General features: G+C 40.3%; 1 protein-coding gene across 1 annotated transcript; it reads right to left on the bottom strand.

Moving 5' to 3' along the window:
- Positions 1-80,190: 80,190 nt before the first annotated feature.
- Positions 80,191-128,898, bottom strand: LOC145659443 (NACHT, LRR and PYD domains-containing protein 3-like). The gene is made up of 13 exons (XM_081722124.1): positions 128,628-128,898; positions 128,129-128,170; positions 122,828-124,619; positions 117,091-117,261; positions 109,712-109,885; positions 106,884-107,054; positions 102,828-102,998; positions 100,026-100,196; positions 97,135-97,305; positions 92,633-92,803; positions 85,651-85,824; positions 81,689-81,735; positions 80,191-81,611 (listed from the first exon to the last, which is right to left on the bottom strand). The coding sequence occupies exons 1-13, from the start codon at positions 128,896-128,898 to the stop codon at positions 81,076-81,078; spliced, it is 4,062 nt and encodes a 1,353-aa protein (XP_081578250.1). The 3' UTR covers positions 80,191-81,075.
- Between the last annotated feature and the right edge of the window lie 15,281 nt (positions 128,899-144,179).

Here is a 144,179-nt window from a genome sequence, read left to right as displayed (position 1 = left end):
CCTACAGAGCCAACTAGACATTCTCAAGAGGCAGCATGAAAAGCTCTCTGTCAAGTGTAGCACAGTAAAGAGCAAGCTGAAGCAGAGCAGGCCACTGCAGCATTGTGTATAACACAGTTGAACACACACGTGTACACGTATATACACATACATGCTGTATGCTCTTTGTGCAGAACTAAAATAAAAACAGTACACTGTTATATTTGAAAATAGTGCTGTGCCTTTTATATTTGAAAGTTGACAATATATCTGATATATGTGTGTTTGTGTGTGTCTGTCTGTTTGTGTATATGTTACTTTCCAGGGAATACAATTGTCTGTACATGTTTAAAAAATGTCAATATAAGAAGTCAGTATAACTTTGGGAAGGAAGACTATGTTCCAAACACAAGTCACTCGTTGTCTTCCAATGAATCAAATAAACACATCAGTATAATGGATTGTAATTGACATGGTTTGCCAGAATTGTACGTTTAGTATTCATGTTTGAAGAATTACATAACTTTTGCTCTCTTAGCCTTCATCTTTATTCAAGGCTTTATGACTTATCTTGGGATATGCATCAAACCTTACCAATGTACTGCTAGTCAGATTCTCTCCACCTAGTTCCACAATTAAATTGTGCCATATTTTGACATCGTTGTGCGATTCAACTTTCATTATTAGGTTTTACATGTGTGATGTTTACAGCGTGTACTGTTTCTGATACACGTTGGCTTGATTTTCGTGTGGTTGAATGAGCAGATAAATTGATTAAAATCTAAAGGAAAAAACCTTGAACCGTGCAAGGTTTAGCAGGTTAAGCAAGTTGATATTTATGTAGAGATGGTACTTGTGGCATAATTATGATGTAATAAAGGGGCTGTGGAGTCACACAAGTTATCAGATTAATCACGCCTTTCACCATTCCCATAGTACTCATTTGCTTCGTTGCTGCTTATTGTAATTGGCTGAGGTCTGTTCCCCAAAAACTAAAAGGCTTATCGATCTTTAGAATTCACATCAAAAGACAAGAGGCGCCAGTAGATATGGAAAAGAGGAAAAGGGGCTGCACAAAGCTGCCACCAATAAGACCAAACCACAGTGCTCAGAAAGCAAACAACGTTCAGGTACGTGTATACACATTTTATTTAAATGCTGAAATGAAGGCGCATGTGTTTTTGAATCTTTAAATTATATGGGATACCTTAAAAATATTTGTACTGCTGCCTCAAGAAAGAAACAAATAGAAATACATTTTTAGTACATTTTAATAAAAAGTTGTTTGGCTATGATGGAAGGTTGTGTATGGTTATGTGTGCTTGTGTGTCAGTATGTAGATTCTTGTGTGAAAAATACCTTGTATACTTTGTTTAGGCTCTTGATGTGGGTGTGCACAGTCCAGAAACTAGAGACAGCACACATTTTGCTCCACTTGTTCTACCTCCAATCAATGGTAGCCATCCACTACCATTTCAGAGAAAAAAAGGTAAAGAACTATAAAGTCTATACATTCTAGAGAAAATTACATGGCAATTAATTCCTGTTGGTTTTTAACACATGGTTTCATACGAAGAGTCGTAATATATTTTTAAACTGAGCCTTCTCATCTGAACATAGCTCAATTTCAAGATGGCAAAATCAGCTGTTGCCATCTGTTAATTAATAGAACTGGATGATTCTTTAGTATAACTCTGCCCCGTAAATTTAGGTTCATATGAGCAGCTGCAGAAGACTGGTCTGGATGGATGTCATGACAATGAAGCTTCCAAAGAGCAGCTGGAGATGGAGAGATATAATCTTGAAGCTGAGTATAAGGAACACCAAGCGCTTCTGCAGAGCCTCCTGTCAGAAAGGGATGAACTCTGCCAGTTGAACAGCGAGCAGCAGATGATAATAGCTGACTGGTTGGAAAGGGAAAACGTGCCAATGCCTGTGTGTACAAGGCGGAGTCGCCATGGCTACCAGGACCAGCTAAAAATTCTAGAGGACCTAAAGTTGCAGTGGCAGTGCAAATCACAGCTCTACCAGCAGCAAGTTGAAGAACTCCGGCCCCAGTGCCAGGAGAAGAAGAAGCAGTGGGACTGTGAATATCAAGCCTTCATCATGATGATGCAAGAAGTACTCCTTGCGGCTCTCGCCCGGCGGCTGGGAAAGCGGGCAGCTCTTGTTGAGGTGAAACGGCTCCTTGCAGCTGAGCAGAAGACGGAGAATAAGCTCACTGCTGCAAAAATACGGAACCTTGCGCTGCAGATGAGGGTACAAAGCCGGGAAGAAGCTATTGGAGAACTGGAGGAGAGGACAAAGGCTGAAAAACTGAAATTTGAAAATGAGAATTATAAGACTATGATCTTGGAGTATGAAGAGGAGGTTATTCGAATAAAGAAAGGAATTACCAGCACTAGAGAGGTATGACGTCCTATTAAACTCAGTAGATTAAGACTAATGTGGGTGCAACTTCTGTTGATTTTTTAGATAGCCATGGAACTGTCAAGTAGACTTGAAAACATAACAAGACCCATCCCATAAATCCCACCACAAAACTTGGACATTTCGAGCCCACATTTAAAACTGAAAATGCAGTAAATTTATTGCCACGGAGTAGGATGGGAAGATGTATTGTACAGTAGAGTCCTGAAGGCATAGAAAATAATCTCAGTATTGTGTACCTCCACTCTCAGTTCCAGTCACATCTCAAAGAAACGATCAACTTTGTGGAGCTGGAGATCCAGGCCAAACTAGCCAATCTGGCCAAGATAAAGGCAATGATCGGCAACAAGCGGAAAGCTCTGGCAGGGGTAATGATAACTAAAGACAAGCTGCGTGCAGACAATCTGCGCCTGTGCCAGCGCTGCAGCCTGCTGAGAAACAAGAAGCTGCTCCAGGATTTTGAGAAGGTGAAGGATGCATGCGAGGACCTGCAGAGCCAACTAGACATTCTCAAGAGGCAGCATGAAAAGCTCTCTGTCAAGTGTAGCACAGTAAAGAGCAAGCTGAAGCAGAGCAGGCCACTGCAGCATTGTGTATAACACAGTTGAACACGCACGTGTACACGTATATACACATACATGCTGTATGCTCTTTGTGCAGAACTAAAATAAAACAGTACACTGTTATATTTGAAAATAGTGCTGTGCCTTTTATATTTGAAAGTTGACAAAATATCTGATATATGTGTGTTTGTGTGTGTCTGTCTGTTTGTGTATATGTTACTTTCCAGGGAATAAAATTGTCTGTACATGTTTAAAAAATGTCAATATAAGAAGTCAGTATAACTTTGGGAAGGAAGACTATGTTCCAAACACAAGTCACTCGTTGTCTTCCAATGAATCAAATAAACACATCAGTATAATGGATTGTAATTGACATGGTTTGCCAGAATTGTACGTTTAGTATTCATGTTTGAAGAATTACATAACTTTTGCTCTCTTAGCCTTCATCTTTATTCAAGGCTTTATGACTTATCTTGGGATATGCATCAAACCTTACCAATGTACTGCTAGTCAGATTCTCTCCACCTAGTTCCACAGTTAAATTGTGCCATATTCTGACATCGTTGTGCGATTCAACTTTCATTATTAGGTTTTACATGTGTGATGTTTACAGCGTGTACTGTTTCTGATACACGTTGGCTTGATTTTCGTGTGGTTGAATGAGCAGATAAATTGATTAAAATCTAAAGGAAAAAACCTTGAACCGTGCAAGGTTTAGCAGGTTAAGCAAGTTGATATTTATGTAGAGATGGTACTTGTGGCATAATTATGATGTAATAAAGGGGCTGTGAAGTCACACAAGTTATCAGATTAATCACGCCTTTCACCATTCCCATAGTACTCATTTGCTTCGTTGCTGCTTATTGTAATTGGCTGAGGTCTGTTCCCCAAAAACTAAAAGGCTTATCGATCTTTAGAATTCACATCAAAAGACAAGAGGCGCCAGTAGATATGGAAAAGAGGAAAAGGGGCTGCACAAAGCTGCCACCAATAAGACCAAACCACAGTGCTCAGAAAGCAAACAACGTTCAGGTACGTGTATACACATTTTATTTAAATGCTGAAATGAAGGCGCATGTGTTTTTGAATCTTTAAATTATATGGGATACCTTAAAAATATTTGTACTGCTGCCTCAAGAAAGAAACAAATAGAAATACATTTTTAGTACATTTTAATAAAAAGTTGTTTGGCTATGATGGAAGGTTGTGTATGGTTATGTGTGCTTGTGTGTCAGTATGTAGATTCTTGTGTGAAAAATACCTTGTATACTTTGTTTAGGCTCTTGATGTGGGTGTGCACAGTCCAGAAACTAGAGACAGCACACATTTTGCTCCACTTGTTCTACCTCCAATCAATGGCAGCCATCCACTACCATTTCAGAGAAAAAAAGGTAAAGAACTATAAAGTCTATACATTCTAGAGAAAATTACATGGCAATTAATTCCTGTTGGTTTTTAACACATGGTTTCATACGAAGAGTCGTAATATATTTTTAAACTGAGCCTTCTCATCTGAACATAGCTCAATTTCAAGATGGCAAAATCAGCTGTTGCCATCTGTTAATTAATAGAACTGGATGATTCTTTAGTATAACTCTGCCCCGTAAATTTAGGTTCATATGAGCAGCTGCAGAAGACTGGTCTGGATGGATGTCATGACAATGAAGCTTCCAAAGAGCAGCTGGAGATGGAGAGATATAATCTTGAAGCTGAGTATAAGGAACACCAAGCGCTTCTGCAGAGCCTCCTGTCAGAAAGGGATGAACTCTGCCAGTTGAACAGCGAGCAGCAGATGATAATAGCTGACTGGTTGGAAAGGGAAAACGTGCCAATGCCTGTGTGTACAAGGCGGAGTCGCCATGGCTACCAGGACCAGCTAAAAATTCTAGAGGACCTAAAGTTGCAGTGGCAGTGCAAATCACAGCTCTACCAGCAGCAAGTTGAAGAACTCCGGCCCCAGTGCCAGGAGAAGAAGAAGCAGTGGGACTGTGAATATCAAGCCTTCATCATGATGATGCAAGAAGTACTCCTTGCGGCTCTCGCCCGGCGGCTGGGAAAGCGGGCAGCTCTTGTTGAGGTGAAACGGCTCCTTGCAGCTGAGCAGAAGACGGAGAATAAGCTCACTGCTGCAAAAATACGGAACCTTGCGCTGCAGATGAGGGTACAAAGCCGGGAAGAAGCTATTGGAGAACTGGAGGAGAGGACAAAGGCTGAAAAACTGAAATTTGAAAATGAGAATTATAAGACTATGATCTTGGAGTATGAAGAGGAGGTTATTCGAATAAAGAAAGGAATTACCAGCACTAGAGAGGTATGACGTCCTATTAAACTCAGTAGATTAAGACTAATGTGGGTGCAACTTCTGTTGATTTTTTAGATAGCCATGGAACTGTCAAGTAGACTTGAAAACATAACAAGACCCATCCCATAAATCCCACCACAAAACTTGGACATTTCGAGCCCACATTTAAAACTGAAAATGCAGTAAATTTATTGCCACGGAGTAGGATGGGAAGATGTATTGTACAGTAGAGTCCTGAAGGCATAGAAAATAATCTCAGTATTGTGTACCTCCACTCTCAGTTCCAGTCACATCTCAAAGAAACGATCAACTTTGTGGAGCTGGAGATCCAGGCCAAACTAGCCAATCTGGCCAAGATAAAGGCAATGATCGGCAACAAGCGGAAAGCTCTGGCAGGGGTAATGATAACTAAAGACAAGCTGCGTGCAGACAATCTGCGCCTGTGCCAGCGCTGCAGCCTGCTGAGAAACAAGAAGCTGCTCCAGGATTTTGAGAAGGTGAAGGATGCATGCGAGGACCTGCAGAGCCAACTAGACATTCTCAAGAGGCAGCATGAAAAGCTCTCTGTCAAGTGTAGCACAGTAAAGAGCAAGCTGAAGCAGAGCAGGCCACTGCGGCATTGTGTATAACACAGTTGAACACACACGTGTACACGTATATACACATACATGCTGTATGCTCTTTGTGCAGAACTAAAATAAAAACAGTACACTGTTATATTTGAAAATAGTGCTGTGCCTTTTATATTTGAAAGTTGACAAAATATCTGATATATGTGTGTTTGTGTGTGTCTGTCTGTTTGTGTATATGTTACTTTCCAGGGAATACAATTGTCTGTACATGTTTAAAAAATGTCAATATAAGAAGTCAGTATAACTTTGGGAAGGAAGACTATGTTCCAAACACAAGTCACTCGTTGTCTTCCAATGAATCAAATAAACACATCAGTATAATGGATTGTAATTGACATGGTTTGCCAGAATTGTACGTTTAGTATTCATGTTTGAAGAATTACATAACTTTTGCTCTCTTAGCCTTCATCTTTATTCAAGGCTTTATGACTTATCTTGGGATATGCATCAAACCTTACCAATGTACTGCTAGTCAGATTCTCTCCACCTAGTTCCACAGTTAAATTGTGCCATATTCTGACATCGTTGTGCGATTCAACTTTCATTATTAGGTTTTACATGTGTGATGTTTACAGCGTGTACTGTTTCTGATACACGTTGGCTTGATTTTCGTGTGGTTGAATGAGCAGATAAATTGATTAAAATCTAAAGGAAAAAACCTTGAACCGTGCAAGGTTTAGCAGGTTAAGCAAGTTGATATTTATGTAGAGATGGTACTTGTGGCATAATTATGATGTAATAAAGGGGCTGTGAAGTCACACAAGTTATCAGATTAATCACGCCTTTCACCATTCCCATAGTACTCATTTGCTTCGTTGCTGCTTATTGTAATTGGCTGAGGTCTGTTCCCCAAAAACTAAAAGGCTTTTCGATCTTTAGAATTCACATCAAAAGACAAGAGGCGCCAGTAGATATGGAAAAGAGGAAAAGGGGCTGCACAAAGCTGCCACCAATAAGACCAAACCACAGTGCTCAGAAAGCAAACAACGTTCAGGTACGTGTATACACATTTTATTTAAATGCTGAAATGAAGGCGCATGTGTTTTTGAATCTTTAAATTATATGGGATACCTTAAAAATATTTGTACTGCTGCCTCAAGAAAGAAACAAATAGAAATACATTTTTAGTACATTTTAATAAAAAGTTGTTTGGCTATGATGGAAGGTTGTGTATGGTTATGTGTGCTTGTGTGTCAGTATGTAGATTCTTGTGTGAAAAATACCTTGTATACTTTGTTTAGGCTCTTGATGTGGGTGTGCACAGTCCAGAAACTAGAGACAGCACACATTTTGCTCCACTTGTTCTACCTCCAATCAATGGCAGCCATCCACTACCATTTCAGAGAAAAAAAGGTAAAGAACTATAAAGTCTATACATTCTAGAGAAAATTACATGGCAATTAATTCCTGTTGGTTTTTAACACATGGTTTCATACGAAGAGTCGTAATATATTTTTAAACTGAGCCTTCTCATCTGAACATAGCTCAATTTCAAGATGGCAAAATCAGCTGTTGCCATCTGTTAATTAATAGAACTGGATGATTCTTTAGTATAACTCTGCCCCGTAAATTTAGGTTCATATGAGCAGCTGCAGAAGACTGGTCTGGATGGATGTCATGACAATGAAGCTTCCAAAGAGCAGCTGGAGATGGAGAGATCTAATCTTGAAGCTGAGTATAAGGAACACCAAGCGCTTCTGCAGAGCCTCCTGTCAGAAAGGGATGAACTCTGCCAGTTGAACAGCGAGCAGCAGATGATAATAGCTGACTGGTTGGAAAGGGAAAACGTGCCAATGCCTGTGTGTACAAGGCGGAGTCGCCATGGCTACCAGGACCAGCTAAAAATTCTAGAGGACCTAAAGTTGCAGTGGCAGTGCAAATCACAGCTCTACCAGCAGCAAGTTGAAGAACTCCGGCCCCAGTGCCAGGAGAAGAAGAAGCAGTGGGACTGTGAATATCAAGCCTTCATCATGATGATGCAAGAAGTACTCCTTGCGGCTCTCGCCCGGCGGCTGGGAAAGCGGGCAGCTCTTGTTGAGGTGAAACGGCTCCTTGCAGCTGAGCAGAAGACGGAGAATAAGCTCACTGCTGCAAAAATACGGAACCTTGCGCTGCAGATGAGGGTACAAAGCCGGGAAGAAGCTATTGGAGAACTGGAGGAGAGGACAAAGGCTGAAAAACTGAAATTTGAAAATGAGAATTATAAGACTATGATCTTGGAGTATGAAGAGGAGGTTATTCGAATAAAGAAAGGAATTACCAGCACTAGAGAGGTATGACGTCCTATTAAACTCAGTAGATTAAGACTAATGTGGGTGCAACTTCTGTTGATTTTTTAGATAGCCATGGAACTGTCAAGTAGACTTGAAAACATAACAAGACCCATCCCATAAATCCCACCACAAAACTTGGAAATTTCGAGCCCACATTTAAAACTGAAAATGCAGTAAATTTATTGCCACGGAGTAGGATGGGAAGATGTATTGTACAGTAGAGTCCTGAAGGCATAGAAAATAATCTCAGTATTGTGTACCTCCACTCTCAGTTCCAGTCACATCTCAAAGAAACGATCAACTTTGTGGAGCTGGAGATCCAGGCCAAACTAGCCAATCTGGCCAAGATAAAGGCAATGATCGGCAACAAGCGGAAAGCTCTGGCAGGGGTAATGATAACTAAAGACAAGCTGCGTGCAGACAATCTGCGCCTGTGCCAGCGCTGCAGCCTGCTGAGAAACAAGAAGCTGCTCCAGGATTTTGAGAAGGTGAAGGATGCATGCGAGGACCTGCAGAGCCAACTAGACATTCTCAAGAGGCAGCATGAAAAGCTCTCTGTCAAGTGTAGCACAGTAAAGAGCAAGCTGAAGCAGAGCAGGCCACTGCGGCATTGTGTATAACACAGTTGAACACACACGTGTACACGTATATACACATACATGCTGTATGCTCTTTGTGCAGAACTAAAATAAAAACAGTACACTGTTATATTTGAAAATAGTGCTGTGCCTTTTATATTTGAAAGTTGACAAAATATCTGATATATGTGTGTTTGTGTGTGTCTGTCTGTTTGTGTATATGTTACTTTCCAGGGAATACAATTGTCTGTACATGTTTAAAAAATGTCAATATAAGAAGTCAGTATAACTTTGGGAAGGAAGACTATGTTCCAAACACAAGTCACTCGTTGTCTTCCAATGAATCAAATAAACACATCAGTATAATGGATTGTAATTGACATGGTTTGCCAGAATTGTACGTTTAGTATTCATGTTTGAAGAATTACATAACTTTTGCTCTCTTAGCCTTCATCTTTATTCAAGGCTTTATGACTTATCTTGGGATATGCATCAAACCTTACCAATGTACTGCTAGTCAGATTCTCTCCACCTAGTTCCACAGTTAAATTGTGCCATATTTTGACATCGTTGTGCGATTCAACTTTCATTATTAGGTTTTACATGTGTGATGTTTACAGCGTGTACTGTTTCTGATACACGTTGGCTTGATTTTCGTGTGGTTGAATGAGCAGATAAATTGATTAAAATCTAAAGGAAAAAACCTTGAACCGTGCAAGGTTTAGCAGGTTAAGCAAGTTGATATTTATGTAGAGATGGTACTTGTGGCATAATTATGATGTAATAAAGGGGCTGTGAAGTCACACAAGTTATCAGATTAATCACGCCTTTCACCATTCCCATAGTACTCATTTGCTTCGTTGCTGCTTATTGTAATTGGCTGAGGTCTGTTCCCCAAAAACTAAAAGGCTTATCGATCTTTAGAATTCACATCAAAAGACAAGAGGCGCCAGTAGATATGGAAAAGAGGAAAAGGGGCTGCACAAAGCTGCCACCAATAAGACCAAACCACAGTGCTCAGAAAGCAAACAACGTTCAGGTACGTGTATACACATTTTATTTAAATGCTGAAATGAAGGCGCATGTGTTTTTGAATCTTTAAATTATATGGGATACCTTAAAAATATTTGTACTGCTGCCTCAAGAAAGAAACAAATAGAAATACATTTTTAGTACATTTTAATAAAAAGTTGTTTGGCTATGATGGAAGGTTGTGTATGGTTATGTGTGCTTGTGTGTCACTATGTAGATTCTTGTGTGAAAAATACCTTGTATACTTTGTTTAGGCTCTTGATGTGGGTGTGCACAGTCCAGAAACTAGAGACAGCACACATTTTGCTCCACTTGTTCTACCTCCAATCAATGGCAGCCATCCACTACCATTTCAGAGAAAAAAAGGTAAAGAACTATAAAGTCTATACATTCTAGAGAAAATTACATGGCAATTAATTCCTGTTGGTTTTTAACACATGGTTTCATACGAAGAGTCGTAATATATTTTTAAACTGAGCCTTCTCATCTGAACATAGCTCAATTTCAAGATGGCAAAATCAGCTGTTGCCATCTGTTAATTAATAGAACTGGATGATTCTTTAGTATAACTCTGCCCCGTAAATTTAGGTTCATATGAGCAGCTGCAGAAGACTGGTCTGGATGGATGTCATGACAATGAAGCTTCCAAAGAGCAGCTGGAGATGGAGAGATATAATCTTGAAGCTGAGTATAAGGAACACCAAGCGCTTCTGCAGAGCCTCCTGTCAGAAAGGGATGAACTCTGCCAGTTGAACAGCGAGCAGCAGATGATAATAGCTGACTGGTTGGAAAGGGAAAACGTGCCAATGCCTGTGTGTACAAGGCGGAGTCGCCATGGCTACCAGGACCAGCTAAAAATTCTAGAGGACCTAAAGTTGCAGTGGCAGTGCAAATCACAGCTCTACCAGCAGCAAGTTGAAGAACTCCGGCCCCAGTGCCAGGAGAAGAAGAAGCAGTGGGACTGTGAATATCAAGCCTTCATCATGATGATGCAAGAAGTACTCCTTGCGGCTCTCGCCCGGCGGCTGGGAAAGCGGGCAGCTCTTGTTGAGGTGAAACGGCTCCTTGCAGCTGAGCAGAAGACGGAGAATAAGCTCACTGCTGCAAAAATACGGAACCTTGCGCTGCAGATGAGGGTACAAAGCCGGGAAGAAGCTATTGGAGAACTGGAGGAGAGGACAAAGGCTGAAAAACTGAAATTTGAAAATGAGAATTATAAGACTATGATCTTGGAGTATGAAGAGGAGGTTATTCGAATAAAGAAAGGAATTACCAGCACTAGAGAGGTATGACGTCCTATTAAACTCAGTAGATTAAGACTAATGTGGGTGCAACTTCTGTTGATTTTTTAGATAGCCATGGAACTGTCAAGTAGACTTGAAAACATAACAAGACCCATCCCATAAATCCCACCACAAAACTTGGACATTTCGAGCCCACATTTAAAACTGAAAATGCAGTAAATTTATTGCCACGGAGTAGGATGGGAAGATGTATTGTACAGTAGAGTCCTGAAGGCATAGAAAATAATCTCAGTATTGTGTACCTCCACTCTCAGTTCCAGTCACATCTCAAAGAAACGATCAACTTTGTGGAGCTGGAGATCCAGGCCAAACTAGCCAATCTGGCCAAGATAAAGGCAATGATCGGCAACAAGCGGAAAGCTCTGGCAGGGGTAATGATAACTAAAGACAAGCTGCGTGCAGACAATCTGCGCCTGTGCCAGCGCTGCAGCCTGCTGAGAAACAAGAAGCTGCTCCAGGATTTTGAGAAGGTGAAGGATGCATGCGAGGACCTGCAGAGCCAACTAGACATTCTCAAGAGGCAGCATGAAAAGCTCTCTGTCAAGTGTAGCACAGTAAAGAGCAAGCTGAAGCAGAGCAGGCCACTGCAGCATTGTGTATAACACAGTTGAACACGCACGTGTACACGTATATACACATACATGCTGTATGCTCTTTGTGCAGAACTAAAATAAAACAGTACACTGTTATATTTGAAAATAGTGCTGTGCCTTTTATATTTGAAAGTTGACAAAATATCTGATATATGTGTGTTTGTGTGTGTCTGTCTGTTTGTGTATATGTTACTTTCCAGGGAATACAATTGTCTGTACATGTTTAAAAAATGTCAATATAAGAAGTCAGTATAACTTTGGGAAGGAAGACTATGTTCCAAACACAAGTCACTCGTTGTCTTCCAATGAATCAAATAAACACATCAGTATAATGGATTGTAATTGACATGGTTTGCCAGAATTGTACGTTTAGTATTCATGTTTGAAGAATTACATAACTTTTGCTCTCTTAGCCTTCATCTTTATTCAAGGCTTTATGACTTATCTTGGGATATGCATCAAACCTTACCAATGTACTGCTAGTCAGATTCTCTCCACCTAGTTCCACAGTTAAATTGTGCCATATTCTGACATCGTTGTGCGATTCAACTTTCATTATTAGGTTTTACATGTGTGATGTTTACAGCGTGTACTGTTTCTGATACACGTTGGCTTGATTTTCGTGTGGTTGAATGAGCAGATAAATTGATTAAAATCTAAAGGAAAAAACCTTGAACCGTGCAAGGTTTAGCAGGTTTAGCAAGTTGATATTTATGTAGAGATGGTACTTGTGGCATAATTATGATGTAATAAAGGGGCTGTGAAGTCACACAAGTTATCAGATTAATCACGCCTTTCACCATTCCCATAGTACTCATTTGCTTCGTTGCTGCTTATTGTAATTGGCTGAGGTCTGTTCCCCAAAAACTAAAAGGCTTATCGATCTTTAGAATTCACATCAAAAGACAAGAGGCGCCAGTAGATATGGAAAAGAGGAAAAGGGGCTGCACAAAGCTGCCACCAATAAGACCAAACCACAGTGCTCAGAAAGCAAACAACGTTCAGGTACGTGTATACACATTTTATTTAAATGCTGAAATGAAGGCGCATGTGTTTTTGAATCTTTAAATTATATGGGATACCTTAAAAATATTTGTACTGCTGCCTCAAGAAAGAAACAAATAGAAATACATTTTTAGTACATTTTAATAAAAAGTTGTTTGGCTATGATGGAAGGTTGTGTATGGTTATGTGTGCTTGTGTGTCAGTATGTAGATTCTTGTGTGAAAAATACCTTGTATACTTTGTTTAGGCTCTTGATGTGGGTGTGCACAGTCCAGAAACTAGAGACAGCACACATTTTGCTCCACTTGTTCTACCTCCAATCAATGGCAGCCATCCACTACCATTTCAGAGAAAAAAAGGTAAAGAACTATAAAGTCTATACATTCTAGAGAAAATTACATGGCAATTAATTCCTGTTGGTTTTTAACACATGGTTTCATACGAAGAGTCGTAATATATTTTTAAACTGAGCCTTCTCATCTGAACATAGCTCAATTTCAAGATGGCAAAATCAGCTGTTGCCATCTGTTAATTAATAGAACTGGATGATTCTTTAGTATAACTCTGCCCCGTAAATTTAGGTTCATATGAGCAGCTGCAGAAGACTGGTCTGGATGGATGTCATGACAATGAAGCTTCCAAAGAGCAGCTGGAGATGGAGAGATATAATCTTGAAGCTGAGTATAAGGAACACCAAGCGCTTCTGCAGAGCCTCCTGTCAGAAAGGGATGAACTCTGCCAGTTGAACAGCGAGCAGCAGATGATAATAGCTGACTGGTTGGAAAGGGAAAACGTGCCAATGCCTGTGTGTACAAGGCGGAGTCGCCATGGCTACCAGGACCAGCTAAAAATTCTAGAGGACCTAAAGTTGCAGTGGCAGTGCAAATCACAGCTCTACCAGCAGCAAGTTGAAGAACTCCGGCCCCAGTGCCAGGAGAAGAAGAAGCAGTGGGACTGTGAATATCAAGCCTTCATCATGATGATGCAAGAAGTACTCCTTGCGGCTCTCGCCCGGCGGCTGGGAAAGCGGGCAGCTCTTGTTGAGGTGAAACGGCTCCTTGCAGCTGAGCAGAAGACGGAGAATAAGCTCACTGCTGCAAAAATACGGAACCTTGCGCTGCAGATGAGGGTACAAAGCCGGGAAGAAGCTATTGGAGAACTGGAGGAGAGGACAAAGGCTGAAAAACTGAAATTTGAAAATGAGAATTATAAGACTATGATCTTGGAGTATGAAGAGGAGGTTATTCGAATAAAGAAAGGAATTACCAGCACTAGAGAGGTATGACGTCCTATTAAACTCAGTAGATTAAGACTAATGTGGGTGCAACTTCTGTTGATTTTTTAGATAGCCATGGAACTGTCAAGTAGACTTGAAAACATAACAAGACCCATCCCATAAATCCCACCACAAAACTTGGAAATTTCGAGCCCACATTTAAAACTGAAAATGCAGTAAATTTATTGCCACGGAGTAGGATGGGAAGATGTATTGTACAGTAGAGTCCTGAAGGCATAGAAAATAATCTCAGTATTGTGTACCTCCACTCTCAGTTCCAGTCACATCTCAAAGAAACGATCAACTTTGTGGAGCTGGAGATCCAGGCCAAACTAGCCAATCTGGCCAAGATAAAGGCAATGATCGGCAACAAGCGGAAAGCTCTGGCAGGGGTAATGATAACTAAAGACAAGCTGCGTGCAGACAATCTGCGCCTGTGCCAGCGCTGCAGCCTGCTGAGAAACAAGAAGCTGCTCCAGGATTTTGAGAAGGTGAAGGATGCATGCGAGGACCTGCAGAGCCAACTAGACATTCTCAAGAGGCAGCATGAAAAGCTCTCTGTCAAGTGTAGCACAGTAAAGAGCAAGCTGAAGCAGAGCAGGCCACTGCGGCATTGTGTATAACACAGTTGAACACACACGTGTACACGTATATACACATACATGCTGTATGCTCTTTGTGCAGAACTAAAATAAAAACAGTACACTGTTATATTTGAAAATAGTGCTGTGCCTTTTATATTTGAAAGTTGACAAAATATCTGATATATGTGTGTTTGTGTGTGTCTGTCTGTTTGTGTATATGTTACTTTCCAGGGAATACAATTGTCTGTACATGTTTAAAAAATGTCAATATAAGAAGTCAGTATAACTTTGGGAAGGAAGACTATGTTCCAAACACAAGTCACTCGTTGTCTTCCAATGAATCAAATAAACACATCAGTATAATGGATTGTAATTGACATGGTTTGCCAGAATTGTACGTTTAGTATTCATGTTTGAAGAATTACATAACTTTTGCTCTCTTAGCCTTCATCTTTATTCAAGGCTTTATGACTTATCTTGGGATATGCATCAAACCTTACCAATGTACTGCTAGTCAGATTCTCTCCACCTAGTTCCACAGTTAAATTGTGCCATATTTTGACATCGTTGTGCGATTCAACTTTCATTATTAGGTTTTACATGTGTGATGTTTACAGCGTGTACTGTTTCTGATACACGTTGGCTTGATTTTCGTGTGGTTGAATGAGCAGATAAATTGATTAAAATCTAAAGGAAAAAACCTTGAACCGTGCAAGGTTTAGCAGGTTAAGCAAGTTGATATTTATGTAGAGATGGTACTTGTGGCATAATTATGATGTAATAAAGGGGCTGTGAAGTCACACAAGTTATCAGATTAATCACGCCTTTCACCATTCCCATAGTACTCATTTGCTTCGTTGCTGCTTATTGTAATTGGCTGAGGTCTGTTCCCCAAAAACTAAAAGGCTTATCGATCTTTAGAATTCACATCAAAAGACAAGAGGCGCCAGTAGATATGGAAAAGAGGAAAAGGGGCTGCACAAAGCTGCCACCAATAAGACCAAACCACAGTGCTCAGAAAGCAAACAACGTTCAGGTACGTGTATACACATTTTATTTAAATGCTGAAATGAAGGCGCATGTGTTTTTGAATCTTTAAATTATATGGGATACCTTAAAAATATTTGTACTGCTGCCTCAAGAAAGAAACAAATAGAAATACATTTTTAGTACATTTTAATAAAAAGTTGTTTGGCTATGATGGAAGGTTGTGTATGGTTATGTGTGCTTGTGTGTCACTATGTAGATTCTTGTGTGAAAAATACCTTGTATACTTTGTTTAGGCTCTTGATGTGGGTGTGCACAGTCCAGAAACTAGAGACAGCACACATTTTGCTCCACTTGTTCTACCTCCAATCAATGGTAGCCATCCACTACCATTTCAGAGAAAAAAAGGTAAAGAACTATAAAGTCTATACATTCTAGAGAAAATTACATGGCAATTAATTCCTGTTGGTTTTTAACACATGGTTTCATACGAAGAGTCGTAATATATTTTTAAACTGAGCCTTCTCATCTGAACATAGCTCAATTTCAAGATGGCAAAATCAGCTGTTGCCATCTGTTAATTAATAGAACTGGATGATTCTTTAGTGTAACTCTGCCCCGTAAATTTAGGTTCATATGAGCAGCTGCAGAAGACTGGTCTGGATGGATGTCATGACAATGAAGCTTCCAAAGAGCAGCTGGAGATGGAGAGATCTAATCTTGAAGCTGAGTATAAGGAACACCAAGCGCTTCTGCAGAGCCTCCTGTCAGAAAGGGATGAACTCTGCCAGTTGAACAGCGAGCCGCAGATGATAATAGCTGACTGGTTGGAAAGGGAAAACGTGCCAATGCCTGTGTGTACAAGGCGGAGTCGCCATGGCTACCAGGACCAGCTAAAAATTCTAGAGGACCTAAAGTTGCAGTGGCAGTGTAAATCACAGCTCTACCAGCAGCAAATTGAAGAACTCCGGCCCCAGTGCCAGGAGAAGAAGAAGCAGTGGGACTGTGAATATCAAGCCTTCATCATGATGATGCAAGAAGTACTCCTTGCGGCTCTCGCCCGGCGGCTGGGAAAGCGGGCAGCTCTTGTTGAGGTGAAACGGCTCCTTGCAGCTGAGCAGAAGACGGAGAATAAGCTCACTGCTGCAAAAATACGGAACCTTGCGCTGCAGATGAGGGTACAAAGCCGGGAAGAAGCTATTGGAGAACTGGAGGAGAGGACAAAGGCTGAAAAACTGAAATTTGAAAATGAGAATTATAAGACTATGATCTTGGAGTATGAAGAGGAGGTTATTCGAATAAAGAAAGGAATTACCAGCACTAGAGAGGTATGACGTCCTATTAAACTCAGTAGATTAAGACTAATGTGGGTGCAACTTCTGTTGATTTTTTAGATAGCCATGGAACTGTCAAGTAGACTTGAAAACATAACAAGACCCATCCCATAAATCCCACCACAAAACTTGGAAATTTCGAGCCCACATTTAAAACTGAAAATGCAGTAAATTTATTGCCACGGAGTAGGATGGGAAGATGTATTGTACAGTAGAGTCCTGAAGGCATAGAAAATAATCTCAGTATTGTGTACCTCCACTCTCAGTTCCAGTCACATCTCAAAGAAACGATCAACTTTGTGGAGCTGGAGATCCAGGCCAAACTAGCCAATCTGGCCAAGATAAAGGCAATGATCGGCAACAAGCGGAAAGCTCTGGCAGGGGTAATGATAACTAAAGACAAGCTGCGTGCAGACAATCTGCGCCTGTGCCAGCGCTGCAGCCTGCTGAGAAACAAGAAGCTGCTCCAGGATTTTGAGAAGGTGAAGGATGCATGCGAGGACCTGCAGAGCCAACTAGACATTCTCAAGAGGCAGCATGAAAAGCTCTCTGTCAAGTGTAGCACAGTAAAGAGCAAGCTGAAGCAGAGCAGGCCACTGCGGCATTGTGTATAACACAGTTGAACACACACGTGTACACGTATATACACATACATGCTGTATGCTCTTTGTGCAGAACTAAAATAAAAACAGTACACTGTTATATTTGAAAATAGTGCTGTGCCTTTTATATTTGAAAGTTGACAAAATATCTGATATATGTGTGTTTGTGTGTGTCTGTCTGTTTGTGTATATGTTACTTTCCAGGGAATACAATTGTCTGTACATGTTTAAAAAATGTCAATATAAGAAGTCAGTATAACTTTGGGAAGGAAGACTATGTTCCAAACACAAGTCACTCGTTGTCTTCCAATGAATCAAATAAACACATCAGTATAATGGATTGTAATTGACATGGTTTGCCAGAATTGTACGTTTAGTATTCATGTTTGAAGAATTACATAACTTTTGCTCTCTTAGCCTTCATCTTTATTCAAGGCTTTATGACTTATCTTGGGATATGCATCAAACCTTACCAATGTACTGCTAGTCAGATTCTCTCCACCTAGTTCCACAGTTAAATTGTGCCATATTTTGACATCGTTGTGCGATTCAACTTTCATTATTAGGTTTTACATGTGTGATGTTTACAGCGTGTACTGTTTCTGATACACGTTGGCTTGATTTTCGTGTGGTTGAATGAGCAGATAAATTGATTAAAATCTAAAGGAAAAAACCTTGAACCGTGCAAGGTTTAGCAGGTTTAGCAAGTTGATATTTATGTAGAGATGGTACTTGTGGCATAATTATGATGTAATAAAGGGGCTGTGAAGTCACACAAGTTATCAGATTAATCACGCCTTTCACCATTCCCATAGTACTCATTTGCTTCGTTGCTGCTTATTGTAATTGGCTGAGGTCTGTTCCCCAAAAACTAAAAGGCTTATCGATCTTTAGAATTCACATCAAAAGACAAGAGGCGCCAGTAGATATGGAAAAGAGGAAAAGGGGCTGCACAAAGCTGCCACCAATAAGACCAAACCACAGTGCTCAGAAAGCAAACAACGTTCAGGTACGTGTATACACATTTTATTTAAATGCTGAAATGAAGGCGCATGTGTTTTTGAATCTTTAAATTATATGGGATACCTTAAAAATATTTGTACTGCTGCCTCAAGAAAGAAACAAATAGAAATACATTTTTAGTACATTTTAATAAAAAGTTGTTTGGCTATGATGGAAGGTTGTGTATGGTTATGTGTGCTTGTGTGTCAGTATGTAGATTCTTGTGTGAAAAATACCTTGTATACTTTGTTTAGGCTCTTGATGTGGGTGTGCACAGTCCAGAAACTAGAGACAGCACACATTTTGCTCCACTTGTTCTACCTCCAATCAATGGTAGCCATCCACTACCATTTCAGAGAAAAAAAGGTAAAGAACTATAAAGTCTATACATTCTAGAGAAAATTACATGGCAATTAATTCCTGTTGGTTTTTAACACATGGTTTCATACGAAGAGTCGTAATATATTTTTAAACTGAGCCTTCTCATCTGAACATAGCTCAATTTCAAGATGGCAAAATCAGCTGTTGCCATCTGTTAATTAATAGAACTGGATGATTCTTTAGTATAACTCTGCCCCGTAAATTTAGGTTCATATGAGCAGCTGCAGAAGACTGGTCTGGATGGATGTCATGACAATGAAGCTTCCAAAGAGCAGCTGGAGATGGAGAGATCTAATCTTGAAGCTGAGTATAAGGAACACCAAGCGCTTCTGCAGAGCCTCCTGTCAGAAAGGGATGAACTCTGCCAGTTGAACAGCGAGCAGCAGATGATAATAGCTGACTGGTTGGAAAGGGAAAACGTGCCAATGCCTGTGTGTACAAGGCGGAGTCGCCATGGCTACCAGGACCAGCTAAAAATTCTAGAGGACCTAAAGTTGCAGTGGCAGTGTAAATCACAGCTCTACCAGCAGCAAATTGAAGAACTCCGGCCCCAGTGCCAGGAGAAGAAGAAGCAGTGGGACTGTGAATATCAAGCCTTCATCATGATGATGCAAGAAGTACTCCTTGCGGCTCTCGCCCGGCGGCTGGGAAAGCGGGCAGCTCTTGTTGAGGTGAAACGGCTCCTTGCAGCTGAGCAGAAGACGGAGAATAAGCTCACTGCTGCAAAAATACGGAACCTTGCACTGCAGATGAGGGTACAAAGCCGGGAAGAAGCTATTGGAGAACTGGAGGAGAGGACAAAGGCTGAAAAACTGAAATTTGAAAATGAGAATTATAAGACTATGATCTTGGAGTATGAAGAGGAGGTTATTCGAATAAAGAAAGGAATTACCAGCACTAGAGAGGTATGACGTCCTATTAAACTCAGTAGATTAAGACTAATGTGGGTGCAACTTCTGTTGATTTTTTAGATAGCCATGGAACTGTCAAGTAGACTTGAAAACATAACAAGACCCATCCCATAAATCCCACCACAAAACTTGGAAATTTCGAGCCCACATTTAAAACTGAAAATGCAGTAAATTTATTGCCACGGAGTAGGATGGGAAGATGTATTGTACAGTAGAGTCCTGAAGGCATAGAAAATAATCTCAGTATTGTGTACCTCCACTCTCAGTTCCAGTCACATCTCAAAGAAACGATCAACTTTGTGGAGCTGGAGATCCAGGCCAAACTAGCCAATCTGGCCAAGATAAAGGCAATGATCGGCAACAAGCGGAAAGCTCTGGCAGGGGTAATGATAACTAAAGACAAGCTGCGTGCAGACAATCTGCGCCTGTGCCAGCGCTGCAGCCTGCTCAGAAACAAGAAGCTGCTCCAGGATTTTGAGAAGGTGAAGGATGCATGCGAGGACCTACAGAGCCAACTAGACATTCTCAAGAGGCAGCATGAAAAGCTCTCTGTCAAGTGTAGCACAGTAAAGAGCAAGCTGAAGCAGAGCAGGCCACTGCGGCATTGTGTATAACACAGTTGAACACACACGTGTACACGTATATACACATACATGCTGTATGCTCTTTGTGCAGAACTAAAATAAAAACAGTACACTGTTATATTTGAAAATAGTGCTGTGCCTTTTATATTTGAAAGTTGACAATATATCTGATATATGTGTGTTTGTGTGTGTCTGTCTGTTTGTGTATATGTTACTTTCCAGGGAATACAATTGTCTGTACATGTTTAAAAAATGTCAATATAAGAAGTCAGTATAACTTTGGGAAGGAAGACTATGTTCCAAACACAAGTCACTCGTTGTCTTCCAATGAATCAAATAAACACATCAGTATAATCACGCCTTTCACCATTCCCATAGTACTCATTTGCTTCGTTGCTGCTTATTGTAATTGGCTGAGGTCTGTTCCCCAAAAACTAAAAGGCTTATCGATCTTTAGAATTCACATCAAAAGACAAGAGGCGCCAGTAGATATGGAAAAGAGGAAAAGGGGCTGCACAAAGCTGCCACCAATAAGACCAAACCACAGTGCTCAGAAAGCAAACAACGTTCAGGTACGTGTATACACATTTTATTTAAATGCTGAAATGAAGGCGCATGTGTTTTTGAATCTTTAAATTATATGGGATACCTTAAAAATATTTGTACTGCTGCCTCAAGAAAGAAACAAATAGAAATACATTTTTAGTACATTTTAATAAAAAGTTGTTTGGCTATGATGGAAGGTTGTGTATGGTTATGTGTGCTTGTGTGTCACTATGTAGATTCTTGTGTGAAAAATACCTTGTATACTTTGTTTAGGCTCTTGATGTGGGTGTGCACAGTCCAGAAACTAGAGACAGCACACATTTTGCTCCACTTGTTCTACCTCCAATCAATGGTAGCCATCCACTACCATTTCAGAGAAAAAAAGGTAAAGAACTATAAAGTCTATACATTCTAGAGAAAATTACATGGCAATTAATTCCTGTTGGTTTTTAACACATGGTTTCATACGAAGAGTCGTAATATATTTTTAAACTGAGCCTTCTCATCTGAACATAGCTCAATTTCAAGATGGCAAAATCAGCTGTTGCCATCTGTTAATTAATAGAACTGGATGATTCTTTAGTATAACTCTGCCCCGTAAATTTAGGTTCATATGAGCAGCTGCAGAAGACTGGTCTGGATGGATGTCATGACAATGAAGCTTCCAAAGAGCAGCTGGAGATGGAGAGATATAATCTTGAAGCTGAGTATAAGGAACACCAAGCGCTTCTGCAGAGCCTCCTGTCAGAAAGGGATGAACTCTGCCAGTTGAACAGCGAGCAGCAGATGATAATAGCTGACTGGTTGGAAAGGGAAAACGTGCCAATGCCTGTGTGTACAAGGCGGAGTCGCCATGGCTACCAGGACCAGCTAAAAATTCTAGAGGACCTAAAGTTGCAGTGGCAGTGCAAATCACAGCTCTACCAGCAGCAAGTTGAAGAACTCCGGCCCCAGTGCCAGGAGAAGAAGAAGCAGTGGGACTGTGAATATCAAGCCTTCATCATGATGATGCAAGAAGTACTCCTTGCGGCTCTCGCCCGGCGGCTGGGAAAGCGGGCAGCTCTTGTTGAGGTGAAACGGCTCCTTGCAGCTGAGCAGAAGACGGAGAATAAGCTCACTGCTGCAAAAATACGGAACCTTGCGCTGCAGATGAGGGTACAAAGCCGGGAAGAAGCTATTGGAGAACTGGAGGAGAGGACAAAGGCTGAAAAACTGAAATTTGAAAATGAGAATTATAAGACTATGATCTTGGAGTATGAAGAGGAGGTTATTCGAATAAAGAAAGGAATTACCAGCACTAGAGAGGTATGACGTCCTATTAAACTCAGTAGATTAAGACTAATGTGGGTGCAACTTCTGTTGATTTTTTAGATAGCCATGGAACTGTCAAGTAGACTTGAAAACATAACAAGACCCATCCCATAAATCCCACCACAAAACTTGGAAATTTCGAGCCCACATTTAAAACTGAAAATGCAGTAAATTTATTGCCACGGAGTAGGATGGGAAGATGTATTGTACAGTAGAGTCCTGAAGGCATAGAAAATAATCTCAGTATTGTGTACCTCCACTCTCAGTTCCAGTCACATCTCAAAGAAACGATCAACTTTGTGGAGCTGGAGATCCAGGCCAAACTAGCCAATCTGGCCAAGATAAAGGCAATGATCGGCAACAAGCGGAAAGCTCTGGCAGGGGTAATGATAACTAAAGACAAGCTGCGTGCAGACAATCTGCGCCTGTGCCAGCGCTGCAGCCTGCTCAGAAACAAGAAGCTGCTCCAGGATTTTGAGAAGGTGAAGGATGCATGCGAGGACCTACAGAGCCAACTAGACATTCTCAAGAGGCAGCATGAAAAGCTCTCTGTCAAGTGTAGCACAGTAAAGAGCAAGCTGAAGCAGAGCAGGCCACTGCGGCATTGTGTATAACACAGTTGAACACACACGTGTACACGTATATACACATACATGCTGTATGCTCTTTGTGCAGAACTAAAATAAAAACAGTACACTGTTATATTTGAAAATAGTGCTGTGCCTTTTATATTTGAAAGTTGACAATATATCTGATATATGTGTGTTTGTGTGTGTCTGTCTGTTTGTGTATATGTTACTTTCCAGGGAATACAATTGTCTGTACATGTTTAAAAAATGTCAATATAAGAAGTCAGTATAACTTTGGGAAGGAAGACTATGTTCCAAACACAAGTCACTCGTTGTCTTCCAATGAATCAAATAAACACATCAGTATAATGGATTGTAATTGACATGGTTTGCCAGAATTGTACGTTTAGTATTCATGTTTGAAGAATTACATAACTTTTGCTCTCTTAGCCTTCATCTTTATTCAAGGCTTTATGACTTATCTTGGGATATGCATCAAACCTTACCAATGTACTGCTAGTCAGATTCTCTCCACCTAGTTCCACAGTTAAATTGTGCCATATTTTGACATCGTTGTGCGATTCAACTTTCATTATTAGGTTTTACATGTGTGATGTTTACAGCGTGTACTGTTTCTGATACACGTTGGCTTGATTTTCGTGTGGTTGAATGAGCAGATAAATTGATTAAAATCTAAAGGAAAAAACCTTGAACCGTGCAAGGTTTAGCAGGTTAAGCAAGTTGATATTTATGTAGAGATGGTACTTGTGGCATAATTATGATGTAATAAAGGGGCTGTGAAGTCACACAAGTTATCAGATTAATCACGCCTTTCACCATTCCCATAGTACTCATTTGCTTCGTTGCTGCTTATTGTAATTGGCTGAGGTCTGTTCCCCAAAAACTAAAAGGCTTATCGATCTTTAGAATTCACATCAAAAGACAAGAGGCGCCAGTAGATATGAAAAAGAGGAAAAGGGGCTGCACAAAGCTGCCACCAATAAGACCAAACCACAGTGCTCAGAAAGCAAACAACGTTCAGGTACGTGTATACACATTTTATTTAAATGCTGAAATGAAGGCGCATGTGTTTTTGAATCTTTAAATTATATGGGATACCTTAAAAATATTTGTACTGCTGCCTCAAGAAAGAAACAAATAGAAATACATTTTTAGTACATTTTAATAAAAAGTTGTTTGGCTATGATGGAAGGTTGTGTATGGTTATGTGTGCTTGTGTGTCACTATGTAGATTCTTGTGTGAAAAATACCTTGTATACTTTGTTTAGGCTCTTGATGTGGGTGTGCACAGTCCAGAAACTAGAGACAGCACACATTTTGCTCCACTTGTTCTACCTCCAATCAATGGTAGCCATCCACTACCATTTCAGAGAAAAAAAGGTAAAGAACTATAAAGTCTATACATTCTAGAGAAAATTACATGGCAATTAATTCCTGTTGGTTTTTAACACATGGTTTCATACGAAGAGTCGTAATATATTTTTAAACTGAGCCTTCTCATCTGAACATAGCTCAATTTCAAGATGGCAAAATCAGCTGTTGCCATCTGTTAATTAATAGAACTGGATGATTCTTTAGTGTAACTCTGCCCCGTAAATTTAGGTTCATATGAGCAGCTGCAGAAGACTGGTCTGGATGGATGTCATGACAATGAAGCTTCCAAAGAGCAGCTGGAGATGGAGAGATCTAATCTTGAAGCTGAGTATAAGGAACACCAAGCGCTTCTGCAGAGCCTCCTGTCAGAAAGGGATGAACTCTGCCAGTTGAACAGCGAGCCGCAGATGATAATAGCTGACTGGTTGGAAAGGGAAAACGTGCCAATGCCTGTGTGTACAAGGCGGAGTCGCCATGGCTACCAGGACCAGCTAAAAATTCTAGAGGACCTAAAGTTGCAGTGGCAGTGTAAATCACAGCTCTACCAGCAGCAAATTGAAGAACTCCGGCCCCAGTGCCAGGAGAAGAAGAAGCAGTGGGACTGTGAATATCAAGCCTTCATCATGATGATGCAAGAAGTACTCCTTGCGGCTCTCGCCCGGCGGCTGGGAAAGCGGGCAGCTCTTGTTGAGGTGAAACGGCTCCTTGCAGCTGAGCAGAAGACGGAGAATAAGCTCACTGCTGCAAAAATACGGAACCTTGCGCTGCAGATGAGGGTACAAAGCCGGGAAGAAGCTATTGGAGAACTGGAGGAGAGGACAAAGGCTGAAAAACTGAAATTTGAAAATGAGAATTATAAGACTATGATCTTGGAGTATGAAGAGGAGGTTATTCGAATAAAGAAAGGAATTACCAGCACTAGAGAGGTATGACGTCCTATTAAACTCAGTAGATTAAGACTAATGTGGGTGCAACTTCTGTTGATTTTTTAGATAGCCATGGAACTGTCAAGTAGACTTGAAAACATAACAAGACCCATCCCATAAATCCCACGACAAAACTTGGAAATTTCGAGCCCACATTTAAAACTGAAAATGCAGTAAATTTATTGCCACGGAGTAGGATGGGAAGATGTATTGTACAGTAGAGTCCTGAAGGCATAGAAAATAATCTCAGTATTGTGTACCTCCACTCTCAGTTCCAGTCACATCTCAAAGAAACGATCAGCTTTGTGGAGCTGGAGATCCAGGCCAAACTAGCCAATCTGGCCAAGATAAAGGCAATGATCGGCAACAAGTGGAAAGCTCTGGCAGGGGTAATGATAACTAAAGACAAGCTGCGTGCAGACAATCTGCGCCTGTGCCAGCGCTGCAGCCTGCTGAGAAACAAGAAGCTGCTCCAGGATTTTGAGAAGGTGAAGGATGCATGCGAGGACCTGCAGAGCCAACTAGACATTCTCAAGAGGCAGCATGAAAAGCTCTCTGTCAAGTGTAGCACAGTAAAGAGCAAGCTGAAGCAGAGCAGGCCACTGCGGCATTGTGTATAACACAGTTGAACACACACGTGTACACGTATATACACATACATGCTGTATGCTCTTTGTGCAGAACTAAAATAAAAACAGTACACTGTTATATTTGAAAATAGTGCTGTGCCTTTTATATTTGAAAGTTGACAAAATATCTGATATATGTGTGTTTGTGTGTGTCTGTCTGTTTGTGTATATGTTACTTTCCAGGGAATACAATTGTCTGTACATGTTTAAAAAATGTCAATATAAGAAGTCAGTATAACTTTGGGAAGGAAGACTATGTTCCAAACACAAGTCACTCGTTGTCTTCCAATGAATCAAATAAACACATCAGTATAATGGATTGTAATTGACATGGTTTGCCAGAATTGTACGTTTAGTATTCATGTTTGAAGAATTACATAACTTTTGCTCTCTTAGCCTTCATCTTTATTCAAGGCTTTATGACTTATCTTGGGATATGCATCAAACCTTACCAATGTACTGCTAGTCAGATTCTCTCCACCTAGTTCCACAGTTAAATTGTGCCATATTTTGACATCGTTGTGCGATTCAACTTTCATTATTAGGTTTTACATGTGTGATGTTTACAGCGTGTACTGTTTCTGATACACGTTGGCTTGATTTTCGTGTGGTTGAATGAGCAGATAAATTGATTAAAATCTAAAGGAAAAAACCTTGAACCGTGCAAGGTTTAGCAGGTTAAGCAAGTTGATATTTATGTAGAGATGGTACTTGTGGCATAATTATGATGTAATAAAGGGGCTGTGAAGTCACACAAGTTATCAGATTAATCACGCCTTTCACCATTCCCATAGTACTCATTTGCTTCGTTGCTGCTTATTGTAATTGGCTGAGGTCTGTTCCCCAAAAACTAAAAGGCTTATCGATCTTTAGAATTCACATCAAAAGACAAGAGGCGCCAGTAGATATGGAAAAGAGGAAAAGGGGCTGCACAAAGCTGCCACCAATAAGACCAAACCACAGTGCTCAGAAAGCAAACAACGTTCAGGTACGTGTATACACATTTTATTTAAATGCTGAAATGAAGGCGCATGTGTTTTTGAATCTTTAAATTATATGGGATACCTTAAAAATATTTGTACTGCTGCCTCAAGAAAGAAACAAATAGAAATACATTTTTAGTACATTTTAATAAAAAGTTGTTTGGCTATGATGGAAGGTTGTGTATGGTTATGTGTGCTTGTGTGTCAGTATGTAGATTCTTGTGTGAAAAATACCTTGTATACTTTGTTTAGGCTCTTGATGTGGGTGTGCACAGTCCAGAAACTAGAGACAGCACACATTTTGCTCCACTTGTTCTACCTCCAATCAATGGTAGCCATCCACTACCATTTCAGAGAAAAAAAGGTAAAGAACTATAAAGTCTATACATTCTAGAGAAAATTACATGGCAATTAATTCCTGTTGGTTTTTAACACATGGTTTCATACGAAGAGTCGTAATATATTTTTAAACTGAGCCTTCTCATCTGAACATAGCTCAATTTCAAGATGGCAAAATCAGCTGTTGCCATCTGTTAATTAATAGAACTGGATGATTCTTTAGTATAACTCTGCCCCGTAAATTTAGGTTCATATGAGCAGCTGCAGAAGACTGGTCTGGATGGATGTCATGACAATGAAGCTTCCAAAGAGCAGCTGGAGATGGAGAGATCTAATCTTGAAGCTGAGTATAAGGAACACCAAGCGCTTCTGCAGAGCCTCCTGTCAGAAAGGGATGAACTCTGCCAGTTGAACAGCGAGCCGCAGATGATAATAGCTGACTGGTTGGAAAGGGAAAACGTGCCAATGCCTGTGTGTACAAGGCGGAGTCGCCATGGCTACCAGGACCAGCTAAAAATTCTAGAGGACCTAAAGTTGCAGTGGCAGTGTAAATCACAGCTCTACCAGCAGCAAATTGAAGAACTCCGGCCCCAGTGCCAGGAGAAGAAGAAGCAGTGGGACTGTGAATATCAAGCCTTCATCATGATGATGCAAGAAGTACTCCTTGCGGCTCTCGCCCGGCGGCTGGGAAAGCGGGCAGCTCTTGTTGAGGTGAAACGGCTCCTTGCAGCTGAGCAGAAGACGGAGAATAAGCTCACTGCTGCAAAAATACGGAACCTTGCGCTGCAGATGAGGGTACAAAGCCGGGAAGAAGCTATTGGAGAACTGGAGGAGAGGACAAAGGCTGAAAAACTGAAATTTGAAAATGAGAATTATAAGACTATGATCTTGGAGTATGAAGAGGAGGTTATTCGAATAAAGAAAGGAATTACCAGCACTAGAGAGGTATGACGTCCTATTAAACTCAGTAGATTAAGACTAATGTGGGTGCAACTTCTGTTGATTTTTTAGATAGCCATGGAACTGTCAAGTAGACTTGAAAACATAACAAGACCCATCCCATAAATCCCACGACAAAACTTGGAAATTTCGAGCCCACATTTAAAACTGAAAATGCAGTAAATTTATTGCCACGGAGTAGGATGGGAAGATGTATTGTACAGTAGAGTCCTGAAGGCATAGAAAATAATCTCAGTATTGTGTACCTCCACTCTCAGTTCCAGTCACATCTCAAAGAAACGATCAACTTTGTGGAGCTGGAGATCCAGGCCAAACTAGCCAATCTGGCCAAGATAAAGGCAATGATCGGCAACAAGCGGAAAGCTCTGGCAGGGGTAATGATAACTAAAGACAAGCTGCGTGCAGACAATCTGCGCCTGTGCCAGCGCTGCAGCCTGCTCAGAAACAAGAAGCTGCTCCAGGATTTTGAGAAGGTGAAGGATGCATGCGAGGACCTACAGAGCCAACTAGACATTCTCAAGAGGCAGCATGAAAAGCTCTCTGTCAAGTGTAGCACAGTAAAGAGCAAGCTGAAGCAGAGCAGGCCACTGCGGCATTGTGTATAACACAGTTGAACACACACGTGTACACGTATATACACATACATGCTGTATGCTCTTTGTGCAGAACTAAAATAAAAACAGTACACTGTTATATTTGAAAATAGTGCTGTGCCTTTTATATTTGAAAGTTGACAATATATCTGATATATGTGTGTTTGTGTGTGTCTGTCTGTTTGTGTATATGTTACTTTCCAGGGAATACAATTGTCTGTACATGTTTAAAAAATGTCAATATAAGAAGTCAGTATAACTTTGGGAAGGAAGACTATGTTCCAAACACAAGTCACTCGTTGTCTTCCAATGAATCAAATAAACACATCAGTATAATGGATTGTAATTGACATGGTTTGCCAGAATTGTACGTTTAGTATTCATGTTTGAAGAATTACATAACTTTTGCTCTCTTAGCCTTCATCTTTATTCAAGGCTTTATGACTTATCTTGGGATATGCATCAAACCTTACCAATGTACTGCTAGTCAGATTCTCTCCACCTAGTTCCACAGTTAAATTGTGCCATATTTTGACATCGTTGTGCGATTCAACTTTCATTATTAGGTTTTACATGTGTGATGTTTACAGCGTGTACTGTTTCTGATACACGTTGGCTTGATTTTCATGTGGTTGAATGAGCAGATAAATTGATTAAAATCTAAAGGAAAAAACCTTGAACCGTGCAAGGTTTAGCAGGTTAAGCAAGTTGATATTTATGTAGAGATGGTACTTGTGGCATAATTATGATGTAATAAAGGGGCTGTGAAGTCACACAAGTTATCAGATTAATCACGCCTTTCACCATTCCCATAGTACTCATTTGCTTCGTTGCTGCTTATTGTAATTGGCTGAGGTCTGTTCCCCAAATACTAAAAGGCTTATCGATCTTTAGAATTCACATCAAAAGACAAGAGGCGCCAGTAGATATGGAAAAGAGGAAAAGGGGCTGCACAAAGCTGCCACCAATAAGACCAAACCACAGTGCTCAGAAAGCAAACAACGTTCAGGTACGTGTATACACATTTTATTTAAATGCTGAAATGAAGGCGCATGTGTTTTTGAATCTTTAAATTATATGGGATACCTTAAAAATATTTGTACTGCTGCCTCAAGAAAGAAACAAATAGAAATACATTTTTAGTACATTTTAATAAAAAGTTGTTTGGCTATGATGGAAGGTTGTGTATGGTTATGTGTGCTTGTGTGTCAGTATGTAGATTCTTGTGTGAAAAATACCTTGTATACTTTGTTTAGGCTCTTGATGTGGGTGTGCACAGTCCAGAAACTAGAGACAGCACACATTTTGCTCCACTTGTTCTACCTCCAATCAATGGTAGCCATCCACTACCATTTCAGAGAAAAAAAGGTAAAGAACTATAAAGTCTATACATTCTAGAGAAAATTACATGGCAATTAATTCCTGTTGGTTTTTAACACATGGTTTCATACGAAGAGTCGTAATATATTTTTAAACTGAGCCTTCTCATCTGAACATAGCTCAATTTCAAGATGGCAAAATCAGCTGTTGCCATCTGTTAATTAATAGAACTGGATGATTCTTTAGTATAACTCTGCCCCGTAAATTTAGGTTCATATGAGCAGCTGCAGAAGACTGGTCTGGATGGATGTCATGACAATGAAGCTTCCAAAGAGCAGCTGGAGATGGAGAGATATAATCTTGAAGCTGAGTATAAGGAACACCAAGCGCTTCTGCAGAGCCTCCTGTCAGAAAGGGATGAACTCTGCCAGTTGAACAGCGAGCAGCAGATGATAATAGCTGACTGGTTGGAAAGGGAAAACGTGCCAATGCCTGTGTGTACAAGGCGGAGTCGCCATGGCTACCAGGACCAGCTAAAAATTCTAGAGGACCTAAAGTTGCAGTGGCAGTGCAAATCACAGCTCTACCAGCAGCAAGTTGAAGAACTCCGGCCCCAGTGCCAGGAGAAGAAGAAGCAGTGGGACTGTGAATATCAAGCCTTCATCATGATGATGCAAGAAGTACTCCTTGCGGCTCTCGCCCGGCGGCTGGGAAAGCGGGCAGCTCTTGTTGAGGTGAAACGGCTCCTTGCAGCTGAGCAGAAGACGGAGAATAAGCTCACTGCTGCAAAAATACGGAACCTTGCGCTGCAGATGAGGGTACAAAGCCGGGAAGAAGCTATTGGAGAACTGGAGGAGAGGACAAAGGCTGAAAAACTGAAATTTGAAAATGAGAATTATAAGACTATGATCTTGGAGTATGAAGAGGAGGTTATTCGAATAAAGAAAGGAATTACCAGCACTAGAGAGGTATGACGTCCTATTAAACTCAGTAGATTAAGACTAATGTGGGTGCAACTTCTGTTGATTTTTTAGATAGCCATGGAACTGTCAAGTAGACTTGAAAACATAACAAGACCCATCCCATAAATCCCACCACAAAACTTGGAAATTTCGAGCCCACATTTAAAACTGAAAATGCAGTAAATTTATTGCCACGGAGTAGGATGGGAAGATGTATTGTACAGTAGAGTCCTGAAGGCATAGAAAATAATCTCAGTATTGTGTACCTCCACTCTCAGTTCCAGTCACATCTCAAAGAAACGATCAACTTTGTGGAGCTGGAGATCCAGGCCAAACTAGCCAATCTGGCCAAGATAAAGGCAATGATCGGCAACAAGCGGAAAGCTCTGGCAGGGGTAATGATAACTAAAGACAAGCTGCGTGCAGACAATCTGCGCCTGTGCCAGCGCTGCAGCCTGCTCAGAAACAAGAAGCTGCTCCAGGATTTTGAGAAGGTGAAGGATGCATGCGAGGACCTACAGAGCCAACTAGACATTCTCAAGAGGCAGCATGAAAAGCTCTCTGTCAAGTGTAGCACAGTAAAGAGCAAGCTGAAGCAGAGCAGGCCACTGCGGCATTGTGTATAACACAGTTGAACACACACGTGTACACGTATATACACATACATGCTGTATGCTCTTTGTGCAGAACTAAAATAAAAACAGTACACTGTTATATTTGAAAATAGTGCTGTGCCTTTTATATTTGAAAGTTGACAATATATCTGATATATGTGTGTTTGTGTGTGTCTGTCTGTTTGTGTATATGTTACTTTCCAGGGAATACAATTGTCTGTACATGTTTAAAAAATGTCAATATAAGAAGTCAGTATAACTTTGGGAAGGAAGACTATGTTCCAAACACAAGTCACTCGTTGTCTTCCAATGAATCAAATAAACACATCAGTATAATGGATTGTAATTGACATGGTTTGCCAGAATTGTACGTTTAGTATTCATGTTTGAAGAATTACATAACTTTTGCTCTCTTAGCCTTCATCTTTATTCAAGGCTTTATGACTTATCTTGGGATATGCATCAAACCTTACCAATGTACTGCTAGTCAGATTCTCTCCACCTAGTTCCACAGTTAAATTGTGCCATATTTTGACATCGTTGTGCGATTCAACTTTCATTATTAGGTTTTACATGTGTGATGTTTACAGCGTGTACTGTTTCTGATACACGTTGGCTTGATTTTCATGTGGTTGAATGAGCAGATAAATTGATTAAAATCTAAAGGAAAAAACCTTGAACCGTGCAAGGTTTAGCAGGTTAAGCAAGTTGATATTTATGTAGAGATGGTACTTGTGGCATAATTATGATGTAATAAAGGGGCTGTGAAGTCACACAAGTTATCAGATTAATCACGCCTTTCACCATTCCCATAGTACTCATTTGCTTCGTTGCTGCTTATTGTAATTGGCTGAGGTCTGTTCCCCAAAAACTAAAAGGCTTATCGATCTTTAGAATTCACATCAAAAGACAAGAGGCGCCAGTAGATATGGAAAAGAGGAAAAGGGGCTGCACAAAGCTGCCACCAATAAGACCAAACCACAGTGCTCAGAAAGCAAACAACGTTCAGGTACGTGTATACACATTTTATTTAAATGCTGAAATGAAGGCGCATGTGTTTTTGAATCTTTAAATTATATGGGATACCTTAAAAATATTTGTACTGCTGCCTCAAGAAAGAAACAAATAGAAATACATTTTTAGTACATTTTAATAAAAAGTTGTTTGGCTATGATGGAAGGTTGTGTATGGTTATGTGTGCTTGTGTGTCAGTATGTAGATTCTTGTGTGAAAAATACCTTGTATACTTTGTTTAGGCTCTTGATGTGGGTGTGCACAGTCCAGAAACTAGAGACAGCACACATTTTGCTCCACTTGTTCTACCTCCAATCAATGGTAGCCATCCACTACCATTTCAGAGAAAAAAAGGTAAAGAACTATAAAGTCTATACATTCTAGAGAAAATTACATGGCAATTAATTCCTGTTGGTTTTTAACACATGGTTTCATACGAAGAGCCGTAATATATTTTTAAACTGAGCCTTCTCATCTGAACATAGCTCAATTTCAAGATGGCAAAATCAGCTGTTGCCATCTGTTAATTAATAGAACTGGATGATTCTTTAGTATAACTCTGCCCCGTAAATTTAGGTTCATATGAGCAGCTGCAGAAGACTGGTCTGGATGGATGTCATGACAATGAAGCTTCCAAAGAGCAGCTGGAGATGGAGAGATATAATCTTGAAGCTGAGTATAAGGAACACCAAGCGCTTCTGCAGAGCCTCCTGTCAGAAAGGGATGAACTCTGCCAGTTGAACAGCGAGCAGCAGATGATAATAGCTGACTGGTTGGAAAGGGAAAACGTGCCAATGCCTGTGTGTACAAGGCGGAGTCGCCATGGCTACCAGGACCAGCTAAAAATTCTAGAGGACCTAAAGTTGCAGTGGCAGTGCAAATCACAGCTCTACCAGCAGCAAGTTGAAGAACTCCGGCCCCAGTGCCAGGAGAAGAAGAAGCAGTGGGACTGTGAATATCAAGCCTTCATCATGATGATGCAAGAAGTACTCCTTGCGGCTCTCGCCCGGCGGCTGGGAAAGCGGGCAGCTCTTGTTGAGGTGAAACGGCTCCTTGCAGCTGAGCAGAAGACGGAGAATAAGCTCACTGCTGCAAAAATACGGAACCTTGCGCTGCAGATGAGGGTACAAAGCCGGGAAGAAGCTATTGGAGAACTGGAGGAGAGGACAAAGGCTGAAAAACTGAAATTTGAAAATGAGAATTATAAGACTATGATCTTGGAGTATGAAGAGGAGGTTATTCGAATAAAGAAAGGAATTACCAGCACTAGAGAGGTATGACGTCCTATTAAACTCAGTAGATTAAGACTAATGTGGGTGCAACTTCTGTTGATTTTTTAGATAGCCATGGAACTGTCAAGTAGACTTGAAAACATAACAAGACCCATCCCATAAATCCCACCACAAAACTTGGAAATTTCGAGCCCACATTTAAAACTGAAAATGCAGTAAATTTATTGCCACGGAGTAGGATGGGAAGATGTATTGTACAGTAGAGTCCTGAAGGCATAGAAAATAATCTCAGTATTGTGTACCTCCACTCTCAGTTCCAGTCACATCTCAAAGAAACGATCAACTTTGTGGAGCTGGAGATCCAGGCCAAACTAGCCAATCTGGCCAAGATAAAGGCAATGATCGGCAACAAGCGGAAAGCTCTGGCAGGGGTAATGATAACTAAAGACAAGCTGCGTGCAGACAATCTGCGCCTGTGCCAGCGCTGCAGCCTGCTCAGAAACAAGAAGCTGCTCCAGGATTTTGAGAAGGTGAAGGATGCATGCGAGGACCTACAGAGCCAACTAGACATTCTCAAGAGGCAGCATGAAAAGCTCTCTGTCAAGTGTAGCACAGTAAAGAGCAAGCTGAAGCAGAGCAGGCCACTGCGGCATTGTGTATAACACAGTTGAACACACACGTGTACACGTATATACACATACATGCTGTATGCTCTTTGTGCAGAACTAAAATAAAAACAGTACACTGTTATATTTGAAAATAGTGCTGTGCCTTTTATATTTGAAAGTTGACAATATATCTGATATATGTGTGTTTGTGTGTGTCTGTCTGTTTGTGTATATGTTACTTTCCAGGGAATACAATTGTCTGTACATGTTTAAAAAATGTCAATATAAGAAGTCAGTATAACTTTGGGAAGGAAGACTATGTTCCAAACACAAGTCACTCGTTGTCTTCCAATGAATCAAATAAACACATCAGTATAATGGATTGTAATTGACATGGTTTGCCAGAATTGTACGTTTAGTATTCATGTTTGAAGAATTACATAACTTTTGCTCTCTTAGCCTTCATCTTTATTCAAGGCTTTATGACTTATCTTGGGATATGCATCAAACCTTACCAATGTACTGCTAGTCAGATTCTCTCCACCTAGTTCCACAGTTAAATTGTGCCATATTTTGACATCGTTGTGCGATTCAACTTTCATTATTAGGTTTTACATGTGTGATGTTTACAGCGTGTACTGTTTCTGATACACGTTGGCTTGATTTTCATGTGGTTGAATGAGCAGATAAATTGATTAAAATCTAAAGGAAAAAACCTTGAACCGTGCAAGGTTTAGCAGGTTAAGCAAGTTGATATTTATGTAGAGATGGTACTTGTGGCATAATTATGATGTAATAAAGGGGCTGTGAAGTCACACAAGTTATCAGATTAATCACGCCTTTCACCATTCCCATAGTACTCATTTGCTTCGTTGCTGCTTATTGTAATTGGCTGAGGTCTGTTCCCCAAAAACTAAAAGGCTTATCGATCTTTAGAATTCACATCAAAAGACAAGAGGCGCCAGTAGATATGGAAAAGAGGAAAAGGGGCTGCACAAAGCTGCCACCAATAAGACCAAACCACAGTGCTCAGAAAGCAAACAACGTTCAGGTACGTGTATACACATTTTATTTAAATGCTGAAATGAAGGCGCATGTGTTTTTGAATCTTTAAATTATATGGGATACCTTAAAAATATTTGTACTGCTGCCTCAAGAAAGAAACAAATAGAAATACATTTTTAGTACATTTTAATAAAAAGTTGTTTGGCTATGATGGAAGGTTGTGTATGGTTATGTGTGCTTGTGTGTCAGTATGTAGATTCTTGTGTGAAAAATACCTTGTATACTTTGTTTAGGCTCTTGATGTGGGTGTGCACAGTCCAGAAACTAGAGACAGCACACATTTTGCTCCACTTGTTCTACCTCCAATCAATGGTAGCCATCCACTACCATTTCAGAGAAAAAAAGGTAAAGAACTATAAAGTCTATACATTCTAGAGAAAATTACATGGCAATTAATTCCTGTTGGTTTTTAACACATGGTTTCATACGAAGAGCCGTAATATATTTTTAAACTGAGCCTTCTCATCTGAACATAGCTCAATTTCAAGATGGCAAAATCAGCTGTTGCCATCTGTTAATTAATAGAACTGGATGATTCTTTAGTATAACTCTGCCCCGTAAATTTAGGTTCATATGAGCAGCTGCAGAAGACTGGTCTGGATGGATGTCATGACAATGAAGCTTCCAAAGAGCAGCTGGAGATGGAGAGATATAATCTTGAAGCTGAGTATAAGGAACACCAAGCGCTTCTGCAGAGCCTCCTGTCAGAAAGGGATGAACTCTGCCAGTTGAACAGCGAGCAGCAGATGATAATAGCTGACTGGTTGGAAAGGGAAAACGTGCCAATGCCTGTGTGTACAAGGCGGAGTCGCCATGGCTACCAGGACCAGCTAAAAATTCTAGAGGACCTAAAGTTGCAGTGGCAGTGCAAATCACAGCTCTACCAGCAGCAAGTTGAAGAACTCCGGCCCCAGTGCCAGGAGAAGAAGAAGCAGTGGGACTGTGAATATCAAGCCTTCATCATGATGATGCAAGAAGTACTCCTTGCGGCTCTCGCCCGGCGGCTGGGAAAGCGGGCAGCTCTTGTTGAGGTGAAACGGCTCCTTGCAGCTGAGCAGAAGACGGAGAATAAGCTCACTGCTGCAAAAATACGGAACCTTGCGCTGCAGATGAGGGTACAAAGCCGGGAAGAAGCTATTGGAGAACTGGAGGAGAGGACAAAGGCTGAAAAACTGAAATTTGAAAATGAGAATTATAAGACTATGATCTTGGAGTATGAAGAGGAGGTTATTCGAATAAAGAAAGGAATTACCAGCACTAGAGAGGTATGACGTCCTATTAAACTCAGTAGATTAAGACTAATGTGGGTGCAACTTCTGTTGATTTTTTAGATAGCCATGGAACTGTCAAGTAGACTTGAAAACATAACAAGACCCATCCCATAAATCCCACCACAAAACTTGGAAATTTCGAGCCCACATTTAAAACTGAAAATGCAGTAAATTTATTGCCACGGAGTAGGATGGGAAGATGTATTGTACAGTAGAGTCCTGAAGGCATAGAAAATAATCTCAGTATTGTGTACCTCCACTCTCAGTTCCAGTCACATCTCAAAGAAACGATCAACTTTGTGGAGCTGGAGATCCAGGCCAAACTAGCCAATCTGGCCAAGATAAAGGCAATGATCGGCAACAAGCGGAAAGCTCTGGCAGGGGTAATGATAACTAAAGACAAGCTGCGTGCAGACAATCTGCGCCTGTGCCAGCGCTGCAGCCTGCTCAGAAACAAGAAGCTGCTCCAGGATTTTGAGAAGGTGAAGGATGCATGCGAGGACCTACAGAGCCAACTAGACATTCTCAAGAGGCAGCATGAAAAGCTCTCTGTCAAGTGTAGCACAGTAAAGAGCAAGCTGAAGCAGAGCAGGCCACTGCGGCATTGTGTATAACACAGTTGAACACACACGTGTACACGTATATACACATACATGCTGTATGCTCTTTGTGCAGAACTAAAATAAAAACAGTACACTGTTATATTTGAAAATAGTGCTGTGCCTTTTATATTTGAAAGTTGACAATATATCTGATATATGTGTGTTTGTGTGTGTCTGTCTGTTTGTGTATATGTTACTTTCCAGGGAATACAATTGTCTGTACATGTTTAAAAAATGTCAATATAAGAAGTCAGTATAACTTTGGGAAGGAAGACTATGTTCCAAACACAAGTCACTCGTTGTCTTCCAATGAATCAAATAAACACATCAGTATAATGGATTGTAATTGACATGGTTTGCCAGAATTGTACGTTTAGTATTCATGTTTGAAGAATTACATAACTTTTGCTCTCTTAGCCTTCATCTTTATTCAAGGCTTTATGACTTATCTTGGGATATGCATCAAACCTTACCAATGTACTGCTAGTCAGATTCTCTCCACCTAGTTCCACAGTTAAATTGTGCCATATTTTGACATCGTTGTGCGATTCAACTTTCATTATTAGGTTTTACATGTGTGATGTTTACAGCGTGTACTGTTTCTGATACACGTTGGCTTGATTTTCATGTGGTTGAATGAGCAGATAAATTGATTAAAATCTAAAGGAAAAAACCTTGAACCGTGCAAGGTTTAGCAGGTTAAGCAAGTTGATATTTATGTAGAGATGGTACTTGTGGCATAATTATGATGTAATAAAGGGGCTGTGAAGTCACACAAGTTATCAGATTAATCACGCCTTTCACCATTCCCATAGTACTCATTTGCTTCGTTGCTGCTTATTGTAATTGGCTGAGGTCTGTTCCCCAAAAACTAAAAGGCTTATCGATCTTTAGAATTCACATCAAAAGACAAGAGGCGCCAGTAGATATGGAAAAGAGGAAAAGGGGCTGCACAAAGCTGCCACCAATAAGACCAAACCACAGTGCTCAGAAAGCAAACAACGTTCAGGTACGTGTATACACATTTTATTTAAATGCTGAAATGAAGGCGCATGTGTTTTTGAATCTTTAAATTATATGGGATACCTTAAAAATATTTGTACTGCTGCCTCAAGAAAGAAACAAATAGAAATACATTTTTAGTACATTTTAATAAAAAGTTGTTTGGCTATGATGGAAGGTTGTGTATGGTTATGTGTGCTTGTGTGTCAGTATGTAGATTCTTGTGTGAAAAATACCTTGTATACTTTGTTTAGGCTCTTGATGTGGGTGTGCACAGTCCAGAAACTAGAGACAGCACACATTTTGCTCCACTTGTTCTACCTCCAATCAATGGTAGCCATCCACTACCATTTCAGAGAAAAAAAGGTAAAGAACTATAAAGTCTATACATTCTAGAGAAAATTACATGGCAATTAATTCCTGTTGGTTTTTAACACATGGTTTCATACGAAGAGCCGTAATATATTTTTAAACTGAGCCTTCTCATCTGAACATAGCTCAATTTCAAGATGGCAAAATCAGCTGTTGCCATCTGTTAATTAATAGAACTGGATGATTCTTTAGTATAACTCTGCCCCGTAAATTTAGGTTCATATGAGCAGCTGCAGAAGACTGGTCTGGATGGATGTCATGACAATGAAGCTTCCAAAGAGCAGCTGGAGATGGAGAGATATAATCTTGAAGCTGAGTATAAGGAACACCAAGCGCTTCTGCAGAGCCTCCTGTCAGAAAGGGATGAACTCTGCCAGTTGAACAGCGAGCAGCAGATGATAATAGCTGACTGGTTGGAAAGGGAAAACGTGCCAATGCCTGTGTGTACAAGGCGGAGTCGCCATGGCTACCAGGACCAGCTAAAAATTCTAGAGGACCTAAAGTTGCAGTGGCAGTGCAAATCACAGCTCTACCAGCAGCAAGTTGAAGAACTCCGGCCCCAGTGCCAGGAGAAGAAGAAGCAGTGGGACTGTGAATATCAAGCCTTCATCATGATGATGCAAGAAGTACTCCTTGCGGCTCTCGCCCGGCGGCTGGGAAAGCGGGCAGCTCTTGTTGAGGTGAAACGGCTCCTTGCAGCTGAGCAGAAGACGGAGAATAAGCTCACTGCTGCAAAAATACGGAACCTTGCGCTGCAGATGAGGGTACAAAGCCGGGAAGAAGCTATTGGAGAACTGGAGGAGAGGACAAAGGCTGAAAAACTGAAATTTGAAAATGAGAATTATAAGACTATGATCTTGGAGTATGAAGAGGAGGTTATTCGAATAAAGAAAGGAATTACCAGCACTAGAGAGGTATGACGTCCTATTAAACTCAGTAGATTAAGACTAATGTGGGTGCAACTTCTGTTGATTTTTTAGATAGCCATGGAACTGTCAAGTAGACTTGAAAACATAACAAGACCCATCCCATAAATCCCACCACAAAACTTGGAAATTTCGAGCCCACATTTAAAACTGAAAATGCAGTAAATTTATTGCCACGGAGTAGGATGGGAAGATGTATTGTACAGTAGAGTCCTGAAGGCATAGAAAATAATCTCAGTATTGTGTACCTCCACTCTCAGTTCCAGTCACATCTCAAAGAAACGATCAACTTTGTGGAGCTGGAGATCCAGGCCAAACTAGCCAATCTGGCCAAGATAAAGGCAATGATCGGCAACAAGCGGAAAGCTCTGGCAGGGGTAATGATAACTAAAGACAAGCTGCGTGCAGACAATCTGCGCCTGTGCCAGCGCTGCAGCCTGCTCAGAAACAAGAAGCTGCTCCAGGATTTTGAGAAGGTGAAGGATGCATGCGAGGACCTACAGAGCCAACTAGACATTCTCAAGAGGCAGCATGAAAAGCTCTCTGTCAAGTGTAGCACAGTAAAGAGCAAGCTGAAGCAGAGCAGGCCACTGCGGCATTGTGTATAACACAGTTGAACACACACGTGTACACGTATATACACATACATGCTGTATGCTCTTTGTGCAGAACTAAAATAAAAACAGTACACTGTTATATTTGAAAATAGTGCTGTGCCTTTTATATTTGAAAGTTGACAATATATCTGATATATGTGTGTTTGTGTGTGTCTGTCTGTTTGTGTATATGTTACTTTCCAGGGAATACAATTGTCTGTACATGTTTAAAAAATGTCAATATAAGAAGTCAGTATAACTTTGGGAAGGAAGACTATGTTCCAAACACAAGTCACTCGTTGTCTTCCAATGAATCAAATAAACACATCAGTATAATGGATTGTAATTGACATGGTTTGCCAGAATTGTACGTTTAGTATTCATGTTTGAAGAATTACATAACTTTTGCTCTCTTAGCCTTCATCTTTATTCAAGGCTTTATGACTTATCTTGGGATATGCATCAAACCTTACCAATGTACTGCTAGTCAGATTCTCTCCACCTAGTTCCACAGTTAAATTGTGCCATATTTTGACATCGTTGTGCGATTCAACTTTCATTATTAGGTTTTACATGTGTGATGTTTACAGCGTGTACTGTTTCTGATACACGTTGGCTTGATTTTCGTGTGGTTGAATGAGCAGATAAATTGATTAAAATCTAAAGGAAAAAACCTTGAACCGTGCAAGGTTTAGCAGGTTTAGCAAGTTGATATTTATGTAGAGATGGTACTTGTGGCATAATTATGATGTAATAAAGGGGCTGTGAAGTCACACAAGTTATCAGATTAATCACGCCTTTCACCATTCCCATAGTACTCATTTGCTTCGTTGCTGCTTATTGTAATTGGCTGAGGTCTGTTCCCCAAAAACTAAAAGGCTTATCGATCTTTAGAATTCACATCAAAAGACAAGAGGCGCCAGTAGATATGGAAAAGAGGAAAAGGGGCTGCACAAAGCTGCCACCAATAAGACCAAACCACAGTGCTCAGAAAGCAAACAACGTTCAGGTACGTGTATACACATTTTATTTAAATGCTGAAATGAAGGCGCATGTGTTTTTGAATCTTTAAATTATATGGGATACCTTAAAAATATTTGTACTGCTGCCTCAAGAAAGAAACAAATAGAAATACATTTTTAGTACATTTTAATAAAAAGTTGTTTGGCTATGATGGAAGGTTGTGTATGGTTATGTGTGCTTGTGTGTCAGTATGTAGATTCTTGTGTGAAAAATACCTTGTATACTTTGTTTAGGCTCTTGATGTGGGTGTGCACAGTCCAGAAACTAGAGACAGCACACATTTTGCTCCACTTGTTCTACCTCCAATCAATGGTAGCCATCCACTACCATTTCAGAGAAAAAAAGGTAAAGAACTATAAAGTCTATACATTCTAGAGAAAATTACATGGCAATTAATTCCTGTTGGTTTTTAACACATGGTTTCATACGAAGAGCCGTAATATATTTTTAAACTGAGCCTTCTCATCTGAACATAGCTCAATTTCAAGATGGCAAAATCAGCTGTTGCCATCTGTTAATTAATAGAACTGGATGATTCTTTAGTATAACTCTGCCCCGTAAATTTAGGTTCATATGAGCAGCTGCAGAAGACTGGTCTGGATGGATGTCATGACAATGAAGCTTCCAAAGAGCAGCTGGAGATGGAGAGATATAATCTTGAAGCTGAGTATAAGGAACACCAAGCGCTTCTGCAGAGCCTCCTGTCAGAAAGGGATGAACTCTGCCAGTTGAACAGCGAGCAGCAGATGATAATAGCTGACTGGTTGGAAAGGGAAAACGTGCCAATGCCTGTGTGTACAAGGCGGAGTCGCCATGGCTACCAGGACCAGCTAAAAATTCTAGAGGACCTAAAGTTGCAGTGGCAGTGCAAATCACAGCTCTACCAGCAGCAAGTTGAAGAACTCCGGCCCCAGTGCCAGGAGAAGAAGAAGCAGTGGGACTGTGAATATCAAGCCTTCATCATGATGATGCAAGAAGTACTCCTTGCGGCTCTCGCCCGGCGGCTGGGAAAGCGGGCAGCTCTTGTTGAGGTGAAACGGCTCCTTGCAGCTGAGCAGAAGACGGAGAATAAGCTCACTGCTGCAAAAATACGGAACCTTGCGCTGCAGATGAGGGTACAAAGCCGGGAAGAAGCTATTGGAGAACTGGAGGAGAGGACAAAGGCTGAAAAACTGAAATTTGAAAATGAGAATTATAAGACTATGATCTTGGAGTATGAAGAGGAGGTTATTCGAATAAAGAAAGGAATTACCAGCACTAGAGAGGTATGACGTCCTATTAAACTCAGTAGATTAAGACTAATGTGGGTGCAACTTCTGTTGATTTTTTAGATAGCCATGGAACTGTCAAGTAGACTTGAAAACATAACAAGACCCATCCCATAAATCCCACCACAAAACTTGGAAATTTCGAGCCCACATTTAAAACTGAAAATGCAGTAAATTTATTGCCACGGAGTAGGATGGGAAGATGTATTGTACAGTAGAGTCCTGAAGGCATAGAAAATAATCTCAGTATTGTGTACCTCCACTCTCAGTTCCAGTCACATCTCAAAGAAACGATCAACTTTGTGGAGCTGGAGATCCAGGCCAAACTAGCCAATCTGGCCAAGATAAAGGCAATGATCGGCAACAAGCGGAAAGCTCTGGCAGGGGTAATGATAACTAAAGACAAGCTGCGAGCAGACAATCTGCGCCTGTGCCAGCGCTGCAGCCTGCTCAGAAACAAGAAGCTGCTCCAGGATTTTGAGAAGGTGAAGGATGCATGCGAGGACCTACAGAGCCAACTAGACATTCTCAAGAGGCAGCATGAAAAGCTCTCTGTCAAGTGTAGCACAGTAAAGAGCAAGCTGAAGCAGAGCAGGCCACTGCAGCATTGTGTATAACACAGTTGAACACACACGTGTACACGTATATACACATACATGCCGTATGCTCTTTGTGCAGAACTAAAATAAAAACAGTACACTGTTATATTTGAAAATAGTGCTGTGCCTTTTATATTTGAAAGTTGACAATATATCTGATATATGTGTGTTTGTGTGTGTCTGTCTGTTTGTGTATATGTTACTTTCCAGGGAATACAATTGTCTGTACATGTTTAAAAAATGTCAATATAAGAAGTCAGTATAACTTTGGGAAGGAAGACTATGTTCCAAACACAAGTCACTCGTTGTCTTCCAATGAATCAAATAAACACATCAGTATAATGGATTGTAATTGACATGGTTTGCCAGAATTGTACGTTTAGTATTCATGTTTGAAGAATTACATAACTTTTGCTCTCTTAGCCTTCATCTTTATTCAAGGCTTTATGACTTATCTTGGGATATGCATCAAACCTTACCAATGTACTGCTAGTCAGATTCTCTCCACCTAGTTCCACAATTAAATTGTGCCATATTTTGACATCGTTGTGCGATTCAACTTTCATTATTAGGTTTTACATGTGTGATGTTTACAGCGTGTACTGTTTCTGATACACGTTGGCTTGATTTTCATGTGGTTGAATGAGTAGATAAATTGATTAAAATCTAAAGGAAAAAACCTTGAACCGTGCAAGGTTTAGCAGGTTAAGCAAGTTGATATTTATGTAGAGATGGTACTTGTGGCATAATTATGATGTAATAAAGGGGCTGTGGAGTCACACAAGTTATCAGATTAATCACGCCTTTCACCATTCCCATAGTACTCATTTGCTTCGTTGCTGCTTATTGTAATTGGCTGAGGTCTGTTCCCCAAAAACTAAAAGGCTTATCGATCTTTAGAATTCACATCAAAAGACAAGAGGCGCCAGTAGATATGGAAAAGAGGAAAAGGGGCTGCACAAAGCTGCCACCAATAAGACCAAACCACAGTGCTCAGAAAGCAAACAACGTTCAGGTACGTGTATACACATTTTATTTAAATGCTGAAATGAAGGCGCATGTGTTTTTGAATCTTTAAATTATATGGGATACCTTAAAAATATTTGTACTGCTGCCTCAAGAAAGAAACAAATAGAAATACATTTTTAGTACATTTTAATAAAAAGTTGTTTGGCTATGATGGAAGGTTGTGTATGGTTATGTGTGCTTGTGTGTCAGTATGTAGATTCTTGTGTGAAAAATACCTTGTATACTTTGTTTAGGCTCTTGATGTGGGTGTGCACAGTCCAGAAACTAGAGACAGCACACATTTTGCTCCACTTGTTCTACCTCCAATCAATGGTAGCCATCCACTACCATTTCAGAGAAAAAAAGGTAAAGAACTATAAAGTCTATACATTCTAGAGAAAATTACATGGCAATTAATTCCTGTTGGTTTTTAACACATGGTTTCATACGAAGAGTCGTAATATATTTTTAAACTGAGCCTTCTCATCTGAACATAGCTCAATTTCAAGATGGCAAAATCAGCTGTTGCCATCTGTTAATTAATAGAACTGGATGATTCTTTAGTATAACTCTGCCCCGTAAATTTAGGTTCATATGAGCAGCTGCAGAAGACTGGTCTGGATGGATGTCATGACAATGAAGCTTCCAAAGAGCAGCTGGAGATGGAGAGATATAATCTTGAAGCTGAGTATAAGGAACACCAAGCGCTTCTGCAGAGCCTCCTGTCAGAAAGGGATGAACTCTGCCAGTTGAACAGCGAGCAGCAGATGATAATAGCTGACTGGTTGGAAAGGGAAAACGTGCCAATGCCTGTGTGTACAAGGCGGAGTCGCCATGGCTACCAGGACCAGCTAAAAATTCTAGAGGACCTAAAGTTGCAGTGGCAGTGTAAATCACAGCTCTACCAGCAGCAAATTGAAGAACTCTGGCCCCAGTGCCAGGAGAAGAAGAAGCAGTGGGACTGTGAATATCAAGCCTTCATCATGATGATGCAAGAAGTACTCCTTGCGGCTCTCGCCCGGCGGCTGGGAAAGCGGGCAGCTCTTGTTGAGGTGAAACGGCTCCTTGCAGCTGAGCAGAAGACGGAGAATAAGCTCACTGCTGCAAAAATACGGAACCTTGCGCTGCAGATGAGGGTACAAAGCCGGGAAGAAGCTATTGGAGAACTGGAGGAGAGGACAAAGGCTGAAAAACTGAAATTTGAAAATGAGAATTATAAGACTATGATCTTGGAGTATGAAGAGGAGGTTATTCGAATAAAGAAAGGAATTACCAGCACTAGAGAGGTATGACGTCCTATTAAACTCAGTAGATTAAGACTAATGTGGGTGCAACTTCTGTTGATTTTTTAGATAGCCATGGAACTGTCAAGTAGACTTGAAAACATAACAAGACCCATCCCATAAATCCCACCACAAAACTTGGACATTTCGAGCCCACATTTAAAACTGAAAATGCAGTAAATTTATTGCCACGGAGTAGGATGGGAAGATGTATTGTACAGTAGAGTCCTGAAGGCATAGAAAATAATCTCAGTATTGTGTACCTCCACTCTCAGTTCCAGTCACATCTCAAAGAAACGATCAACTTTGTGGAGCTGGAGATCCAGGCCAAACTAGCCAATCTGGCCAAGATAAAGGCAATGATCGGCAACAAGCGGAAAGCTCTGGCAGGGGTAATGATAACTAAAGACAAGCTGCGTGCAGACAATCTGCGCCTGTGCCAGCGCTGCAGCCTGCTGAGAAACAAGAAGCTGCTCCAGGATTTTGAGAAGGTGAAGGATGCATGCGAGGACCTGCAGAGCCAACTAGACATTCTCAAGAGGCAGCATGAAAAGCTCTCTGTCAAGTGTAGCACAGTAAAGAGCAAGCTGAAGCAGAGCAGGCCACTGCGGCATTGTGTATAACACAGTTGAACACACACGTGTACACGTATATACACATACATGCTGTATGCTCTTTGTGCAGAACTAAAATAAAAACAGTACACTGTTATATTTGAAAATAGTGCTGTGCCTTTTATATTTGAAAGTTGACAAAATATCTGATATATGTGTGTTTGTGTGTGTCTGTCTGTTTGTGTATATGTTACTTTCCAGGGAATACAATTGTCTGTACATGTTTAAAAAATGTCAATATAAGAAGTCAGTATAACTTTGGGAAGGAAGACTATGTTCCAAACACAAGTCACTCGTTGTCTTCCAATGAATCAAATAAACACATCAGTATAATGGATTGTAATTGACATGGTTTGCCAGAATTGTACGTTTAGTATTCATGTTTGAAGAATTACATAACTTTTGCTCTCTTAGCCTTCATCTTTATTCAAGGCTTTATGACTTATCTTGGGATATGCATCAAACCTTACCAATGTACTGCTAGTCAGATTCTCTCCACCTAGTTCCACAGTTAAATTGTGCCATATTCTGACATCGTTGTGCGATTCAACTTTCATTATTAGGTTTTACATGTGTGATGTTTACAGCGTGTACTGTTTCTGATACACGTTGGCTTGATTTTCGTGTGGTTGAATGAGCAGATAAATTGATTAAAATCTAAAGGAAAAAACCTTGAACCGTGCAAGGTTTAGCAGGTTTAGCAAGTTGATATTTATGTAGAGATGGTACTTGTGGCATAATTATGATGTAATAAAGGGGCTGTGAAGTCACACAAGTTATCAGATTAATCACGCCTTTCACCATTCCCATAGTACTCATTTGCTTCGTTGCTGCTTATTGTAATTGGCTGAGGTCTGTTCCCCAAAAACTAAAAGGCTTATCGATCTTTAGAATTCACATCAAAAGACAAGAGGCGCCAGTAGATATGGAAAAGAGGAAAAGGGGCTGCACAAAGCTGCCACCAATAAGACCAAACCACAGTGCTCAGAAAGCAAACAACGTTCAGGTACGTGTATACACATTTTATTTAAATGCTGAAATGAAGGCGCATGTGTTTTTGAATCTTTAAATTATATGGGATACCTTAAAAATATTTGTACTGCTGCCTCAAGAAAGAAACAAATAGAAATACATTTTTAGTACATTTTAATAAAAAGTTGTTTGGCTATGATGGAAGGTTGTGTATGGTTATGTGTGCTTGTGTGTCAGTATGTAGATTCTTGTGTGAAAAATACCTTGTATACTTTGTTTAGGCTCTTGATGTGGGTGTGCACAGTCCAGAAACTAGAGACAGCACACATTTTGCTCCACTTGTTCTACCTCCAATCAATGGTAGCCATCCACTACCATTTCAGAGAAAAAAAGGTAAAGAACTATAAAGTCTATACATTCTAGAGAAAATTACATGGCAATTAATTCCTGTTGGTTTTTAACACATGGTTTCATACGAAGAGTCGTAATATATTTTTAAACTGAGCCTTCTCATCTGAACATAGCTCAATTTCAAGATGGCAAAATCAGCTGTTGCCATCTGTTAATTAATAGAACTGGATGATTCTTTAGTATAACTCTGCCCCGTAAATTTAGGTTCATATGAGCAGCTGCAGAAGACTGGTCTGGATGGATGTCATGACAATGAAGCTTCCAAAGAGCAGCTGGAGATGGAGAGATATAATCTTGAAGCTGAGTATAAGGAACACCAAGCGCTTCTGCAGAGCCTCCTGTCAGAAAGGGATGAACTCTGCCAGTTGAACAGCGAGCAGCAGATGATAATAGCTGACTGGTTGGAAAGGGAAAACGTGCCAATGCCTGTGTGTACAAGGCGGAGTCGCCATGGCTACCAGGACCAGCTAAAAATTCTAGAGGACCTAAAGTTGCAGTGGCAGTGCAAATCACAGCTCTACCAGCAGCAAGTTGAAGAACTCCGGCCCCAGTGCCAGGAGAAGAAGAAGCAGTGGGGCTGTGAATATCAAGCCTTCATCATGATGATGCAAGAAGTACTCCTTGCGGCTCTCGCCCGGCGGCTGGGAAAGCGGGCAGCTCTTGTTGAGGTGAAACGGCTCCTTGCAGCTGAGCAGAAGACGGAGAATAAGCTCACTGCTGCAAAAATACGGAACCTTGCGCTGCAGATGAGGGTACAAAGCCGGGAAGAAGCTATTGGAGAACTGGAGGAGAGGACAAAGGCTGAAAAACTGAAATTTGAAAATGAGAATTATAAGACTATGATCTTGGAGTATGAAGAGGAGGTTATTCGAATAAAGAAAGGAATTACCAGCACTAGAGAGGTATGACGTCCTATTAAACTCAGTAGATTAAGACTAATGTGGGTGCAACTTCTGTTGATTTTTTTAGATAGCCATGGAACTGTCAAGTAGACTTGAAAACATAACAAGACCCATCCCATAAATCCCACCACAAAACTTGGAAATTTCGAGCCCACATTTAAAACTGAAAATGCAGTAAATTTATTGCCACGGAGTAGGATGGGAAGATGTATTGTACAGTAGAGTCCTGAAGGCATAGAAAATAATCTCAGTATTGTGTACCTCCACTCTCAGTTCCAGTCACATCTCAAAGAAACGATCAACTTTGTGGAGCTGGAGATCCAGGCCAAACTAGCCAATCTGGCCAAGATAAAGGCAATGATCGGCAACAAGCGGAAAGCTCTGGCAGGGGTAATGATAACTAAAGACAAGCTGCGTGCAGACAATCTGCGCCTGTGCCAGCGCTGCAGCCTGCTGAGAAACAAGAAGTTGCTCCAGGATTTTGAGAAGGTGAAGGATGCATGCGAGGACCTGCAGAGCCAACTAGACATTCTCAAGAGGCAGCATGAAAAGCTCTCTGTCAAGTGTAGCACAGTAAAGAGCAAGCTGAAGCAGAGCAGGCCACTGCGGCATTGTGTATAACACAGTTGAACACACACGTGTACACGTATATACACATACATGCTGTATGCTCTTTGTGCAGAACTAAAATAAAAACAGTACACTGTTATATTTGAAAATAGTGCTGTGCCTTTTATATTTGAAAGTTGACAAAATATCTGATATATGTGTGTTTGTGTGTGTCTGTCTGTTTGTGTATATGTTACTTTCCAGGGAATACAATTGTCTGTACATGTTTAAAAAATGTCAATATAAGAAGTCAGTATAACTTTGGGAAGGAAGACTATGTTCCAAACACAAGTCACTCGTTGTCTTCCAATGAATCAAATAAACACATCAGTATAATGGATTGTAATTGACATGGTTTGCCAGAATTGTACGTTTAGTATTCATGTTTGAAGAATTACATAACTTTTGCTCTCTTAGCCTTCATCTTTATTCAAGGCTTTATGACTTATCTTGGGATATGCATCAAACCTTACCAATGTACTGCTAGTCAGATTCTCTCCACCTAGTTCCACAGTTAAATTGTGCCATATTCTGACATGGTTGTGCGATTCAACTTTCATTATTAGGTTTTACATGTGTGATGTTTACAGCGTGTACTGTTTCTGATACACGTTGGCTTGATTTTCGTGTGGTTGAATGAGCAGATAAATTGATTAAAATCTAAAGGAAAAAACCTTGAACCGTGCAAGGTTTAGCAGGTTTAGCAAGTTGATATTTATGTAGAGATGGTACTTGTGGCATAATTATGATGTAATAAAGAGGCTGTGAAGTCACACAAGTTATCAGATTAATCACGCCTTTCACCATTCCCATAGTACTCATTTGCTTCGTTGCTGCTTATTGTAATTGGCTGAGGTCTGTTCCCCAAAAACTAAAAGGCTTATCGATCTTTAGAATTCACATCAAAAGACAAGAGGCGCCAGTAGATATGGAAAAGAGGAAAAGGGGCTGCACAAAGCTGCCACCAATAAGACCAAACCACAGTGCTCAGAAAGCAAACAACGTTCAGGTACGTGTATACACATTTTATTTAAATGCTGAAATGAAGGCGCATGTGTTTTTGAATCTTTAAATTATATGGGATACCTTAAAAATATTTGTACTGCTGCCTCAAGAAAGAAACAAATAGAAATACATTTTTAGTACATTTTAATAAAAAGTTGTTTGGCTATGATGGAAGGTTGTGTATGGTTATGTGTGCTTGTGTGTCAGTATGTAGATTCTTGTGTGAAAAATACCTTGTATACTTTGTTTAGGCTCTTGATGTGGGTGTGCACAGTCCAGAAACTAGAGACAGCACACATTTTGCTCCACTTGTTCTACCTCCAATCAATGGTAGCCATCCACTACCATTTCAGAGAAAAAAAGGTAAAGAACTATAAAGTCTATACATTCTAGAGAAAATTACATGGCAATTAATTCCTGTTGGTTTTTAACACATGGTTTCATACGAAGAGTCGTAATATATTTTTAAACTGAGCCTTCTCATCTGAACATAGCTCAATTTCAAGATGGCAAAATCAGCTGTTGCCATCTGTTAATTAATAGAACTGGATGATTCTTTAGTATAACTCTGCCCCGTAAATTTAGGTTCATATGAGCAGCTGCAGAAGACTGGTCTGGATGGATGTCATGACAATGAAGCTTCCAAAGAGCAGCTGGAGATGGAGAGATATAATCTTGAAGCTGAGTATAAGGAACACCAAGCGCTTCTGCAGAGCCTCCTGTCAGAAAGGGATGAACTCTGCCAGTTGAACAGCGAGCAGCAGATGATAATAGCTGACTGGTTGGAAAGGGAAAACGTGCCAATGCCTGTGTGTACAAGGCGGAGTCGCCATGGCTACCAGGACCAGCTAAAAATCCTAGAGGACCTAAAGTTGCAGTGGCAGTGCAAATCACAGCTCTACCAGCAGCAAGTTGAAGAACTCCGGCCCCAGTGCCAGGAGAAGAAGAAGCAGTGGGGCTGTGAATATCAAGCCTTCATCATGATGATGCAAGAAGTACTCCTTGCGGCTCTCGCCCGGCGGCTGGGAAAGCGGGCAGCTCTTGTTGAGGTGAAACGGCTCCTTGCAGCTGAGCAGAAGACGGAGAATAAGCTCACTGCTGCAAAAATACGGAACCTTGCGCTGCAGATGAGGGTACAAAGCCGGGAAGAAGCTATTGGAGAACTGGAGGAGAGGACAAAGGCTGAAAAACTGAAATTTGAAAATGAGAATTATAAGACTATGATCTTGGAGTATGAAGAGGAGGTTATTCGAATAAAGAAAGGAATTACCAGCACTAGAGAGGTATGACGTCCTATTAAACTCAGTAGATTAAGACTAATGTGGGTGCAACTTCTGTTGATTTTTTTAGATAGCCATGGAACTGTCAAGTAGACTTGAAAACATAACAAGACCCATCCCATAAATCCCACCACAAAACTTGGAAATTTCGAGCCCACATTTAAAACTGAAAATGCAGTAAATTTATTGCCACGGAGTAGGATGGGAAGATGTATTGTACAGTAGAGTCCTGAAGGCATAGAAAATAATCTCAGTATTGTGTACCTCCACTCTCAGTTCCAGTCACATCTCAAAGAAACGATCAACTTTGTGGAGCTGGAGATCCAGGCCAAACTAGCCAATCTGGCCAAGATAAAGGCAATGATCGGCAACAAGCGGAAAGCTCTGGCAGGGGTAATGATAACTAAAGACAAGCTGCGTGCAGACAATCTGCGCCTCTGCCAGCGCTGCAGCCTGCTGAGAAACAAGAAGCTGCTCCAGGATTTTGAGAAGGTGAAGGATGCATGCGAGGACCTGCAGAGCCAACTAGACATTCTCAAGAGGCAGCATGAAAAGCTCTCTGTCAAGTGTAGCACAGTAAAGAGCAAGCTGAAGCAGAGCAGGCCACTGCGGCATTGTGTATAACACAGTTGAACACACACGTGTACACGTATATACACATACATGCTGTATGCTCTTTGTGCAGAACTAAAATAAAAACAGTACACTGTTATATTTGAAAATAGTGCTGTGCCTTTTATATTTGAAAGTTGACAAAATATCTGATATATGTGTGTTTGTGTGTGTCTGTCTGTTTGTGTATATGTTACTTTCCAGGGAATACAATTGTCTGTACATGTTTAAAAAATGTCAATATAAGAAGTCAGTATAACTTTGGGAAGGAAGACTATGTTCCAAACACAAGTCACTCGTTGTCTTCCAATGAATCAAATAAACACATCAGTATAATGGATTGTAATTGACATGGTTTGCCAGAATTGTACGTTTAGTATTCATGTTTGAAGAATTACATAACTTTTGCTCTCTTAGCCTTCATCTTTATTCAAGGCTTTATGACTTATCTTGGGATATGCATCAAACCTTACCAATGTACTGCTAGTCAGATTCTCTCCACCTAGTTCCACAGTTAAATTGTGCCATATTCTGACATCGTTGTGCGATTCAACTTTCATTATTAGGTTTTACATGTGTGATGTTTACAGCGTGTACTGTTTCTGATACACGTTGGCTTGATTTTCGTGTGGTTGAATGAGCAGATAAATTGATTAAAATCTAAAGGAAAAAACCTTGAACCGTGCAAGGTTTAGCAGGTTTAGCAAGTTGATATTTATGTAGAGATGGTACTTGTGGCATAATTATGATGTAATAAAGGGGCTGTGAAGTCACACAAGTTATCAGATTAATCACGCCTTTCACCATTCCCATAGTACTCATTTGCTTCGTTGCTGCTTATTGTAATTGGCTGAGGTCTGTTCCCCAAAAACTAAAAGGCTTATCGATCTTTAGAATTCACATCAAAAGACAAGAGGCGCCAGTAGATATGGAAAAGAGGAAAAGGGGCTGCACAAAGCTGCCACCAATAAGACCAAACCACAGTGCTCAGAAAGCAAACAACGTTCAGGTACGTGTATACACATTTTATTTAAATGCTGAAATGAAGGCGCATGTGTTTTTGAATCTTTAAATTATATGGGATACCTTAAAAATATTTGTACTGCTGCCTCAAGAAAGAAACAAATAGAAATACATTTTTAGTACATTTTAATAAAAAGTTGTTTGGCTATGATGGAAGGTTGTGTATGGTTATGTGTGCTTGTGTGTCAGTATGTAGATTCTTGTGTGAAAAATACCTTGTATACTTTGTTTAGGCTCTTGATGTGGGTGTGCACAGTCCAGAAACTAGAGACAGCACACATTTTGCTCCACTTGTTCTACCTCCAATCAATGGTAGCCATCCACTACCATTTCAGAGAAAAAAAGGTAAAGAACTATAAAGTCTATACATTCTAGAGAAAATTAAATGGCAATTAATTCCTGTTGGTTTTTAACACATGGTTTCATACGAAGAGTCGTAATATATTTTTAAACTGAGCCTTCTCATCTGAACATAGCTCAATTTCAAGATGGCAAAATCAGCTGTTGCCATCTGTTAATTAATAGAACTGGATGATTCTTTAGTATAACTCTGCCCCGTAAATTTAGGTTCATATGAGCAGCTGCAGAAGACTGGTCTGGATGGATGTCATGACAATGAAGCTTCCAAAGAGCAGCTGGAGATGGAGAGATATAATCTTGAAGCTGAGTATAAGGAACACCAAGCGCTTCTGCAGAGCCTCCTGTCAGAAAGGGATGAACTCTGCCAGTTGAACAGCGAGCAGCAGATGATAATAGCTGACTGGTTGGAAAGGGAAAACGTGCCAATGCCTGTGTGTACAAGGCGGAGTCGCCATGGCTACCAGGACCAGCTAAAAATTCTAGAGGACCTAAAGTTGCAGTGGCAGTGCAAATCTCAGCTCTACCAGCAGCAAGTTGAAGAACTCCGGCCCCAGTGCCAGGAGAAGAAGAAGCAGTGGGACTGTGAATATCAAGCCTTCATCATGATGATGCAAGAAGTACTCCTTGCGGCTCTCGCCCGGCGGCTGGGAAAGCGGGCAGCTCTTGTTGAGGTGAAACGGCTCCTTGCAGCTGAGCAGAAGACGGAGAATAAGCTCACTGCTGCAAAAATACGGAACCTTGCGCTGCAGATGAGGGTACAAAGCCGGGAAGAAGCTATTGGAGAACTGGAGGAGAGGACAAAGGCTGAAAAACTGAAATTTGAAAATGAGAATTATAAGACTATGATCTTGGAGTATGAAGAGGAGGTTATTCGAATAAAGAAAGGAATTACCAGCACTAGAGAGGTATGACGTCCTATTAAACTCAGTAGATTAAGACTAATGTGGGTGCAACTTCTGTTGATTTTTTAGATAGCCATGGAACTGTCAAGTAGACTTGAAAACATAACAAGACCCATCCCATAAATCCCACCACAAAACTTGGAAATTTCGAGCCCACATTTAAAACTGAAAATGCAGTAAATTTATTGCCACGGAGTAGGATGGGAAGATGTATTGTACAGTAGAGTCCTGAAGGCATAGAAAATAATCTCAGTATTGTGTACCTCCACTCTCAGTTCCAGTCACATCTCAAAGAAACGATCAACTTTGTGGAGCTGGAGATCCAGGCCAAACTAGCAAATCTGGCCAAGATAAAGGCAATGATCGGCAACAAGCGGAAAGCTCTGGCAGGGGTAATGATAACTAAAGACAAGCTGCGTGCAGACAATCTGCGCCTGTGCCAGCGCTGCAGCCTGCTGAGAAACAAGAAGCTGCTCCAGGATTTTGAGAAGGTGAAGGATGCATGCGAGGACCTGCAGAGCCAACTAGACATTCTCAAGAGGCAGCATGAAAAGCTCTCTGTCAAGTGTAGCACAGTAAAGAGCAAGCTGAAGCAGAGCAGGCCACTGCGGCATTGTGTATAACACAGTTGAACACACACGTGTACACGTATATACACATACATGCTGTATGCTCTTTGTGCAGAACTAAAATAAAAACAGTACACTGTTATATTTGAAAATAGTGCTGTGCCTTTTATATTTGAAAGTTGACAAAATATCTGATATATGTGTGTTTGTGTGTGTCTGTCTGTTTGTGTATATGTTACTTTCCAGGGAATACAATTGTCTGTACATGTTTAAAAAATGTCAATATAAGAAGTCAGTATAACTTTGGGAAGGAAGACTATGTTCCAAACACAAGTCACTCGTTGTCTTCCAATGAATCAAATAAACACATCAGTATAATGGATTGTAATTGACATGGTTTGCCAGAATTGTACGTTTAGTATTCATGTTTGAAGAATTACATAACTTTTGCTCTCTTAGCCTTCATCTTTATTCAAGGCTTTATGACTTATCTTGGGATATGCATCAAACCTTACCAATGTACTGCTAGTCAGATTCTCTCCACCTAGTTCCACAGTTAAATTGTGCCATATTCTGACATCGTTGTGCGATTCAACTTTCATTATTAGGTTTTACATGTGTGATGTTTACAGCGTGTACTGTTTCTGATACACGTTGGCTTGATTTTCGTGTGGTTGAATGAGCAGATAAATTGATTAAAATCTAAAGGAAAAAACCTTGAACCGTGCAAGGTTTAGCAGGTTTAGCAAGTTGATATTTATGTAGAGATGGTACTTGTGGCATAATTATGATGTAATAAAGGGGCTGTGAAGTCACACAAGTTATCAGATTAATCACGCCTTTCACCATTCCCATAGTACTCATTTGCTTCGTTGCTGCTTATTGTAATTGGCTGAGGTCTGTTCCCCAAAAACTAAAAGGCTTATCGATCTTTAGAATTCACATCAAAAGACAAGAGGCGCCAGTAGATATGGAAAAGAGGAAAAGGGGCTGCACAAAGCTGCCACCAATAAGACCAAACCACAGTGCTCAGAAAGCAAACAACGTTCAGGTACGTGTATACACATTTTATTTAAATGCTGAAATGAAGGCGCATGTGTTTTTGAATCTTTAAATTATATGGGATACCTTAAAAATATTTGTACTGCTGCCTCAAGAAAGAAACAAATAGAAATACATTTTTAGTACATTTTAATAAAAAGTTGTTTGGCTATGATGGAAGGTTGTGTATGGTTATGTGTGCTTGTGTGTCAGTATGTAGATTCTTGTGTGAAAAATACCTTGTATACTTTGTTTAGGCTCTTGATGTGGGTGTGCACAGTCCAGAAACTAGAGACAGCACACATTTTGCTCCACTTGTTCTACCTCCAATCAATGGTAGCCATCCACTACCATTTCAGAGAAAAAAAGGTAAAGAACTATAAAGTCTATACATTCTAGAGAAAATTACATGGCAATTAATTCCTGTTGGTTTTTAACACATGGTTTCATACGAAGAGTCGTAATATATTTTTAAACTGAGCCTTCTCATCTGAACATAGCTCAATTTCAAGATGGCAAAATCAGCTGTTGCCATCTGTTAATTAATAGAACTGGATGATTCTTTAGTATAACTCTGCCCCGTAAATTTAGGTTCATATGAGCAGCTGCAGAAGACTGGTCTGGATGGATGTCATGACAATGAAGCTTCCAAAGAGCAGCTGGAGATGGAGAGATATAATCTTGAAGCTGAGTATAAGGAACACCAAGCGCTTCTGCAGAGCCTCCTGTCAGAAAGGGATGAACTCTGCCAGTTGAACAGCGAGCAGCAGATGATAATAGCTGACTGGTTGGAAAGGGAAAACGTGCCAATGCCTGTGTGTACAAGGCGGAGTCGCCATGGCTACCAGGACCAGCTAAAAATTCTAGAGGACCTAAAGTTGCAGTGGCAGTGCAAATCTCAGCTCTACCAGCAGCAAGTTGAAGAACTCCGGCCCCAGTGCCAGGAGAAGAAGAAGCAGTGGGACTGTGAATATCAAGCCTTCATCATGATGATGCAAGAAGTACTCCTTGCGGCTCTCGCCCGGCGGCTGGGAAAGCGGGCAGCTCTTGTTGAGGTGAAACGGCTCCTTGCAGCTGAGCAGAAGACGGAGAATAAGCTCACTGCTGCAAAAATACGGAACCTTGCGCTGCAGATGAGGGTACAAAGCCGGGAAGAAGCTATTGGAGAACTGGAGGAGAGGACAAAGGCTGAAAAACTGAAATTTGAAAATGAGAATTATAAGACTATGATCTTGGAGTATGAAGAGGAGGTTATTCGAATAAAGAAAGGAATTACCAGCACTAGAGAGGTATGACGTCCTATTAAACTCAGTAGATTAAACTAATGTGGGTGCAACTTCTGTTGATTTTTTAGATAGCCATGGAACTGTCAAGTAGACTTGAAAACATAACAAGACCCATCCCATAAATCCCACCACAAAACTTGGAAATTTCGAGCCCACATTTAAAACTGAAAATGCAGTAAATTTATTGCCACGGAGTAGGATGGGAAGATGTATTGTACAGTAGAGTCCTGAAGGCATAGAAAATAATCTCAGTATTGTGTACCTCCACTCTCAGTTCCAGTCACATCTCAAAGAAACGATCAACTTTGTGGAGCTGGAGATCCAGGCCAAACTAGCCAATCTGGCCAAGATAAAGGCAATGATCGGCAACAAGCGGAAAGCTCTGGCAGGGGTAATGATAACTAAAGACAAGCTGCGTGCAGACAATCTGCGCCTCTGCCAGCGCTGCAGCCTGCTGAGAAACAAGAAGCTGCTCCAGGATTTTGAGAAGGTGAAGGATGCATGCGAGGACCTGCAGAGCCAACTAGACATTCTCAAGAGGCAGCATGAAAAGCTCTCTGTCAAGTGTAGCACAGTAAAGAGCAAGCTGAAGCAGAGCAGGCCACTGCGGCATTGTGTATAACACAGTTGAACACACACGTGTACACGTATATACACATACATGCTGTATGCTCTTTGTGCAGAACTAAAATAAAAACAGTACACTGTTATATTTGAAAATAGTGCTGTGCCTTTTATATTTGAAAGTTGACAAAATATCTGATATATGTGTGTTTGTGTGTGTCTGTCTGTTTGTGTATATGTTACTTTCCAGGGAATACAATTGTCTGTACATGTTTAAAAAATGTCAATATAAGAAGTCAGTATAACTTTGGGAAGGAAGACTATGTTCCAAACACAAGTCACTCGTTGTCTTCCAATGAATCAAATAAACACATCAGTATAATGGATTGTAATTGACATGGTTTGCCAGAATTGTACGTTTAGTATTCATGTTTGAAGAATTACATAACTTTTGCTCTCTTAGCCTTCATCTTTATTCAAGGCTTTATGACTTATCTTGGGATATGCATCAAACCTTACCAATGTACTGCTAGTCAGATTCTCTCCACCTAGTTCCACAGTTAAATTGTGCCATATTCTGACATCGTTGTTCGATTCAACTTTCATTATTAGGTTTTACATGTGTGATGTTTACAGCGTGTACTGTTTCTGATACACGTTGGCTTGATTTTCGTGTGGTTGAATGAGCAGATAAATTGATTAAAATCTAAAGGAAAAAACCTTGAACCGTGCAAGGTTTAGCAGGTTTAGCAAGTTGATATTTATGTAGAGATGGTACTTGTGGCATAATTATGATGTAATAAAGGGGCTGTGAAGTCACACAAGTTATCAGATTAATCACGCCTTTCACCATTCCCATAGTACTCATTTGCTTCGTTGCTGCTTATTGTAATTGGCTGAGGTCTGTTCCCCAAAAACTAAAAGGCTTATCGATCTTTAGAATTCACATCAAAAGACAAGAGGCGCCAGTAGATATGGAAAAGAGGAAAAGGGGCTGCACAAAGCTGCCACCAATAAGACCAAACCACAGTGCTCAGAAAGCAAACAACGTTCAGGTACGTGTATACACATTTTATTTAAATGCTGAAATGAAGGCGCATGTGTTTTTGAATCTTTAAATTATATGGGATACCTTAAAAATATTTGTACTGCTGCCTCAAGAAAGAAACAAATAGAAATACATTTTTAGTACATTTTAATAAAAAGTTGTTTGGCTATGATGGAAGGTTGTGTATGGTTATGTGTGCTTGTGTGTCAGTATGTAGATTCTTGTGTGAAAAATACCTTGTATACTTTGTTTAGGCTCTTGATGTGGGTGTGCACAGTCCAGAAACTAGAGACAGCACACATTTTGCTCCACTTGTTCTAACTCCAATCAATGGTAGCCATCCACTACCATTTCAGAGAAAAAAAGGTAAAGAACTATAAAGTCTATACATTCTAGAGAAAATTACATGGCAATTAATTCCTGTTGGTTTTTAACACATGGTTTCATACGAAGAGTCGTAATATATTTTTAAACTGAGCCTTCTCATCTGAACATAGCTCAATTTCAAGATGGCAAAATCAGCTGTTGCCATCTGTTAATTAATAGAACTGGATGATTCTTTAGTATAACTCTGCCCCGTAAATTTAGGTTCATATGAGCAGCTGCAGAAGACTGGTCTGGATGGATGTCATGACAATGAAGCTTCCAAAGAGCAGCTGGAGATGGAGAGATATAATCTTGAAGCTGAGTATAAGGAACACCAAGCGCTTCTGCAGAGCCTCCTGTCAGAAAGGGATGAACTCTGCCAGTTGAACAGCGAGCAGCAGATGATAATAGCTGACTGGTTGGAAAGGGAAAACGTGCCAATGCCTGTGTGTACAAGGCGGAGTCGCCATGGCTACCAGGACCAGCTAAAAATTCTAGAGGACCTAAAGTTGCAGTGGCAGTGCAAATCTCAGCTCTACCAGCAGCAAGTTGAAGAACTCCGGCCCCAGTGCCAGGAGAAGAAGAAGCAGTGGGACTGTGAATATCAAGCCTTCATCATGATGATGCAAGAAGTACTCCTTGCGGCTCTCGCCCGGCGGCTGGGAAAGCGGGCAGCTCTTGTTGAGGTGAAACGGCTCCTTGCAGCTGAGCAGAAGACGGAGAATAAGCTCACTGCTGCAAAAATACGGAACCTTGCGCTGCAGATGAGGGTACAAAGCCGGGAAGAAGCTATTGGAGAACTGGAGGAGAGGACAAAGGCTGAAAAACTGAAATTTGAAAATGAGAATTATAAGACTATGATCTTGGAGTATGAAGAGGAGGTTATTCGAATAAAGAAAGGAATTACCAGCACTAGAGAGGTATGACGTCCTATTAAACTCAGTAGATTAAGACTAATGTGGGTGCAACTTCTGTTGATTTTTTAGATAGCCATGGAACTGTCAAGTAGACTTGAAAACATAACAAGACCCATCCCATAAATCCCACCACAAAACTTGGAAATTTCGAGCCCACATTTAAAACTGAAAATGCAGTAAATTTATTGCCACGGAGTAGGATGGGAAGATGTATTGTACAGTAGAGTCCTGAAGGCATAGAAAATAATCTCAGTATTGTGTACCTCCACTCTCAGTTCCAGTCACATCTCAAAGAAACGATCAACTTTGTGGAGCTGGAGATCCAGGCCAAACTAGCCAATCTGGCCAAGATAAAGGCAATGATCGGCAACAAGCGGAAAGCTCTGGCAGGGGTAATGATAACTAAAGACAAGCTGCGTGCAGACAATCTGCGCCTGTGCCAGCGCTGCAGCCTGCTGAGAAACAAGAAGCTGCTCCAGGATTTTGAGAAGGTGAAGGATGCATGCGAGGACCTGCAGAGCCAACTAGACATTCTCAAGAGGCAGCATGAAAAGCTCTCTGTCAAGTGTAGCACAGTAAAGAGCAAGCTGAAGCAGAGCAGGCCACTGCGGCATTGTGTATAACACAGTTGAACACACACGTGTACACGTATATACACATACATGCTGTATGCTCTTTGTGCAGAACTAAAATAAAAACAGTACACTGTTATATTTGAAAATAGTGCTGTGCCTTTTATATTTGAAAGTTGACAAAATATCTGATATATGTGTGTTTGTGTGTGTCTGTCTGTTTGTGTATATGTTACTTTCCAGGGAATACAATTGTCTGTACATGTTTAAAAAATGTCAATATAAGAAGTCAGTATAACTTTGGGAAGGAAGACTATGTTCCAAACACAAGTCACTCGTTGTCTTCCAATGAATCAAATAAACACATCAGTATAATGGATTGTAATTGACATGGTTTGCCAGAATTGTACGTTTAGTATTCATGTTTGAAGAATTACATAACTTTTGCTCTCTTAGCCTTCATCTTTATTCAAGGCTTTATGACTTATCTTGGGATATGCATCAAACCTTACCAATGTACTGCTAGTCAGATTCTCTCCACCTAGTTCCACAGTTAAATTGTGCCATATTCTGACATCGTTGTGCGATTCAACTTTCATTATTAGGTTTTACATGTGTGATGTTTACAGCGTGTACTGTTTCTGATACACGTTGGCTTGATTTTCGTGTGGTTGAATGAGCAGATAAATTGATTAAAATCTAAAGGAAAAAACCTTGAACCGTGCAAGGTTTAGCAGGTTTAGCAAGTTGATATTTATGTAGAGATGGTACTTGTGGCATAATTATGATGTAATAAAGGGGCTGTGAAGTCACACAAGTTATCAGATTAATCACGCCTTTCACCATTCCCATAGTACTCATTTGCTTCGTTGCTGCTTATTGTAATTGGCTGAGGTCTGTTCCCCAAAAACTAAAAGGCTTATCGATCTTTAGAATTCACATCAAAAGACAAGAGGCGCCAGTAGATATGGAAAAGAGGAAAAGGGGCTGCACAAAGCTGCCACCAATAAGACCAAACCACAGTGCTCAGAAAGCAAACAACGTTCAGGTACGTGTATACACATTTTATTTAAATGCTGAAATGAAGGCGCATGTGTTTTTGAATCTTTAAATTATATGGGATACCTTAAAAATATTTGTACTGCTGCCTCAAGAAAGAAACAAATAGAAATACATTTTTAGTACATTTTAATAAAAAGTTGTTTGGCTATGATGGAAGGTTGTGTATGGTTATGTGTGCTTGTGTGTCAGTATGTAGATTCTTGTGTGAAAAATACCTTGTATACTTTGTTTAGGCTCTTGATGTGGGTGTGCACAGTCCAGAAACTAGAGACAGCACACATTTTGCTCCACTTGTTCTACCTCCAATCAATGGCAGCCATCCACTACCATTTCAGAGAAAAAAAGGTAAAGAACTATAAAGTCTATACATTCTAGAGAAAATTACATGGCAATTAATTCCTGTTGGTTTTTAACACATGGTTTCATACGAAGAGTCGTAATATATTTTTAAACTGAGCCTTCTCATCTGAACATAGCTCAATTTCAAGATGGCAAAATCAGCTGTTGCCATCTGTTAATTAATAGAACTGGATGATTCTTTAGTATAACTCTGCCCCGTAAATTTAGGTTCATATGAGCAGCTGCAGAAGACTGGTCTGGATGGATGTCATGACAATGAAGCTTCCAAAGAGCAGCTGGAGATGGAGAGATATAATCTTGAAGCTGAGTATAAGGAACACCAAGCGCTTCTGCAGAGCCTCCTGTCAGAAAGGGATGAACTCTGCCAGTTGAACAGCGAGCAGCAGATGATAATAGCTGACTGGTTGGAAAGGGAAAACGTGCCAATGCCTGTGTGTACAAGGCGGAGTCGCCATGGCTACCAGGACCAGCTAAAAATTCTAGAGGACCTAAAGTTGCAGTGGCAGTGCAAATCACAGCTCTACCAGCAGCAAGTTGAAGAACTCCGGCCCCAGTGCCAGGAGAAGAAGAAGCAGTGGGACTGTGAATATCAAGCCTTCATCATGATGATGCAAGAAGTACTCCTTGCGGCTCTCGCCCGGCGGCTGGGAAAGCGGGCAGCTCTTGTTGAGGTGAAACGGCTCCTTGCAGCTGAGCAGAAGACGGAGAATAAGCTCACTGCTGCAAAAATACGGAACCTTGCGCTGCAGATGAGGGTACAAAGCCGGGAAGAAGCTATTGGAGAACTGGAGGAGAGGACAAAGGCTGAAAAACTGAAATTTGAAAATGAGAATTATAAGACTATGATCTTGGAGTATGAAGAGGAGGTTATTCGAATAAAGAAAGGAATTACCAGCACTAGAGAGGTATGACGTCCTATTAAACTCAGTAGATTAAGACTAATGTGGGTGCAACTTCTGTTGATTTTTTAGATAGCCATGGAACTGTCAAGTAGACTTGAAAACATAACAAGACCCATCCCATAAATCCCACCACAAAACTTGGAAATTTCGAGCCCACATTTAAAACTGAAAATGCAGTAAATTTATTGCCACGGAGTAGGATGGGAAGATGTATTGTACAGTAGAGTCCTGAAGGCATAGAAAATAATCTCAGTATTGTGTACCTCCACTCTCAGTTCCAGTCACATCTCAAAGAAACGATCAACTTTGTGGAGCTGGAGATCCAGGCCAAACTAGCCAATCTGGCCAAGATAAAGGCAATGATCGGCAACAAGCGGAAAGCTCTGGCAGGGGTAATGATAACTAAAGACAAGCTGCGTGCAGACAATCTGCGCCTGTGCCAGCGCTGCAGCCTGCTGAGAAACAAGAAGCTGCTCCAGGATTTTGAGAAGGTGAAGGATGCATGCGAGGACCTGCAGAGCCAACTAGACATTCTCAAGAGGCAGCATGAAAAGCTCTCTGTCAAGTGTAGCACAGTAAAGAGCAAGCTGAAGCAGAGCAGGCCACTGCGGCATTGTGTATAACACAGTTGAACACACACGTGTACACGTATATACACATACATGCTGTATGCTCTTTGTGCAGAACTAAAATAAAAACAGTACACTGTTATATTTGAAAATAGTGCTGTGCCTTTTATATTTGAAAGTTGACAAAATATCTGATATATGTGTGTTTGTGTGTGTCTGTCTGTTTGTGTATATGTTACTTTCCAGGGAATACAATTGTCTGTATATGTTTAAAAAATGTCAATATAAGAAGTCAGTATAACTTTGGGAAGGAAGACTATGTTCCAAACACAAGTCACTCGTTGTCTTCCAATGAATCAAATAAACACATCAGTATAATGGATTGTAATTGACATGGTTTGCCAGAATTGTACGTTTAGTATTCATGTTTGAAGAATTACATAACTTTTGCTCTCTTAGCCTTCATCTTTATTCAAGGCTTTATGACTTATCTTGGGATATGCATCAAACCTTACCAATGTACTGCTAGTCAGATTCTCTCCACCTAGTTCCACAGTTAAATTGTGCCATATTCTGACATCGTTGTGCGATTCAACTTTCATTATTAGGTTTTACATGTGTGATGTTTACAGCGTGTACTGTTTCTGATACACGTTGGCTTGATTTTCGTGTGGTTGAATGAGCAGATAAATTGATTAAAATCTAAAGGAAAAAACCTTGAACCGTGCAAGGTTTAGCAGGTTTAGCAAGTTGATATTTATGTAGAGATGGTACTTGTGGCATAATTATGATGTAATAAAGGGGCTGTGAAGTCACACAAGTTATCAGATTAATCACGCCTTTCACCATTCCCATAGTACTCATTTGCTTCGTTGCTGCTTATTGTAATTGGCTGAGGTCTGTTCCCCAAAAACTAAAAGGCTTATCGATCTTTAGAATTCACATCAAAAGACAAGAGGCGCCAGTAGATATGGAAAAGAGGAAAAGGGGCTGCACAAAGCTGCCACCAATAAGACCAAACCACAGTGCTCAGAAAGCAAACAACGTTCAGGTACGTGTATACACATTTTATTTAAATGCTGAAATGAAGGCGCATGTGTTTTTGAATCTTTAAATTATATGGGATACCTTAAAAATATTTGTACTGCTGCCTCAAGAAAGAAACAAATAGAAATACATTTTTAGTACATTTTAATAAAAAGTTGTTTGGCTATGATGGAAGGTTGTGTATGGTTATGTGTGCTTGTGTGTCAGTATGTAGATTCTTGTGTGAAAAATACCTTGTATACTTTGTTTAGGCTCTTGATGTGGGTGTGCACAGTCCAGAAACTAGAGACAGCACACATTTTGCTCCACTTGTTCTACCTCCAATCAATGGCAGCCATCCACTACCATTTCAGAGAAAAAAAGGTAAAGAACTATAAAGTCTATACATTCTAGAGAAAATTACATGGCAATTAATTCCTGTTGGTTTTTAACACATGGTTTCATACGAAGAGTCGTAATATATTTTTAAACTGAGCCTTCTCATCTGAACATAGCTCAATTTCAAGATGGCAAAATCAGCTGTTGCCATCTGTTAATTAATAGAACTGGATGATTCTTTAGTATAACTCTGCCCCGTAAATTTAGGTTCATATGAGCAGCTGCAGAAGACTGGTCTGGATGGATGTCATGACAATGAAGCTTCCAAAGAGCAGCTGGAGATGGAGAGATATAATCTTGAAGCTGAGTATAAGGAACACCAAGCGCTTCTGCAGAGCCTCCTGTCAGAAAGGGATGAACTCTGCCAGTTGAACAGCGAGCAGCAGATGATAATAGCTGACTGGTTGGAAAGGGAAAACGTGCCAATGCCTGTGTGTACAAGGCGGAGTCGCCATGGCTACCAGGACCAGCTAAAAATTCTAGAGGACCTAAAGTTGCAGTGGCAGTGCAAATCACAGCTCTACCAGCAGCAAGTTGAAGAACTCCGGCCCCAGTGCCAGGAGAAGAAGAAGCAGTGGGACTGTGAATATCAAGCCTTCATCATGATGATGCAAGAAGTACTCCTTGCGGCTCTCGCCCGGCGGCTGGGAAAGCGGGCAGCTCTTGTTGAGGTGAAACGGCTCCTTGCAGCTGAGCAGAAGACGGAGAATAAGCTCACTGCTGCAAAAATACGGAACCTTGCGCTGCAGATGAGGGTACAAAGCCGGGAAGAAGCTATTGGAGAACTGGAGGAGAGGACAAAGGCTGAAAAACTGAAATTTGAAAATGAGAATTATAAGACTATGATCTTGGAGTATGAAGAGGAGGTTATTCGAATAAAGAAAGGAATTACCAGCACTAGAGAGGTATGACGTCCTATTAAACTCAGTAGATTAAGACTAATGTGGGTGCAACTTCTGTTGATTTTTTAGATAGCCATGGAACTGTCAAGTAGACTTGAAAACATAACAAGACCCATCCCATAAATCCCACCACAAAACTTGGACATTTCGAGCCCACATTTAAAACTGAAAATGCAGTAAATTTATTGCCACGGAGTAGGATGGGAAGATGTATTGTACAGTAGAGTCCTGAAGGCATAGAAAATAATCTCAGTATTGTGTACCTCCACTCTCAGTTCCAGTCACATCTCAAAGAAACGATCAACTTTGTGGAGCTGGAGATCCAGGCCAAACTAGCCAATCTGGCCAAGATAAAGGCAATGATCGGCAACAAGCGGAAAGCTCTGGCAGGGGTAATGATAACTAAAGACAAGCTGCGTGCAGACAATCTGCGCCTGTGCCAGCGCTGCAGCCTGCTGAGAAACAAGAAGCTGCTCCAGGATTTTGAGAAGGTGAAGGATGCATGCGAGGACCTGCAGAGCCAACTAGACATTCTCAAGAGGCAGCATGAAAAGCTCTCTGTCAAGTGTAGCACAGTAAAGAGCAAGCTGAAGCAGAGCAGGCCACTGCGGCATTGTGTATAACACAGTTGAACACACACGTGTACACGTATATACACATACATGCTGTATGCTCTTTGTGCAGAGCTAAAATAAAAACAGTACACTGTTAGATTTGAAAATAGTGCTGTGCCTTTTATATTTGAAAGTTGACAAAATATCTGATATATGTGTTTGTGTGTGTGTGTGTGTCTGTCTGTGTGTGTATATGCTACTTTCCAGGGAATAAAATTGTCTGTACATGTTTACAAAATGTCAGTATAAGAAGTCAGTATAACTTTGGGAAGGAAGACTATGTTCCAAACACAAGCCACTCGTTGTCTTCCAGTGAATCAAATAAACACATCAGTATAATTGATTGTAATTGACATGGTTTGCCAGAATTATACATTTAGTATTCATGTTTGAAGAATTACATAACTTTTGCTCTTTAGCCTTCATCTTTATTCAATGCTTTATGACTTATCTTGGGATATGCATCAAACCTTACCAATGTACTGCTAGTCAGATTCTCTCCACCTAGTTCCACAGTTAAATTGTGCCAGATTCTGACATCGTTGTGCGATTCAACACAGCTGGCATGTACACTATTATAGCTGTAATTAAGGGAGCCACGCTAAAGACCACAAATTACTGAAGAAAATATAACTTACATTTAAGGAGAGAGACTCAGAGCTGAGTCCTACTGAGAGAGCAGCTCCGTGACTTCTTCATCCAAAAGTTCAGTAGACAGGCGGATCCCAAAGTTACAATCATCTACGTTATGCTAATTTTTGCTGATATGCCTTCAAAACCATCCCCACTCTAACCAATTTCTTTGGGTTTGCCAGTAACACTAGTTGACCATAGCATAAAAATAATGTTTTGTTCTGTCCTATTTGTTGATATTTCAAACTGAATAGTAAGAAAAGGCAATACACAGTGACCAATAAGCAATAAAAAGTTAATGAAAAGCTACAGACACACTGTTAAATGGGCTGACCCAGATATTTATCACCAGAGACCTAGAGCCCTAAACACTTGCCCAAGTCATTGTTTTGACTTATCTGGGTCCTAATCAGATGATTCATACTATAGCTAAGCAATTTGACCCAGGAGTACATTTCACTGTGCATCATTTTTAAAACCATGACAAAAACAATACAGTTTTCCATCTATGTCACCAGCCCAGCACACAGCCAGTCTCATCGATGGAGCTTTCATAACTTAGAAAGGACCAGCTCAATAACCGCTTGGTGCTAGATGCTATACACACATGGTGCACTGTCTGAACTGGACCTAGAGTAGGAAATGAAAAGTAATTAGCTAGTAATAGTAAAAGCATGGACTGAGAGATTTATTGAGTCCATTCTCTCTCTCGTTCCATCTCTCTCTATCTCTCTCTCTCTGAGGCATTTTCATTATTTATCACCTAGCTAACAAATCTGCAGAAACACCTGAAGGCATCTGAGTTCAGCTTGATAAAGAAAATGTTTTTAACCCAACAAGAACCAAATCTGTTTACTGAAATCTTGAAGCTCATTTTCTTAAAGAGCAGGGTCCAGCACTGATCTGTAGGTTGCAGACCACATCTCTACCAGCTCCATTCCTGAGTCACATGCTGTCAAAAAGATAGCTCCTGCTATCACTGCAATGAGCAGGGTGCTCCAAGTTGAATGTATATAGAGGCAGCATTGTGCTTTTTGAAGAGTACTGGGTCATGCAGCAGTGACATGAGAGCCTCTCTCTCGTTCTCTTTCTGTCTTTTTTCAGTTTGTTGGAGGTCCAATATGGCAGTGTCACTGTCCATGGTGCTCAGTGATGTCAGTGGAAACACTGATTGAAATAGCCTACAAGTTGGTACTATTCTTTATCTGAACATGGTGATTACAATTTATAAAATGTCACCTTCACTTTCAATTGGTTTTTGCAACTACCCTCTCAGCCCTCTGGTGATTCCATCTGTTTCTTTATATCACCTGCAAAGAATTACATGTTGATGTACTAAGAGAACAAGTCATTAGAAACCAGCTCTATGGACAATCACTTCCTAGAAAAATGTAAACCAAACAATTTCCATGTTCAAAAAAGTATGGGGAGTTAGAGTATAGCATGCATCATCCACAAGTTACACAAGTTATGTTTTAAATACTGACCACATTAACAGTAACAAGCAGAGCATATCATGTGCAAGCTCTTATCATGTTCATATAAATGGCCCACCATGCCTTCTACATGCACACTGCCTCCCCCACATAGGCCAAAGGTCTGTAAAAATCTAATAAGAATGATGTATACGATATGCAATATTATAAATATGTATCCTTAAAAATACTTATAGGTAATGCTTGAAAAAATATGTGGCACCGAAGCAGCATATACCTTTTGTACTAAATTATAATACTTTCTAATAGCCATTGTAAGAAATGTTCATTTAAGAACACTGAATAAATTATCTCTAAGTCCTCATAGTGATCACAAATATAGATGCTCTGAGGAAAAAAGTCTCTGTACCTGTCCTGGGCTCTAGGATAAGCAGTTAAAAACTTTGGCTTCATCAGGGTTTTTAGTAACCAATCCAGAAACCTCTCTTCATGCTTCTAAATTATTTTGCATGTCAAAAAATACAAAACAAAACCAGCAGTAAAAAGTTATCCTGACCATGGCATGTCAGTCCCACAAAGAAGCATTTGCAGTGCTAGTTCACATCATATACGACTCATTCTTAAAGAGGGCTTAGTATTAATAAACTATGGCTTCTGATATTGATGCTGTGGACCTCTGAAGAGGGAAGCATACTTCACAGCTTACAGCCCTTCCTTCAGAGGCAGCCATTTTGGTCTTCAGCTTGGCAGCATACTGGTGTGCTGTTGAGCTGCCCTCCTGTGTTGGCTTGATTGTAACACCCTCTTTATTTTTTAGAGCAGAGTGAAGGAAAATAGAAAGTTATCCTGTTTTCTCCCTCAGGAATGCTTTGCTAGCCAGGAGATGACAAAAAGCCCTCCCTTGAGCAATGCTAATGGTTGTCACACTGCTCAGCCGAGATCTGTTCTAGGTTGTCTTGCCGGTAGGGGCCACTAAGTTCCTCTGGACGACGCAGCTTCCCTGGTAGAATAAAACATCAGGTGCTTTTTCTGATGTTATCCTCCAGTTGTTTGCGACTCTTGTTTGGGATTGAATGGTTCACTAAAGCCTTGTGGTGTGTAAATCGGTTTCTGCATCTACTTGGTGCAAAACCAGTGCAGGCCTAACGTTAAATTGAATACTGCTTGCTGCAAGCCAATGTGAAATTGGTTTTGAAGATTGTGTTCAGACTCTGTTCTGATCGTGGCCATGTTCAGCTCACAAGCATAACATGCTGCACTCGAATGCTCACTTCAGCTTCTGAGTCCTCCTTGAACCCATGAGCCACTCCTCACTGCACTGAGGAGCCTCTGAGTACAAACTTTCTCATCTTCACTTCTGCAGACCTCTAAAATGGCTAGTGACAGGAAAGATTAATGTTATATAAAAGTTATACAAGTGAGTTTTATAATATTTTGCTGGGCAGGAAATTGTTATAGTTTCCAAATTTTGTCTTAACAGTTACTCTTAACAGTCTTAACAGTTACATGCTTATCTTTATGATCTAGTTGGAATCTTGCTAGTTAACTAGATAGGTTAGCTAGCAAGACATTTGGACAGATTCAAATCCTTGTTTTTCACTGGAAATTCATTAATTCAGCCACAGCACAAACACATCAACCAAAATTAAACATTGTCAATGTGCCACATTTTTGTTGTGGCTTAACACTAATGTGTGTAATCACTTAATGATGTCTTCTCTAATTTCATAATTTTTGCTTTGCAGTTGCTGTTGTGTTGTGAATCTGGGCAGCTGTTCAAAGAGTAGGATGAGGCTTAGAAGTTTTCAAGATTCTTTATTGTTGTTTTGTTGAATTACAAAATAGCTGAACAATTTCTCTAAAGCTGCTGCTCGTTTCCTTTTACCCCACAACCCATCTGTTGAATAGAAACAACAAAGTCCAGCAGCTCACTTGTGGCAAGTCCAGACACTCTGACACAGTTCTCTGGTGGGGCTTTATTTCATCCATTTACTTCTTTCACTTTTTCCCCTGACATCTTGAATGCAGACTTCCTGCTTTATTTAGATACTCATTCCATTAAGCAACCTTCAGGTCTGTGCAAACAACCAGAGGGAAGCAATGCCCAGCAGCAGGATAATCAACATGAGAAAGGTTCAGGAATCTCCAGGACAAATATTCCATCTTGTAAAACAGCATGTTACTTTGATGAAGAGTTAAAATGTTTTTATTTTATACTCTGTAATGCTGAAGCAAAAAATCTCAAAAATGGAGATCTTGTTTAATTTATAAACAAGGGGGCTGGGTTGGGCTCATAGATTAATTTATGGGCCAACACAAGCCGAACGTCACAGAATGCTCGCCTGTCACGAGTCAAGTGGTTTGGCCCGCCGCGTGCATTGGGGGGATCTTGTATGTTTGTTTTGTAGCCACGCTTCCATGGTTGGCACACACCTGCACAGGGTTTACTGTCTGTCTACTTAAACCCCTGTCAGTGTGTGCACCGTTGTTGGTCACTGTCTCTAGCTTAGTCTCTTGAGTCTCTTATGTAAAAAAAAAACCCACAGCAAGTAACGTCTGTGTTTGTTTTCACCGTTTCCGTATTATGTGTAGATCATTAGTGTTAAATGTTTAATAATGTTCACTGTTATAGTTGTATGAGATTGCCACTTGTGTTTTCTGTGTTTAATGTTAATAAATGTTTCACAAAGTCAAGGGAGTCTGTGTGTCCTGGCCCATGCCTTACAGCGCTCAGGCCAGCAGCAACATTACAGAATGACCAACCACCACAGGACGCTTACTCCCTCGGCAAATGACAGACTTCCTAGCAGGAGGTGCGTGAGTTAATGTCTAAATGTAACATTCGTAACCATTTTTGTCTACCTTGTGTTAATGTTAAAAATCGTTAGTGCTAAGTGTCTCTATGTTCACTGTTTGTGTTACACGGGAGTGCCACTATAGTCTTTATGTTTTATGTAAATAAATGTTTGTCCACGTCGAGAGAGTCTGCGCATCCTGCTCTACGCCCTTCAGCACGCAGGCCAACGCGTTACAGAATGACCAACCACCACAGCTAAAGATGGACTTCCTAGCGGGAGATGCGTAGGCACCCTGCCCTGCTGCCTGGATCCCAAGAGATTGGGCAGAGGACCGTGACTGGTGTCTATGTCCACCCCGGAAGTGAAGGGGAACACCCCCAAGAATTTCTTGGGGGGGGCTAGGGGGAGCCTTGAGCCTGGGCCGAGGAAGACCGAAATGCACCACAACAACCAGAAAGAGGGCGGTTGGGTGGACCCATCGGGATCTCCAGTGGGGCAGAGCTGAAGCCCGTGTCCCTTCCCTTCAGCGGACTCACCAGCGAGACTGGAGGGGTCTGCCCAAAGCCCCGGAGGCAAACTGCCGCTGGGATGCTCCTAGAGTGGCAGGCGAGTGGAGGACCGTTGGGGGAGGTAGCACGTCTGGAACCAGGGTGGACGTGCACCCCTGCATGTCCATTGAGGCCACGGACACGTACAAGGTGCCTGCGCAGACAGTGGGCATCATGTCACAGCACCTTATATGTTTGTGTGTGGGCGATATTGTTTGTTTGTGTTTACAACTTTTGTACATCTACAGGCGTAACGTTGTTGGGGGCATACCGGACTGCCCTGAGAGAGACAGAGAAGCTGCCTTTCTCCCAGGCGGCTGCTTGTGTGTACATGTACACTTTGTCCTGAGACTTGTGTTCACTGGAAGAATGCGTCGGGAGCCGCACCCCTTGGGAGGGGGTTCTGTAACAGAACGCTCGCCTCTCGCGAGTCATGTGGTTTGGCCCGCCACGTGCAGTGACAGGATCTTTGTTTGTATCCACACCTGCACCTTGTTTGTCTTTGCGTATTTAAACCTGCATCAGTGTGTGCAGTGTTGTTGGTCATCGTTGATGTAGCGTGTTGTTCGTGGGTTAATGTCTAAATGTAACATTCGTAACCATGTTTGTCTAGCTTGTGTTAATGTTAAAAATTGTTAGTGTTAAGTGTCTCTATGTTCACTGTTTGTGTTATATGGAATGCCACTATAGTCTTTATGTTTTATGTAAATAAATGTTTGTCCACGTCGAGAGAGTCTGTGCATCCTGCTCCACACCCTTCGGCACTCGCGTTACACTGAGAGGACACAGAATCTCTATACTCCCTTATGTTTTATGTTATTAATATGTCTAATTCAATGTTAAACCTCTTTTCCCTGTAAACACTCTTTTTATTACCTCAGTATATACATAGGTTGCGTATATACACAATATGAACACAGTATATATACGTATATACACAAACACAAGGTGTATATATATACACAAGTACAAACACAAGGTATATATATATATACACAATTACAAGTGAGAAAAACATGTGAGAACAATGAAGTAAGGCAGAGAATACCAGACAAGGGGCGACAGAACTGGCATCAAATAATGTTCTAATCATTCTTTAGGGAATCTGTCAGTCACATATATGTTATGTACAATATCTTCCAATGAAAATTCACAAAAATCAGCCTTTGTGTACTGTTATTCACGTCACATATCTCTATATGCATTTCGGTTGTGGGCCTCACTGAGCTTGACAACATAGGTTTTTATGCAGTTGTCAAACGTTTTAAGCTGGTTGTAGACATTGCACCTGATCTGTGAACTTTTCAACAGTATGAAACAAACTGGTCTTTTGTCTGTTGTGTTTAGCTTCACTTTTTGTTGCTCAATTGGCTAAAACTCAACAAAGGGAAGTATGATTGTGACCCAGTCTGAAAGATTGTCAGAGATAAATAAGGGCTGATATATCAGTACAAAATTGGGCTTATGTAATGCTCAGACATCCACGGTCAAATTGTTTTCTCAGTCATTAATTGCTGTTCTCAATGTCTTGTCAACTTGATGTTGTATTATGTGTTTGTTTTCTGCTACAGAAGAAGCTGACAGATTTGGCCAGTGCAGTGCAGAGAGAAACTCAAAAGGATCCACCTGTCACTACAGAGGACTTTCATATTGTGGTTGGTAGTGTTTCTAGCTATGAGATATGGTTTTGGTTACACTGAAGCATAGTAATATTAAAGCTAGTTAAAGTATATAATATTTCCCATTTCCCATTCTGGCCTTATACTAGTAGCTACTTAAAAATATTAACACACAAGTAGATTATATTTCTCCTATAATTAGATGATGAGTCTTACACATAAAAAGCATGCAAAATGTGCCTTTTATGTATATGGTGTAACATGCATATTTTATATGTAAGATCATTTCAAAAACACTAAGATAGTACAAGAACATGTGGCCACTGAGTCAGTGAGTTAACTGAACTCCTCAACAATCTAAACTTCAATGAATGTTTCATACCATGGCACTGCAGATTAGGAGGACCTCTGTTGGCAAGAAGAGGGATTGCTGACACATTGACTATATGATTAAAGACATTATGAGTAAAGAAATTAATTTTAGTTTGCACCTGTGGTATCTGAGTTACCGGCATTTTTGAAAAAAGGTCAGAAGTGTCTATCACTGAAAAACCAGGTAAAATATATTTGTGCCAAAATAAGACCAATAATAAGACACATCACTCTCCAACATCTACATATGCATTAGTGCAGGGGCTCACTGGGAGGAAGAGGAGGCTGGCCTCGGACACGCTGAGAAGCCTACCCAGACACATCCTGCTGGATGTTAAAGTCAAAAGCAGGGTGCCCGTGAGTCAGACGCTCTGGGAGCTTACTCGGCACGGGAGGGAGAGGTTTCAGGGCCAACATGGGAGTGTTGGACTGGACAACGCTCAGGTGCAGAACATCCTGTTCCTGCTTTTTGTTCCTTGCATTGTACCCGTAACGAAAAATGCAGCCCAGCCTATTAGTGCTCAGCCTTTATAGTCCACAGTGCTAATAAGGTAAATATAAAACCCGGTAAACTCAGCACTGGGTCAGTGTCTGCTGATTCAACTCAAAAAGTTGAATACGGGTCTGGGCCATGAGGCCGGGGCTGCTGAGGACTACGTCCTAGATGACACTGTAGTCCCTCATGACAACAACCCACCTGTTCACCCTGACCCCGACGATGGTCTGACCGGCCAGGTGAAGTAGACAAAGCACCAGGCACACGGCCTGGACAAGGTGGCTGCCGCTGGGCCACTGAGCAGTCCAATTCTGTCCAAAAGGTAACGAGAGGAAGAGACATCGTGCGCACGCACGTCTGTGGAGACAAAATAAGACATGCGCACGCATAAATCTTTGACAGGCTACTTAGTTGAATCCCTAGTCGATACCCAAACTGTAGAAAGAAGAACACACACATCAGTGCCACATATAGAATAGTACCGACACGCTCGCGGTTTGCTTAGTGAACACTTACAATGAACGCGGTACACCGCTGCACGTCTGCAATACAGACAATACCGCAATACGGTCGATCTCGAGTTGTAAAGCACCACTTCGGACGCGCATGCAAGCTAACTGGGTGCATTTAATCAGCCATTTTAATGTCATCTAGCCAGATAGTCAGACACTCTGAATTTTACACATAAATGACCGAGACGAGCGACCGATTTAGCAATTAGCAAGTTGTGCTTGCTAATTTCGCCCATTAAATCTCACTTTTACATTCTTGACGTACGTAGACGGGGAATAAAAACCAGGTAAAGAACCAGAGCGTAAAACCTACCGAAAACGGATCGAAGGGCTAAACTTCAAACAACAGGAGAAACCGGCTGTGCTGATCTCCACTGTAATCCGGAGACAGTCAGCTGGTGTTCGGCACCTTTTCCAGTCGCGCTAGTTTACTAGCTAGTTGGCTAACGTACGACAGCTTTCTTTCAGAGTAATCTAACAAAGCGGATGTGTTCAGATTCCACTCATACTGAATAAAATGTACTAAAGGTCATAAAGACGGTGAACTACCATGGCGTTGTTCAAGCATAACCCACTAATGTTAGTATTCAAGAAAACTACTGAAAACACATCTGCTAATGTTGATTTCTAGCTAACGCTAGTTTAGCTGCACTGTAGCTACAGTACAGTACAGCATTGACCTGTTCCAGCCTCTCCATCTGTATTTCTCCCCAGTGTCTTGGCTGTTTTGTTTTGTTTTTTGATGATTTTTGCCCTGGTTTTCTCTCTGAACTGTGAACTCTCTTCTTTGTGTACTGTGAGGACGAGTGTCAGGTGCTGTGCTGATCTCCACTGTCATCCGACTCCAAACACACCTGTACCGGCGTCTCCTCATTAGAGGCGCAGACCTGAATGAACTCCAACGTCCACGAACGCTCCACCTTTACTGCTGATGGTTTATATGAAATTCACAAAGAGCTGTTTGTCCAGAAAATATGAATGTGTCTGCTGAATATAAGCATACACAATATATAAAAATATTTGGATGTATTACTCATTGCATTGTTAAGTTTAAAATCTTGTACACTCGATGAGAATCTGGAATGCCATAAATTCCACTATAACAAATGTAAAGGGGACACATCCGGTTTTAATTGGACCAAAATGCCGAAGAAATTGAGGAAGTTGATGGAGGGCAAAAAATAAAAAAGGAAACATTTAAAATGTATAAAGTGGCTGCAAAATAAGAAAGTACTACAAAGAGATTAAATGCGATCTTTGTCATCATAAAATGAAACTACACAACAGCGACTGCTGGGACTGATGTGAATGGTAGACTAACGAGCTTACTTAGATGTTTTAGTGTAACTTTAATTTACAACGTATAGGTGGGAGCAGCTAACACACGCAGGCTTATATGTCTTACTTTATACAACAAGTGTGGACTGAGTGGCCATTTGAACTGTAATCAAACAGATTTTTGTTCAGCACATCTAGATACTTTCTGCAGTGTGGAAATACTTTAATGGTGCAACCGCAAACATCCATGTGTAACAAGCAGGTTAATTGGTTTTATTCAAATCAAGTAAATTGTTTGATTAAAAGAAGCAAAATAACCAGAGCAGTTCACATGACCAAATTAACTTAATTAACAAATAAACTTTACAATTTTACTGAGTACATTCAATATCTTACTAAGTGTTAAATCCATTTATTCAGTTATTTAATCAATTTAGCACCATTATGTCCCTTCAGGTTTTCTCAAGTTTCTTGTCAAAATTGTCTAAGAAAGTGAGAGAGGCTTGTGTGGTGGCGATGGAAGAACTCAGAAGAAGGAAAGGAGGATGCAGACAGTTCACTGTCATAGAAGAGAGTAACTTCAGGCATAGAAGAAATGCAGGTGCATCTTTTATGTGGGTATAGAATTTTGTAGAGTCTTAATAATGTATAATGGACATACAAGTCTTCATGCTTCATATCTCTAATTCTTTCATCTTGTTAATAGTTCTTAATTAATGTAATAATGCTTTACTTTTTATGTTACACGGTATGGAAGAGGGCGGATGGCCGGGCGTTGTGGAGGAGGCAGTGGGTCTCTGGGATGCTGGGTGAAAATGCTGTCCACACTAAACAAAGAGAGCCAGTTCTTCACCTAGTTCAGAGAAGGTCCAGAAGGGAACTAGTGCCACTTATCATTCAGCATGTAAGGAGGGGATCCACAATCCTCAGTGGTGAGTGGCGTGTCTACTGGCAGGCTCTGTCTCAGCTTGGCTACAGACATTACACAGTTAACCACAGTATATCATACATGGATGCTCCTACAGGGGCTCACACCCAGCATATAGAGAGGGCCTGGAGAACATACAACGAAACTGTTTGGAGGTTTAGAAGAAACTGGACAGAGGAGCTGTTAAAGGATCACTGGACAGTAATAGAATGGTATGAATGGTTAGCAAAAAAACACCATAATGGCCCTCTAGGACGATTCATTCATGATCTTGGAAAGAAGTCCTACTATGCATATTTATTAACAAGCACATTAGTCTGAAGACATTAAGTCTTTTTTTAATGTGTGTATTTTACTGTTTATGTGAGACCTGTTCAAATAAAGTTAAAATACAATTTCAAATGTGTTATAAATATGTTAATGCATAGTCATTCTGAATTGTCATGTAATTCAGGGTTGTTCATTAGTGTCACATTAGTGAAATTCAAGGTGTAGTACTCTTTTGAAATGTACAGCAAATAGTGATGATTAAACAGTAACTAACTTTTGTTCCTAGTACTATACAGAACAAAATACTGTTGCTCCTTTCTTGTCTTTTTTGTACATTTTGGTCAAATCCTTTAGATGGTGTTATTATCTCTGTCGTTTTATGGAGGCAGGGAAATAAAAAATGTGTTACAGCCAGTAATTCATACTTACAATAGTAATTTTTTACCAACCTTTGTAAATGTCTATATATTGAGATGTTTTGCAACTTTAGATAAGGGGCTCCAACATATTTTATAAATTATTACCAAGTCATTTATACATTTCTTAACGGACAACTTAAAATGATAAGTTTCCTTTAAAGTGTGTCGTTTATAAATGGCCTACAGACATTTATAGATATTCATGTATATTGAATAGTTTTCACCTTAGCGGCTGTAAAATGCTACAGATAATTTCTATATGACAAGTAATTTAGAAACTACAGCTGCTGTTTGTTACTGTTTAACAAATAATTTGTATGACTACACTTTTTAATTATTTTAACAGGTTCACAAAGACTCTTAGGAGCCAGGATTAGTAAAGCTGTAATTTTAATAATATATTAACTAATGGTGCATATCCTCTGAATTCCTGAATTGGTCACCATTAATTCTGAAATTGTAACATACATATTTACATTAACATTTAAGGTGTTTAGCAGACTCTCTTATCCAGAGTGACTTTGTTGTGCATAACACAATAGCATATTTCATAAATGCAATTAAAACTTTTTTATTTTTTAATACGTTTTAATAAGTGCAAAACTAATGTTCAGGTAAGTGTATCTTCAGTCGGCGTATGAAGACAATGAGGGACTCTGGTGTTCAGACAACCAGAGAAACTTCACCACCTGTAGGGCTACAACAAGGAGTCTTGATGCTTGTCTTCCAGGCCTCTTAAAGGATGGAGGTTAAGCAGGTTGCACCTGAAGCTCAGTGAGTTCTAGGCACAGGTTGGGTTTCACCATTGTAAGGCTCGTGACATGACAGCAACTGGTTATGGCTACAGCAAAGTTTTACACGAGCGGACAGAGGTACCAGGGCATTCTTATATCTTATAAAGTGTAGGCAAGAAAACCTGTAGACTGTGAATATTACAGCAGGACATGTACAGTCCCAAGATGCCTCAAAGACATGTAGACTGTAAATATTACAGCAGGGCATGTCCTCAAAGACAGTGCCCACAAAGAGGGTTTATTGTAAAACATGTTAAAAGAAGGCAAGAGGTAAGGAAACATCTCTTGTTATTCTAGGAAATACGACCTACCACCTAAAGCCCCTGGAGCCCCAACTCCAAGCCCTACACACAGTAACCTAACAACATTCTGAACATTTACTTTAACTAAATGCAGTTCCATTGTTCCTGCACGTATGCAATGGCACAATTCATTATCTAATAAAGAATAGCACTTAAAAACCCAATTAAGCATAACATCTGACTTCCTGATCTGTTCATGATCAGATAATTATGAAGTGAGAGCTTAGATACATCTTATAAATGATTACTAATATATTAATTCATGATGAATAACACTAACTCATTAGTTCATGATTAGTTCATTATGAATTGCAAGCATATAAAAGCTCTACATACTATTGTTATTATAAAGTGTTTCCCTTAAACGCTTCACACCCTCTCCATTAGCCATTAGACCCCTGACACTGAAATGACCCCTGATACTGAAATGACCCCTGATACTTTGCACATTATAGCTTCCAAATATACACACCCTCGTACCTGGACATACCTAATAATCTAGTTTCTCTGTCTGCCGAGGCTCATCTACCCCTGATGTCATGATGTTACTGAGCCTCATCATCTGCCATGGCTCCTCCCACCACTCCCTGATGCCCCCTGCTATAGCCCACCACACCTCCACCCCACACAGCTACTTCTCTGTTGCCCTTGATGGACGTTCTCTTGAGGGATGGGTTTCATACACATGCACACCATCAGGACAAGACTAGGACCTCTAGAACATTAGACTAGACATTAACTTTTTCATTTTTTTGTTATTTTTCTCCTAAAATTATTTTTGTGGTGACCATTGTTGGCCAGAGGAGGATGGTGCCCCTTTTGAGTCTTGGTTCCTCTCAAGGGTTCTTTCTCATGCTCTAGGGAGTTTTTCCTCACCACTGTCACCCTTGTCTTGCTCACTGGGGGCTTTGGACGCTGACATTTGTAAACCTGCTTTGTGACATCTGTTGTAAAAAGCGCTATATAAATATGTTTGCAGTTCTCTGCTTCTAGAATTATATATGTATGTGTATTGCACGTGTGTGTATTTGTATTGTGTGTGTCTATTGTGAGGGATTTCTAATCATTCCTACATGGTATAGAACTGAATCCTTCAGGATTAGTCAGGCCACAGCCTGTATAAGTCAACACTGGCTCCACCTGCTCCTGTTGGCTCCTGTCGTCTGAAGTTCACCCGTGTTACACCACTACTGTGTTTCCTTCACTGGCTTCCAGATGTAAAAACCCCAATGTTCACTTAAAAAGCCAAGAATGGAGCAGCTCCTCCCTACGTGATGACACTGGTCAAAGCCCAGCCCCAACCTCAAATACACCTTCCTTCAAGTCTCATGGAAGACAAGCATCAAGACTCTTCCCTGACCATGTCCCAGATGGAGGGACGAACACTGTCTTCAAACGCAGACTGAAGACTCATTTACTTGTGGAGTATTTAAGAGTATTTATTTGTGGAGTATTTTTGACCACTAATACTGCACTTATGGAAATATCATTGTAATACTCCAGTGGTAAAGACACATGGCTACACTCCAACTGGATACAAAAGAAAAGGTTTTTATTGGCTCCCAGTGCTCCAGCGCAAAAGAAAAAACACATCCCATCAAAAACATACAAAAATGTTCAAAAAAAGGAAAGTTTAGCATTTACAAGGATAAAAGTCCAGCAATCATAAATTCTCCAATATCAATCAACTTCAAAACCTCAAAGATTTCCATTAGAAACTTAAATATGGAAAAACAGCAAATGAGGTGATGTCACTTCCTGTCTTTGGGCAGGCATATTCCCCATAAAAGTCCCCTTTAACACACTACGGTTTCTTTTCCCTCCAAAACAACATGGAAGTCTCTCCACAAAAATAATCACAGGTATGTTATTTTTCTCTTAATCTACTTTTGTCTTACCTACTTCAATCAAATATACAGACTTTTCTGGCTAGATAAACATTATACTTAAACTCTAGTAACATATTATAAGAATAATATTTCATCTCAAATATTTACAATACATTTCTATAATACATTTCACTCATACTGTGTACAACATCTGTATCTGTATCACTCCAACACTCAGAAAACAAAATGAAAAACCTTTCAGTTTCCAAAGATTTCCACCTTTAATGTGTAGATTTGTACAGAGTTTAACACAGTGAGGTTATGATTCCACAGCATGTGTAACTTGTAGAACAGTATTTATGTCATATGTACAGAAGTCAACTGCAGCTCAGTCCTTTATTGGAGCATCATTTATTGTGTGTGTGAGTGTGTTTGTGTGAGTGTGTTTGTGTGAGTGTGTTTGTGTGAGTGTGTTTGTGTGTGTGTGTGTGTGTGTATTTTATACTCAGCAGGCATGTGTGTATTATGATGTTCACCAGTTGTGTGTTTGCCTGCAGACTCAGGTGTTCCTCCAGGACACAGGAGGCTATTCTACCTCACACACACACACTGAGGAGTCAGAATAAACCCAAAACCCTGCATAGAGGGGCTCAGTGAATGTGGAGTGGAGTGTGTGTAAGTGTGTGAGTGTGTGTGTGTGAGAGGAGACACTGTAGAAGGACAGAGTGCCGGCGGGCCAGTCCAGATACACTCCTACTCTGTTGGAGCTGGAGGGGGCAGAGATGGCAGTTCTCTTCTTATTGTGCCAGACAGTGTAACTGTTATCAGAGCAGATCAGACTCCAGGACTTTATATTACATCCAAACCCACAGTCACTACTGAGTCCTTTCCTCCTGATTCCTTTATATGTCAGTGCTATACCAGCCCTCTCACTCCACTCAACCTCCCAGTAACAGCGTCTAGTCAGACTCTCTCTGCACAGAACCTGCTTACAGACATCAAATCTCTCTGGATGATCAGGATACGACTGCTGCTCCCACACACATGTCACCTTTCTGTTCCTCTCAGATAGAGAGAGATGTGTGTGTGCTGTGTTTGGGTCCAGTGTGAGGTCACACGCATCTGCACACAAGAAGACACATTAGAGGAGAGATCACAAATACTGTGTGTGTGTGTGAGTGTGTACATTTAGTTCTTACATTTTCTTAGTCCTGGTTTGATTCTGATCTCCCCTGCGTGCTCCACCCTAAAGAAACACACACACACACACAAACACAAACAGACAATAGTTCTGTCTCACACACAGATAATAGTTCTGTCGCTCTCTTTCTCTGTCTCACACACATATAATTGTTCTGTCTCTCTCTCTCTGTCTCTCACAAAGATACTAGTTCTCTCTATCTTTCACATACACACAGATAATAGTTCTGTCGCTCTCTCTCTGTCTCACACATAATAGTTCTGTCTCTCTCTCTCTCTCTCTGTGTGTGTCTCACACAGATAATAGTTCTGTCTCTCTCTCTCTGTCTCATACACACAGATAATAGTTCTGTCTCTCTCTGTCTCATACACAGATAATAGTTCTCTTTCTCTCTGTCTCTCACACAAGTAATAGTTCTCTCTTTCTCTGTCTCACACAGATAATAGTTCTGTCTCTCTCTGGCTCACACACAGATAATAGTTCTGTCTTTCTCTCTCACACACAGATAATAGTTCTGTCTCTCTCTGTCACTCACAGATAGTAGGTCTGTCTCTCTCTCTCTGTCTCACACAGATAATAGTTCTGTCTCTCTCTCTGTCTCACACACATAATAGTTCTGTCTCTCTCTCTCTCTCTGTGTGTCTCACACAGACAATAGTTCTGTCTCTCTCTCTCTCTCTCTCTCTCTCACACAGAAAATTTCTGTCTCTTTCCCTCAGACACACAGATAATAGTTCTGTCTCTCTCTTTCTCAGATAATAGTTCTGTCTCTCTCTCTCACAGATAATAGTTCTGTCTCTCTCACACACAGATAATAGTTCTGTCTCTCTCTCTGTCTCATACACAGATAATAGTTCTGTCTCTCTCTCTGTCTCACACACACAGATAATAGTTCTCTCTCTCTTTCTCTCACACAGATAATAGTTCTGTCTCTCTCTCTGTGTATCACACAGATAATAGTTCTGTCTCTCTCTCTATGGCTCACACAGATAATAGTTCTGTCTCTCTCTCTTTCTCTCACACACACACAGAGATAATAGTTCTGTCTCTCTCTCTCGCTCACACACAGAGATAATAGTTCTGTCTCTCTCTCTCTCGCTCACACACAGATAATAGTTCTGTCTGTCTCTCTGTCTCACGCACAGATAATAGTTCTGTCTCTCTCTCTTTCTCTCACACACACAGAGATAATAGTTCTGTCTCTCTCTCTCTCGCTCACACACAGATAATAGTTCTGTCTGTCTCTCTGTCTCACGCACAGATAATAGTTCTGTCTCTCTCTGTCTCACGCACAGATAATAGTTCTGTCTCTCTCTGTCTCACGCACAGATAATAGTTCTGTCTCTCTCTGTCTCACGCACAGATAATAGTTCTGTCTCTCTCTGTCTCACGCACAGATAATAGTTCTCTCTCTCTCTCTCTCTCTCTCTCTCGCTCTCGCTCGCTCTCTCTCTCTCTCACACACTCACATGCGCGCGCCCATGCACAGGCATAGGTTTCTCTCTATCTGACACAAATACCCACAGAGCCTTTTCCTACAAACCTCCCACACTATGGAATAACCTTACTGTAAATGTTTGAGGATTTCCATATTTAAGGCTGAAAACATCTACTTATTAACTACTTCCCATCTTAGGTAAAGGTGTAGATCTGGGGGTCCATGGGCATTGGGAGTTCTGGTAAACTGGGATGTGATGATGATGTCACTTCACCTCTCTTTTGTCTCTCTAGTGAGTTGACTGAGAGCGGTGGAGTGTTGATCATGCCTGTGGTTCCTTTTAGCTGTGCTGCCACAGCTACATCTGCCAGAGTCCATCTTTGCACATCATAGTTCCCTAATTTACACACCCTCTACCTGGACATGTCTAATAATCTAGTCTCTCTGTCTGCTGAGGTTCACCTGCCCCTGATGTTGTGATGTTACTTTCTCAGCTGCCATGGCTCCTCCCACCACCCCCTGATGCCCCCTGCCGTAGACCCCCACACCTCCACCCCACACAGCTACTTCTCTGTTGCCCTTCATGGACGATCTCATACAGGAAGAGTTTCGGTCATGTGCACACCGTCGGGACCAGATTAGGACTTCTAGAAAACCAGACTAGACATTAATTGCTCATTGTTCCATTTTTCTTTATGTATTTCTCTCCATCTTACTACTTATTCTGCTCCTTATTGTCTATATTCTTACTACTGTAATGTCTGTTATTGGCCAGAGGACCCCCACCAGTCAGCACTGACATCCACACGTCTCTCACACATCTGGAGGACATGGACAGTTATGTTTCAGTGCTGTTCACTGACTACAGCTCAGTATTCAACACAGTCACCCCAACCAAACTGACAAACACTCCTCACCATCGGACTCACACCCTCCTTCTGTAAATGGGGGCTGAACTTTCTAACAGACAGAATCAGTCAGTCAGAACTGGCAGTGTACATCCAGCACATGGATTGAGAACACTGGGACCCCGCAGGACTGTGTGCCCACCCAGTATAACACCAGCATCATCAAACTGGTTTGACTGATCACTGGATGAGACAGCATACAGGAGGGAGGTGACAGACATGGTGACATGGTGTCATGACAACAATCTCTCCATGAATGCAGACAAGACCAAGAAGATGATTGTTGACCCAAGGAAGAAGGAGAAGCAGCAGTACACACCACTACAGAAAGGAGAGATGGAGGTGGAGAGGGTGAACTCCTTCACCTTCCTGGAGTTCACATCAGTGAGGACCTCACCTGGACCTACAACACACACCACATTAGTGAAGACCTCACCTGGACCTACAACACACAACACATCAGTGAGGACCTCACCTGGACCTACAACACACCCCACATCAGTGAGGACCTCACCTGGACCTACAACACACAACACATCAGTGAGGACCTCACCTGGACCTACAACACACCCCACATCAGTGAGGACCTCACCTGGACCTACAACACACAACACATCAGTGAGGACCTCACCAGGACCTACAACACACAACACATCAGTGAGGACCTCACCTGGACCTACAACAAACAACACATCAGTGAGGACCTCACCTGGACCTACAACACACAACACATCAGTGAGGACCTCACCTGGACCTACAACACAAAACATCAGTGAGGACCTCACCTGGACCTATAACACACACCAGATCATAAAGAAATCCCAACAGTATCTGCTGTGTCCTCTGTTTATGTATGATACACAACATGACCTTCAGGTTAACACTCTCCTGACATCAGAACTCTGAAAATGTTCAGCTCTTGTTCACAGTTTTATTGACGTCGTGAGGAAACGTGAAACTGAATCACATGAAAGACAATCAACAACACACCAGCCACAACACGTACCGACACACACAACACACAATACACCAAACTTCACAGAGAATAACATTATCCGCCAAATAATGATCTATGATTACAAATAACAATAAAATAAACTAAACACAACCACGATGTTTTCAAAAGGTATGAGATGTATGCAGACACAACTGGATTAGCACAGATACAATAACTACAATAACTATAATAACTCCAATAACTAACTATAATAACTAGAACTCTTGGAGTTGTTCTCTCTCACTCTGCGATCGCTACACCCATGAACCGACTCACTGCTACTGACACCCTGTGGTTCTTAAATGAATTACAACTAACCTCAAAAAATGGAACAAAGTTTCTAAACTGACAGAGCAGCATCTGTACTTCCTGAGGAGGCTGAGGAAATGTAGCATGTCAACTAAAACTCAGCAGTTCCTACAGGAGAACGATAGAGAGCGAACTCACCAGCCACGACAGTGTGATATGGGAACGGCACTACTCAGGAATGGAAGACTCAGTTTTCATTATTTTCTCATTCTCACTCTTTCATAAACACACAGACACCAGCACAGAAACACATACACACAGACACACACACACATATACATGTAAGCACACACTATAACGTTCCATACCTGAGAGTGTCCAGTCTGCAGTGGGGATCCTCCAGTCTAGCAGAGAGCAGCTTCACTCCTGACTCTCCTGGGTGGTTGTACGTCAAGTCCACTTCTTTCAGGTGGGAGGGGTTTGACCTCAGAGCTGAAGCCAGAGAAGAACAGCCTTCCTCTGTGACCAAACAACCAGACAGTCTGCAGAAAGGAGGGAAAAAGGTAGAAAGACAGAGAGTGAGATGCACTTCCAGACCAGCCTGCATGGGGCAGCTAGAGAGTGTGCTAACTGTAGTGGAGGTTCCTCCACTCTCATCTCCAAGATGGTGTCCTCCATGGCAGATGGCTTTGTTCACTCTTCTCCAGATCGCTGCTGTCTGTGTTTATTTTAGCTCTTATTTTTATTCCTGCCTTTCAGAAGTCTAGTGCACTATTAACCTACATCAGAAGAACCCTAAAGCTGGACTTACACTGTGTGATTTCAGTGGTCTTATAAGACTGATACATGTCAGACTGTATGAGATGATGCAAGTAAAATCTTGGCAGAATTCTACATCTTGCTGTGATAACAGGAGTAATATCATTGTCACATTTCTGGACCTGTGAATCAGAGAAAACTATTTAATTACATGTTTAATACAGAGACAGGACCAGTGACAATGCAGAGATAAAGTCTAAGAATCCTAAGCGATGCATACATATATACATGGGGGGGGGGGGGGTTGTTTATGCCATTAAAACAAGTATAAACAAGAGTCCTGTAATCTAGGAGTCTTTTCTTTAGGAAGAAGGTGATTCCTGCTCTATTAGTAGAGAAATTGAATTCTAGCACAAAGATGTGGCCAAATTATTATTTCCAGTGAATTTCACTAGAAAGCTCATCTTATTTTTAGATACAAGAAGAATATTTATTGACTATAACAAATCTCACCTGAGTATCTCCAGTTTACAGTGTGAACTCTTCAGTCCAGCAGAGAGCTGCTCCACTCCTGAATTGTTCAGGTCATTGGTACTAAGGTCCAGTTCCCTCAAGAGGGAGTTTGGCAGTTGCAAAGATGATGCCAGATTTTCACAAGTGTTTTCCCCAAGATTAGAGATAGCTAGACTGCAAGTAGACACAACAGACATTACAATATACTCTACAGTAGATACAACAGATATCACAATATACCCTACAGTAGATACAACAAATATTACAATATACTCTACAGCAGATACAACAGACATTACAATATAGTCTACAGTAGATATTACAATGTACATTATAGTAGATACAATAGATGTTACAACATGCTCCATAGTATATACTATAGTGGAATTGTTTTTGCATTATGGGAAATTTCTGAGAAATAGATATCCAAAATCATCATATTGTAAATGAGTACATGAATTCACCTAATGGTAGTATGACTTTAATATGGGATTATTAAACTTCCACGTGCTGTCCAGACAGCAGAGTCCCTTGCAGTCTTCAAACGCCGACTGAAGACCCATCTGTTTGTGGAATATTTAAATGACCACTGATCCTGCTCCTATGTTGACTAACTGAAACTCTAGTATTTATTGTAGGGTGTTTATTACTCTGATGCTGACTGCTCCTATGTTGACTAACTCTAGTACTTATTGTTTATTACTGATGTTGACTGCTCCTGTGTTGACTAACTCTAGTACTTGTTTATTACTCTGATGTTGACTGCTCCTATGTTGACAAACTCTAGTACTTATTGTTTATTACTGATGTTGACTGCTCCTGTGTTGACTAACTCTAGTACTTATTGTTTACTACTCTGATGTTGACTGCTCCTGTTGACTAACTCTAGTACTTGTTTATTGCACTGATTGTCTGTTATAGAGCTTATATGTATTTTGTACTTCTAGGCATTAGCACTGATCCCTGTATTTCAACAGTATTCTAGTTCATTGGTATCTTGGACTGTAACCTACTTTACTGGCTAGGATCTGTTCTATGAGGAAATGACAAAGTAATTTTCTAAGTCGCGCTGGACAATAGCGTTTTCCAAATGGCGTAAATGTACATATAAATGTACTCTTATGTGGTCATGGAACTGTCTTGGCTTTATGGGACATTTCTGAGAAATAGATATCCAAAATCAGCCTAAATTAAATGAGTACATGAATTCACCTAAATGTATTGATTTTAATATGGGTTTATGAAAAAATAATACAGTGAAATTTGTCCAAACTGTGCTGATAGCCAAGGTACACTACTCATATGTGGTAAGTGCACATGTTCTGGCATTATGAGAAATAACTGAGAAACAAATATCCATATTCAGCCTTTACGAAATGAATACAAATTCACCTGAAAGGTAGTACAAATTTAATATGGCTTTATGAAAAAATATTAGTGAAATCTGTCCAAACTTACTCTGCTAATAGCCAAGGGCTCCTACTCTAATGTGGTAGTAGAACTTTCTTGGCATTATGGGAAATTTCTGAGAAATAGATATCCAAATTCAGTTTATAGAAAATTAGTGCATGATTTCACCTAAAGGTAGTTTGACTTTAATATGGATTTATGAAGATATTGTACAGTGACATGTGCCCAAACTTACTCTGCTAATAGTCAAGGGCTCCTACTCACATGAGGTAGTGGAACTGTTTTTACATTATGTTAAAATTCAGAAAAATATGTAATCATACTTTCTGAATTAAATGGGCATGTAAACATCATTACAAATACAGACTTCAATATAGATTTATTAAAAACTGGTGCAGTAGAATCTTTTCAAACTTGATCTGGTGATATCCAAGGGCCACCACTCAACTGGCAGTGGAATATTTCAGCCCTGGAGTTCCGCTGCCCTGCACATTTGCCACATTTCACTAGTGATAATCCATTTCAGCTGGCAGTCAAGATCTAGAATAAACTTTTGAGAAGCATGATGTAGAAAAAGCAGTTTCCACAATGCTTATTAAGCTGTGTAAATATATTACCAATTGTGTTTAATCTAATCATACAGTTAAACTAGTTCAATTAAGTAAACTGTATTTTGTACTTTTAAATGTAGTAAACGGGCATGTCCATCAAAGCTCTTAAAAATACGCAAGTGTTTCTCCTTGGTATGGGAGCGTTCGTTTGCGGTGAGCAGCGAAATACCATAAATCGCGAATATATGCGCATAGCAATTTAAAAGCGTGACATCACCGTGAATCGATAAAGCGCGGATAGCTTGACCGTGGTTGTAACCTAGTGACCACCTGTAACCTAGTAACCACGTTTAAATGTGTTTAAACTGATGTAGGGGACATGACTGATTAATACACAGCTGTACTTCATGAACACCAGATGTTATAAATCACATCCCCGTCAAATCTCCCGTCACACCCTCACCCTCCTGCTCTCAACTACGTGAAGATCCAACCGCATTTCTCCTCAAGACTGTAGCTCGATTGTTGCAACGACAAGACTTCCAATCTTGCTTATTGACGGTTTGGTCAAATTGTTGAGACTGTTAGCTGGTTAGATATCTGTGCTGAACAGTAAACAACTAAACAAATCAACATAGCTAGACTTTCTTTGCTAACATTACCTAGTTAGCTGTTAGCCATGAATGACGATCAGAGATTCAGTGAAAAACTCACACAGGCTTTGTCTGTCTGTCTTAGTCCATCTACTTTTACTTTTTGTCTGTCCCTTTCTGGTATTTTCCTTTTCTCTTGGAAATCACCATAGCAGCAAATATCCTCCAATTCCAGTTTGAGATTTTCTGTCATTTTCATGATCCACTACAGTTCTCTTCACCTCAGTAAGTTAAAACAGCTCCTCTGATGCTATTGGCCACTGTAATGACGTTATTCAATATTCTGCTGCCCCGGCCGTCCTACCACATATGTGATTGGATAAAATTACTGTCACTCAAATTGAGAACCTTGTCACTCATATTCCTGTTACTGCTGGATACAAGTGCTTCTTGGATATTCATGTTATTACTACCTTTTTTTTTTTTTTTCAAATGGTACAATTTAAAAAATTTGTGGTGTTTTTATTGTACCTTTTGACATTTTTTAATATGTCAACTTAGACTTCGTAAAAACACAAGGGCAACAATCACAAGGTTATTACTGTATTTCTAGACCAAATTTTTATGCTGTTCCAGTGAGGAACACATTCTATCAGTGGTGGTCACGCAAAGATAAAAGTTCTGCCTCTTTCGCTCTCTCTCCCCCTCTCCCCCTCTCTCTCTCACACACACAAATAATAGTTCTGTCTCTCTCACACACAGTAGTTCTGTGTCTCTCTCTCTTACACACACACACACACACACACACACACACACACACACAAGTTTCAGTTGAGGTGAAGCATTATAAACAGTAAATGAAACATACATTCTTGTGTCAATCTGCATAATAAATTTCAAACAGTAGTTATATTTGTCCTGATCTAAACAGTGTGAGCTCTGGTTTACTGTCTGGCAAATAATTTTAGCACCAAATGTCCAGCTGAGGCCTGCAGAACATATTTAGTGGGGGGACAGATGGGACCAGTGAACATCTTGTGGTGCCACACTAAAATGCCCTTACAGCACAGAGGAATTTCAGGGTACACAAGTTCATACAGTGGTAAAACCACTATTATAGTTTATAATAAACTACATTCTGCTGAATTCCTGCTGATTATGACATTCACATTAAGTAAGTCAGGGAATCATTAATTAACCCATAAGATTACAATTTGAATGAATCATCACCAATAAATCAAGGGTGTGGGTTACATAAACATAAATATTATTACCTGAGAAAGGTTTCATTTCTTTCCAGCACTTAATATTTTATATCACTTACAAGTATCTTCCATTCTTTGATTCATCCCCTCGAAAAAGGTTTACAAGATTACAAAAATTATGTGATTATAATGTGATTATAATTCTACGTGTGGTTTCTCAGTGTATCTGAATTATGTAGTATCAAATGATGAATTATGGGTACAGGAATATCTGATCTAAAGTTCTGATGTAATTACAAAACACCACACATGCTATGCACCACACACACACACACACACACACACACACACACACACACACACACACACACACACACACACACACACACACAATATAGCTACTTCACATAACTAATTTATTAATCACTAAAATCAACCATTTACATTAACACAAAAAAACAAATAAACAAGTCAGCAGAGCTGTGGGGCTACAGTGAGAGTGGACACAGCTGACACTACAGCAGACCTGTGGGGCTACAGTGAGAGTGGACAAAGCTGACACTACAGCAGACCTGTGGGGCTACAGTGAGAGTGGACACAGCTGACACTACAGCAGACCTGTGGGGCTACAGTGAGAGTGGACACAGCTGACACTACAGCAGAGCTGTGGGGCTACAGTGAGAGTGGACACAGCTGACACTACAGCAGACCTGTGGAGCTACAGTGAGAGTGGACACAGCCGACACTACAGCAGACCTGTGGGGCTACAGTGAGAGTGGACACAGCTGGCTCCTCTGTCTCTGTCTGCTGTGTCCACTCTCTTCCATGTCCTCCTCCTGGACACTTTCACCATCAAGTTCTTCTGTCCTTTCTCTCTCCTGCTGTCTTCTTACTAAAGAAGGTTGCCATGGCAATAGCATTACTCTTTCTCTTCATCTTGGTTGTTTTCTGCCTCTCTATACTAACTGTAAACGAACAAGCAGGAGTATTTTATATTCTAGCCAGTCCCTTAGATTTAAGGAATCTAACATTAGCCTCATTAGCTTTGTTACAGTACATCAGGCACCCAGTGACACACACACACACACACACACACACTTCACTCCTTCTCTCCTCCTAATCTCCTGATTACTGATTACTGTGTCTTGTTTGTATTTCTTTCTCTTTTGTAATTAAGTCCACAGGTTCACTCGTCCAGTGCTGAACATTGTTCCTCACTACTGTGTTCAGATGTCCTGAGTTTACTGTCAGCTGTCTGCTCAGTTTCTCTCTCTGCTGACTCCACGTCTTCTACCATCACTGTTCTATTTTTGTTTGATGTCTCTGGCTTGATGAAAAAATTAGCAGCCAACATTTACTCCTAAGTCAAGCTAGTATGATGTTAGCATGAGGTATCTAGGTGTAGTAACCAACAATATACTGTAACTTGGCAAGCTTAAGGTTACTAATATTAGCCAGCTACATGTTTCATAAAAACACCCGTGGAGAGAGATCACAGGTTTATCTTAAGGAATAACCAATAAACCTTTCAGTTCTATTGAATGAATATTAACTTGTTGCGTTCTTTCCTCCAGCACGGCAATCAGTTCAGCTCATCTCAACATGTGTTGAACACACGGTGTAAATCATAATGAGAACAGGGTCTCCCACCCAAAAACACAGGGGAATCATGTGTGCTTGTAAAAGTGTCCTGTAATGTGCCCAGAACCTCAATGGTTCAGCTTTAAATGTTTTAATTAAGATTTAAAGCACTTTTATTTGCAGAGAGATTAGAATGACTGATGTTTACAGTGTTTCCATACATAAACTAGATAAAATCACTCAGTGAAAATCTTACATTAGAACACTTCATTTTACAGCAGTGTTGTTCGAGTTTCTGAATATATTCATCCTGTAAGACATTTTGCTAAATTTCTGCACTCAGGTGACCAAAAATGCAGCTTTTGGACAAAATGCCAAAGCGCGTAGTTGAAGCAGCATTGTAATAAATATACCTGTACAGGCGGACAAGGACTCATCTGTGTCTCCTCTTTACAATCTTATATTTCTCTTCTAGACTTGAATATACGATCATGCATGACAAATGTAACTCTTTGTCTCCACAGTGTGGTCATTTAATGAAATGCATTGAGGTTTCAACAGAAAACTATATTTAGAAATATTTAGAGAAGAGAACATTATAATATAATATAAAAGTGCAAATTTCCTTGCATTGCCTTGTCTGGCAATGTTTGTTTAATACTGTACTATAAAGGAGTTGACACTGACCTTTTTAAAATGGCTCTTTATTTACATTCAAAAATAGTCACAGAAACTCACCTGAGAATCTCCAGTTTACAGTGTGAACTCTTCAGTCCAGCACAGAGCTGCTCCACTCCTGAATTCTGCAGATCATTATTATTTATCTCCAGCTCTCTCATTGAGTTTTCTGTTTGTAGAACTGATGTGAGAGATTTGCAAGACTCTTCAGTGAGACCACAGCCAGATAGTCTGTAAATGAGTAAACACAGTAAATAATGTAGTTCGGTCAGAGGATGATGAATTAAATGATCTGAACTGCTAACAAAAATTTTAAGAAGAGCTTGAAAGGTTTCGAACACACTGATACATTTTCAGCCTTTTAATTTACAAACACAGTAAAGTTTCAACATCACAGTGTCTTCATCAAAGACAAAATTGACAAAGAAATGACAAATAACATTCATTAGCAACCTAAGACAGGAGACCAAATAATGGATGGTTGGTTCATAAGTCAGTGAATGGCAGGTGCCATAATCAGAGTCCATATATCAAAATATCCCACCCCTAACACCATAACAGGAAAAAGAACAACACAGATCTCATTCAATGTTTCACAAATACAAATACACTAATATACAAACAGAAAATATTGTTTAAAGACACGCAGAGTAGTGATTATAGAGGAATAAACACTGCAGTAGTGATTATGGAGGAATGAACACTGCAGTAGTGAATATTAGTGTATAAACACTGCAGTAGTAATGATGGTGGGATGAACACTGCAGTATTGATTATAGAGGAATGGACAGAATGCAGAGAGCAGAATCTTTTACTAGTGTTTACATTGCTGTGCTCACACTATGAGTCAATGATCATGAAACATTCTCCTGTGCCTTTGCTTTTCCCAGTGAGGTCCTGAGTTCTGTCTGTGTGGTGCACCGAGAATCCTAGAGGCTTAATCGCTGAGTCAGGGATCCCATGAGTCAGTCAGGTGTGTGAGAGGCAGACCCCATCAGTCAGTCAGGTGTGTGTGAGGCAGACTCCATCAGTCAGTCAGGTGTGTGTGAGGCAGACCTCATCAATCAGTCAGGTGTGTGTGTGAGGCAGACCCCATCAGTCAGTCAGTTCTGTCTCTCTCACACACACAAATAATAGATCTGTCTGTCTGTCTGTCTGTCTCTCTCTCTCTCTCTCACACACACACACACACACACACACACACACACACACAAGTTCTGTCTCTCTGTCTCACACACACACACTCACAGATAATAGATAATAGTTCTGTCTCTATCTTTGTCTCTCTCTCACACACACACACACACACACACACACACACACACACACACACACACACACACACACACACACACACACACACACACACACAAGTTTCAATTGAGGTGAAGCATTATAAACAGTAAATGAAACATACTTGTGCCAATCTGTATAATAAATAAGATTTCAAGCAAGTAGTCATATTGGTCCTGAATTAAACAGTGAGAGGTCTGGTTTACTGTGTATAAACACTAGTCATATTGGCCCTGAACTAAACAGTGTGAGGTCTGGTTTACTGTGTATATACAGTAGTCATATTGGCTCTGAACTATATATTGTGAGGTCTGGTTTACTGTGTATAAACAGTAGTCATATTGGTCCTGAACTAAACAGTGTGAGCTCTGGTTTACTGTCTGGCAAATAATTTTAGCACCAAATGCCCAGTTGAGGCCTGCAGAACATATTTAGTGGGGGGACAGATGGGACCAGTGAACATCTTGTGGTGCCACACTAAAATGCCCTTACAGCACAGAGGAATTTCAGGGTACACAAGTTCATACAGTGGTAAAACCACTATTATAGTTTATAACAAACTACATTCTGTTGAATTCCTTATCAGATTATGACATTCACATGAAGTAAGTCAGGGAATCATTAATTAACCCATAAGATTACCATTTGAATGAATCATCACCAATAAATCAAGGGTGTGGGTTACATAAACATAAATATTATTACATGAGAAAGGTTTCATTTCTGTCCAGCACTTAATATTTTATATCACTTACAAGTATCTTCCATTCTTTGATTCATCCCCTCGAAAAAGGTTGTATTTCAAGATTCCAAAAATTCTACTTGTGGTTATAATTCTATGTGTGGTTATATTTCTACATGTAGTTATATTCATACATTTGGTTATAATTCTACATGTGATTATAATTCTACATGTGGTTATATTTCTATGCGTGGTTATAATTCTCATTGTATCTGACTTATGTAGTAACAAATGATGAATTATGGGCGCAGAAATGTCTGATCTAAAGTTCTGATGTAATTACAAAACACACATGCTATGCACCACATATACACACAAATACACCCACAATATCGCTATTTCATACAACTAATTTATTCACTAAAATCAACCATTTACATTAACACAAAAAAAACAACTAAACAAGTCAGCAGAGCTGTGGGGCTACAGTGAGAGTGCACACAGCTGACACTACAGCAGACCTGTGGGGCTACAGTGAGAGTGCACACAGCTGACACTACAGCAGACCTGTGGGGCTACAGTGAGAGTGGACACAGCTGACACTACAGCAGACCTGTGGGGCTACAGTGAGAGTGGACACAGCTGACACTACAGCAGAGCTGTGGGGCTACAGTGAGAGTGGACACAGCTGACACTACAGCAGATCTGTGGGGCTACAGTGAGAATGGACACAGCTGACACTACAGCAGACATGTGGGGCTACAGTGAGAGTGGACACAGCTGACACTACAGCAGAGCTGTGGGGCTACAGTGAGAGTGGACACAGCTGACACTACAGCAGAGCTGTGGGGCTACAGTGAGAGTGGACACAGCTGACACTACAGCAGATCTGTGGGGCTACAGTGAGAATGGACACAGCTGACACTACAGCAGATCTGTGGGGCTACAGTGAGAGTGGACACAGCTGACACTACAGCAGACATGTGGGGCTACAGTGAGAGAGGACACAGCTGGCTCTTCTGTCTCTGTCTGCTGTGTTCACTCTCTTCCATGTCCTCCTCCTGGACACTTTCACCATCAAGTTCTTCTGTCTTTACTCTCTCCTGCTGTCTTCTTACTAAAGAAGGTTGCCATGGCAATAGCATTACTCTTTCTCTTCATCCTGGTTGTTTTCTGTCTCTCTATACTAACTGTAAACGAACAAGCAGGAGTTTTTTATATTCTAGCCAGTTGCTTAGATTTAAGGAAGCTAACATTAGCCTCATTAGCTTTGTTACAGAACATCAGGGTCCCAGTGTGACACACACACACACACACACACACACACACACACACACACACACACACACACACACACACACACACACTTCACTCCTTCTCTCCTCCTAATCTCCTGATTACTGATTACTGTGTCTTGTGTGTCTTTCTTTCTCTCTTGTAATTAAGTCCACAGGTTCACTCGTCCAGTGCTGAACATTGTTCCTCACTACTGTGTTCAGAAGTCCTGAGTTTACTGTCAGCTGTCTGCTCAGTTTCTCTCTCTGCTGACTCCACGTCTTCTACCATCACTGTTCTATTTTTGTTTGATGTCTCTGGCTTGATGAAAAAATTAGCAGCTAACATTCACTCCTAAGTCAAGCTAATATGATGTTAGCGTGAGGTATCTAGGTGTAGTAACCAACAATATACTGTAACTTGGCCAGCTTAAGGTTACTAATATTAGCCAGCTACATGTTTCATAAAAACACCTGTGGAGGGAGATCACAGGTTTATCTTAAGGAATAACCAATAAACCTTTCAGTTCTATTGAATGAATATTAACTTGTTGCGTTCTTTCCTCCAGCACGGCTCTCAGTTCAGCTCATCTCAACATGTGTTGAACACACGGTGTAAATCATAATGAGAACAGGGTCTCCCACCCAAAAACACAAGGGAATCATGTGTGATTGTAGAAGTGTCCTGTAATGTGTCGAGAACCTCAATGGTTCAGTTTTAAATGTTTTAATTAAGATTTTATGGGCTTTTATTTGCGGAGAGATTAAAATGACTGATGTTTACAGTGTTTCCATACATAAACTGGATAAAATCACTCAGTGAATATCTTACATTAGAACACTTCATTTTACAACACTGTTGTTGGAGTTTCTGAATATATTCATCCTGTAAGACATTTTGCTAAATTTCTGCACTCAGGTGACCAAAAATGCAGCTTGTGGACAAAATGCCAAAGCGCCTAGTTGAAGCAGCATTGTAATAAATACAACTGTACATGTGGACAAGGACTCATCTGTGTCTCCTCTTTACAATCTTAATTTCTCTTCTAGACTTGAATATCTGCTCATGCATGACAAATGTAACTCTTTGTCTCCACACTGTGGTCATTTAATGAAATGCAGTGAGGTTTCAACAGAAAACTATATTTAGAAATATTTAGAGAAGAGAACTTTATAATATAATATAAAAGTGTAAATTTCCTTGCATTGCCTTGTCTGGCAATGTTTGTTTCCTACTGTACTATAAGGGAGTTGACACTGACCTTTTTAAAATGGCTCTTTTTTTACATTCAAAAATAGTCACAGAAACTCACCTGAGAATCTCCAGTTTACAGTGTGAACTCTTCAGTCCAGCACAGAGCTGCTCCACTCCTGAATTCTGCAGGTCATTATTATTCATCTCCAGTTCTCTCAGTGAGTTTTCTGTTTGTAGAACTGATGTGAGAGATTTGCAAGACTCTTCAGTGAGACCACAGCCAGATAGTCTGTAAATGAGTAAATACAGTAAATAATGTAGTTCGGTCAGAGGATGAAGAATTAAAAGATCTGAACTGCAAGTAAAAAATTTAAGAAGAGCTTGAAAGGTCTGGAACACACTGATACATTTTCAGCCTTTTAATCTGACAATCACAGCAACATTTCAACATCACAGTGTCTTCATCAAAGACAAAATGTACAAAGACATGACAAATAACCTTCATTAGCAACCTAAAACAGGTGACCAAATAATGGATGGTTGGTTCATAAGTCAGTGAATGGCAGGTGCCATAATCAGAGTCCAAATATCAAAATATCCCACCCCTAACACCATAACAGGAAACAGAACAACATAGATCTCATTCAATATTTCACAAATACAAACACACTAATATACAAACAGAAAATATTGTTGAAAGACACGCAGAGTAGTGATTATGGAGGAAAAAATACTGCAGTAGTGATTATGGAGGAATGAACACTGCAGTAGTGATTATGGAATAATGAACACTAGTATGATTATGTTGGAATGAACATTGCAGTAGTGAATATTAGTGTATGAACACTGCAGTAGTAATGATGGTGGGATGAACACTGCAGTATTGATTATGAAGGAATGGACAGAATGCAGAGAGCAGAATCCTTTACTAGTGTTTACATTCCTGTGCTCACACTATGAGTCACTGATCATGAAACATTCTCCTCTGCCTTTGCTTTTCCCAGTGAGGTCCTGAGTTCTGTCTGTGTGGTGCACCGAGAATCCTGGAGGCTTAATAGCTGAGTCAGGGACCCCATCAGTCAGTCAGCTGTGTGTGAGGCAGACCCCATCAGTCAGTCAGGTGTGTGTGAGGCAGACCCCATCAGTCAGTCAGGTGTGTGTGAGGCAGACTCCATCAGTCAGTCAGGTGTGTGTGAGGTAGACCCCCGTCAGTCAGTCAGTCAGTCAGGTGTGTGTGAGGCAGACCCCAACAGTCAGTCAGGTGTGTGTGACTCAGACCCCATCAGTCAATCAGCTGTGTGTGTGACTCAGACCCAATCAGTCAGTTAAGTGTATGTGAGGCAACTATCTCATGTCTGCTGTTGAGATGAAATGTGTCCCTGGAGTTTGTCCTTCATGGACTGTATGTGTGCAGTAAAATACTGCGGAGAAGAGGACCGTTCACATGTTGTTTCAGTTGGATCAAAACTTCGACTCACTTCTCCCCACTACAGCAGACCTGTGGGGCTACAGTGAGAGTGGACACAGCTGACACTACAGCAGACCTGTGGGGCTACAGTGAGAGTGGACACAGCTGAAACTACAGCAGACCTGTGGGGCTACAGTGAGAGTGGACACAGCTGGCTCCTCTGTCTCCTGGACACTTTCACCATCAAGTTCTTCTGTCTTTTCTCTCTCCTGCTGTCTTCTTACTAAAGAAGGTTGCCATGGCAATAGCATTACTCTTTCTCTTCATCCTGGTTGTTTTCTGTCTCTCTATACTAACTGTAAATGAACAAGCAGGAGTATTTTATATTCTAGAAATTTCCTTAGATTTAAGGAAGCTAACATTAGCCTCATTAGCTTTGTTACAGTACATCAGGCAATCAGTGTGACACACACACACACACACACACACACACACACACACACACACACTTCACACCTTCTCTCCTCCTCTCCTCCTCATCTCCTGATTACTGTGTCTAGTTTGTCTTTCTCTCTTGTAATTAAGTCCACAGGTCTTGATGAAGTCCACTGTCTTGATGAAAAATTAGCAGCCAACATTCACTCCTAAGTCAAGCTAATATGACATTAGTGTGAGGTATCTAGGTGTAGTAACCAACAATATACTGTAACTTGGCAAGCTTAAGGTTACTAATATTAACCAGCTACATGTTTCATAAAAACACCCGTGGAGAGAGATCACAGATTTATCTTAAGGAATAACCAATAAACCTTTCAGTTCTATTGAATGAATATTAACTTGTTGAGTTCTTTCCTCCAGCACGGCTGTCAGTTCAGGTCACCTCAACATGTGTTGAACACAAAGTGTAAATCATAATGTGAACAGGGTCTCCCACTGAAAAACACAAGAGAATCATGTGTGATTGTAAAAGTCTCCTGTAATGTGTTTAGAACCTCAATGGTTCAGCTCTAAATGTTTCAATTAAGATTTTAAGGGCATTTATTTGCAGAGAGATTAGAATGACTGATGTTTCCAGTGTTTCCATACATAAACTAAATAAAATCACTCAGTGAAAATCTTACATTAGAACACTTCATTTTACAACACTGTTGTTGGAGTTTCTGAATATATTCATCCTGTAAGACCTTTTGCAAAATTTCTGCACTCAGGTGACCAAAAATGCAGTTTGTGAACAAAATGCCAAAGCACCTAGTTGAAGCAGCATTGTAATAAATACACCTGTACATGTGGACAAGGACTCATCTGGGTCTCCTCTTTACAATCTTATATTTCTCTTCTAGACTTGAAAATCTGCTCATGCATCACAAATGTAACTTTGTCTCCACAGTGTGGTCATTTAATGAAATGCAGCGAGGTTTCAACAGAAAACTATATTTAGAAATATTTAGAAAAGAGAACTTTTTAATATAATATGAAAGTGTATATTTCCTTGCATTGCCTTGCCTGGCAATGTTTGTTTAATACTGTACTATAAGGGAGTTGACACTGACCTTTTTAAAATGGCTCTTTATTTACATTCAAAAATAGCCACAGAAACTCACCTAAGAATCTCCAGTTTACAGTGTGAACTCTTCAGTCCAGCACAGAGCTGCTCCACTCCTGAATTCTGCAGGTCATTATTATTCATCTCCAGTTCTCTCAGTGAGTTTTCTCTTTGTAGAACTGATGTGAGGGATTTGCAAGACTCTTCAGTGAGACCACAGCCAGATAGTCTGTAAATGAGTAAATACATTAAATAATGTAGTTCAGTCAGAGGATGATGAATTAAAAGATCTGAACTGCTAATAAAAAATTTAAGAAGAGCTTGAAAGGTCTGGAACACACTGATACATTTTCAGCCTTTTAATCTGAAAATCACAGCAACATTTCAACATTACTGTGTCTTCATCAAAGACAAAATGGACAAAGACATGACAAATGACATTCATTAGCAACCTAAGACAGGTGGCCAAATAATGGATGGTTGGTTCATAAATCAGTGAATGGCAGTTACCATAATCAGAGTCCAAATATCAAAATATCCCACCCCTAACACCATAACAGGAAACAGAACAACATAGATCTCATTCAGTGTTTCACAAATACAAACACACTAATATACAAACAGAAAATATTGTTGGAAGACATGCAGAGTAGTGATTATGGAGGAATAAACACTGCAGTATTGATTATGGAGGAATAAACAATGCAGTAGTGATTATGTTGGAATGAACACTGCAGTAATGACTATGGAGTAATGAACACTGTAGTATTGATTATGGAGGAATGAACACTGCAGTAGTGAATATTAGTGTATGAACACTGCAGTAGTAATGATGGTGTGATGAACACTGCATTAGTGATTATGGAGGAATGGACAGAATGCAGAGAGCAGAATCTTTTACTAGTGTTTACATTCCTGTGCTCACACTATGAGTCACTGATCATGAAACATTCTCCTCTGCCTTTGCTTTTCCCAATGAGGTCCTGAGTCAGTTAAGTGTATGTGAGGCAATTATCTCATGTCTGCTGTTGAGATGAAATGTGTCCCTGGAGTTTGTCCTTCATGGACTATATGTGCGCAGTAAAATACTGGGGCGAAGAGTACCATTAACATGTTGTTTCAGTGGGATCAAAACTTCGACTCACTTCTCACTTCTCCCCACTACAGTAGACCTGTGGGGCTACAGTGAGAGTGGACACAGCTGACACTACAGCAGACCTGTACGCTACAGTGAGAGTGGACACAGCCGACACTACAGCAGATCTGTGGGGCTACAGTGAGAGTGGACACAGCTGACACTACAGCAGACCTGTGGGGCTACAGCGAGAGTGGACACAGCTGACACTACAGCAGACCTGTGGGGCTACAGTGAGAGTGGACACAGCTGACACTACAGCAGACCTGTGGGGCTACAGTGAGAGTGGACACAGCTGGCTCCTCTTTCTCTGTCTGCTGTGTCCACTCTCTTCCATGTCCTCCTCCTGGACACTTTCACCATCAAGTTCTTCTGTCTTTTCTCTCTCCTGCTGTCTTCTTACTAAAGAAGGTTGCCATAGCAATAGCATTACCCTTTCTCTTCATCCTGGTTGTTTTCTGTCTCTCTATACTAACTGTAAACGAACAAGCAGAAGTATTTTATCTTCTAGCCATTTCCTTAGATTTACGGAAGCTAACATTAGCCTCATTAGCTTTGTTACAGTACATCAGGCACCCAGTGTGACACTCACACACACACACACACACACACACACACACACACACATATAAACACTTCACTCCTTCTCTCCTCCTAATCTCCTGATTACTGGTTACTGTGTCTAGTTTGTCTTTCTCTCTTGTAATTAAGTACACAGGTCTTGATGAAGTCCACTGGCTTGATGAAAAATTAGCAGCCAACATTCACTCCTAAGTCAAGCTAATATGTTGTTAGCGTGAGGTATCTAGGTGTAGTAACCAACAATATACTGTAACTTGGCAAGCTTAAGGTTACTAATATTAGCCAGCTGCATGTTTCATAAATACACCCGTGGAGAGAGATCACAGGTTTATCTTAAGGAATAACCAATAAACCTTTCAGGTCTATTGAATGAATATTAACTTGTTGAGTTCTTTCCTCCAGCACGGCTGTCAGTTCAGCTCATCTCAACATGCGTTGAACACACGGTGTAAATCATAATGAGAACAGTGTCTCCCACCCAAAAACACAAGGGAATCGTGTGATTGTAAAAGTGTCCTGTAATGTGTCCAGAACCTCAATGGTTCAGCTTTAAATGTTTTAATTAAGATTTTAAGGGCTTTTTTTGCAGAGAGATTAGAATGACTGATGTTTACATTGTTTCCATACATAAACTAAATAAAACCACTCAGTGAAAATCTTACATTAGAACACTTCATTTTACAACACTGTTGTTGGAGTTTCTGAATATATTCATCCTGTAAGACATTTTGCAAAATTTCTGCACTCAGGTGACCAAAAATGCAGCTTGTGGACAAAATGCCAAAGCGCCTAGTTGAAGCAGCATTGTAATAAATACACCTGTACATGTGGACAAGGACTCATCTGTGTCTCCTCTTTATAATCTTAATTTCTCTTCTAGACTTGAAAATCTGCTCATGCATGACAAATGTAACTCTTTGTCTCCACACTGTGGTCATTTAATGAAATGCATTGAGGTTTCAACAGAAAACTATATTTAGAAATATTTAGAGAAGAGAACTTTATAATATAATATAAAATTGTACATTTCCTTGCATTGCCTTGCCTGGCAATGTTTGTTTAATACTGTAATATAAGGGAGTTGACACTGACCTTTTCAAAATGGCTCTTTATTTACATTCAAAAATAGTCACAGAAACTCACCTGAGAATCTCCAGTTTACAGTGTGAACTCTTCAGTCCAGCACTGAGCTGCTTCACTCCTGAATTCTGCAGGTCATTATTATTTATCTCCAGCTCTCTCAGTGAGTTTTCTGTTTGTAGAACTGATGTGAGGGATTTGCAAGACTCTTCAGTGAGACCACAGCCAAATAGTCTGTAAATGAGTAAATACAGTAAATAATGTAGTTCGGTCAGAGGATGATTATTTAAAAGATCTAAACTGCTAACAAATTTTAATAAGAGCTTGAAAGGTCTGGAACACACTGATACATTTTCAGCCTTTTAATTTTACAAACACAGCAACATTTCAACACTACTGTGTCTTCATCAAAGACAAACTGGACAAAGACATGACAAATAACATTCATTAGCAACCTAAGACAGGTGACCAAATAATGGATGGTTGGTTCATAAGTCAGTGAATGGCAGGTGCCATAATCAGAGTCCAAATATCAAAATATCCCACCCCTAACACCATAACAGGAAACAGAAAAACAGATCTTATTCAATGTTTCACAAACACAAATACACTAATATACAAGCAGAAAATATTGTTGAAAGACACGCAGAGTAGTGATTATGGAGGAAAAAACACTGCAGTAGTGATTATGGATGAATAAACACTGCAGTATTGATTTGGAGGAATGAACACTGCAGTAGTGATTATGGAATAATGAACACTGTAGTATGATTATGGAGGAAGGAACATTGCAGTAGTGAATATTAGTGTATGAACGCTGCAGTAGTGATTATGGAGGAATGGACAGAATGCAGAGAGCAGAATCTTTTACTAGTGTTTACATTCCTGTGCTCACACTATGAGTCACTGATCATGAAACATTCTCCTCTGCTTTTGCTTTTCCCAGTGAGGTCCCGGGTTCTGTCTGTGTGGTGCACCGAGAATCCTGGAGGCTTAATAGCTGAGTTAGGGATCCCATGAGTCAGTCAGGTGTGTGAGAGGCAGACCCCATCAGTCAGTCAGGTGTGTGTGAGGCAGACCTCATCAATCAGTTAGGTGTGTGTGTGAGGCAGACCCCATCAGTCAGTCAGTTCTGTCTCTCTCACACACACAAATAATAGATCTGTCTGTCTGTCTGTCTCTCTCTCTCTCTCTCTCACACACACACACACACACACACACACAAGTTCTGTCTCTCTCTGTCTCACACACACACACACACACACACACACACACGTTTCAATTGAGGTAAAGCATTATAAACAGTAAATGAAACATACTTGTGTCAATCTGTATAATAAATAAGATTTCAAGCAAGTAGTCATATTGGTCCTGAATTAAACAGTGAGAGGTCTGGTTTACTGTGTATATACAGTAGTCATATTGGCACTAAACTATATAGTATGAAGTCTGGTTTACTGTGTATAAACAGTAGTCATATTGGTCCTGAACTAAACAGTGTAAGCTCTGGTTTACTGGCTGGCAAATAATTTTAGCACCAAATGCCCAGTTGAGGCCTGCAGAACATATTTAGTGGGGAGACAGATGGGACCAGTGAACATCTTGTGGTGCCACACTAAAATGCCCTTACAGCACAGAGGAATTTCAGGGTACACAAGTTCATACAGTGGTAAAACCACTATTATAGTTTATAATAAACTACATTCTGCTGAATTCCTTATCAGATTATGACATTCACATGAAGTAAGTCAGGGAATCATTAATTAACCCATAAGATTACAATTTGAATGAATCATCACCAATAAATCAAGGGTGTGGGTTACATAAACATAAATATTATTACATGAGAAAGGTTTCATTTCTGTCCAGCACTTAATATTTTATATCACTTACAAGTATCTTCCATTCTTTGATTCATCCCCTTGAAAAAGGTTGTATTTCAAGATTCCAAAAATTCTACTTGTGGTTATAATTCTATGTGTGGTTATATTTCTACATGTAGTTATGTTCCTACATTTGGTTATAATTCTACATGTGATTATAATTCTACATGTGGTTATATTTCTATGCGTGGTTATAATTCTCATTGTATCTGAATTATGTAGTAACAAATGATGAATTATGGGTGCAGAAATGTCTGATCTAAAGTTCTAATGTAATTAAAAAACACTCATGCTATGCACCACATATAAAAACAAATACACCCACAATATCGCTACTTCACACAACGAATTTATTCACTAAAATCAATCATTTACATTAACACAAAAAAACAACTAAACAAGTCAGCAGAGCTGTGGAGCTACAGTGAGAGTGCACACAGCTGACACTACAGCAGACCTGTGGAGCTACAGTGAGAGTGGACACAGCTGACACTACAGCAGAGCTGTGGGGCTACAGTGAGAGTGGACACAGCTGACACTACAGCAGACCTGTGGGGCTACAGTGAGAGTGCACACAGCTGACACTACAGCAGAGCTGTGGGGCTACAGTGAGAGTGGACACAGGTGACACTACAGCAGAGCTGTGGGGCTACAGTGAGAGTGGACACATCTGACACTACAGCAGACCTGTGGGGCTATAGTGATAGTGGACACAGCTGATACTACAGCAGACCTGTGGGGCTACAGTGAGAGTGGACACAGCTGGCTCCTCTGTCTCTGTCTGCTGTGTTCACTCTCTTCCATGTCCTCCTCCTGGACACTTTCACCATCAAGTTCTTCTGTCTTTTCTCTCTCCTGCTGTCTTCTTACTAAAGAAGGTTGCCATTTCCTTAGATTTAAGGAAGCTAACATTAGCCTCATTAGCTTTGTTACAGTACATCAGGCACCCAGTGTGACACACACACACACACACACACACACACACACATACACACACACATACACACACACATACACACACTTCACTCCTTCTCTCCTCCTAATCTCCTGATTACTGTGTCTTGTTTGTCTTTCTTTCTCTCTTGTAATTAAGTCCACAGGTACACTCGTCCGGTGCTGAACATTGTTCCTCACTACTGTGTTCAGATGTCCTGAGTTTACTGTCAGCTGTCTGCTCAGTTTCTCGCTCTGCTGACTCGACGTCTTCTACCATCACTGTTCTATTTTTGTTTGATGTCTCTGGCTTGGTGAAAAAAATCAGCAGCTAACATTCACTCCTAAGACAAGCTAATATGATGTTAGCGTGAGGTATCTAGGTGTAGTAACCAACATTATACTGTAACTTGGCAAGCTTAAGGTTACTAATATTAACCAGCTACATGTTTCATAAATACACCCGTGGAGAGAGATCACAGTTTTATCTTAAGTAATAACCAATAAACTTTTCAGTTCTATTGAATGAATATTAACTTGTTGCGTTCTTTCCTCCAGCATGGCTGTCAGTTCAGCTCATCTCAACATGTGTTGAACACACAGTGTAAATCATAATGAGAACAGGGTCTCCCACCCAAAAACACAAGGGAATCATCTGTGATTGTAAAAATGTCCTGTAATGTGTCTAGAACCTCAATGGTTCAGCTTTAAAGGTTTTAATTAAGATTTTAAGGGCTCTTATTTGCAGAGAGATTAGAATGGCTGATGTTTACATTGTTTCCATACATAAACTAGATAAAATCACTCAGTGAAAATCTTAGATTAGAACACTTCATTTTACAACACTGTTGTTGGAGTTTCTGAATATATTCATCCTGTAAGACCTTTTGCAAAATTTCTGCACTCAGGTGAACAAAAATGCAGCTTGTGGACAAAATGCCAAAGCGCCTAGTTGAAGCAGCATTGTAATAAATACACCTGTACATGTGGACAAGGACTCATCTGTGTCTCCTCTTTACAATCTTATATTTCTCTTCTAGACTTGAAAATCTGCTCATGCATCATAAATGTAACTCTCTATCTCCACAGTGTGGTCATTTAATGAAATGCAGTGAGGTTTCAACAGAAAACTATATTTAGAAATATTTACAGAAGAGATCTTTATAATATAATATAAAAGTGTATATTTCCTTGCATTGCCTTGCCTGGCAATGTTTATTTAATACTGTACTATAAGGGATTTGACACTGACGTTTTTAAAATGGCTCTTTATTTACATTCAAAAATAGTCACAGAAACTCACCTGAGAATCTCCAGTTTACAGTGTGAACTCTTCAGTCCAGCACAAAGTTGCTCCACTCCTGAATTCTGCAGGTCATTATTATTTATCTCCAGCTCTCTCAGTGAGGTTTCTGTTTGTAGAACTGATGTGAGGGATTTGCAAGACTCTTCAGTGAGACCACAGCCAGATAGTCTGTAAAAGAGTAAATACAGTAAATAATGTAGTTCAGTCAGAGGATGATGAATTAAAAGATCTGAACTGCTAATAAAAAATTTGAGAAGAGCTTGAAAGGTCTGGAACACACTGATACATTTTCAGCCTTTTAATCTGACAATCACAGAAACATTTCAACATTACTGTGTCTTCATCAAAGACAAAATGGACAAAGACATGACAAATAACATTCATTAGCAACCTAAGACAGGTGACCAAATAATGGATGGTTGGTTCATAAGTCAGTGAATGGCAGGTGCCATAATCAGAGTCCAAATATCAAAATATCCCACCCCTAACACCATAACAGGAAACAGAACAACATAGATCTCATTCAATGTTTCACAAATACAAACACACTAATATACAAACAGAAAATATTGTTGGAAGACAGGCATAGTATCGATTATGGAGGAATAAACAATGCAGTAGTGATTATGTTGGAATGAACACTGCAGTACTGATTGGACAGAATGCAGATAGCAGAATCTTTTACTAGTGTTTACATTCCTATGCTCACACTATGAGTCACTGATCATGAAACATTCTCCTCTGCCTTTGCTTTTCCCAGTGAGGTCCTGAGTTCTGTCTGTGTGGTGCACCGAGAATCCTGGAGACTTAATAGCTGTGTGAGGGTCCCCATCAGTCCGTCAGGTGTGTGTGAGGTAGACCCCATCAGTCAATCAGTTGTGTGTGAGGCAGACCCCATCACTTAGTCAGGTGTGTGTGACTCAGACCCCATCAGTCAGTCAGGCTGCTCTATCTCTTCCTCACTCTCTTTCACACACACACACACACACACACACACACACACACACACACACACACACACACACACACACACACACTACTTCTGTCTCTCTCTCACAGACAAAAATAGATCTGCCTCTTTCTCTGTCTCTCTCTATTTCAGACACACACACACACACAAATAATAGTTCTGTCTCTCTCTATTTCTCACATGCACACAGACACACACACGCACACACACACACAGATAATAGTTCTCTCTCTCTACCACACACAGATAATAGTTCTGTCTGTCTCTCTCTCTCTCATACACACACACACTAACACACACTCATTATATTTCTGTCTCTCTCACACACATACAAACAAAATTTCTGTCTCTCTCTCTCTCATACACACACACACACACACACACACACACACACACACACACACACACACACACACACACACACACACACACACACACACACACACACAGAGATAATAGTTCTGTCTCTCTCACACATACAAATAATAGATCTCTCTCTCTATTTCACCCCCCCCACACACACAATAGATCTGTAAGTCTCTCTCTTTCTCTATTTCAGAGACACACACAGATAATAATTCTGCTGCTCTCTCTCTTCCTTGCTCTCACACACACACACACACACCAACACACACACACACACTTCACTCCTTCTCTCCTCCTAATCTCCTGATTACTGATTACTGTGTCTTGTGTGTCTTTCTTTCTCTCTTGTAATTAAGTCCACAGGTTCACTCGTCCAGTGCTGAACATTGTTCCTCACTACTGTGTTCAGATGTCCTGAGTTTACTGTCAGCTGTCTGCTCAGCTTCTCTCTCTGCTGACTCCACGTCGTCTACCATCACTGTTCTATTTTTGTTTGCTGTCTCTGGCTTGATGAAAAAATTAGCAGCCAACATTCACTCCTAAGTCAAGCTAATATGACGTTAGCATGAGGTATCTAGGTGTAGTAACCAACAGTATACTGTAACTTGGCAAGCTTAAGGTTACTAATATTAGCCAGCTACATGTTTCATAAAAACACCTGTGGAGAAAGATCACAGGTTTATTTTAAGGAATAACCAATAAACCTTTCAGTTCTATTGAATGAATATTAACTTGTTGCGTTCTTTCCTCCAGCACGGCTGTCAGTTCAGCTCATCTCAACATGTGTTGAACACATGGTGTAAATCATAATGAGAACAGGGTCTCCCACCCAAAAACACAAGGGAATCATGTGTGATTTTAAAAGTGTCCTGTAATGTGTCTAGAACCTCAATGGTTCAGCTTTAAATGTTTTAATTAAGACTTTAAGGGCTTTTATTTGCAGAGAGAATAGAATGACTGATGTTTACAGTGTTTCCATACATAAACTAGATAAAATCACTCAGTGAAAATCTTACATTAGAACACTTCATTTTACAACACTGTTGTTGGAGTTTATGAATATATTCATCCTGTAAGACATTTTGCTAAATTTCTGCGCTCAGGTGAACAAAGATGCAGCTTGTGGACAAAATGCCAAAGCGCCTAGTTGAAGCAGCATTGTAATAAACACACCTGTACACGTGGACAAGGACTCATTTGTGTCTTCTCTTTACAAAATTATATTTCTCTTATAGACTTGAATATCTGCTCATGCATCACAAATGTAACTTTTTGTCTCCACAGTGTGTTCATTTAATGAAATGCAGTGAGGTTTCAACAGAAAACTATATTTAGAAATATTTAACAAAGAGAACTTTATAATAAGTGTAAATTTCCTTGCATTGCCTTGCCTGGCAATGTTTGTTTAATACTGTACTATAAGGGAGTTGACACTGACCTTTTTAAAATGCCTCTTTATTTACATTCAAAAATAGTCACAGAAACTCACCTGAGAATCTCCAGTTTACAGTGTGAACTCTTCAGTCCAGCACAGAGCTGCTCCACTCCTGAATTCTGCAGATCATTATTATTCATCTCCAGCTCTCTCAGTGAAGAGTTTTCTGTTTGTAGAACTGATGTGAGAGATTTGCAAGACTCTGCAGTGAGACCACAGCCAGATAGTCTGTAAAAGAGTAAATACAGTAAATAATGTAGTTCAGTCAGAGGATGATGAATTAAAAGATCTGAACTGCTAATAAAAATGTAAAGAAGAGTTTGAAAGGTCTGGAACACACCGATACATTTTCAGCCTTTTAATTTTACAAACACAGCAACATTTAACACTACTGTGTCTTCATCAAAGACAAAATGGACAAAGACATGACAAATAACATTCATTAGCAACCTAAGACAGATGAACAAATAATGGATGGTTGGTTCATAAGTCAGTGAATGGCAGTTACCATAATCAGAGTCCAAATATCAAAATATCCCACCCCTAACACCATAACAGGAAACAGAACAACACAGATCTCATTCAATGTTTCACAAATACAAACACATTAATATACAAACCGAAAATATTGTTGGCAGACACGCAGAGTAGTGATTATGGAGGAATAAACACTGCAGTAGCGATTATGTTGGAATGAACACAGCAGTAGTGATTTTAGAGGAATAATCACAGTAGTATTTATTATGGAGAAATAAACACTGCAGGTGTGATTATGTAGAAATAAACACTGCAGTTTTGACTATGGAATAATGAACACTGCAGTTTTGATTATGGAGGAATGAACATTGCAGTAGTGAATATTAGTGTATGAACACTGCAGTACTAATGATGGTGGGATGAACACTGCAGTAGTAATGATGGTGGGATGAACACTGCAGTAGTGATTATGGAGGAATGGACAGAATGCAGAGAGCAGAATCTTTTACTAGTGTTTACATTCCTCTGCTCACACTAGGAGTCACTGATCATGAAACATTCTCCTCTGCCTTTGCTTTTCCCAGTGAGGTCCTGAGTTCTGTCTGCGTGGTGCACCGAGAATCCTGGAGGCTTAATAGCTGAGTCAGGGACCGCATCAGTCAGTCAGGAGTGTGAGGCAGACCCCATCAGTCAGTCAGGAGTGTGAGGCAGACCCCATCAGTCAGTCAGGCGTGTGAGAGGTAGACGCCAGTCAATCAGTCAGGCTGCTCTATCTCTTCCTCGCTCTCTTTCACACACACACACACACACACACAATACTTTGGTCTCTTACAATACTTTGTCTCTCTCTCTCTCGTACACACACACACACACACACACACACACACACACACACACACACACACACACACACAAATAATAGAGCTGTCTGTCAGTCTCACTTACTCTCTCTCTCTCACTCACACACACACACACACACACACACACACACACACACACACACACACACACACACACACACACACACACACAATACTTCTGTCTTTCTCTCTCACACACAAAATAGATTGAATCTTTAAAATAGATTGAATGTTTGAATCTCTCTCTCTCTTTCTCTCTGAGGCACACACACACCTAATAGTTCTGTCTGTCTCTCTCTCACTCACACACACACACACACACACACACACACACACACACACACACACACAATACTTCTGTCTTTCTCTCTCTCACACACACAAAATAGATCTTTCTGTCTCCTTCTCTCTCTCTGTCTCATACACACACACAGACACACACACAAATAATAGTTCTGTCTCTCTCTCTCTCTCTCTCACACACACACACACACACACACACACACACACACACACACAGACACAGATAATAGTTCTGTCTCTCTCTTTATCATGCACACACATAGATAATAGTTCTGTCTCTCTCTCGCACACACACACACACACACACACACACACACACACACACACACACACACACACACAGATAAGAGAAAGTATTGTCATGTTTAACTATCAAGTTTAACTGGAACACTTTCTTAGAAGTACAAGGGTTTTAAAATGTGATAAACCAAAGTAAATTAGTAAAGAGATAAAAAAAAACAACAACTCAACTCTCAAGTAAGAAACAAGAGAACAACAATTTTGATGAAATTTCTCAACAACACAAGAAACCATCTAAACACACAGCAGCTAACAGGAGTGGAACAGTAGCATCTTGCAGCAAAACTACAAGGACAAAACTACGGATAAAGCCAAGGAAGACGTGGGAAATTACATGAAACATAAAAGGATAATTTACATTTACATTTATATACAGAATACAGTGAACAAAACCACCATCAGCAGTCTCCTGTTATATACAGAATACAGTGAACAAAACCATCATCACCAGTCTCCTGTTATATACAGAATACAGTGAACAAAACCACCATCAGCAGTCTCCTGTTATATACAGAATACAGTGAACAAAACCATCATCACCAGTCTCCTGTTATATACAGAATACAGTGAACAAAACCACCATCACCAGTCTCCTGTTCTATACAGAATACAGTGAACAAAACCACCATCAGCAGTCTCCTGTTATATACAGAATACAGTGAACAAAACCACCATCAGCAGTCTCCTGTTATATACAGAATACAGTGAACAAAACCACCATCACCAGTCTCCTGTTATATACAGAATACATTGAACCAAACCACCATCACCAGTCTCCTGTTATATACAGAATACATTGAACCAAACCACCATCACCAGTCTCCTGTTATATACAGAATACATTGAACCAAACCACCATCACCAGTCTCCTGTTATATACAGAACACATTGAACCAAACCACCATCACCAGTCTCCTGTTATATACAGAATACAGTGAACAAAACCACCATCACCAGTCTCCTGTTATATACAGAATACAGTGAACCAAACCACCATCAGCAGTCTCCTGTTATATACAGAATACAGTGAATCCTGCCACAGAGCTGTCTGTGCCATAACAAGCCAAATATAAAAAGGGGCATATGTAATGGAAGACAGATAGTCATTGAAGATGAAGATGAGGATAACACCATCCTAACTGTGAACATTTATCACAACGGCACCATCATGTTTCAAGGCAGTGAGGCCTCTGCTCTGTTCAGGAAAACTTTACCTTTATCAGAGCAGTAGCAGAAACTGAGAAAGTAACTGAGGAGGAGGAGACTAGTAGCCACGTAGCCCAGGGTTCAGGGGAGGGATGGGAAAACACCTCACAGACCAGCACAACACAGGCCTGACCAGCACAACACAGGCCAGACCAGCACAATGCAGGCCAGACCAGCACAACACAGACAAATGGAGATCACGGTATTCCAGCAAAGAGAAAGTCTTTCTCTCCAGGAAGTTGAGACAATAGAATTCAAACATCTGAGAGGAGAAGTGTTGGAGCTCCAGAAGGACAGAGAGGCTCTCAGGAGGGAGCTCAGTGCAGTCAGAGAGAAAGTACAGCTCAGGGACAATACCATGATCACCCTGAAGGAGGAGATACAGAGACTAAAAAAGAAGAACTACAGTTCAGGGACAGTTCCATGATCACCCTGAAGGAGGAGCTACAGAGACTAAAAGAGATGAGCTACAGCTCAGGGACAGTACCATGATCACCCTGAAGGAGGAGCTACAGAAACTAAAAGAGATGAACTACAGCTCAGGGACAGTAGCATGATCACCCTGAAGGAGGAGCTACAGAGTCTAAAAGCCAACCAGCAGACCTCTGATTCTGCACAGCAACACTAAATCAACTCTGAACCACAGACTGCCACACTGAGCCCCGTCCGGTCCATCCACACTAAGTCAGATAAAAAACCTAATATTCCTCCAGATGCAGGCATAGTCATTTTAATTGATTTTAATGGAAAATTCTTAAACGAGGAACAGCTTTTCCCAGGATCTAAAGTTGCAAAAGTTTGGTGTTCCCAAACCAGCAATGCCCTCCAGCTTCTTACACATGCCATCTCAGGTAATCCAAGCCACCCCATTATTTAGAAAGCAAGAGAGTAGCAGAGTAAGAAGAGTAGCACAGACCTCCACAGAGACCTTCCCCTCCTCCAAAATCACCATCTCTACCATCCTGCCCAGTAGAGACTTCCATCCAGCTACAATCCACAAGATAAATGCAGAGATCTCCTGTGGATGTGCACTGCTGGCTAATGTGCACCTGACACACCACTCCAACCTCAGCATCCACAGCCTTCATGACCACGTCCACCTGCACAAGGACACTGTGAGCATCTCTGCCAGCTGCCCAGCAAGCCATCCATAGTAAAGTACACCTGCCATCACCACCCACCCCCAACATGCAGCCCAAACAGCAGACCTACACCTCTGTAGTACAACCTCCACCCTCCACAAACACTACAGAGATGGAGAGATCACACAGATACTCAACCTCATATGTCAAAGGCACAATTCATTAATGAAGAAATAGATAAATAGATAAATGAGTTAATAAATAAAAAGACAAATAAATAAATATCACTGTTTATAGGTTAGTTATTACACCATTTTAATATGTATGTTTATATACATGAATTGTACATATTTGTACATATAATTTCAACATATTCCTTCACTTTTACAGGTTTATCTCACTTTGAATCTGTTTGTATTTGTGTTTTTCCTTTCATACTTCATTTAAATAATGAAACCATTATCTGTCTCTTTATGGAACATTCAAGGCATAAAATCATCCATGTTTGGGTACAAAAGTATAAACACTGAATTCACAAATAACACAAAGATAAAGACATTATAAATCTCCATGAAACCTGATGTAAATCTGATGTAAATCTGATTCGGTGACTCACTGCCCTTTAAACTACAAGGAAATCCTCCTCATAGCTGTTACACTCCCTGACATTAAAAGAGAGGGAGATTCAGATGAAATCACTATCTGGTAGAAATCAGAACTGTCAAAAATCATAATTCCTCTGAAATTAGAAAAATCACTGAAATACAAATTATATCACTTCAAAAACAAAACTACATCACCCACTGGAACACACAAACCCAAGTACAAAGTAAAATGCAGTATTAACTGGCTATGAAACAGAACATTGTAGCAGACAATCTGCTCAAAGTGACTGATATTAAACACAGAACCACGTTGAGAAAGTCCAGACTCAGTTAACACAGCCTGGCGGTCCAGACCAGCCAATATAAGACATCAGTGTAACAAAGACACTCTAGAGACAGAGCTACACTTTCTCAATGAATGTGAAACATTCAACCAAATACATCAAATATACTTTACAAAATTTGAGATGGTCCACCCCAACTATAAGTATTGATGGTCCACCCCAACTTTAAGTATCTATGGAACACTGACAAACAGGTCAGTGTGTTAGGAAGGATGAAGTGTTCTGCACTTTCTCACTGAATGTGAAACTAATATATATATATATATATATATATATATATATATATATATATATATATATATATATATATATATATATATATATATATATATATATATATATATATGCACACTGGACTATGTACTATTAGGCTGTAGGTATCCCATTAGCTAGCAATACTATTAACAACATCCTCCTTATTCTGTATCAAACGGATTCAAATACATATGAAGGAATCAACATTAGCCACGGTGGCTAATCCCTGATTACTATGTTATTATCCACATAATCTTCCAGAAGGTTTAAATGAAGTGACTAATGGCTGAAAATACACCATTTACTCATAAGACTTTTATCTAAACATTTATTTAGCTAAACTAAAGCTAACAAATAACTAGAATCACAGATAGTTATACTAATGTTTATGGGGAACTGGATGCCAATTCTTTTAATAGGCAAATCAAATTCTCAGAGAATTAATCAACTTTTCGATCTACCTGACACAAAATATTGGATGTGAACACAAATACACCCCGCCCCCCCACACACACAGAGCATTATATGATACTGTGTCTGCAGGCACCCCCAATTCAGATGTAAGACTTTTTAATACAACTTCCAATGTAATTTAATACCAAATTTGCAGTGAGGATGTACAAAAATGAAATCCGTTTGAATAAATCGTAAATAAATATTATGTTTAAACACTGTCATTGAGGAACAGATGCTTCCAGATTAATTTTGAAGAGAGACATAAGAACACTTAATAATAAGTGGACAAGAAATTGACACAAAATCTGACAGAAAAAATATATCTAGTTAACTTGGGCACTTTCTACAAAAAATTCTTGCTAGTGAGAGCAGAGTTAATTACTTCCCTGTAATGTTCATATGTAGCTAGCTAGATAAAGCTGGAGCTAATAAACTGATTTCTGAGAGGACTGCAGACCATATACAAAAATATGTAGAAAGTTACACATTTATAAATCGAGTGAAACATTTTGAGATGAACAGTGTCAGATGAATCAGTCTGACTAGAATTTCCTGTGGAGATCCAATAGCGGTTGCTAGTCACCTGGACTTAGTTTTGGTAACATTGATTAGCTAGCTAGTGTGGTTCCTAGATTTTTCCCACATTCTAATAAATTTATGAAGTACACTTTAAATAGAAAATAAACATGGAGACTCAAAAATTAATGGAAAAGAATAGCTGGTCCAGTATTTATTACATTACATACAAATGTGGCATAGTCCAGAGAATATCTAACAATCACACACAACATCTCCATCGCTATGTTCAAACATACATTATTCAATATATGCACCAACCATCACTGAACATACATGCACAAAGAACACCAACCATCAGAGGATATACACACACAGAGCACCACCCATCACTATACAAACATAAACTCAAAGAGGACAATTTAGAATATCCAATCAACCTAACTTCTGTGTTTATGGACTGTGAGAGGAAACCAGAGATCCTGAAGGAAACCTGCACAGATAAGGACTGGAACCCAAGACCCTAGTGCTGAGAGAAACTTCACTGAGGGAGGGACTCAACCCCAAGACCCTAATGCTGATGGGTAAATGAACTGAACACCAAGCCACCATACTGCCTGCCTAACAGCATAACAATAACAACATAACAATATAACAATAATAAATATGATAATAATAATAATAATAATTCTTCTTCTCTTCTTCTTCTCCTCCTTATTATTATTATTATTATTATTATTATTATTATTATTATTATTTCTTTATTTTTTACTACTAGTTGTGTAAACCTGATCATGCAGTAAAACGTAACTCTTTGTGGCCACAGTGTGTTCATTTAATGAAATGCAGCTAGTTTCACCAGAAATGTTTTGTCTGGATCTATAACTTTGTTCCGCAGTACCTTATTTTAACTCTGTTAATGTTGCACTACAAGGCAGTTTTGTAATTTCTTTAAAGAAGAGGAGAATCACATTTGATAAATTGTGCACCATAATGGTTCCATTTAAGAATAAATTAACAGAAACTCACCTGAGAATCTCCAGTTTACAGTGTGAACTCTTCAGTCCAGCACAGAGCTGCTCCACTCCTGAATTCTGCAGGTCATTATTATTCATCTCCAGCTCGCTCAATGTATTTTCTGTTTGTAGAACTGTTGTGAGAGATTTGCAAGACCCTTCAGTGAGATTACAGCCAGATAGTCTGCAAAGAAATACATAGAGTACAAAATGCAGTTCAATCAGAGGATCTACAGACAACACAAAATGAGTTTATGATAATGAAAAGATATTACTAATTGTGTGTGTGTGTGTGTGTGTATGTGTGCGTATGCACAAAATATGAGACACAGGTCATGAACGAAGTCCATGTATTTCTCTTCAAATAGAATGGTGCCACTTGATGGAAGAGCTATTATGATGGTAGCATCACCTGTGTGATGCCATTTCCTGTTTTTGAAATTCCTTCACATGAATAACAGTTTAGGCATTCCAATCTTTACTATTGTCCTATTGTTTATTCATTTTCTGTAACTGCATACAATTCTGATATCAACAATGTCTACAAGTCACAGGAGACTACTCGACCATTCAAAACTTGCTGATGCAGACAACTAACCAAAGCTAAGTGTCTACTAGCTATCAAGTATTTGTATTTCACCATGACTTCAGTCATTTGTTGCTTGTGTTGAGTGCAGCATGTTTAGATTAATCATTACTGATAAATGTATCTATGAGAAGTACAGATTAATCATTAGTGAATTATCTACACTTCTCACAGTTACATTTATCATTAATCATTAGTGATAAACATCACAGGAGACTCTCAGCTTCAGTATGTAAACTACAGAGCTCTGGTTATACAAAAATAAGGTAATAAAATGTGTTGGGGTAAAGGCCAATCGTTATTCTGTATTTTCATGAGGTGATCTGTGATATAATTATAATAGGCTTTAAAGCTCTCTGTAGCAGGTGCAGAGAGGTGCAAGACTGTGTGAAAACATGAATAATGTTTCTGGGGTATCTTAAGGTCAGAGACCTTTTGGGACTCTAAGTGCAGAACTGAGGTTCTGATACAGGCTTCTGTACAAGTCTAAGGCAGATTACTCTGAACTGTTCCTGTGAGAAATAACTTCATTAGTGTTGAAAAAGATCTGTTTTTAAAAGACTTGAAAGCCTCTTTGAGAGTTGTGTGGCTAAGCAAGGTTCATTATCTTACCACAAGGGCAGAGTGATACTGACCTACCACATCATTTAGCAGATGTTTGGTGGTGTGAGTTGAGATCATCTTTGTTTAAAAAAAATCTTCCAATGGGATACAATGGTGTCAAGTTTAACTTGCATAATGATGAATCTCAATTTGCATATATTGAATAATGTATGTTTGAACATAGTGGTGGAGATGTATGTAAAGAAGGTGGGGTGATTACATAATCACTTCTGAAAACTGTATAAAAATATGTGTTGTGTGTGACTGTTAGACATATTCTGGACTATGCCTCGTTTGTAACATTGAGCTCAGAATAAAGATGGGACCGGCTATTCTCTTCAAACGCACCCACACCGTCAGCAGTAGGGTTATCAGCACCAGCTGATAGATGGCCCAGAGCTGCGTTGTTCTGTGAGCAGGGTCTGAATCCACACATGTGCACCGTTATAGGTAAGCAGAAGTCGTGTTTGAAACATTCTGCATAGGTGGTATTAAGACCTTGTCCACAGAGTTTTGTGGTAGGTCTTGGGCGTCTTAAAAGTGCAGGAAGTGAATGGATACGCAGACAGATCTGTTTAAACGTGATTAATATCATCTAATTATAAAATGCATACACGCAAAATATATTAATGAGGTTTTAGTAATAAATACAATAAAGTAACGGATGGAGGTACAGTATATAAAACCGGTGACAGTTACAGTAGTAGAGAGTGTACATATTACAGACACATTAAAATAGTAGCAGTAGGAGAAGGTGGGATTAAAGTATTACAGGATAAGAATATAAACAATGTGAGTGGCGATTAATAGAATTTTGGAATAGTGTAAATTTTCATTTTACTCAAATAAGTTATGGTTAAGTCAACATATTAATAATTGATGGAATTCAGCGAAGCAAATTAGAAAATAATCATATGGATAGCGATTTGTTAAGTGAGACGCAGGGAGCACGAACACATTTTTGACTTGAGAAAATATATAGAAACTCTGCAGGTGTGGAGTGTTGGCAGTGGCTAGAGTCAATAAATCTTAAATTGTATCAGCTGACTATTTTAATTTAGATGAAGCTGAGGCTGCATTTCCTCATCTTAGCTTAAGGGAGAGAGTAAGGAGGATGTGGAAAAGAATCTGTTGGCTGAAGTGCTTAATTTATTGTTGTCTAGCCAAGTGCCTGGAAGAGCAACAGTTGGATTGGAGCACTTACTGTGGAAACCGTTTGAACCACTAACATTGATTATGGGAAGCAACGAAAAGGGTTAAAGATTTTTGCAATGACAGACATGAGGAACAGATGATTATGGCCTTCAGTAGGTCAGAAACTCTACCACATATTCTGTGTACTGTCTCTCTGTTACTGCTGCTCTGCTGTGTGTTGTCTCTCTGTTACTGCTGCTCTGCTGTGTCCTGTCTCTCTGTTACTGCTGCTCTGTTGTGTGCTGTGTCCTGTCTCACTGTTCCTGCTGCTCTGTTGTGTGTTGTCTCTCTGTTACTGCTGGTCTGCTGTGTGCTGTGTACTGTCTCTCTGTTACTGCTGCTCTGCTGTGTGCTGTGTACTGTCTCTCTGTTACTGCTGCTCTGCTGTGTTCAATGTTATGCTTGGGTCATTTGGTATGTTTGGTTCGTGTTGTTCATTGCCTTATCTTTTGCAATCTTGGTTAGTCTGGTTCTTTACATTGATAATTCTCTACCTGGTTAGTGTTTCTTTATGCTTTATCTAATAATAATTCTTCTGTACTTCAGCAATTCCTCACCTCATTTCAGGCTAAACTTTACTACTACATGGTGTTTAGACTAATAAATAGACTTGTACTTGGTGAAATAAATTCAAAATTTTTACCACTGGTGTGTTGTTTGCAGTGTTTTTTGTTTTCACTTTACGCTACATGTGCTGCTAGGCTGTTACTAGAGTTTATTTGTCTGATACATTTAATTTTTTCACAATGAAGTACTCCAGTCACCTGTCTTATCTCACCTGTCCGATCTCACCTGTCCCATCTCACCTGTCCCATCTCACCTGTCCCATCTCACCTGTCTCATAAATTCTTTGATCTCATAACCTACAGTACATTTAAGTACATGCTCAGTTTCTTGTTCCACTCTAGTGTGGTGACTTCAACACACACAGTGTTGTTCCCTCATCTATGTTCCCTGAAAAAGGAAAGCTGAAAAAGAAGCAGCAGCCAGTTTACACACAGCTACTCTATCAGAACCACAGACCCCTGGGTTACTGCACTGGGTGCAGGGGAAGGGGAGGAGGTTAAGACAGGACAGAGCACCACCCATCACTGGACATACATACATACATACATACATACAGAGCACCACCCATCACTGGACATACATACACACACAGAGCACCAACCATCCCTGGACATACATACATACATACACACACACACAGAGCACCAACCATCACTGGACATACACACACACATACATACATACATACATACATACATACATACATACATACATACACACACACACAGAGCACCAACCATCACTGGACATACATACATACATACACACAGAGCACCAACCATCACTGGACATACATACACACATACATACATACATACATACATACATACATACATACATACATACATACACACACACAGAGCACCAACCATCACTGGACATACATACATACATACACACAGAGCACCAACCATCACTGGACATACATACATACATACACACAGAGCACCAACCATCACTGGACATACATACACACACAGAGCACCAACCATCACTGGACATACATACATACACACAGAGCACCAACCATCACTGGACATACATACATACATACACAGAGCACTAACCATCACTGGACATACATACATACACACAGAGCACCAACCATCACTGGACATACATACATACATACACAGAGCACTAACCATCACTGGACATACATACATACATACAGAGCACCAACCATCACAGGACATACATACACACACACGCAGAGCACCAACCATCACTGGACATACACACACACATACATACATACATACATACATACATACATAGATACATACATACATACACACACACACAGAGCACCAACCATCACTGGACATACACACACACATACATACATACATACATACATACATACATACATACATACATACACACACACACAGAGCACCAACCATCACTGGACATACATACACACATACATACATACATACATACATACATACATACATACATACACACACACAGAGCACCAACCATCACTGGACATACATACATACATACACACAGAGCACCAACCATCACTGGACATACATACATACATACACACAGAGCACCAACCATCACTGGACATACATACACACACAGAGCACCAACCATCACTGGACATACATACATACACACAGAGCACCAACCATCACTGGACAGACATACATACATACATACACAGAGCACTAACCATCACTGGACATACATACATACATACAGAGCACCAACCATCACTGGACATACATACACACACAGAGCACCAACCATCACTGGACATACATACACACACACAGAGCACCAACCATCATTGGACATACACACACATAGAGCACCAACCATCACTGGACATACATACACACATACATACATACAGAGCACCAACCATCACTGGACATACATACACACACACAGAGCACCAACCATCATTGGACATACACACACATAGAGCACCAACCATCACTGGACATACATACATACATACATACATACATACATACAGAGCACCAACCATCACTGGACATGCATACATACATACAGAACACTAACCATCACTGGACATACATGCACATAGAGCACCAACCATAGCTGGACATATACACACACACAGAGCACCAACCATCACTAGACATACATACACACACACACACACACAGAGTGCCAACCATCACTAGACATACATACACACAGAGCACCAACCATAGCTGGACATACATGCACATAGAGCACCAACCATCACTAGACATACATAGATACATACAGAGCACCAACCATCACTAGACATACATGCTCACAGAGCACCAACCATAGCTGGACACACACACACACACACACACACACACACACACACACACACACACACACACACACACACACAATGTATATATATTCTCTGTCTCTGTTAAAAAAAATACAGAGCTCCTTGCTGAACACTCCTGTGTCTTGACTCAGTGTGGCTTTCTGAGTGTTTGCCAGAGAAACCAGTGGGACTTTTGAATTACAGAATGACAGTCATGTGTTGCATTCCAACTGGTAAGAAGACACTGCAGTCATTTTGGAATGCACTGGTCTGCTCTTAAGATAAAGGCTTGTCTGTTCTTTAATGTTGTGGCTGTCAGAAAAGCCATTCCCCAAAGTTCACCATTCAAAATATACTTACAGTACAACCTTTTACCACTGGAAATGAAAATTATTGTTCAGTTTGCTCTGACTGAGAAATACATTCACATAATTTGATTAGTTACAGAAGGAGCATCAGTAATAAAAACCTTTAACAATTAAAATTATTAATCCAAAAGATACTTACAGAGCTTGCCTGGTATTTTTCAACACTGGAAGTAATTCCCTCAGTCCTTTATCAGATGGCCTGAATTTCTTCAGCTCAAATTTCTCTTGAATCTCCTCTGACATCAGCAGCACAAACACCAGAGCTGAACACTGTGCAGATGAGAGTGTCTGTGTTGAGAGGTCCCCTGAGTTCAGGAAGGTCTGTATTTCACTTATCAGAGAGATGTCTTTCAGTTCACTCAAGCAGTGGAATAGATTGAAAGTCTTTTCAAAGGATTTTGTTCTCTTGATGGTTTTCTTGATGTAGTTCACAGTCTCCTCTAAACTCTCTTCTTTGATGTCCAGTTCTGGGTGTAGACTTTTCAGGAGCTTCTGATTGGACTCCAGTGAGAGACCGAGGAGGAAACGGAGGAAAAGGTCCAGGTGTCCATTTTCACTCCTCATGGCCTTACCTACTGCTGTCTTGAGCAGATCACACAGTCTGTGTTTTAACTTCCATTTCATTTTCTCCATTGGGGTTTTAAGGAGTGGGTTGTCTTCATCCCTGAATGTTAGGAACACAAATACAGCAGCAAGAAACTCCTGGAAGCTTAAATGCACAAAGCTGTAGATCTTCCCCTCCTGTTTAAAAATTTGTGTACAAATTCCAGAGTACACTGAAGCCTCACAGACATCGATACCACATTCTTCCAGATCTTTCTCATAGAACAGAAGTTGTCCTTTTTGCAGCTGAAGAAAGGCTAACTTTCCAAGCTTCACAATATCAAGCACCTCTGCTCTTTTTGTCTCAGATGAAACTGCATCGTTAGTGCTTTGCTTTGTGTTGTATTTCTTAGTCTTTTGATCTGTGAAAAACAGCAGGAAATGTAGGTACATTTCTGTCAGAGTTGTTGGAGCATTTTTCATGTCTGTACCATCCTTCAGCATTTTCTGAAACACGGTGGCTGAGATCCTGCAGACGACAGGTATGTGACACAAGATATGAAGGCTTCTTGCAGTCTTAATGTGTGATATAATTCTGCTGGCTTGATCTTCATCTCTGATTCTCTTCCTGAAGTACTCCTCCTTCTGTGGGTCATTGAATCCACGGATTTCTGTAACAGGGTTAAAGTATTGGTCATTTATCTTACTGACTGCTGCAGGTCGTGAAGTGATCCAGAGGAGAGCAGAAGGAAGCAGTTCTCCATTTATGAGGTTGGTTATTAGTTTATCAAGAGTAGTCTTTTCATTCACATTAGATACCTTCTTCTGATGAAGATCTAGAAGAATTCTACTTTCATCCAATCCATCCAGTATGAAAAGCAGCCTATGTTTTTCATTTAATATCTCCTTTTCTTCTCCAGAACAGAGCTCTTTATGGAAGTAAAGAAGTAGTTCTGAGAGGCTGTACATTTCATCCTTGATCAAGTTCAGCTCTCGAAATGGGAGGTACATGATGAAATCTATGTCCTGGTTGCACTTCTCTTCAGCCCAGTCAAGAATGAACTTGTACACAGAGACTGTTTTTCCCACTCCAGCTATTCCCAATGTCAGGACTTTAGTACCTTGCTTCTTTTCAGTAGACTGAACTTTGAACAGGTCACTGAGTGTGATTGGTGTTTCTTCTGTTTTGGGGTAAAAGTCCTCCACCTGTCTCACTTCATGCTTTGTGTTCACTCCTCCTGTGCATCCTTTGATCATGTAAACTTCAGTGTAAGTGTCTTTTATAGGCACACGATCACATTCTAGTGGAGCCTCCTCATACAACTTCTCAAATTTTTCCTTATATTTTATTTTCATTCTCCTACTACTGAGATCACTTTTTCTTCCACCTGTTAAAAAGTGGGAAGAAAAAGTTGTGATTCATATAAAGTGTGAATAAGGAAAGTGCCTGTTTAGTGTAGTTTCAAAATGTTAACTTTATATCATGTTCTCTCTGAAGTTTGTTTATCACTGTAGAGTAGAATAACTATCAGTAGTAGTAACAAATAAGGAGACATCAAAAAGACTCCAAATGAGAGTCAAAGATTTGATTATTGTTATGAGATGGAACATTCTGTAATGGCTCAGTGAGTCCTTAACTGAATCAAGCTGGATCGTAGTTCTTACTTTCTGCAGCTTTGCTTTGCCTTCTCTCTTTGGTCAGTGCTACCTCCATTAGTTTATAACCACGGAGTGTGTGCAGGGCTTTACTTGTGCACTAACTGTCTTATGTATGCTGGGCTGTAACAGGTTATATATGTCTACCAGTGTTCAGTGTGTTAATGAAGAGGTACTGAAACACTAAGGGAGAGGTGATGTGTCTACCAGTGCTCAGTGTGTTAATTAAGAGGTACTGAAACACTAAGGTAGAGGTGGCGTGTCTACCAGTGCTCAGTGTGTTAATGAAGAGGTACTGAAACACTAAGGGAGAGGTGACGTGTCTACCAGTGCTCAGTGTGTTAATTAAGAGGTACTGAAACACTAAGGTAGAGGTGACGTGTCTACCAGTGCTCAGTGTGTTAATTAAGAGGTACTGAAACACTAAGGGAGAGGTGACGTGTCTACCAGTGCTCAGTGTGTTAATGAAGAGGTGCTGAAACACTCAGGGAGAGGTGACGTGTCTACCAGTGCTCAGTGTGTTAATGAAGAGGTGCTGAAACACTAAGGGAGAGGTGTTGGGTCTACCAGTGCTCAGTGTGTTAATGAAGAGGTACTGAAACACTAAGGGAGAGGTGACGTGTCTACCAGTGCTCAGTGTGTTAATTAAGAGGTACTGAAACACTAAGGTAGAGGTGGCGTGTCTACCAGTGCTCAGTGTGTTAATTAAGAGGTACTGAAACACTAAGGGAGAGGTGACGTGTCTACCAGTGCTCAGTGTGTTAATGAAGAGGTGCTGAAACACTCAGGGAGAGGTGATGTGTCTACCAGTGCTCAGTGTGTTAATGAAGAGGTGCTGAAACACTCAGGGAGAGGTGATGTGTCTACCAGTGCTCAGTGTGTTAATGAAGAGGTGCTAAAACACTCAGGGAGAGGTGACGTGTCTAGCAGTGTTTAGTGTGTTAATGAAGAGGTACTGAAACACTAAGGGAGAGGTGACGTGTCTACCAGTGCTCAGTGTGTTAATTAAGAGGTACTGAAACACTAAGGTAGAGGTGGCGTGTCTACCAGTGCTCAGTGTGTTAATTAAGAGGTACTGAAACACTAAGGGAGAGGTGACGTGTCTACCAGTGCTCAGTGTGTTAATGAAGAGGTGCTGAAACACTCAGGGAGAGGTGATGTGTCTACCAGTGCTCAGTGTGTTAATGAAGAGGTGCTGAAACACTCAGGGAGAGGTGATGTGTCTACCAGTGCTCAGTGTGTTAATGAAGAGGTGCTAAAACACTCAGGGAGAGGTGACGTGTCTAGCAGTGTTTAGTGTGTTAATGAAGAGGTACTGAAACACTAAGGGAGAGGTGACGTGTCTACCAGTGCTCAGTGTGTTAATGAAGAGGTGCTGAAACACTAAGGGAGAGGTGACATGCCTACCAGTGCTCAGTGTGTTAATGAAGAGGTGCTGAAACACTAAGGGAGAGGTGATGTGTCTACCAGTGCTCAGTGTGTTAATGAAGAGGTACTGAAACACTAAGGTAGAGGTGACGTGTCTACCAGTGCTCAGTGTGTTAATGAAGAGGTGCTGAAACACTCAGGGAGAGGTGACGTGTCTACCAGTGCTCAGTGTGTTAATGAAGAGGTGCTTAAACACTCAGGGAGAGGTGACGGGTCTACCAGTGCTCAGTGTGTTAATGAAGAGGTGCTGAAACACTAAGGTAGAGGTGGCGTGTCTACCAGTGCTCAGTGTGTTAATGAAGAGGTGCTGAAACACTAAGGTAGAGGTGGCGTGTCTACCAGTGCTCAGTGTGTTAATGAAGAGGTGCTGAAACACTAAGGGAGAGGTGACGTGTCTACCAGTGCTCAGTGTGTTAATAAAGAGGTATTTTGTTCTTCATTGTTTGTATTGTTTCTGCTGTGCTGGATGTCAACTAGAGAAGGACTCCCCCCATTATTTGGTTTGTCTCCCCTGAATGAGATTTGTTATGAAAAGAGCATAAATGAACATGATGCGTTTAGGCTGGGGAGAGATTTCTCACTACTATTGTGCTTTAACCTTCACAGTTCTGGTATGTAATAGAATTATTAAAAAAAATAGTTTGTGCCGCCTTCAATAAAGATTTAAGTAGCTAGATCTAGGAAACTCCAATTCTTTTAGACTATGTGATTATATTAACAGGTGTAACAACATTGAAGCTGTGCAATAATTTTGAGATTTAATTATTACCTGAACTATAATGTTGTGCAGTATCTGAGGGACTGTTTAATAACTGCAGGCTGACAGAAGTGTATGTAATGTATGTGACATGTGTATGTGAATGATGACAGTAGTGTATGTGGTGTGTGTATGTGAATGATGATAGTAGTGTATGTGATCTATATGAATGATGACAGTAGTGTATGTGATGTGAGTATGTGAATGATGACAGTAGTGTATGTGACATATGTATGTGAATGACGACAGTAGTGTATGTGGTGTGTGTTTGTGAATGATGATAGTAGTGTATGTGATGTATATGAATGACGACAGTAGTGTATGTGATGTGAGTATGTGAATGATGATAGTAGTGTATGTGATGTGTGTATGTGAATGATGACAGTAGTGTATGTGATGTATGTATGTGAATGACGACAGTAGTGTATGTGATGTGAGTATGTGAATGATGACATTAGTGTATGTGACGTATGTATGTGAATGACGACAGTAGTGTATGTGATGTGAGTATGTGAATGACGACAGTAGTGTATGTGATGTATGTATGTGAATGACGACAGTAGTGTATGTGATGTATGTATGTGAATGATGACAGTAGTGTATGTGATGTGTGTATGTGAATGATGGCAGTAGTGTATGTGATGTATGTATGTGAATGATGACAGTAGTGTATGTGATGTGAGTATGTGAATGATGGCAGTAGTGTATGTGACGTATGTATGTGAATGATGACAGTAGTGTATGTGACGTATGTATGTGAATGACGACAGTAGTGTATGTGATGTATGTATGTGAATGATGACAGTAGTGTATGTGATGTGAGTATGTGAATGATGACAGTAGTGTATGTGATGTGTGTATGTGAATGATGGCAGTAGTGTATGTGACGTATGTATGTGAATGACGACAGTAGTGTATGTGATGTGAGTATGTGAATGATGACAGTAGTGTATGTGATGTGAGTATATGAATGATGGCAGTAGTATATGTGATATTCATGTTGTTTAAAGTTGTAATATAATCTCATGCCTAAAGGTGTGACTGGGTTGAATTTACCTGCTGGAGTTTTAGCAGTCGACAATTCAAATTTGTCTCCACCTGTGAGAGAAGACATCAGAGTAAAGAGCAGAACATATAAAACACAAAACCTACTTTATTAACTGTGAGTCCTATGTGCATTTTTTGGTTGTGACTGCTATGTTTGAAAAGACACTGCACATTTGTTATTATGCATTTTGTAAGTTATACAGTCTGTGCCAAACACATTGTTTATCATTATTGGACTACATTTGTAATTTGCTCATGTTTAAACTGAGACTGACACTTTTCTCATTGTTGCTAATGAACATTTCTTATTCAAAACATATTGTTTGCAATGTTTGTTTATTAATATACCAAATTATTTTGAATTTTGTCTCATTCTACTTTGTAAATTAACTAAGCATTGTTTTCCTCTTCATTCTTTATCTATTGAGTTCACTAACAAAATAAAACCAAATGCTATGAGCATATAAAATCCTGAAATAGTGAGTTTAAAAATTGAACATGATTTCACCTGCTTTATTTTCACTGTGTTTGATTCTCAGGGTCTCAGCCAGTTGGTTGTGGTTCATCCTCTTCAGGATGATCAGTGTGATCTCCACAGCTCCATTTGGGCCATATTTCTGCACCATCTTGTCCACAGTGTCAGGTCTGTTAGATTTCTCCAGCTGAGACTTTGGGATACACAGGAAACCATCCACTCCATTTTTCAGATGCCACTGGAATAACTTCAGGTCTTCTGTCTCCAGGTCATTTAAAGTGAAGAGAAGCTTTTCTTTGTCCATCCTGCAATGTGAAGAAGGGCAACAGTCTGGTTTACTGAAGGTTCACAAACATTTTATGTTCACAGTGCAGGGATGTAGAGAAAGGTGAATGTGAGTGTGTTGGGTGAAGAGTGCTGTGTGAGTGACAGAGAGGAGTGAATGAGAGTGTGTTGGGTGAAGTGTGCTGTGTGAGTGACAGAGAGGAGTGAATGTGAGTGTGTTGGGTGAAGTGTGCTGTGTGAGTGACAGAGAGGAGTGAATGTGATTGTGTTGGGAGAAGTGTTGTGTGATTGATGGAGAGAGGAGTGAATGTGAGTGTGTTGGGTGAAGTGTGCTGTGTGAGTGATGTAGAGAGGAGTGAATGTGAGTGTGTTGGGTGAAGTGTGCTGTGTGAGGGATGTGGAGAGGAGTGAATGTGAGTGTGTTGGGTGAAGTGTGCTGTGTGAGTGACAGAGAGGAGTGAATGTGTGTTGGGTGAAGTGTGCTGTGTGAGTGACAGAGAGGAGTGAATGTGTGTTGGGTGAAGTGTGCTGTGTGAGTGATGTGGAGAGGACTGAGTAAAGTGTTGATGTGTGTTCACTGGGTTTTACCTGTTTGTCATCTCTCACTACCACTGTGTGGGTCTGTTATGAAAACACTGATAGTCTGAGGTCATACAGTCTGCTTGTTTTACTCTGAATACACATATTTAAATTCACATTTAAATTAGTGGGGCAGTTATTGATGATCTGGCCATCACTAATGTCACATAACTATAATAGATAATTTATTTTTACACAAATGGCACCATGGACATTGAAATGTCCATCAGTGACCACAAGATGGCAGTATAGAAACACATTTACAGACAGAAAAACATTGATTATGAAACAGCCTTACTGGTGGGGAAGGAGTTAATAGGCTTTCACAATTAAGAAAAAGCATTGGAATGTTACTGAATAAGATGTGAAATTCCGAGTGATACAATGAGATGATTTTCAAAGTTGTGTGATACACAAAATCAAAGTATATATTTAGTTATCAGAGAACAGGCCTGTGAGGGTGAGATGGGAGTGACCAGATAACAGGCCTGTGAGGGTGAGATGGGAGTGATCACAGAACAGACCTGTGAGGGTGAGATGGGAGTGATCAGAGAACAGACCTGTGAGGGTGAGATGGGAATGATCAGAGAACAGGCCTGTGAGGGTGAGATGGGAGTGATCAGATAACAGGCCTGTGAGGGTGAGATGGGGGTGATCACAGAACAGGCCTGTGAGGGTGAGATGGGAGTGATCAGATAACAGGCCTGTGAGGGTGAGATGGGAGTGATCAGATAACAGGCCTATGAGGGTGAGATGGGAGTGATCAGATAACAGGCCTGTGAGGGTGAGATGGGAGTGATCAGATAACAGGCCTGTGAGGGTGAGATGGGAGTGATCAGAGAACAGGCCTGTGAGGGTGAGATGGGAGTGATCACAGAACAGACCTGTGAGGGTGAGATGGGAGTGATCAGATAACAGGCCTGTGAGGGTGAGATGGGAGTGATCAGAGAACAGGCCTGTGAGGGTGAGACGGGAGTGATCAGAGAACAGACCTGTGAGGGTGAGACGGGATTGATCAGAGAACAGGCCTGTGAGGGTGAGATGGGAGTGATCAGAGAACAGACCTGTGAGGGTGAGACGGGAGTGATCAGAGAACAGGCCTGTGAGGGTGAGATGGGAATGATCAGAGAACAGACCTGTGAGGGTGAGATGGGAGTGATCAGAGAACAGGCCTGTGAGGTTGAGATGGGAGTGATCAGAGAACAGACCTGTGAGGGTGAGATGGGAGTGATCAGAGAACAGGCCTGTGAGGTTGAGATGGGAGTGATCAGAGAACAGACCTGTGAGGGTGAGATGGGAATGATCAGAGAACAGGCCTGTGAGGGTGAGATGGGAGTGATCAGATAACAGGCCTGTGAGGGTGAGATGGGAGTGATCACAGAACAGGCCTGTGAGGGTGAGATGGGAGTGATCAAAGAACAGGCCTGTGAGGGTGAGATGGGAGTGATCAGATAACAGGCCTGTGAGGGTGAGATGGGAGTGATCAGATAACAGGCCTGTGAGGGTGAGATGGGAGTGATCAGAGAACAGACCTGTGAGGGTGAGACGGGATTGATCAGAGAACAGGCCTGTGAGGTTGAGATGGGAGTGATCAGAGAACAGACCTGTGAGGGTGAGATGGGAGTGATCAGAGAACAGGCCTGTGAGGGTGAGATGGGAATGATCAGAGAACAGACCTGTGAGGGTGAGATGGGAGTGATCAGAGAACAGGCCTGTGAGGTTGAGATGGGAGTGATCAGAGAACAGACCTGTGAGGGTGAGATGGGAGTGATCAGAGAACAGGCCTGTGAGGTTGAGATGGGAGTGATCAGAGAACAGACCTGTGAGGGTGAGATGGGAGGCGACCCACAGACTGCTGCTGGAAGGAGAACCAACCGACATGGAGGACCAGATGTGACAGGGATACAGACACCGTCCACCCCTATACCCAATCAACATGGAGGACCAGATGTGACAGGGATACAGACACCGTCCACCCCTATACCCAGTCAACATGGAGGACCAGATGTGACAGGGATACAGACACCGTCCACCCCTATACCCAATCAACATGGAGGACCAGATGTGACAGGATATAGACACCGTCCACCCCTATACCCAGTCAACATGGAGGACCAGATGTGACAGGGATACAGACACTACACTGCCATACGCCCAATCAACATGGAGGACCAGACTGTATGTGTATGTGTATGTGTAATCAGACTGTATGTGTAGTACTGTAGACTGAGGTATGACCTGCACAATACTAATGGATGTGCCTTACAGTGCATTTGCACTGTTCTGGTGCAGACACACAGCACACAGCCCACCCAATACACAACACATAGCCCATGGGCCAGATTCACAATACACAACACAACCAACAGCCTGTGGGTCTGACAGCCCAGTGACACTCAAACTGACTCAACAAAAACAATATATAAAAATTATGTATTCTTACTCAAATTCACCACAAATTCAATGAGACAGTTTAATGAAAATGTGAAACAGTGCCCCCCTATTACTTTCAAACATTGGAATTGTTCCCCTGACTGGTGTTTTCTCTTGGTTGTCCATGACCAATCTTAAGCAACATTCAACTGAAACACAGCAGCAATAAACAGGTTCATCCACATTATTTCAGAGGTTGCATGTGTTTATCAAAAAGAAGTAGTAGTTACAAGTAAAAAATGTTGATCTTGAACACAGGAAATTTAACCCAGAAACAAATATGTGAGGAAGTATGTAAACATGTAATGAAAATGTTTGTGGCTCTGTTATAGGTGTCTGTGTGAAATCGACCCTTGGTACAATAGTTATGAAAATCTGACAATTGTGATGGAGTTACCCAGTAAGAAAACTGATTTATCGAGGATTTAATAAGGATTCATTTGTTCACACACATTTACAGACACTCTTCTCCAGAGTGGCTTACATGTGTATCAGTGTGACAGTACGTGTGCACCCTGTGAATCAAATGCAAGATGTAGGTGTTACTAGCACCCTAATTTCTTTACTTAAGGTCAGAGCCTTACCTGAGTTACAGGAGACCACACAACCAGCAGAGTCTTGGTAAATGTCTTAGTTTATCTGTTATGGTGCATCTTTGCAGACCTGTAGAAAACAACAGAGAAAATCTATATGAAGATTTCAGAAAGTGTTAGTGTCTTGAGGGGGATCAAAAGACTGTATGTTATATCCAGTATATACACACACATACAGACAGTAAAGACAGCTATATCTCATATACAGTATATACACATATACAGACAGTAAAGACAGCTATATATCATATACAGTATATACACACATACAGACAGTAAAGACAGCTATATATCATATACAGTATATACACACATACAGACAATAAAGACAGCTGTACATCAAATACAAGTATATACATACAGACAGTAAAGACAGCGGAATGTAATGCAGTATGTACATACAGACAGTAAAGACAGCTGTATGTCAGATACACATATAAACACACAGACAATAAAGACAGGTGTATGTCATATACAGTATAAACATACATAAAGACTATAATGACAGCTGTATGTCACATACAGTACATACATACAGACAGTAGACAGCTGTACTGTCATTATAGTTTTTATGTATGTTTATACTGTATATGACATACAGCTGTCTTTACTGTCTGTATGTATGATGTATATTCTGTATATGACATACAGCTATGTCATGTTTGTATATTTATACTGTATATGACATAGCTGTATTTACTGTCTGTATGTATACACTGTAAATGACATACAGCTGTATTTACTGTCTGTGTGTATATACTGTATAAGACATACAGCTGTCTACTGTCTGTATGTATGTACTGTATTTGACATACAGCTGTCATTATAGTCTTTATGTATGTTTATACTGTATACTGTATACTGTTGGTTTGTACTCCGTGTTTCTTAGCCATGAGTTTTCCCTAGCCTTAGTTATAGCCTGCTTCCCAGTTTGCCTTCGTGTGTTTATTTTGTCTACTTATATATCCCCGTGCTCTCCGTGTTGGCTCTTTGAGCCTGGACTACGATAACAACTCTGATTTTGGATTTGCGCATAATAAATCTCGCTCCTCTCCGCGCATGTGTCCGCCTCCTTATCGCTCAACATTACATATAAATATACATACAGACTATAAAGACAGTGGTATATCATATACAGTATATACATCACACATCCAGACAATAAAGACATACTGTATATAAACATATACAGACAATAGAAGACAGCTGTATGTCATATACATTATATACATGCAGACAGTAAAGACAGCGGTATATCATATACAGAATATACATCACACATCCAGACAATAAAGACATACTGTATATAAACATATACAGACAATAGAAGACAGCTGTATGTCATATACAGTATAAACATACATACAGACAATAAACAGCTGTAGGCCATACATTATACATACGGACAATAAAGACAGCTGAGTGTCATATACAGTATAAACATACATACAAGACTATAATGACAGCTGTATGTCACATACAGTACATACATACAGACAGTAAAGACAGCTATGTCATATACAGTATAAATATACAAACAGACAATAGACAGCTGTATGTCATATACAGAATATACATCATACATACAGACAGTAAAGACAGCTGTATGTCATATACAGTATAAACATACATAAAAACTATAATGACAGCTGTATGTCACATACAGTACATACATACAGACAGAAAGACTTATACAGTATATACACACAAACAGACAATAAAGACAGCTCTATGTCATAATGTATACACACACAAACCGACAGTAATGGTACCTGTAGGCCATACATTATAAATACGGACAATAAAGACAGCTGAGTGTCATATACAACATATACACACAGACAATAAACACAGCTGTTTGTCATATACAGTATATACATACAGACTGTAAAGACAGCTATGCAATAAACATAAATACAGACAGTAATGGTAGCTCTATGTCATATACAGTATATACATCACACATCCTGACAATAAAGACAGTTGTATGTCATATACTGTATATAAACATATAAAGACAATAGAAGACAGCTGTATGTCATATACAGTATATACATACATACAGACAATAAAGACAGCTGTATGTCATATACAGAATATACATCATACATATAGACAGTAAAGACAGCTGTGTCACAGTATATCCACACATACAGACACTAAAGACAGCTGTATGTCATATGCATTATATACACAGACAGTAAATACAGCTGTATGTCAAATACAGTATATATGTACAGACAGACAATAAAGACAGGTGTATATCATATACAGTATATACATGCATACAGACAATAAAGACAGCTGTATGTAATATACAGAATATATTTACAGACAGTAAAGACAGCTGTATGTCATATTGTATAAACATACATGATTTTCTGGATATACGACTTGTACTTTGAATTACATCTATGGACTATGTGTGTTCTCTAATAAACTGCATTCCCCATACTGTCTCCGCTTGCGCTTAGAACATTTCAAAGACATATGGAAAGTTCACATGAATTTCTAAAGAGGGACTCTCAGAACTGTTCAGGTTGGGGAACCTGTTACATTCACTGAGGGAAACTGGATTCATAGTCCACACAATCAAATATCTTGTAGGATACATTAGAATTAATAAAGAATATTTTCCTTATTTGAGTTTGGTCTTGTTGCAACACTTTGTATAGGAAAGGTTCAAATCCAGTAGTCCAGGTATGTGGACTTTCCTGCAGATCTAGGTATTCTTGGATGTGAATTTGTCCTTAAGTTCATTCTGAACTTGTCCAGAATGCAGCAGCATGACTGGTCTTCAATTTTCTGAAGTTCACATTACTCCACTGCTGTGCTCCTTTCATTGACTTCCAGTAGCTGCACGCATCAGATTTAAAGCCTTGATGCTTGCCTACAAAGTCAAAAATGGACCAGCCCCTTCATACATGAGGTCAATGGTCCTCGATTCGTACCTTGAGTACTTCGAACCTCAAGTAAGGTTTGGCTTGAAATACTGTGCTTCAGGTCTCATGGAAGACAAGCAACTAGACAATTTTCTGTCCTAGCTCCAAGATGGTGGAATAAACTCCCACTTGCTGTCCGGACAGCAGAGTCCCTTGCAGTCTTCAACCGCAGACTGAAGACCCATCTATTTGTGGAATATTTAAATGACAACTGACCCTGCTCCTATATTGACTGAGTAAATTAGTACTTATTGTAGGGTATTGTTTATTACACTGATGTTGTTTAACAAACCCTAGCACTTATTGTGTATTACACTTATCATTGTTTAAGATAGACCTTATGTATTTTGTACTTGTAGGCATCAGCAGTGATTCCTGTATTCTAGATCATTGGTATATTGGACTCTAACCTACTGTACGGGCTAGGATGTTTTCTATGAGTAAATGACAAAGCAATTTTGCAAGTCATTCTGGATAAGAGCATCTGCTAAATACTATAATTACTGTAAATGTAAATATGATAGGCTTTCTGAATCTGGCCACATGGTTGGTTTTAGGAATCTGGCCGTATTATTGGTATTAGGAATCTGGCCGTATGACTGGTTTTAGGAATGTGGCTAATGATTGGTATTAGGAATCTTACTGAAAGCCATAATTAATTACAGAGAGAAATACACAAGATTACAGCAATATCTATGAAGCATGGGAGCAGTGTTACCTTTACTGTTCAGTCTATAAGTCTTCAGGAAGAATGTCTGGATCTGTCTTCATCAGGATGTCCAGATTAATTAATTGTCAACACACTCACTTTAGCTACTGTTTCACTACTGAATTTTCACTACTGTAGCAACATAACTGACCAATTGTTGATCATAACTGTTTATTACTACTATAAACACACCTGTACACACACTGTCTATTTCTTCACTGGAGTCCACCTGTAAACATGTTCTGTTTCTTCACTGCAGTCCATCTGTACACACACTCTCTGTTTCTTTCCTGTTATGATCTGAACGATAATCTAGTTGCACCTTTTTTTTCTCTTTAGAAGGAGCCAAACCAGTATGAGCACATTTCAGTCCCATAACATCCCAAGAGTGGAAGAACAAGTCTTGTTGTGAATATCATATCTCCCTCCATGTGTGTGTTTATACCATATGTCCATCTGTGTGTGCGTGTTGGGAAAAGAAGGAAGACACTAGAGCAGACATGGTGAGAACAGAAGACACAGGAAGACATGGAAGCAGATGCAGAAAACAAGAGAGAAACAACCATGATCACAGAGACAGACACAAATACAAATATGTAAACACCATGAATACTGTAAGAGGTGTATCAACACTGCGGGTGTTAACATCACTGTACAAGTGTTTAGATAACATTGGATGGGCAAAGTTAGCACTTCAGGTCACTACACTAACAGTGTAGGTTTTAATTCATACTGGGGATTTTTCTGTTTAAGTTCTGTTTGGAACTGAGACACAACCACTTGTCATCACCAGAAACCAGTTTAGCTGCTTGAAAAGAATGAAACACTTTCTATCAACATGTGTTGTGTGAGACAGGGAGAGATCCATCATGGTGTATGGCTATGCAATATACAGTATAAACATAAATACAGACAGTAATGGTAGCTCTATGTCATATACAGTATATACATCACACATCCTGACAATAAAGACAGTTGTATGTCATATACTGTATATAAACATATAAAGACAATAGAAGACAGCTGTATGTCATATACAGTATATACATACATACAGACAATAAAGACAGCTGTATGTCATATACAGAATATACATCATACATATAGACAGTAAAGACAGCTGTGTCACAGTATATCCACACATACAGACACTAAAGACAGCTGTATGTCATATGCATTATATACACAGACAGTAAATACAGCTGTATGTCAAATACAGTATATAAGTACAGACAGACAATAAAGACAGGTGTATATCATATACAGTATATACATGCATACAGACAATAAAGACAGCTGTATGTCATATACAGAATATATTTATAGATAGTAAAGACAGCTGTATGTCATATACTGTATAAACATACATGATTTTCTGGATATACGGCTTGTACTTTGAATTACATCTATGGACTACGTGTGTTCTCTAATAAACTGCATTCCCCATACTGTGACTCTGTCTCTGCTTGCGCTCAGAACGTTTCAAAGACATATGGAAAGTTCACATAAATTTCTAAAGAGGGACTCTCAGAACTGTTCAGGTTGCGGAACCTGTTAGATTCACTGAGGGAAACTGTGGATTCATAGTCCACACAATCAAATATCTTGTAGGATACATTAGAATTAATAAAGAATATTTTCCTTATTTGAGTTTGGTCTTGTTGCAACACTTTGTATAGGAAAGGTTCAAATCCAGTAGTCCAGGTATGTGGACTTTCCTGCAGATCTAGGTATTCTTGGATGTGAATTTGTCCTTAAGTTCATTCTGAACTTGTCCAGAATGCAGCAGCATGACTGGTCTTCAATTTTCTGAAGTTCACATTACTCTACTGCTGTGCTCCTTTCATTGACTTCCAGTAGCTGTACGCATCAGATTTAAAACCTTGATGCTTGCCTACAAAGTCAAAAATGGACCAGCCCCTTCATACAGGAGGTCAATGGTCCTTGATTCGTACTTTAAGTACTTCGAACCTCAAGTAAGGTTTGGCTTGAAATACCGTGCTTCAGGTCTCATGGAAGACAAGCAACTAGACTATTTTCTGTCCTGGCTCCAAGATGGTGGAATAAACTCCCACTTGCTGTCCGGACAGCAGAGTCCCTTGCAGTCTTCAACCGCAGACTGAAGACCCAACTATTTGTGGAATATTTAAATGACAACTGACCCTGAGTAAATTAGTACTTATTGTAGGGTATTGTTTATTACACTGATGTTGTTTAACAAACCCTAGCACTTATTGTGTATTACACTTATCATTGTTTAAGATAGACCGTATGTATTTTGCACTTGTAGGCATCAGCAGTGATCCCTGTTTTCTAGATCATTGGTATCTTGGACTCTAACCTACTGTACTGGGTAGGATGTTTTCTATGAGTAAATGACAAAGCAATTTTGCAAGTCATTCTGGATAAGAGCATCTGCTAAATGCTATAAATACTGTAAATGTAAATATGATAGGCTTTCTGAATCTGGCCACATGGTTGGCTTTAGGAATCTGGCCGTATGATTGGCATTAGGAATTTGGCCATATAATTGGTATTAGGAATCTGGCTGTATGACTGGTTTTAGGAATACTCTGTTTCTTCACTGCAGTCCATCTGTACACACACTCTCTGTTTCTTTCCTGTTATGATCTGAACGATAATCTAGTTGCACCTTTTTTTTCTCTTTAGAAGGAGCCAAACCAGTATGAGCACATTTCAGTCCCATAACATCCCAAGAGTGGAAGAACAAGTCTTGTTGTGAATATCATATCTCCCTCCATGTGTGTGTTTATACCATATGTCCATCTGTGTGTGCGTGTTGGGAAAAGAAGGAAGACACTAGAGCAGACATGGTGAGAACAGAAGACACAGGAAGACATGGAAGCAGATGCAGAAAACAAGAGAGAAACAACCATGATCACAGAGACAGACACAAATACAAATATGTAAACACCATGAATACTGTAAGAGGTGTATCAACACTGCGGGTGTTAGCATCACTTTACAAGTGTTTAGATAACATTGGATGGGTAAAGTTAGCACTTCAGGTCACTACACTAACAGTGTAGGTTTTAATTCATACTGGGGATTTTTCTGTTTAAGTTCTGTTTGGAACTGAGACACAACCACTTGTCATCACCAGAAACCAGTTTAGCTGCTTGAAAAGAATGAAACACTTTCTATCAACATGTGTTGTGTGAGACAGAGAGAGAGCCATCATGGTGTAGTGCTGCTGTCACATGTCTGTGTGAGAGTGAGAGATGGTGAGAGAGAGACATAGGAGGAGTACAGAGAGAGAGAGAGAGAGAGAGAGAGAGAGAGAGAGAGAGAGAGAGAGAGAGAATATGAGCACTCAGATGATTTGGCTTCAGTTTTGTACAGTTTGGAATTTCTACACGGCAGTTTTCATTTCCAGAAACCAGTTCAGCTGGTCTGTTTTTATCTTTTGTCTCTGAACCATGGTCTGAACACCTCAGGGGAGCTGTTAGCGTTTTAGCTCCAGTGGCAGAGTGAAGTGAAACTTTTCACCCTGTGATGGAGCTATCCTCCACCAGACTGTGTTCATATGGACTGTATGCATTTCTTTAGTTGTACAAGGTCTGCTGCAAAACCTGTGAGCTCCACCAGAGGACTCGAATAGTTGACGACGGTTGAGAGGTATATCGGATTCACCCCTTCTGCCTCTGTGTGACAAATTAACACACTGCATAAACTTTTAGAAATAAAGCAGCTCTTTTAACATATGGTAGACACACTCTAGAAAAGATTACCGTGCAACAATTCATTCAGCATAGGAACTGTTTTTGGTCTTCTCATATCTACAAATGAGAAGTAATAAAAAATTTAAATGATAAATAAATTACATAAAATGTATAAAGGTTCACAAATTAGAAATTACCTTGGTCAGCACTTTTCTCCACAGATTCAAGGAACTCGTGAAAGTTGGAACCTTAGAAACACAAGAGTACAGAATTACAGACCGACTGATGTGTGAGCAGAAAGATTACCTTTATGGTAGCCCTCATACCTAAAGCACTCGCAAAGCATGTAATCTAAATGAACTGTGATCTTATTGTTTCAATTTTTTATAAATAGATTCACCCACTTTGAAGTTCAGGTTTTTCTCAAAAGGGTAGACTATACTGGATGACTATATTTTGTCTTGTTCTGTAACAGAAAATGTAAACATTTATATCCAAAGTATTACACAATAGAAATCAAAATTGTAATCTATTTAGCTAGCCATGAGAGTTAGAATAGCCGTATGATTTACATAATCAGAAAAATGTTACATGTACATACGTCTACATTTCAGTTGATCAAAATGGTTCACGTACATATAACTGGAACTCTATGATACAGCGGTCATATTTATCAATATATATAAATATATCAGCGGTTATATTTATCAATAACCATCAGAATATAGACATTTAACAGCATGTTACAATAACCTTTCCTAGCTAGCTCACAAAGAATAACTGTGACCTCTGACTACAGCGTGAGTGTGTGTGTGTGTCAGAGAGAAGGGCACTGAACAGAGAGAAAGCAGAGAATACAGAGTGGTAGAATATGAGACTGTAGTATATTTAATCACATTAATATATCTCAATTAAACAAATCTCACATCCCTTTCATACACAGGTCTGCTTGGTTGGGGAGAAAAAAGGCGGCATGTTTTGAACTTTCTGGCCTAAAGTCATTACATAATTTTTGTCAGAAGGTGTATTCCAGCATGGGTAGAGGAGGAGTTGTGTCTTTCTGAGAGAATCAACCAATGGGAGGGGTGTGTGTGAGTGGCTGAGTGAGGGACAGACCTGAGACTGTACACATGTCTGGTTATCAGTATGTGCCAGATTGACATGAGGAGCGTAGCAGAGATTAAAGACTGGGGTGATATGTATTCATATATAAATATTATAAAGAGGCTGAAAACTTTTCTTTTTATTTAAATCACTTAAAATGTTTATTTTTCAATTAAGCCAATAAAACAATTTTGAGGACCCTCTGTTAGATTCATTGTCACGGTTGAGTGTCAGGGGAGTCTTTGTGGGCACTACTTGCTATGCCTGAGGCAAGGAATCCAAACAATGGTAGATTACACCATGGAATTCTGGATGTTAGCTGCGGGAGCTAGGTGAAAAGAGTCTGCCTTGGCTGATACATTCGTCATTGGCAGACCTACAGACGGAACTGGCATGTAAGCAGGAAGCCAACTCACTGAATGAGGTAGTACACCTTGCTATCACGTATGACCATCTCCTGTAGGAGCGATCCCGGCAATTTCCCCGAGGTCGACAACAGCAGGAGAATGCACCCGCAGTGGCGCAAGCAGAAGTTCCGGTGGAGCAGCTAGGTGTGGCCAGCGTAAAAGGCAAGCCGGAGAACCGAAGGGAGCACTGCAATTGTTGCAGTTTTCCTCAAACCTGTCTATGTGCATACTATCTGTGGTGATTGTACACATGGGCCGTCAACTCTCCACTTCGGCACTGGTTGACTCTGGTGCAGGGGGCAATGTAATGGACTGGGGATTTGCTAAGAAGTTGAGAATAAGAGCCATTACCCTCCCCACTCCGTTAAGCATGCAGGCACTCGATGGGGGACCCGTGGGGTTGGGGATCATAACACATTACTCCTCGTGTCCTCCTTGAAACTGAACATGTGGAGCATGTTGCTTTTTACCTCTTCCCTTCCGTCTCTCATCCAATTACGCTAGGGCTTCCATGGTTAAAGGCACACATCCCCACATGCAGTGGACGGAGAATCTGGTCCTTGAGTAGGCGGTCGCCTGCGAGGGCAAACGTCTTCTTCACCAGACAGTGTCCCTGCAGTCCACCTCCATCAAGAGTCCCGAGGCCGATAATGACCTCACCGTGCCACAGGAATACAGTGACCTGGTGCAGGTATTCAGCCCTACGAGAACAACACAGCTACCTGCACACCATGACTGGGACTGCGCCATCACGCTGAAGGAGGTCCCGGTTCCTCCCTGATGTAGGGTTTACCCTCTCTCCCAAGAGGAGGAAAGAGCAATGGGACAATATATTAAAGAGGCTCTTCAGCAAGGTTTCATTTGACCCTCCACCTCTCCAGCGTCCGCAAGTGTCTTCTTCGTCAAGAGGAGGAACGGAGGATTGAGGCTGTGCGTGGACTAATCAGGGACTCAACGGCCAGTTGGTGCAATATCTGTACCCCCTCCCCCTTGTCCCCACAGCGCTCCAGCAAAACCTGTCCACGCACCTGCAGTTTTAAGATCATTTTTGAATGACTAACACTAGTTATCTGAAATTGTACACATAGCACAATGATCATTCAGGATTCAAATTGAAGCAGACACTTGGGATAAGACATCCATTCACATCCAGGCTTATTTGTCCATCATTTAGGTTCCAATTGAGCTCATCTAATATAGAAGAAAATGTCAAAATAAAAAACATAAAATGCCTTTGATGTTTTGGGTTTATAATGTGTGTCTTGATGCTGGAGATTCATTTTCACTCATACTTTACATTTCCTGATTCACCAGCGTCTTGTCTAATAAACTGAACAGTTTTGAGCATATACATGAAATGACTAAGTAGCTACACAATGTTTCCACTAGGTGTCCTAGACTTCTCCAAAGTCTCCTAAAACCTCTCCAAATGCACACAAAGTCATCAGTCACTATACATCAAGTTTGCATGTTTCTTTTTGCTAAAATATCAGAGTAAGTTACTTTAGTAAGTTCCACAACAATATTAGCTTCATAGCATCATTGTTATTATAGGAAAATACTGTAGCTAATACTGTAAATGCTGGGGAAAATACTGTAAATGATGTAATACTGTAAAGAAATATACTTTCTCATTTATACTTACGATTTGTATCAGGATTACAAATTTTTCCAGCAGTCAGTGATTTGCTATGCAAACATCGAAGCTAGTCCATGCTGGCAGCACCCAAACAACTCCACATAAACTTCAGCTAAAATAAGCCACCTTCTTTCCATGATGTCCAAACGTATTGGTAAAATTATCAAATTATTCTTATGGTTGTACGAGTTTCGCCAAACAGCGTCAAACCCATGTGCTAGGCTATCTACTAACAACACTGAAGCACTGACAGTACACAGTGCACAGACCTTTAAACATTAAAGGGTTGACTAAATAAGGCAAGTGAGGGGTCTATGTTTTCGACTAACCCTCCTCTGTTTGATGAAACTGCTGCCAATCACACCACTTGCTCTAGAAACACTTGGAAACACCTGGAAGTAAATGCTAGTCACCCGCCCCTTCCCCCTTCACATACAGGTGAGAATTGCTGTCACTCCAAGAAAATGGCACTGCAGTGGTCAATAGAAATCAATATAAAATAGAAAAGGGGGGACTAACGCTCTATTCAGCAACACTTTTATGTCAGTAATGTGCATTTAGAGTTAACCAAAGGCTTGCTTAGTTTGGGTTTGCTTACGAAGGAACCGAACGCGTCTTTTTACACAGAGACGTGAGCACGCAATTAAGGACACCTTTTAACCTTTCACAATGTTAAGGACGTCCTCGGCTGGAATCCAGGAGTTAAATTTATCGAGCCAGCCAACCCACTTGATCAAGCTCATCTTTTTTCAGTTCCTAGTTTTTTCAGATAGTATCTTTTCTATTTTAAAGGCTTTGTCTTTTCCCACTATAATCTTTTGCTGCTCCTGTTCATAAAAGGTCCTTTCTATATTTTCCCCATCAAAATCCTGTAATTTGTATATGGGAGAGTGTCTCCTTAGACATTCAGAAACTAAAATATTCATCCATAAAGTTATTTTTAATTGTGAAATTCTGACGGTAATCACTGACTATAAATTTGAATATTAGTTTTCCACCTTTTTGTGTTGAAACAACCCATACAAGGTTTTAAACACTGTGAATGAATTTCCTTCATTCACTTCAACGTGTTTCCTTTTGATGCTACTGTGATAGCTGTTGTTATATGTATGAACCAAGTCCTGCACCACATCGATGTATTTTCTTGTACTGATGGCTTTGAAGTATCTTCACATTCTGGTTTTCAACGCCCTGTTGAACCGTTCACACAC

This window comes from Electrophorus electricus, chromosome 1 (genome assembly GCF_041902795.1).
Source record: "Electrophorus electricus isolate QZ-2024a chromosome 1, ASM4190279v1, whole genome shotgun sequence".
Classification (NCBI taxonomy): domain Eukaryota; kingdom Metazoa; phylum Chordata; class Actinopteri; order Gymnotiformes; family Gymnotidae; genus Electrophorus; species Electrophorus electricus.
The sequence above is the reverse complement of the archived record's forward strand: the minus strand, read 5'-3'. Positions and strand labels throughout refer to the sequence as shown.

Excerpts from the sequence above, each read along its gene's own strand:
- LOC145659443 (XM_081722124.1), bottom strand. The coding sequence starts at position 128,898 with ATGGACAAAGAAAAGCTTCTCTTCACTTTAAATGACCTGGAGACAGAA. Across the intron at positions 128,171-128,627 it reads ACACAGTGAAAATAAAGCAG|GTGGAGACAAATTTGAATTG; the intron begins GTGAAATCATGT and ends CTTCTCTCACAG. Across the intron at positions 117,262-122,827 it reads AAAAATACCAGGCAAGCTCT|ACTATCTGGCTGTAATCTCA; the intron begins GTAAGTATCTTT and ends ATTTCTTTGCAG.